The sequence below is a fragment of the Phascolarctos cinereus genome, unplaced genomic scaffold (assembly GCF_003287225.1).
Source record: "Phascolarctos cinereus isolate Bilbo 61053 unplaced genomic scaffold, phaCin_HiC Scaffold_3;HRSCAF=262, whole genome shotgun sequence".
Taxonomy (NCBI): Eukaryota; Metazoa; Chordata; class Mammalia; order Diprotodontia; family Phascolarctidae; genus Phascolarctos; species Phascolarctos cinereus.
In genome coordinates this window covers 248,685,113-248,799,012 of record NW_027555736.1, presented here as the reverse complement: position 1 = coordinate 248,799,012, position 113,900 = coordinate 248,685,113, and the positions used below count along the sequence as shown (strand labels likewise).

The 113,900-nt window shown below is 41.8% G+C and overlaps 2 protein-coding genes across 5 annotated transcripts; one reads left to right on the top strand and one right to left on the bottom strand.

The window, feature by feature from the left end:
- The first annotated feature begins 3,177 nt into the window (after nucleotides 1-3,177).
- On the top strand, nucleotides 3,178-17,220 carry PIGH (phosphatidylinositol glycan anchor biosynthesis class H). Of its 2 annotated transcripts, XM_078151549.1 has the most exons (6): nucleotides 3,344-3,408; nucleotides 7,299-7,584; nucleotides 8,538-8,661; nucleotides 15,145-15,354; nucleotides 16,087-16,170; nucleotides 16,436-17,220. In XM_078151549.1, the coding sequence occupies exons 3-6, from the start codon at nucleotides 8,593-8,595 to the stop codon at nucleotides 16,526-16,528; spliced, it is 456 nt and encodes a 151-aa protein (XP_078007675.1). In that variant the 5' UTR covers nucleotides 3,344-3,408; nucleotides 7,299-7,584; nucleotides 8,538-8,592; the 3' UTR covers nucleotides 16,529-17,220. The 2 variants fall into 2 exon arrangements, with proteins under 2 accessions (XP_020860418.1, XP_078007675.1); XM_021004759.2 differs by lacking the exons at nucleotides 7,299-7,584; nucleotides 8,538-8,661 and having other exon boundaries at nucleotides 3,178-3,408.
- A 3,401-nt stretch (nucleotides 17,221-20,621) lies between these two features.
- PLEKHH1 (pleckstrin homology, MyTH4 and FERM domain containing H1) lies at nucleotides 20,622-89,595 on the bottom strand. Of its 3 annotated transcripts, XM_078151548.1 has the most exons (30): nucleotides 89,335-89,595; nucleotides 80,938-81,114; nucleotides 68,373-68,435; nucleotides 67,613-67,762; nucleotides 63,354-63,437; nucleotides 59,756-59,837; nucleotides 59,583-59,663; nucleotides 58,885-59,474; nucleotides 53,819-53,897; nucleotides 51,372-51,463; nucleotides 49,645-49,795; nucleotides 48,640-48,782; nucleotides 44,757-44,867; nucleotides 44,083-44,169; nucleotides 43,560-43,721; nucleotides 37,611-37,691; nucleotides 37,022-37,207; nucleotides 36,431-36,539; nucleotides 35,286-35,398; nucleotides 32,416-32,592; nucleotides 31,907-32,004; nucleotides 29,911-30,088; nucleotides 28,678-28,833; nucleotides 26,087-26,187; nucleotides 25,097-25,238; nucleotides 24,017-24,159; nucleotides 23,750-23,879; nucleotides 22,604-22,690; nucleotides 22,183-22,329; nucleotides 20,622-21,738 (listed from the first exon to the last, which is right to left on the bottom strand). In XM_078151548.1, the coding sequence occupies exons 2-30, from the start codon at nucleotides 81,061-81,063 to the stop codon at nucleotides 21,577-21,579; spliced, it is 4,011 nt and encodes a 1,336-aa protein (XP_078007674.1). In that variant the 5' UTR covers nucleotides 81,064-81,114; nucleotides 89,335-89,595; the 3' UTR covers nucleotides 20,622-21,576. The 3 variants fall into 3 exon arrangements, 2 of the variants coding, with proteins under 2 accessions (XP_078007674.1, XP_020860461.1); XM_021004802.1 differs by having other exon boundaries at nucleotides 58,885-59,663; XR_013485466.1 differs by lacking the exons at nucleotides 20,622-21,738; nucleotides 22,183-22,329; nucleotides 24,017-24,159 and having other exon boundaries at nucleotides 22,605-22,690; nucleotides 58,885-59,663.
- Nucleotides 89,596-113,900: the final 24,305 nt, after the last annotated feature.

Genomic DNA, 113,900 nt, shown 5'->3' with positions numbered 1-113,900 from the left:
ATAAAAACACGAATCCCCATGCAGTACAGCTTATTTTTGATATTTCATACTTAAAAACATGGCTTCTACATAGTTCCAACACTGCCCTACTTGTCTGTGCCCTCTTCTGAACATCTTTCTTATTTTTTAATGATTCATTGATCTTTTCTTTCTTCATTTTAATTATCACAATTACTATCTCCACATTGCCCCATATCTGCCCCCACCCAAAGTGCTCCTTTATAACAAATATAGTCATATAAAACAAATCCACACTTTGACTATGCCTGAAAATGTCTCATTCTGCATAAAAATGAACTAGAAAGTTCATCACCTCTTTCCTAAAAGGTGGGCAGTATACTTTATTAATCTAATAGAGTCCTAATTGATCACAGTTCTTAAGTGTTGATCAGTCTTAAGTCTTTCAAAATTTTTTTTGTTATAATTATAAAAAGGATTCATCTGGTTCTGTTCAATTCACTCTGCATGTTTATACCTTTTTTTTTTTAAAGAAAGTCTCTTTTGTCGTTTCTTAAGTAGCAACATTATGTTTCATATACCACAATTTGCTTAGCCATTCCCCAACTGATGAGAACTCACTCCACCCTCTCCCCCCACTCCAGTTATTTGCAATAATAATTTTTTTTTAAGGGCAGCTAGGTGGCACAGTGGATAGAGTACCTGGCCTGAAGTCTGGAAGACTCATTTTCCTAAGTTCAAATCTGGCCTTAGACACTTACTGGCTGTGTAACCCTGGGCAAGTCACTTAACCCAGTTTCTCTTAGTTCCTCATCTGTAAAATGAGCTGGAGAAGGAAATGTCAAACTAAGCCAGTATCTTATAACAACAAGCAACAACATATTTTTTGCTTTTTTTTTTTAAGGCAATTGGGGTTAAGTGACTTGCCCAAGGTCACACAGCTAGTAAGTGTCAAGTGTTAGGTCTGAGCCAGATTTGAACCCAGGTCCTCCTGACTTCAGGGCCGGTGCTCTATCCACTGCGCCACCTAGCTGCCGCAACAACATATTTTTGTATATACGGTTTATCTTCTTTGATCTACTCGGGGTTTTTAAGATTAGTAATGATATCATTGGTTCAAAGTGTAAATTTTGGGGTATAGCTCCAATTCCAAACTGCCTTAAAATGGTTTTAACACTTCACAACTTTGCCAATAGTGCATTAGTGTGCCTATTCCTCCAACAACTGTTATTCTCTTTGTCATCTTTGCCAATCTAATGAATGTGAGGTGGAGCCTCTGAGTTGTTTTTTCTGAGGCTCTGCTTGTAGTTATTGTTGGGTTACTCTCTCTTGGGTTTCTCTTAACCCATAGTATTTTGTATATTGTTTTTATTTTTTATCCTCAGTTCTTGGACTGGGATTTTTGTGCTTGGGTCAATCCCTTCTGACACTCTTAGACAGGTTAGGTACACCTTGTTTGGTACCATTCCCTCTATAATTTGAATGCTGCCACTGCTACAGATGGTGTGTCTGGTATAAAGCGCCATCTTTTGCTTTGATTCCTGACTTGGTCCATTGCAGATTCTGGTCTTGGTCAGGTTCTGCTTTGTCCTTTTGTGATCCCCAATCAGTGTTGGTTTTCTCCTGTCATGGCCCTGACAGATTTGAGATCACAGTAGCACACAGTAGGCCCCAATAAATGTTTGTTGTTGATTACTATTAAACCCAGCTGAGTAAGGAGTTGGGAGTATCCTTTGATTATTATTTATGTAGACTTTTGGACTTGAAGAAATGTTTACCACAAAGATCTTCTGACAAAATGACAATCTCTTGCTGCTGTATGTAAGTTGCCCTCTCATACCTTCCAGGAAGCTTTGATGTCTAGTATGAGTTTTTAGGAGATCTCAGATTATTCCCTGTTTAGATCTTGTTACCTCTTACACTCTAGTTGGGGCCCAAGGAAGTGGCAAGTAGATGAATTTTAATGAGGAGCCAGATTCTATAAAACAACTTGAGACGCTGAAATTTACATGAGCAGAAGAGGTTTTAAAGATTTTTTTCTGCATCATTTCTTCTTGAGAAGTAAATATTCACTCTTTCAAATAAGTACTTTCATTTGTAAGACTGTATTTTAAATTCACAACTATGGGCTAAAAAAGTCATTAACAGTTTTCTCAAGAGGTGGGTTTTTTCCTTGTTTTGTTTGTTTTACTCAGGGTACAGAAATAAACATGGCATCTCAAAAGAGATGACTCTTCTAAAACACAAGCAACCAGGAATTAAGATTCTGTAGGAACATCAATTAGAAACCAAACATACGTACAATGTTAGAGCTGGAAGGCATGGGAAACATAATTTGTACCAACACTCTCATTTTAATAGATGAGAAATCTGAGGCCCCCCAAAAAGTAACTTGCTCAAGGTCACATAAGTGACCTTAAGTGGCAGAACCAGGACTAGAATCCTGGCTGTCGTTGCCAGTATTTAGCATATTGTGAAATGCAGCCTCAGTTATCTAACTGGATCCTTGATGCCTATCTGTAAACTGCTAGCTCCACGGAGAGGACCTCATCCCAGATTATTTGTTCAATAGTCACAGTCTTCACTTCTATATTGTCTTTTGTTCAGTTGTGGGTTTGGCTGAAAGATGCTGGGGGCAACGCCGTGGGTCCAGCATTTGCTACAGTTGGCGGGCATGCCAGGTTCAATATTCTTCACGATTTCTTCTCACCCGTGGTGGCTTTGCCAATCTGTACACTGTGGCTCCACTCACCACTTTTATACCTGGGGAGCGGTTCACCTACTGAGGAGCAAGCCTTGAAGCGCACAGAGCAGACAGCAGCATTCACATGCCGCGCTCCTTCCGGGTTCCAGGCTGCCTTTGGCCCTTCAGGGAGGCTCCTTCCGGCCTCTCCACCACAGACGGGGGGGGTGGGGGGGGAGAGGTTTCGCAAAGCTCGAACCCTTCACAGGCCTCGACAGGCGGTTTTGTAGTTCTGAAGTCCAGTGGTTTCCGCAGGTTGAGCCTAAGAAGCTCAAAAACCGCGGCGTCCGACCGGTCACCGCCTTCGCTCGGCCACTAGGTAACCCGAGGAAACGGAAGCGGAACCCTCCGGGCACCGTTTTTCTAAGTCACCCGCAAAACCCGTCTGCCGCTTTCTCGGCACGAGATTCTGCGAAGAATCGCGAGACCAGCGCGGAGGCGGGGCCAAAGTCACCCCCCCTCCGGAAGTGCGTAACGGCGGGTGGGCGTGGCCTTGCCGCGAGGCTTAGGGGAGCTGGGCCGGCGTCATGGAGGAGCGGCGCAGCATCTCGGACATCTACGGCGGGCGCCTGGCCCTCCAGCGCCGCTCCTACTCCCCCTCCTGCCGGGAGTTCTGCCTCGGCTGCCCGAGGCTGTCGCTGCGCTCGCTCACCGCCGCCACCTGTGCGGTGTGGCTCGTGGCCTATGGGCTCTTCGCTCTCTGCCAGGTACTGGCCCAGCCCTCCCCGCTGGCCGGGGCTCCAGATGTGGACGGCCTTCCCCTTCTACCCCCGCTGGATTCCCACTTCCGCGCTCCGGGCCTCGGATGCTGACTAGCTGGGGGACTAACCCAGAGCAAGTCACTTTAACCTCCGTTTGCCTCAGTTTCCTCATCTGTAAAATGGGGATAGTAATAATAGCGCCTACCTCCCAGTGTTGTGAGGATCAGATGACATAATAGTCGTAAAGCGCTTATAATCTTATATAAATGTTAATTATTATAATAATTACTATTATCTATAAATATTAATAATAATAATTATTATTATTGTCTAGTGGTCTTCTGGCTACCTACTTAGTGCCTTAGCACAGACTGTTGTGGTTGGACGGTTATTTGATAGAAAGGTATTCCCTTTGTGGAATTAAAATGGTGGCATAGTCGACAAGTATTTACTCAGGTGCCCAGTGTATGTACCAGGCTCTTACTAAGCGCTGGGGATACAAAGAAGGGCAAAAGCACTCTCTGCCTTCAAGGAGCCTGCATTCTAGTGGAGGAGAAGATACGCCAAAAAAAAAAGTACACGCATGATAAATATATATATGGCATAAATGGGAGTTCATCTCAGAGGGCAGGTAGGGGGATGGTGTTGGATAGGTGGGTGAGTGGGGGTGAGAAAGGCCCCTTGCAGTGGATAAAGCTCTGGAGTTGGGGTTGTCAATCGGGAAGAACTCGACTTTGTGCTTGAAATAAGAGGTGTGTCAACCATCGGTAGAATGATGGATCTGACCTCTGAGGGTCATTTGGAACTTTAAATCTGTTATCCTGTGAACTGCCAAAGTGTATTCCTAAAGCACAGGTCTTTCTATTTAACATCCCCCTCAGAAAGGTTTTCATTGCCTTTATTTGAAATTGTTTTCTTATCTCTTTAATTAACCATGTTACAAAGCTAGCTGACCCTTTCATTCCCAACCAGCTTATAATTATAAAAAGAATTACACCTGCTTCAGCTTGTCCAGGGCAAAATTAGCAGGTAGTTTGAGCCTCATTCTGCCCTGTTTTGACTAACTGCATATAAAAACAATGTGCAACATTCTGGATGAAGACAAATTCAATTCACTGCATGTCAAAGGTGATGATTATGTCTTTGACAGACCTCCATTTTCCCGGTACTTTATCTTGCATATTCTGAGCAGCCAGTGTTCCTGCTTGAGGAGTAGGAACTGTCGTATGTCAGAAGCATATCAGAATATGCTTCTTCTAGGACATCAAGCTTAAAATCTTTGTTACTGATCTCAGCATTTCTGATCCTATCAAAACCTTGGGTTGGCTTGGACGCTTGGCATCAGTGAAGACCTGTCCAAAGCAGTAATAACAAATTTTGTCCATGAGGCAGTTGAGTGGTTCTGGGGAGCTTTCCCAGTGCTCTATTGCCTTTAAAACAAAATATTATAAACTTCCATTTGACATTTAAAGCCCTTCATGGTCTGGTTCTGGCCCATCTTTCCAGATTTATATATTATTCCACTTAACTCCACAGTCCAGCCAAACTGGGCTACTTCACATAAGATACCCCACGTCTTGTCTTCATGAGCTGTCCTCTATGCCTGAAACACATTACCTTCTCAAGGCCTCCTCTTAGAATTCCTACATCCTTTGAAAACTTAGCTCACTTCCTACATCAGACTTTGTCTGATCTCCAAATTAACTCATATTATTTGATACACATTTTGTATTTACTTGTGTGCTCGCATGTTGTTTTCCCTCATAAAATCTAGGCAAGCTCCTTGAGGTCAGGGATTGTTTTGCTTTTTTCATTGTATTCCCAGCGTCTATCATAGTGGTTCTTATTAAATGCTTGTTGGTTGATTTACCACAGCTTTCTTCTAGTTTAGCCCTCTGGTACAACATATACCCTTTTCTACTGGACAGTCCTTTAAGTGTTTGGAGACAACTGTTATAATGCCTCTCCTTTTTTTTCTTCCTCAGGCCAAAGCAACCCATTCTTCTGTGATATGGTTTTCTGACCTGTCTCCACGCTGGTCCCCTCTCCTCTCCCTTACTCTCCATAATCTTCGTTATCTGCTATGTCTCTGGCTTGGGTAACTGCTTAGAACTGATTTATTTGCTGAGGCTCCTGGAGAGGTTCAGTGACTTCTCCGGTGTGACATTGCTAAACAAAATCAGCGGTAGTGTTGGTGCCTAGGTATTCTTAATGTCAAGCCCAGCTCTCCTTTGGCTTCCTCAGATGATATCTAACATTTACTTTAATATTTCCAGCATTTTACATGTATTTTCTTATTTGTACCTCACAGCAGCCCTGTGAGGTAGGTGTGGTTAGCATCCATTTTACAGTTGGGGAAGCTGAAGCTGAGAGAGATTCAGTGACTTTCTGCCCAGTGTCACAGAGCTAGCAATCTAACCAGTCACAGGCAAGATTAGAATCTGGGTCTTCCTAACTCTCAAGTCCAGCATTCTGTCTTCTTTGTCACCTAGTTTCCTTGACTCCGCTTAATAACTCCATTTGGCTCATGAAAATGAAACAATACTCCAGATATGACCTAACACCCTTGCTACTGTTGGGCAATTTCCTAAGCCTCTTGAGGTTTCATCTGGTTTATTCATTTGTAAAATTAGATGTTTAGATGATCTCCAAGGCTCCTTATGTCTTTAAATCCTTTTACTTTCTGTAATATGAATATTATACTTAAATTAATATAAGCCAAAGTTGTATTACCTTTTATAGCCATACCTTATTTCAAAAACTTAAGCATCATAGATGCAGAATTAGGCATTTTCTAACTTAGACCATATTCTAAAGCTTAGTAAAAAGTTATATTTGAAACCCATTGACTTTTTTATTTGCCGTCTGACCAATGAGGTTAAGTGACTTGGCCAAGGTCCCACAGCTGTTTGAGGTCACATTTGAACTCGGGTCCTCCTGACTCCAGTCTTCTATCCACTGTGCCACCTAGCTGCCCCCAACCATTGACTTTTTAAAAGAAATTGACGTAATGTGTTAGATGGTGTTGAGATTCTTAGGCTTACTCACAAAAACTACTTAACCTATATTGTAATTCTACTTTCCTGAATTCTGAGTTCTGGGATAGATAGATAGATAGATAGATAGATAGATAGATAGATAGATAGATAGTTTTTTCTTTTCTTTCCTGGACAGGGCCATCTCTAGACAACATTTTGAAAAAGGCAAACCTGTCTTTGGTTCCCTTCTACTTCCCTTCTGAAACCCAGTGTGCTTTTCTTCCTCAGGTACCAGTACTGCTTTTCATTATAAGCACTACATGATAGGGACAGTTCCTGTTCCTCAAAGAGCCTGGTGCTCCTAAGTGACTTTATTGATGTTTCTGTGTTAGTGGCTGATGGCTAATTGGTTTTTTTTAAATTTTATTTTAAAAATTTATTTATGTTTAGTTTTCAACATTTACTTTTATAAGATTTTGAGTTCTAAATTTTTTCCTCCTCCCTCCCCTCTCCCCTCCTGAAGATGGCATGCAATCTGATATAGGCTACAGACCTATTAAACATATTTCCGCATTAGTCATGTTGTGAAAGAAGAATCAGAACAAAAGGGAAAAACCACGAGAAAGAAAAAATGAACAAAAAAAGAGAAAATTGTATGCTTCTATCTGCATTCAGACTCCATAGTTCTTTCTCAGGATGTGGATAGCATTTTCCATCATGAGTCTTTTGGAATTGTCTTAGATCATTGCATTGCTGAGAAGAGCTTAATCTATCAAAATTGGTTGTCGCACAATGTTGCTGTTACTGTGTATAATGTTCTGGTTCTGCTCACTTTGTTCAGCATCAGTTAATGTAAATCTTTGCAGGTTTTTCTGAAATCTACTTGCTCATCATTTTTTTTTCTAATTTTCACATTAGTCATGATGTATAGAAGAATTAGAACTAATGGGAGGAACCACGAGAAAGAAGAAATAAAACAACAAAAGAAAAGGAGAGCAAATAGTATGCTTCCATCTGCATTCAGACTCCATGGTTCTTTCTCTAGATGTGGATAGCATTTTCCATCATGAGTCTTTTGGAGTTGTCTTAGATCCTTGCACTGCTGAGAAGAGCTAAGTCTATCAGAGTCAGTCATTGCACAACTAGGCTGTTACTGTGTATGATATTCTCCTGGTTCTGCTCAGTTCACTCGGCATCAATTCATGTAAGTCTTTCCAGGTTTTTCTGAGGTCCGCTTGCTTATCATTTCTTATAGCACAATAGTATTCCATTACATTCATATACCACAACTTGTTCAGCCGTTCCCTGGTTGATGGACATCCCCTCACTTTCCAATTCTTTGCCACCATAAAAAGAACGTCTATAAATATTTTTGTACATGTGGGTTCTTTTCCCTTTTTTGATCTCTTTGGCATACAGACCTAGTAATGGTATTGCTGGATCAAAGGGTAAGCACAGTTTTATAGCCCTTTGGGCATAGTTTTAAATTGCACTCCAGAATATCTGGATCAGTTCACAACTCTACCAACAATGTATTAGTGTTCCAATTTTCCCACATCTTTTCCAACATTTATCATTTTCCTATTTTTTCATGTTAGCCAATCTGATAGCTGTGATGTGGTACCTCAGAGTTGTTTTGATTTGCATTTCTCTAATCAGTAATGATTTAGAACATTTTTTCATATTACTATAGATAGCTTTGATTTCTTCGTCTGAAAACTGTTCATACCCCCTGACCATTCATCAGTTGGGGAATGACTTGTTTTCTTGTAAATTTGACTCAGTTCTCTATATATTTCAGAAATGAGGCTTTGATGATAACTGTTTTGTCATAAAATGATTCAAACCTTTGATTGAGGTCATTAGGCCACATTTAAGCAACGTTTAGAATGTCAACTACGACAGGAAATGTATACCTTAGCAAGGTAGCCCATTTAATTTTAGATCTCTTTGTTAGAAAATTCGTATATTGAGTTGAATTTGGAAACTGGAGCATTCGAGTATTGAGTTTAATCTTCCTTCATATAACTGATCCACTGGTCCTAGTTCTGTCCTCTGAAGCTACATAGAAAAGGTTGAGTATTTCTTCCATATAACAGCCCTTTTTGAAGACAACTATCTTGTTCTCTATAAGTCTTTTTCTTTTTCTTTTTTCAGTATGTGGCATTTGGGGTGAAATGACTTGCCCAGAGTCACACAGCTAGTGAGTATTATGTGTCTGAGGTCGGATTTGAACTCAGGTCCTCCTGACTCCAGGGCCAGTGCTCTATCCCCTGCACCTGTAAGTCTTTTTCAAGTAATCATCCCCAGGTCCTTCAGCTTTGTCTTATATGATAGTGATGTGATACCCTAGTGTGGAATTCTCTCCCTCCCCATCTCTGCCTGTTGGCTTCCTTCAGTCCCAGCTAAAATCCCACCTTCTACAGGAAGCCTTTTCTCATTCCCCTTAATCCTAGTGCCTTCCCTCTGTTGATTATTTCCAATTTATTCTGTATATTTCTTGTTTGTACATGTTATTTGCATGTTATCTCCCTCATTTCTTCGAGCTCCTTGAGAACAGAGACTGTCTTTTACCTTTCTTTGTATCCCTAGTGCTTAGCAAAGTACCTGGCACATAGCAGGGGCTTAATAAATGTTTATTGACTGACCAACTGACCTTGCCTTTCTCTGGTCAGACTTCAGTTCTTTTATTGTTCCAGAATTGAATACCATTGTCTAGATGTATTGTAACAAATTTGTCACATATTAAGTAGGACTATTACTTCCTGATTCTGGACAGGTTTCTGTGTTTCTATTAAGCAGCCTAGCACTGTATTAGTATTTATTTATTTTTTTACTGTCATAGCACACTTTAGACTTACATAAAGCTTGTAAGGACTCCCTCAACTGTGCAGTTGATTTGTGTGTGTGTGTGTCTGTCTGTCTGTCTTTGGTGAGGCAGTTGGGGTTAAATGACTTGCCCAGAATCACATAGCTAGTGAGTGTTATGTGTCTGAGGCAGGATTTGAACTCAGGTCCTCCTGACTTCAGGGCCAGTGCTCTATCCACTGCACCACGCAGCTGCCCCTTGCAGTTGATTTTTTTAAAAATCCAAATGCAGGACTTCACATTTATCTGAATTAAATTTCATCTTACTAGATTTATCCCCTTGTTTTCAGAATTGGAAGGGACCTCAGAGGTATCACTTAACCTACAAAATAAATCACACTTTCCTTAGCCTGAAATTTAAGGCCTTTTACAGTCTGATCCTTGTTTAATCCTCCAAATTAACATTCCATGAACCCTCTATTTGAGACATTTTTCTCACTACTCATTCCTTCAGGTGCCCCTCCCCCCATATTCCATTTGCATTCCCACATTATCGCTGCTATTCTGCCTGTTTTTCACATGCTAAAGAGCCTATCTTAACATATATCTTCTCTTTAATTATTTCCTGGGCTCAAAGACCACCAATTTAAGTCTCCAGGAAATCTAGGAATATCCCAGCCCACAAAGATCCTTGTTGCAACTCATAACACTTACTATTTGAACCATTAATTTGGTACATCATCTATTTCCTTTTATTTTTATGAACTTGCAAATATAGGATTTGTGTTGTGAAACTATATCTACCAATGCAGATTCTAACTCTTGTCTTTGATTAGATAAATCCTAAAGACTTGCCTGAGGCACAGAGAGGTTAAGTGATTTGTGCTGGGTGTCAGGGCTATTAGAGGTAGTATTTAAACCCACCATTGTCTTCTTCACTCCAAGCACATCTGTCTTTCTGCTTCATTGTGCTACTGCTTATGACATATTACAAAATGAATACCTTACATGTTATGGAAAGTTAGAGTATTGGACCTAGGCTTAGGAAGACCTAAGCTCGTAGCCAGCTTCAGTCACTTACTATGTGTGTGACCGTAAGCAAGTTATTTAACTTCTCTTTCTTGCCTCATCTGTAAAATGGAGATAATAGCACCTACCTCTCAGGGTTGTTATAAAGATAATATTTGTAAAGTGCTTTGTAAACTTTAAAGTTCTATATAAAAACTAGTTATTATTAAAATATGTGCCTTTATAAAAAGTAGTAACAAAAACGGTCCTTCAGTTGTTCCTTTGGCATTTTATTACTCTCTAGTCTTAACTTCAGCCTGTTAAGATACCCTCCTTCAGGACACGTGTAAAATATTTTTTATCTCCCACTCGTGTCTCCAGTTTTCTTTTTGTTACTTTACTACTATACATTTAATAACTTCTGAAAAAATACTCTCTCACTTCAATTTGTTGTGAATTGCATTGTACCCTACTTTTTAATCTCTTTTGGGCAAAAAGGGATGTCATATATATGTGAACATTTGTTTTACGTATTTAAATGTCTGTAGTGAAAAGGCAGGAAAGACTTTTGTGCTGCTACCATGGGAACTGGGGGACAGGGCAGAGATTTTACAAAGGGAGTTCTTAGAAAAGGGTCAGTCATCCTCTTGATACAATTCATGCCAATCACAGACTACCTGAGTATTGCTTTATGGAGCTAGAGAAAAAAAAAGAATTCATCTGGAGGAACAAAAAGGTAAGAATAGTAAGAGAATTAATGGAAAAAAAAGTAGAAAAGAAGGGGAAGGGGGCCTATGGGCATGAGATCTCACTATACTACAAAGCCATTGCTTTGATACTGAGTTACAAAAAGAGGCAGTTCATTCAGAGTGCACCTAGGAAGGAATATATTAACTGACCAGTGGGAGCAGTGACTACATGGGATTTTCTTTAGGCAGGTAGAAAGGATTTCAAGAAGTGACACTTAATAGTGAGTGTTAGAATAAAGAAGAGTCACCAGCAGTCTGTTGAGGGACAGTGGGTGTGGTGACAGAGTTCTGCACTTGAACTAAAGACCTGGCTTTGAATATAGCAATATATCACTGACTGTGATCATGGGCAAATTAATTGACTTCTGCCAGTCTCAGTTTCCTCATTTGTAAAATGAAGATAATAATATTGATACTACTTGAATCTCAGTGGTTGTGAGGGAAGTGCTTTGGAAAAATTTAAAGGGCTAGAGAAATGAATTATTGCTAACCCTTGGGCCTGCCAGATAGGTTAGACATATCGTAAATATCATAAATAAATCATTCCATTGCTTTGTGCTTATTTTGCATATATTTTTTGTCTGCTTATCTGTATACTTATTTTCCCTGGTAGAATAAGCTTCTTGAGGGCAAGGGTTTTATATTTGTATTTGTAACCCCAGCACTTAGGACAGTGAAAATTGGCATATGATTAATAAACTCTCAGCCTGTCACACTCCCTATTCTAATAATTCTGAACCCCTGGCTGCCATTGTTCAAACTCTGTTGTCTCTCCCCCACTGGTCACTCCCTTATTCCTATCCCTTTCAATGTAACCCTTCCCCAAAGAGTATCTCTCAGCCTCAATGTTCCACTCTGAAGCTACCCATCCCCTTTGTGGTGCCCTCTAGAATACCCACTCCATAATTAAAAACTTCCTTTTTTATCACACTTTTCATTTCTCTTTTTGTCTCTTTGTACTCACTGAGAACTTGGCTGCTCCTGATGACAAAGCCTTCCTGACCATCCTCTTCAGAATTGTTTTTACTTCTTTGCTGTTTGAGGTGGGGGAGTTGGAGTATATTCCACGTTCTCTGTTTCCACTTCTAGACTCTTCCTCTGCCATCACTCTTGAGTAATCTCTCCTCCTTTGAAGTTCGCTTATTGTGTTTTTACCACCCAGTCAAGATTTTGGTAGTTGTTATCTACCAACTTCCAGGACATTCTCCTTTTCTCAAGGAGTCTGGTGCCTGGACTCAGAGTCTCTCCTCCCCAACTCTGTGCTCATACGAGGGGACTTGAACATACGTATTGATCCTCCCTAAAACATTCTAACCTCCCAGTTGCTCAGTTTACTCATTTTCCGTGACCTGTTCTTCCATCCTATTTGGCTATACCCTTGTTGCTTTCACCACTTCCGTGTTTGTGAACTCTGACATTTCCCTTATCTGATCCTAAACTGTTGTCATTGCAGCTCTCTCTTTGCCTTGCAATCCCTACCGTGTTCTTTGTTTCTCACTGTGACCGCCAATCCTTCTGCTCAGTTCTTTCCCCAGGCCAGCACTTTATTTCTTCACTAGCTCCGATCTCTCTTTCCCATCTTGATCCCTTGGTAAATCAGTTCAGTTCTTTACTGTTCTCTTCTCTTGAGTCCCTTGCCCCCTTATCCTGTTAACCTTTCTGTGACATGCCCCAGCCTTAGATAACTCCCACCATCTGCTGCCTTCACTCCTGTTCGTGTGCTGCTGAATGAAGCGAGAGAAGATCACAGACCTATACTGATTGGGTTCACCTGGGCTTTCACTACAGCAGGGTAATCCTTTGACACTACCTAATTGATTCACTATCATACTTGCGAAACCTTTCCATCCCTCAGACTTCCCATAGCTGTCCTTCCCCCTGAGAAGCTGGGAACCTTGCCTTGTCTTTCCCTAGAAAGATTGAAATGTTTTACCAAGAGCTCCCTCTTATCTCCTCTTCTTTGTCTCTGCATGATGAGGCGGCCCTTCTTACCAAGGGCCACTAGACTCTAAATTAGGCATGTGGATCCCATTCCTGTCCCATCTTCTCCAGCAGATTGCCCCCTTTGTCATACTTTCTCTTTCATTAATCTTCAACTGTCCCTGTCTCCTGACTACTTCCCTGCTGCCTACAATATGCCCATGTCTCCCTCCTTCCTCAAAAAACCCTTCTTTTCTTGAGCCATCCATCCCTTCTACCTGTCATCCTATAGCTCTCCTCTCTTTCATACCTAAACTTGTGTGCTTCCAGTTCCTTTTTCCTTATTCTCTCATGACTGCATTCTGGCTTCCAACCTCATCATTCAACTACAACTGCTCTCTACCAGTGATTTTTACACATCCACTAGCCTTTTTTTAATTATCATCCTTTTTTACCCTTCTTCAGACTTTGCTACTCTCAGTCACCTTCTTCTCGTTGATACTTTCTTTTCTGGTAAGCTTTTTGTGACACTGCTTTCTTCTGGTTCTCTTCCCACTTGTCCAAGTGCTCCTTCTTTACCTTTGCTGGATCTTCATTCAGGTGGCAGCCACTAACTGTGGATGTCATCCAAGGCTCTGTCCTGGGCCGCCTTCTCCCTCTGTACTGTTTCACTTGGTGATTTCATCATCTCCCAAGGATTCAATTATCACCTCTGTGTAGATGATTCTCAAATCTAGTTTTTATCTCTCTTGGCCTCCGTTCTCTCCCATTGGACATCTTAAACTAAGCATGTCCAAAACCAGCTTATTATCTTTCCCTCCCATATCCTCTTCTTTTCCTAACTTTCTTATTAATATCAATGGCACCACCATTCTTCCAGTCACCCAGGCTCTCAACCTAGGTGTCATCCTCAACTTCTAACATTCCATTCCTCCCCCACCCCCAATTGCCGTATCTTATTAATCGTCAGGTCCTGTCATTTCTTTCTTTATAACATCTCTCATATGTGTCCCTTTTTCTGACAGTGCTGCCATCCTGGTGCAGGCCTTCATTACTTCACACCTGGATTATTGCAGTAGCCTGACAGTTTGCTTCCTTGCCATGAGTCTCACCTTACTCCAATCCTTCCTCCACTCAGCTGTCAAAGTAAAAAAGTATAGAGACCATATCCCTCCTCAAACTCTATTCCAGGATCAAATATAGCATTCTCTGACTTGTAAAGTCCTCATACCTTTCCAGTTTTCTTACATTTTATCCACTTCCATAGCATTCTGTAATTCAGTGACACTGGTGTCTTTGCTGTTCCTTGTGTTTAACATTTTCATCTCCCAACTCTGGGCATTTTCTGGGCATTTTCACTGGCTTCCCTGTTCTTGGAATTCTCTTCCTCCCCATCTCTGCCTCCTGATTTCCCTGGCTTCTTTCAAGTCTCAGGTAAAGCCTCACTTTCTACAAGAAGCCTCTTCTTATCTCTCTTTATGCTAGTACCTTCCTTCTGTTGACTAGCTATAATTTTTCCTATCTCTTGTTTGTACGTAGTTGTTTGAATATTGTCTCCATAATTAGACTGTGAGCACAGTGCCTCACACATAGTAGGCATTAAGTAATTGCTTGTTAATTTGATGGCTTAATAAATGCTTGATGAATTAAAATTCAGGGTATGGGTGGTTATATAAAGAGTTATTTGGATATAAAACTAAAGAGTATATCTGGGTGCCAGCGACTGAAAGCCTGAGTAAGCCGAGGACTGGGACTGCAGGTGTGAGTAGTTGTCTAGCAGGAAATAGCTTAAAACCCTAATCATCCAATTAATGATAAAACTACAGTTGATTAACTTAAGTAATATGATTGTGGATCTCTGATTTTCCTTTCTGTGTCTTAAGATACTGTAAGGCAGTTTTATATTCTAACTGAATGAATGAACCAGTTGTGCTCAAGCAACACTGGGACACTGGAGAGAAGTAAAGGGAAAAGGCTGAAGTTCCAATATTGAAATCTTTGGAGGAGACTCTTCTGAGACTGATGATGGTGCAAAGGCTACATCATACAGTCTTCATGGTATCTTGGTGCTTAAGCTGAAAATTATTCTTTCTCCCTTTTCTTCTCATTTCCCTTGTCTCCTTTGTATTGCTGGATAGGGATTCTTAACTTATCCTTCCCTTTGCTGGACCTAGGTACCGTCTTGTGGTGTTATGCCTGTTTTGTGATAGCTAGGAGGATGAAGATACATAAAATCTGGTATAGTCTTCTCATTGGCTCCTTTTGGCTTCTTTCCTCAGAACAGTATGGTCCTCTCTACTGCTATCTTCATCACTCTCTTAGGTTTGCTGGGTTACCTGCACTTTGTGAAGATTGATCAAGAAACCCTACTTATCATTGGCTCTCTTGGCATCCAGATGACCTCGTCTTATGCGTCAGGAAAAGAGAGTACAACCTTCATTGAGATGGGCAAGGTGAAGGATGTTGTCATCAATGAGGCCATTTACATGGTAAGTGCTCTTCAGGCATCTCTTGAAGCACATACCCTTTGGAATATTCTTAGACACTGAGTGTTACTTAATATCCAGAGGATTATTGACCACGTAGTTAGAGCTGATGCTCTGCTCACTGAGAAGACCATCTCCAAAAAAAGGCATCAAGTCCTTATTTGCTTATAGAATATCATAACTGGAAGGGACCTTAGGGAAGTCATCAGATCCAACTGTCTTATTTTACAAATGAAGCCAAAAGAGGTGGAATGACTTGCTTACCATCCTCATGAAGTAGACAAGATGCTGATTTTGTAGTATGTAATTTAAAAAGAAAGCTCTTGTTATTATAGAAACATACTTATATATTACTCTATGGTTTTCAGAACTCTATTCTTATGACAATTTTGGTATAGGGGAGTCTGTTATTACCTTTATTGTAGATAAGTAATAGGGAATTAGCACTTCAGACAACTGATAGCCTGCCTTCTGGGCAGCCTTGCTCTATTGTCAGTCTAGAAAATGTTATCACTTCTCCTTCAACTTGTTTCTGTCATGTACATTTGAAACATTTATTATCTATTAGGAATGTAGCCCTCTGAAGTTGACTCTCACTAAAAAGCTGTGTGTTATATTTGTGCTTCAATCATTTATTTATTTATTTAATAGGTTTTTTTTTTTGGAGGAGGCGATTGGGGTTAAGTGACTTCCCAGAGTCACACAGCTAGTGAGCATTTATTTATTTTCTTATAGCAAAAGGTGATCTACTACCTGTGCATTTTATTGAAGGACCCAGTAGAACCACAGAGGGTGTCACAAGTAGTGCCTGTCTTCCAGGTGAGCCCAGATATACCTTATCTTTCTGGATTCAGATCAGGGAATAAACTCTTTGAGGGACTAGATGGTGATTTATATACCTTTGAAGCTCCACAGTACTTGGGTACTTCATCCATATTTGAATTGATGAATAGATGAAGAGTGTTTATGCATGAATGTAGAGCTTTTGTAAAACTGAGGTGCTGAGCTATTTTGTCTTTTAAGGTACCAGTAACCTCCAAAAATCATTAGTTCTGACCCTCTGTTTCTCCTTGCTGGGCTTTAGAGTGCGAAGCCCCGACTGGACTGCTTGATTGAAGTATACAGGAGCTGCCAAGAGATCTTAGCACACCAGGCAGTCACATCAACAAGCCCGTGAGTCCTATCCAGCCGATTCCCAGGGTGCTTCCTGTCAAGATAATCCCAGATCCTGGAGCCACAGCCATTCATTTGTTTTGGCCAGTTCTGAACAGCTTGGCACCATGGTGTCGTGGACAAAATGCTAGCCGTGTAGTCAAGAAGACTTGTGTCTTAGTTCTCCTTTTTGCACGTACCGGCCCCATGAGCCCAGGGAAGTGCTGGACCTCTGAGGCCCTCAGGCAGGGCAGGTTACCTGCCTTGGGAGGGGGGATTCCCTTTATCAGCAGAATCACAGGCACAGTCCCAAATGACAAATGGCAGACCATCAGTGAGACCCAGCTTTGATGACCGACACGGAAGTCAGGCAGTACAGAGGACTAGAACAGATGACAGAATGTCTGGATTGTGTCCTGTCTTCACCACTAATCCGCTGTGTGAGGTTATGCAGGTTACTTCTTTGTGTGTTAGTTTTCCTTCCTGTACAGAATGAACAGTGTCTTATTTTTGTATTGCCTTCAGCACCTTAATAACTGTTTGTTGAAAGGAACGGATGAATGTGAGATGGGGATAACTGCATTCTACCTCATTGTGTGGGAGAGGTAAAATATGAGTGAGATAATGATGAGGTAAAGTCCTTTGGGAAGAAGGAGCCAGGTCAAAACAAGGTGGTGTTATGAAGGTGATTGTTAATAAAATGGAACTGGGAAAATCTGTGTGTGTGTGGCTTTCTCTTTGTAGTAGTTCAGGAATCCCTTGTGGAGGAATTCTGAGAGCAGAATCCTTTATTCTACTAGCAGAAACTAGAAGGACTCCTCAATAGCTCATGATTAGAGGAGTGGGTGATAAGGCAAGAGTTGGTGGCCTGTTTTCAAAAAGATTGAAAGTCTGTGGTCTTCAGATTTTTCCGTTATCACATTTGACTCAGCTCTAGTATGTGAGCTCCATTTTAGATGATCCTAAGTAGGAGAGTTTGACAGATCAGATAAGTTGGTGCAAACCACATCTCTTTAGAACTCTAGAGGTTTGTTCTTCCCTAAGCAGTGTGACCCTAGGAGTCAAATTCTAGGTGGAATTGAGATTCTTTTTTTTTTTTTTTGGCGAGGCAATAGGGTGAAGTGACTTGCCCAGGGTCACACAGCTAGTAGGCGTCAAGTGTCTTGAGGCTAGAGGTTCTTCCGAATCCAGGGCCAGTACTCTATCCACTGCACCATCTAGCTGCCCCTCTGAGGTTCTTCTTAAGAAATATAACTTATGTAGTGTTTAAGAGAGGAGAGAACTCATAGAATCATAGAGTTGGAAGGGACCTCAGAAGCCCAAAAGAAATCTCCCATAAACAAGTAAAGCATTTATTAAGCATTTACTGTATGCCAGGCAATATTCCCTTCATGTTGTCATCCAGCCTCTGCTTGAAGACTTTCAGTGACAAGGAGCACACTACTTCTTGGGACAGCCCATTGCAGTTTTATATAGTTTTAAATGTTAAGAAAGCTTTCCTTCTATTAAGCTAAAAATCTGCTTTTGCAACTTCCTTCCACATTGCCAAGTAGAACATGTCTAATCCCCCTTCTATAGAATAGCCCATCAAATAATACTTACAGTCATGTTCTGCCAAGTCACTTTGGAACCTTGTTTCACCATCTTAAAATTGAGGGTTAGTCATACTGTCTTTTGAGGGATGGCTATGAACAGCAGTGTTGGCAAGGAATACTTGGGGAGCTTTCTTAGTATATGTGCCACTTACCTTAGGATTAGTGATTTATAAGACTTACTAAGAAAACTGATTGCCAGCTAAAGATCTTGTAAAGAATTTGAGGGGGGAAAATGGAGAATCATTTAGGTTTTGGTTAGAGAAGAAAGAATTGTCTTAATTGTAGATGACACAAACCCCTGTAAGTTCTGACAATTTACTTTTTTTTTAAGGCATTTGGGGTTAAGTGACTTGCCCAGGGTCACACAGCTAGTAAGTGTCATGTGTTTGGTCTGAGGCCAGATTTGAACTCGGATCCTCCTGACTTCAGGGCCAGTCCTCTATCCACTGTGCCACCTAGCTGCCCCAACAATTTAATTTCTATGATCTGTGTGGGATTAGTTTTATGATGGTGCCTGTCAGATATTAAATCAATCAGCTCCCTCACAGACAGCTGCCTTTGTGGTATTCCAGTCAGATTGATATGCTCTTCTAAGATTTTGTGTTGTCTGTCAATATTGCCAGAAGGGATGCAGGTAGCCCCAGATAGAAATGGCTTGTTTTCTAGGTGAAGCAGGTTGTTCAGGTATTAGATACAGAAGGCAGAAATATCAGACATTGATGCTAAGGGAGCTTTTCTCTTTTGATTCCTTATGGGCCTGGGGATATAATAGAGTTTAAGGATAGGAAGAAGGCAGGAAATATCCATTGGGATTGAATAAGCTGCTTCAGCTTGAAGCAGTTTGAAGTATTAACCCTCCAATAGTTTGGCCTTCATAACCTTCTATCAAAGGAAGCAGCTATTGTGGAAATGGTCTGCTGTCCCTGTCACTACCAACACAAAATGCCAACTGTCTCTAGTGGGAAAGTAAACTTGAGAGCCCTGGGAATAGTAACACCCTTCCCCCTGGATTCCTGGCCACTTCCAACCACTAACCCTTCTTCCAGCATAGCTCCCATAGCCATTGTCCAAGAAGCAACCCTTGCAGAGATGCAGCTGCTGAATGCTGGCCTGGAAAAGGAAGTTCTTCCCAATAAAGTCCTTGGGTGTTGTCAAGTGGTTCGACATCAGAGACAAGGTTTTACTGGTGGAAATGATATTTTAAAAGATGCATTACTGTATGCTTAGCTACTGCACCTTAAGTACCTCTGGGCCTTTCCATTTGACTTGCAGCAAAACCCTCCCAGATGTGGTTTCCCCCATTAGAATATGAGTACCCTGAGATTGGGGACTCCCTTGCTTTTCCATTTGTGTCCCTGGTGCTTTGTATTGTAAGATTAATAATAAATGCTCATTCATCCTACATAAACGGTGGAGAAGGAAATGGCAAACCACTCCTATATCTTTGCCAAGGAAAACTCTAAAAGGGGTCACAGAGTGGGACACAACTGAAAAATGACTAAATACCACCACATAGTATGGATAAACTCCAAGGGAGGGAAGAAGAGAAGCGGGGAAAAACCCCTCAAAACCTAGTGTAAATAATTCCTTTTTTGGTTATTGGTAGATACCAATGTTTTACTTGTTGTTGCAGACAAGATTATTCCTGTTTGCCCTATAGGCAGGGGCTCAGGATATTATGAAGTAAAATTGGAGATATGCTCTGCCTTCCACACCACCCCTGGATGAGTGGTTATAATAAGGTATGTCAGGTGAATCTTCATTTCCTAAGGGAAGGAAGAGGTGAGAACAAGGAGAGCAGTGAAGTTATATGCATTTGAATATGCTATTAGAAGTGCTTTATTATCCTTTCCAGCTTAGAATGCATAGGGGGGATTTTATAGAGCCAGGGCCTCTCAGAGAAACCAGGTTCAACTCTGTCCAGTTTTAGCATCGTGAGGGGGCTAGTGGTAACAACGAGAGGGTTCAAATCTGGCCTTTGAATGGAATTGCTCTTTCCATGCAGCTGCCTCTGCTCTCTTCCTTGTAAATGTTAAGTCTACCTTGGGTGTTACAGAGCTGGGAAATGAAATTGTAGTCTTATTAAACATTGGGAAAACAGTATGGGTTCTGTTTGGTAGGCTTTGGAGGAGGTATGGAGACCAGTAAGAATCGTCTGCCTCGGTCCTAGTGGAGAGGTAAGAATTTGGTGGTAGGAAACAGTTTCTTTCACAGTCTTGTTTTTGTTTTTTAGGCAACTGGAGTTAAGTGACTTGCCCAGGGTCACACAGCTAGTAAGTGTCAAGTGTTTTGGTCTGAGGCCGGATTTGAACTCAGGTCCTCCTGACTTCAGTGCCGGTGCTCTATCCACTGCGCCACCTAGCTGCCCCTCACAGTCTTTTTTTTTTAAGATGAAAGATACTTCCAGTAAGCTTGACTAATTCTGCATTCCTACTGTTTCCCTTAAACTGTTCTCCCCTACAGAAAGCAGAGCATGTCTTAAGGGATAAGGTCGGGATCATAAGCTCTAGGAGTCCAACAAAGCTGCAGGTAGTATATTTATTTGGATCTTAAAAGACCAGGAAGAAATCAGTGCATAGTCCCCTGTCCACAGTAATGAATGCTTATTTTTAAAGCATTTGGTCCAGTGATTAAACCTAGACTAGAGGAGATAGTTTGGTAAGGGTCCTGGGACAACGTAGGGCAGTGAAGTTCGCCCAGTCGAGAGTACAGCTGAGCAGCCTCAGTCCCTAGCCAGGTTAGGACGTCATCATACAACATCATACTCCAGCTGCCACACAGCTCACTGCAAGGACCCACTCACTCCTGTGTAAGGACTTGAGTTTCTCTTCCCTATCGTTGGAGCCTGAGTGCACCCACTGTCCTCCTCTGCAGTTCCTACACGCCTGCCTCCAGTTGGATTGAGTGTTGGGAGATAAGGGGTAGTGTTCCCTCCCAGAAACAGGGAAGAAGTCCATTCTTTCTCCATCTCCTGCTACCTCATCAGCATGGGAATAAAGTCTGTTGGGGGAAGGCTTTAGGCCTTTGCCACAAATTCTGAAAAGGTCAGTTCTGAAGTGAATGTGTGAGAAAATCAGCTGCAATTTAAAACCCCTAGATGCAGAGAATATGTAGGATTTAGGAGGTATTTTTCTTGTCAAGGGCAGTGTCCTGGATTCTGGATGGTGTCTGCACAGAATCAAGACCTCTCTTGGGAATCTGGTAGAACTGCATTCAGAGTCTGGCCACTCGTGTGAGAAGAAGGTGAGTACTTGGCTTCTGTCATTTGGGTTTAGATTTCGGAAAGTCAGGGCATGAAACTCAGCACGCTGAAGACAGTAGATCGCATAGGCATTGTCATCTGCCTGCAGAACTGGTGAGAATTTGAAACAGGCACAAGGGATGGGTGGGAGTTAGCTCATAGTAGAAGCAGGGACTCGGCAAGATGTCACCAAGCCCACAGGCACAAAGTGAGGGGAGATAGGCGGGGGAAAGATGCTCACAGAAGCGTTGGCCCTTTGGTGCTATGTGAGGCAGAATCAAGGAACTGTTTTCCATCCATTTCTTGGAGGTGTCGAATAGGAGGTATATTAGGAGATGAGGTTGAGACTGTGGAACAATGGTTCATGTAGCTGGCCATCATGAATGTCAACTCTGTAATCTAGGAAAAGGGAAGAAAAGAAAATAACTGTAAAATCTGGGCATTTTGGATTACTGCCTGCATGGAAGCCATAAAATTCAGATGGAGGTAGAGATATCTTCTGGCCCGTTGCAACTTGGTCTCTCTTCTAAGCCTTAGAGCTTGGAGAGATCATAGCACAATCTATTAGGATCTGGGTTTTTAAGTCCCAGCTATGCCACTTTTTAACTGGGTGACCTTGGTTGGGCCCTGATGTGTGACCTCATCTGTTCTGCAAAATGGGGACACATTTCATGCCCTCATTGGGTTGTTGATATGATGTGTGTTCAGTATTTTATAAACCCTAAAGTGCCGTGTAATGCCAGCCGTTGTTATCTGCCAGAAAATATGAATCTTTTACCTTCATTCCTTCATGGAGCTTATAAAGGACCAGAGGAAATTGTCCTGGCAGCTGCTCAAACCCACCTTAGGAAGTTCCATCCGGAAGATCAGCTTCTCAGTGTTGCCTTTACCAGAACTTTTATCTGGAACAGGTCTGATCACAATCATAAAATCGTCGTGGTAGCCACCGAAGGTCATCACTAAAGAGTAGGGATGAGTGGCTTGAACTTGCTGTAGAAAGAAGGTGGTTGTAGGTGGGAATGAGAGCTCCTGAAGGAACCTAGGAATCTTGGCATGCTAGATATTTTCTAGACACTGGTGGTCTCAGGTAACTGGATCATTTCACCACAGTTTGGAAATTAACACTTTGAAAACCTGTATTTCACATATAAGGGACCCCTTTAGGTATAGCATTTGTGGTGACTAAACTCAGGCCTGAGGTGAAGAGAAATGGTAGTACCTAAGAGGAGAGGGAATTGGGAAGCAACTCTACTTTTCTCAGTACCATAGTGTTGTGTTCCAAGATACTGACACCATCTTCGTTCACAGCAATCCACACCAGAGTGTTCCCCATGGTAGAAAGTTGGGTGGTCTAGGGAAATAAGGAGCAATTTGGTCAACAGCCTGTGAGTCCTGATCAATATCTGGGGTCTTTTGAAGAGCTAGGTAACTCCTATATAGGTGCACCCATGGTGCTGTTATTTGACCAGGTTCTCTTCTTGTGGTTATGGGATTCATGTTAGCCCCAGAGTGTCCCATCAAGAAGATACATATATTTGGCTTCATTCAGTTTCTTAGGGGTATTAATGGAAATGGAGGAGGAGCGGTAGGGAGTGAGATGGAAAAAAACCCCTGAAATTCTGTGAGCTGCATCCTCTCACATCCCTAGGGAGGAGGGATGGGGAAGGTTTCCAGTATTCAAGATGACCTTGTTTGACTCACAGGAGCAGGATGCTAATGAGTCTGTGATGATAGATTAAAGCTTATGACAGACAATGAAATCTTGTCTTTCTTGCATGAAACTGAAGTAGGTAGTTGTTATGGTATTCCAAGAAAGCAAATAAACAATCTCCCTTATCTGCAGTGCTTATTAGAGATTCATGGTCTCTCTAGATTTCACTTTAAAAGTACTCCTTGGGGATGTAATAGTCACTAGCACTTTATTGTGAATGAGTTTACTATTTAGCTTTAACCTTGTCAAGAATGATAAAAGCACTGGGGAAGGGGAAAGGAAGGCCACAGGAAAAAAGGTCTTCCTGAGATGTGGACATTAGAAATGAGTTGGTGCACTGGTGACCTCTAGTGGTGACGCACCACTGTGGGCTACATACCCAAATATCGAATTATGATCTTAAGCAATCTTCAGTCTAGTCTGACACACTCATTTTATAAATGAGGAAACTGAAACCTAGGAAGGAGAAGTGATTTGTCCAGGGGCACCCAGAGAGTAGGTATTAAGTCCAGAATTCCAATTCAAGTCCCTCTGATACGAGTTCCAGGAGTCACCCACCATGTTGTGTGGGGTCATGGATGAAGCTAAACCAGGCCAAACCTAGGCAGCTGGAAGAGGACTCAGAAGCTCTAGAACGGTCTTAGAGGTTTCCCCATATATTGTGGTGGTGTATTTTTCCTAGGGGATACTGACACACACCTGAGCAGCAAAGAGTTTAGCACCAAACAGGGACCACTTTCGAGCAACGGTCAGGTAGATTCGGATGCATTCAGTTGAGGAACAGCCTTGCAGTGTTGTCCATTTTGAGGCCAGTGTGTCTGCCAAGTGTCTATGAGAAGGGAGGGGGAAGAAAACCTCATTAGGAAAGGACCCAGATGCAATATTTATGTGGCAACCCTTACTTATATCAGACCCTCTCCTCCCTATGCCACCTCCTATATCATGTTGAGTTACTGTCCCTCCTACCTCAGCTGTTCAGAAGGGGCACCATATCTATATCTCCTGGGGTAGAACCTATCTAGGACCAATTGGAGGAGATGCTGAGCCTTAACAGGAGCTGTGCCCACAGGACCAGGAAGATTAGGCTTCTCCAGATCCCCATATTCCACCTATGTAGAAAGTATACAAACATTAGGCCTCAATTAGGGCTATAAGAGTGTTTATAAGGAGAAGGAAGGGTGCGTTGAGAAGTGGAATTTACAGTTCTAATTTTGAGAATGGAGATGTGACAATAGACTACAGGAGTGTATTGTTGGGATGGATCAGCCCTTTACTTCAAGCTATAAAAACATGAAGTCCTAATAAAATTATACTTGCTTACATTTATACAACACTTTACTATTACAAAGTATGTTTCATCATCATATTTAGTCTTGTAGGTAGTACAAATGTCCTCATTTTACAGATCAAAAAACTGAGGCTCAGAGAGGTTAAGTCCCATGCCCAAGATCATAGAGTTAGTAAGGGGAAGAGCTAGGTTCCAAACTCAGGTCTTCTTTCCCTAATAATGAGTTAATAAATGTTTTGGTTTTTTTTTAAATTTTCATTCAGACAAGAATGTTAGTGCTAGATGGTACCTTATAGATTGGTCATTTATTCCAGCCACTTCTTTGGTTTTTGCAAATCTAGCTCTCTCCCATTCCCTGGGCCCCTACTTCTTACAGAGACAATTGTCTCCTAGCAGGTCAGCTTTCTGTCATCAAGGTAGTGAAAAAGTGCCACAGACTGGGTTAAAGGTATATTCCTTTTTCCTTTACACTTCTAGCAGATAAAATGAGTGAAGTAGTCTGATTATATCCCATCCTTTGAGACACTTAGCATACAGAAAGCCCTGCAAAGGAGATATTCCCTGCACAGACCTCCTGGAACCGTTTCTCTCAATTCCTTAATTTTTTTTGTCACCTCCTTTTCTTGGGTCTTCTAAGCCCTGTTGCATTTTCTGTGTTACGGGCTGCATCCTCACAGCAGCAATATTAAGATGTCATCCAATCTTTTCTAGCCATTGTATCAGAGGTGTTTCACTCAGCTGATAAGCTGATCACTTACCTGGGCCATCAGTGCAGCCATTTCAAGAGCTAGTTCCTTGTTGACTGGGAATCTCCCTGCAGTGATCTCATTGCTGACCTGGAAGGCAAGCAGAAGCCGTTCCTGCTCAGTTTCTCCTTTGACCTGATGTCGGAAATAAAGCCTGCAAGAAGGGAGCACATGGAAGACTTCTCAATACAAAGAGAAATCAACATGGACACTGAATTTTCTTAGGGTTGTTTTTAATCTTGATTTTAAAAGAGGAAGGCTTTTATTTTCCCCATCTTCATGACCCTTCCCGCAGGAAAATTATCATGAAGTGTGACAAGGAAGAAGGGTACATGACATAAGTTCCTACCAACGGTAACACATGGAAAGAAGGTCCTTTGTGGTCCTCAAAACTTCTTGGATTTAACTCTGAATAGGCTGGGCTTTCCCACTAGACTACTGGGGTAACTAGGTACCATGATACTACTAGGTATCATGATATATTATGGGTGAGTTAGATGAGTTAAGCATGATGGAGATATTAGGTCAATGGGAATTTACTCTTTTATTGGGAGATGATCCCTGGAAAGGAATTGTCTAGCCAGGCTGAACAGTTTAGTTACCTACTTCTAAGAATGCCTATATTTGTCACTTGAATTGAATGGTGGAGCTACTTATCCAGTTCAGTCTTAAACTATTAGTGCCAATGGAAAGCTTCCCCTTTGCAAGGTAATATACAAAGTCCTTCCATGAGATTGGTTTTTGCTGTTTTCCTGAAGGAGGAAGAAAGAAACGAGACTAAAGAGGGAAGGTTATTTATCCCAGTGTCACATAGAGAGTCTGGGACAAAGCTGGAGGTCAGAATGACCCCTCAAGGAGTGTTTAGACCTTTGGACCCTTTGTAGAATAGAGGACATTTTGATCAATTAGGAAAGGGAATAAACTCATGGTGGTAATGGAAGGCCATAAAGTTCAGTTCCTTGTGCCATATTTGCGTTCCATCCCATCCTCAGTGTTTAGGACCTGTTCTTGTAAATCAGCTTCACAATCCGGTTGCTGCCCTCAGACTTCCTAGGATGAAGCTCTCTCAGAGATTGTTCCCACTTGGAAATGGCATCACAGATCTTTAGGAAGAATAATAGAGAGAGATGCTTTTATGAAGGAAAACTTAGAAAGACCCCTGAAAACACCCATTTTAACTGACCATTTCCATCCAATTAAGTACCATTCTTTTCATGACCAAAGGCTTCCTGGGAACCTGTATGTGCCTACCATTGTGCTGAGCAAGGAACTAGAGCACAGAAGAATGGGAGAGCTGCAAAATAAATATTGCATGCTAAACCTAGAAGGGCAGCTTCTATTCCTCACTAAGCACTGAAGGGTTTGATTGGGTTTTATCTGCCTAGAACTCCTTAGAAGGTGGCCATGGATGGTTTCACAATTGATATGGAAAGCAAAAGGGATAGGAACATCTGATGGTGCAGGTTTCAGTCAGAAAATATGTCCTCATAATACCTGCCCTAGAACTACAACATTGAGTTCCTCAGACACACTGCAGATTCCAAAGTCACATTTGATTACCATCCTCCTCATCAGTAAATTACTTATTAGCTGCCTTCTGTCTCTACCAAATTTCCTTATTTCTGTGAAGGGCACCACCAATTCTTCAAATCTCCTTGGTTTGCAACCTCAGCATTAGCCTTGATTCCTCACTCTCCCTTACCACATGGATCCAGTTAGTTGCCAAATCTTGAGGTTTCTGCCTCCATGCCTTTCACAATCAACCCTTTTTATTAATACATCTACTGCCTTATTTTAGGCCCCCATCACTTCTTGTTTGGACTACTGGAATGTTCTATTTGCCTTCCTTGCCTTAAGTTTCTCATCATTCCACTCTGTTGCCCAAGTGATTTTCCTAAAGCACATGTCTGATTATGTCCCTCCCCTACTCAACAAACTCTGACACCTAATTTTCTCTAGGATGACATATAAACTTCTTTGTTTGGCTTTTAAAATCCTTCATAACTTAGCCCTTATCTCCTTCCAGCTTTCTTACATATTACTTCCTTTTCTACACATCACTGTCCAAATGAATTGGCCTTTTCTTCGTCCCTCATACGCAACAATCCATCTCCACCTTTGCCCTGGACATTTCTGCATCTGGAATGGACTCCATCTTTTGTCTCATAGAATGCTTCATTTTCTTCAGGACTTGGCTCAAGTACAAATTCTATACAAAGTCTAACTGCTAGTGATTGTTTTCCCTAATTACCTTGAATTGAATTTCCCTGTGTATATATAATGTTTATGCTTACATACAGATATGTCTTGTCTGATAGAATGTAAGCTTATTGAGAGCAGGAACTTTTTCATTTCTTTCATTTTTTGTCTTTGCACAGTGCCTGGCACACAGTAGATGCTTAACAAAGGATGGTTGAGTTGATTGTATTCCTAGGACTGTACTGACTATGTGGATAGGAAGAGGTTACAAAGAAGCAGGGATATCATTTTCATGGTTTTCATGGTGGGGAACAAAAACGAAATTCCTTATCTTAAAGAAGATAGAAAACCAATACCCGATACATCCTATATCTTACGTGACTCATCACAGAAACAAGCTCATGAGAACTGTCTCATCCTACTAATGTCATATAATCCAAAGCAGGTGCTTCTTGGATCCCTTCCATAGATGCTCAGTTTCAAAAAGAATCTCGGTCTTTAATAAGGTGATTTTAGGGATCCAGTGTGCTGCATACACAATGAGGCAATGAGGTGGTGTGGAAAGAGGAGAGGACTGGGTCAGGAATCAGACACAGATCTGAGGCCTAGCTCTGACACTGGCACCAAGACCCTGGGCAAATAAGAACTTCCCAAACCTTAGTTTACTTCTCTGTAAAATGGAGATGACAGTATTTGTGCCAGGCATTACACAGGGCAACTGTGAGGATCAAGTGTCACACTCCTCCTTAGGGTACTCTGTAAATTGTAAAGCACTACTATAAATGCAGGCAGCTAGGTGGCGAAGTGGATAGAGGGCTGGTCCTGGAGTCAGGAAGACTTATCTTCCCGAGTTCTGATTCGGCCCCAGACACTTACTAGTTGTGTGACCCTGGGTAAGTCACTTAACCCTGTTTGCCCCAGTTTCCTCCGGTGTAAAATGAGCTGGAGAAGGAAATGGCAAACCACTCCAGTATCTTTGCAAAGAAACCCCAAATGGGGTCAGAAAGAGACAGACACAAGTGAAACAACTGACCAACAACAAAAACCAGACCATGTCTTCATTCTTCTTTAGGCTGTTCTCTTCTGGACTTTTCCTACACTCTCCCCGCTGCCCCAATACGTTTACTTCTCCACCCCTCCATTTTAGGTTCTTTTTATCTGTTGTCTTCCCTATTAGAATGTAAGCTCCTTGAGGGCAAGGAGACTTGTATTTGTAATTCTCAGGGCTTAGTGCAGTGGCTGGAATGTAGAAAATGCATCTTGACTTGATTTGATTTCACAGCCCATGAAATAGTTCTCCTTGCACAATCAGCATCCCTAATGAGGTGACTGTATCTCCCCACACTCTTGGAGGGAGTCCGGCTAGGACTGAAAATGTGGAGGCATGAAATCACCTTAACACTTCCTTGTAGGTAGTGCTCCACGTCCTTGCCAGAAGGATCATCTGTGAAGAGTGAAAAGCCAGAGTGGGATGTCTTTCTCATTCCTGTTTCCTGGTTCAGCTGATGGAGGAACTCATCCACAGTGGAGGAACCATCAAAACCTACCACCTGGGAGGGCAGACAAGTCTCAGTATAATGAAAAGCAATGAAAGAGGTCTAAGGTGAGATGAGATTTGTTGTAAGGAACGTGATTTGACACCACATGGCAGAGAAAACTTGGTTTGCATGTTTTTGTACAGAGAGGAAAATGCCTAGGTATGTCAGCCTTCCCAATAGGAAGTTAGGATAAAACACAAATTCTAGTACGTATCTACTTTGTGACTTTTTTCCTAGGGGTGGGGTAGGGGGGCCGACCTGTGATATCATTAATATAGGGATCTCTCAATGAGGAACTCCCCCTGGCAGTGCAAACTAGCACCTTCTTGGTGACTTGTAGTCTTTAAGAGAGTTTACTTGGGGGTGGAAGAGATAGGGTCTGAGAGGACCAGACAGCCAGTGAGGGTCCGAAGTAGAACTTGAATCTACCTTCTTCCTGACTCTGAGGCTAGTTCTCTATGCACTATTCTATGCTGCTGCTTTGCTGTATGACTTTGAAGAGTGTGCTTTCTCAGATCTCTTCCTCAGTTTCTCCCTTTGTACAAAAGTGTCAAGAAGACCATTCCAATACCTCCACCTTCTCATACACGCAAGGGCTTAGAAGGAAATGTTTTCCATGATGTGGTTCCTTCTCTCCTCCCCCCACCCCCACTTCTACCCCCATACCAGGCTAATTTTAATTGTTAATTTACCTTTCCCAAACCAGTCAACTACATGGGTATGATTTCCCAGGAGGCTAAACATACACCAGCTTAGGCCAGAAACAGTTTTCTATGGAGTAGTTAGGATGGGGCAGGGGGCCAAAATATTAAGTAGGAGGCAAGAGCATTGGGTTTGGAGTCAGAAAGACCTGAGTTCAAATCTTGCCTCATATGTGTACTAGCTGTGTGTGTGACCCTGGGCAAATCACTTAACCTTTGTCAATCCATCGGAGAAGGAAATGGCAAACCACTTAATATGTTTGCAGTATGGTCCACAGGGTCACAAAGAGTTGGACACAACTGCACAACAATGACAAAACAGTACCAAGGGGAAAGGTTGGGAGCCTTAGAGAAATGAGGACCAGGAGGAGAGTACCGCGTGTCTCACCTGGTAGGTCCCGTTGACAAAATGCACAGGGATGCTGAAGGGCAGGGAGTGGTGGTAGGGGTTGCGTAGTAAGATGGACACTACTTCCACGCGAGATGGCTTGGCTTCCCGTTCCCCAGCCTCCAGGGTCCGTTCCACAGCTCGCTGGCAATAGGTAGCGTATTGTCCAGTTTCACTTCTAAACAGAAACGAAAGAGGGGACCCCTGATCACACTCATCCCTGTCACGTTGGAGTTTAAATGGTATCAAATCATGACTATGTTGCCTGCAGGTATTGGCCTCAAGATACGCAACTCCTCATGGTCTTTCACCCTTCCCCCTCTGCCCCCCCCATATTCAGTCTGTTGCCATCTGCTGTCTATTTACTTTCATGACATCTCTTGCCTACAACTCCTCTCCTCTTTGTATGGGCCCTCATCACCTCACACCTGGCTTATTTCAGTGGCCTGCTGGTTGGTCTCCTTGCTGCAAGTGTCTTCTTACTCCAGTCTAGCTTCCACTTAGCTGTGAAAGTGATCTTCCTAAAGCACAGGTCTGAACTTGTCACTCCCCTATTCGGTAACCTCGAGGGGTTCCCTGTCACCTTTAGGATCAAATATAAAATCCTCTGTTTGGTGTTCAAAGCCCTTTAAAACCTTTGCCCCAAATTTCTAGTCTCCTTAACACCTCCCCTCCTACTCGACATACTATGAGATCCGGTGACGCCGGCCTCCTTGCTGTTTCTCAAACAAGACATCACATCTCCCAACTCTGAACAGTTTTACAGTTTACCCCATGCCTATGACATTCTCTTCTCCTCATCTCTGTCTCCTGTCTTCCTTCAAGTGCCAGATGAAATCCCCCCTTCTATATAGGAAGCCTTTCCTGATCTCCCTTAATGCTAGTACCTTCCCCCTGTTGATTATTTCCAATTTATCCTGTATATATCTCGTTTGTACATAATTGTTTGCATGTTTCCCTCATTAGACTGTGAGCTCCTTGAGAACGGGGACTGTTTTTTGCCTTTCTTTGTATCGCTAGTGCTTAGGACATTGCCTGGCACATAGTAGGAAGTTAATAAATGTTTATTGATTCATTTTAAGGAGGTTCAATTTGGGAAGTTGCTATGGATTCTTCAATATTTGGATGCTCATGGGAACCTCAAGGTTTAATTCACTCTTGGATGGGACTGCTATGAGGGACTCACCGTACTTAGGCCCTAACAACTTTCAGCACTGCCTCATGAGCTGGAATCCCCAGGGAAATCTAAGCCCTCTCTGTCTTCCAGCTGTCACTCAGGACACATATGCTGTAAGTTTATAAATATCTCCTGATTCACACTGGCAGCCACCCAGCCAGAAGAATGTTAAGAAGAAAGAGGAAAAATAGGGGCAACCCGATTTAAATTCAGGAAGCTCAGAAAAATCGATTGGGATTCATTTAGTGTGGTAGATTAAAGAAGGGTAAGATCTGACTTATGGCTAAGTGTTCCCCAAATGGAGCTAATTTTTAAAAAACCAAAGCCTTTGGTGTCATTAGAAAGACTTTGTAATTATGGGTGAATACCTCAGATGAATGTCTGTGGATATGCGTATGCTTGTAACAGTGTATAAGGAAACTTAGGTGCACATGGATGTTTATGTGGGGTCTACATCAAAAGTGTCAAATTTACAGCCCACAGAACTCCTGAATATGCTGGGACTAGATTAAAATGTAATTAGGAAATGTTTAACAAAATAAGGAAAAATACAATACAACACAGATAATTTGTGTTAATTTGTGGTTTTCTAAGTTAATATGCTGCCCTGCAGGGACCCCTTCTTATTTGAGTTTGGCACCGCTGATCTACATGTACAAATCCCTCAATAAATCTGAGGGCAGGGATGATTTAGGGCCTTCATTTTCCCATGTGTTCCATAGTATTCCTTCTTTTACTCTTAAATCCACCACGTTCAGCGTTAGAGCTAGAGGGGACGAGGGACAGAGACCAAGGATAAAGGAAATGCCATCTATTCACCTGGGATCCGCGTGGCGCTGCAGCTGCTGTTGGATGTACCAGAGGAAGTGCTGCTGAGGCAGAAAAAGGGGAGCGCACAGAGCCAGGAGCTGCCAGCACTGCCAAGGGAAACCAGGCACCGACAAGTGAGTGCAGGGTCTCATTCTCCTCTGCCTTGCCACGGACCTTAGAGAGCGGCAGTGTCCTCTTTTCTCAACCCAGAGGTCTAAGCCTATCAAATCTGTGGCTATCAGCGGTCACAAGATCTGTCAGTGTGGAGAGAATTAAGCTCGGGGCAAAGATGTGACCCCCATCCCCACCCCCTGGAGAGAGATGACCGAGAGATGAGATCATCGGTCTGGGCAAACCAATCTGCTGGTAGAGCTGAAGGGATCACCTGCTCCTGCCCTCCCTTCTGCATCCTTCCCACCTCCCCACGGGCGGCTCCTCACTGGGAAAAGTTGGCTTGGGGAAGGGGGCTGTCCCACGTTCTGCCGAGGCTGTGCCTTCCCCATGCACCATACACTCACCTGCAAGAGGGAATGTCGCTGCGGGGGGTGGCAGCTGGTCTGCTTGACGAGCTGGCAGTAGAGCTCGCCCTGCAGTTCTGGGTGAACGAGGCACACCTGCAGAGCCGCCTGGGCCAGTGACACGTGGTAGTCCACAGAGGCGGCCTCTACGGGCACGTGGATGAACAGTTGGCAGGACTGAGAAAGAGAAGTTGGAAGCAAATCAGCATCTCCTCTCTCCTTCTGTTATATAGACTCAAGTATTTATGTGTTCTCCGCCACTAGAATGAAATGCCCTTGAGGGCAGGGCCTGGTTGGTTTGTTTTTTGGCCTTTCTTTGTGTCCTCGGCATTTAGCAGAAAGCCTGGTACATAATGGCCTCAATAAATGCTCGTTGACTGACTGAGAGTGAGCAGCAAGCCCCCCTGCCTCCTGATCCTTCTTGGCACCCAAAGCCCTCATGGCCAAGACGCTAAGTGACTTTGAGTCCCAGGGGGCGAGGTTCAGGCTCTGAAATCCAGGCCGCAGAAGTGATCTCTCTCACTCCAGTGGGAGGGTGAGTAAGGTGGGCTGCATTCTCCTGGTGGTCTTGAGACTGACTAGCAGAATCAAGATTCAAGTCCACTCCTAGTTCTTTCCCACATGAGAAATGGTTGTTTATTGTCAAGGGCTGAGGTGGGGGTAGAGGGCATCAGGGAGAGGCTTTAGAGATGGAATGTTTTTGCTCCACGGGCAGCACGAGAAGCAGCCTTAATGGGAAGTCGGGACTCCTGGGTTCCCTTTTAGCTTCCTCTGTGCTACTGCTGTACAAAGAGTATTCTTTATGTGCCTCAGGTCCTCTGCCTTTCAAACAGAAAAACAACAACACTTTCCACCAAAGAACTAAACAGTGGCTAATTAGAGAAAGTGTTTTAGAGTCCTTTAGCAGAAATGGTCTAGGATGTACCCATTTTTACTAAGGAAGTGTGCTGGGTAATACCCCCAAGGGAAGGGCTGGGATTTTAGGGATTGGTTTCCTCAATCAGCAAACATTTATTAAGCATCTGCTATGTGTCAGGCCCAGTGTTGGGAATACGAGTACAATAAATTGAACAATCTCTACTGGAAAGCAGCTTACATTATAACGGGGGAGGCAACACAGTCATATACAAATATATAAAGAATAAATATAAACGGAGTATGTACAGACAGACCCAAGGTAGTATTCAGGGGAGGGCACTAGCCATTGAGGGGATCAGGAAGGGCTGAGGTAATGCCTGAGCTATGTCTTGAAGGAAAAGAGGAATTTTATGAGGTAAGAAGGAAGGAAGGAGAAAGGAAAGGAAGGACGATACAAAAGGAAGAAAATAAACTTTTTAAATGCCTGCTATGTGCTAGGCCCTTTACAAATAACATTTCATTTGATGCTCATGACAACTGTGGGAGGTGGATGCTATCATCCCCAAATGGGGAAAGTGAAGTAGAGATGGCGATTTACTAATCATCACACAGCTATTAAGTGTCTGAGATTTGAACTCAGATCTTATTGACTCCAAGCTCAGCACTCATCTGGCCTCTCAATGGAGGTAAAGGAGAAAGTCCATTCCGGTGCAAAGTCAGGAGACAGAAGGCCGGTTTGGCTGAAGTGCGAGTAGGAAGGGATGGAGCAGTTTATAGTAAGACTGGAAAGATAGGTTGGCACAAGGTTAGGAAAGGGCTTTAGGAGTCTGCTGCACGTGAAAAGGCAAGGAAGCCGGTGGAGCTTGCTGAGTAGAACAAGGTGAGACCTTATCCTTCAGGAAGATCACTTTGGCAGCCGTGTGGAGGACAGATTAGAGTGAGGAGAGATGTGAGGCGGGGAAGCCTTGGCCGTAAAGTTAGGCAAGAGGTCGTGACAACCTGAACTAAAGTGGTAATCGTGTGAGCTGAGAGAAGCGGCTGGTTGCCAGTGGTGTTGTGGAAGGGGAAACATCAACATTTGGCAGCTGGTTTAGGTACGAGGGTGAGGGGGAGTGGGTAACGTCATGTGAGAATGGAGGAGGGGTGGTGCCTCTGATGGAAATGGGAAATTTTTGAGAGATGATTGAGTTTTTAAGGGGAAGATAAATATTATTATTATTCTTGTTGTTGTTGTTTATTAAGTACTATGTACCACCACCCCTAGGTGGCACAGTGTATAGAGTGCCAGGCCTGGAGTCAGGAAGACCCGAGTTCAAATCCAGCCTCAGATGTTTAATAGCTGTGTGACCCTGGGCAAATCACTTAGCCCTGTGTGCCTCATTTTCCTGATCTGTAAAATGAGCCAGAGAAGGAAATGGCAAACCACTCCAGTATCTCTGCCAAGAAAATACTAAATGGGGTCACAGAGAGTTGGACGTGACTGAAAAAAAAAAAACTGAACAACAATGACCCACTGCATTGGAATTCAGTCGCTTCCATTGGAAGCTTTGTAAAAAGGAGAGATGCTTCCCTTCACCCTCTACAGTTTTAATTTGCCTAGTTAGATAGAATGGGACTCGTTTGTCACAATAGAAGGGAGAAGGCAAAGCTGCATTTTAGCAGGGAACCATTCATACGTTTCACTTTCAGAAAAGGCCTTGCCTCTTCCCAGCGCCTCATCAGTGCTGTTTCCACTGCTTCTTCCTTCAGTGAAGATCCTTTCCCAGTAGTGGTGTTTGGGCGTCTGTTCTCAAAGAGGAGGATGAGACCATAAAACCCAGGCTGTTGCAGGTGATGCAGCCTGGAGCATTCATTTCTCCCTGCTCTTCCCACCTGACTGCTAGTTTCACAAGGACGAGAGTATACTGGCTACACGTGGTTATTGCTTGAGAGGGCTGCGTGTACATACTGGTCAGTACACCTTGTAGAAGATAGACAACAGGGAGGATGGCATAGGCTGCTTGATCAATTACCTTAAAGAGCTTGAGGGCCTCAGTCTGCAGGGCTTCTGAGGGCAATGTAGTGAGGGAGGCACAAAGCCCAGCTTTACTATAGCACAGCACAGGGTGTCTCCACAAAGGGGAACCTGATAGGAGCACAGCACCAGAAGGCAGTGTCATTTACCGCCAGGGTCAGGGGGATGCCCCACCCGACATCCTGAAGGCTTCACCCCTAGAGTTTGGCCTTGAAGGGAGGACAAGGGTAAGGAGTGTCCTAGGGCACACAACTGGAATTGAGTTCATTATTATGGCTTATGAAGGAAGTGTATGTAACATATAACTGTGGTCACAAGTATTTATACATGTATGAAGACTTATTTGGGCATTGTATCAATCAACAAATATTTATTAAGTGCCTGCACTGTACTAGGCACTGGGGATAAAAATCCAAAGAATAAAACAATCTCAATTCACAGTTAGCTGCACACAGATATAGGATAATATGGCCTTGACTAATGCGGTGGAGAAAGGGAGAGAAAGAAAAGGAGAGACGGGGAGAGGGAGGGAGGGGGAGAAGCAGACAAGAGAGAGAGAGAGAAAGGGAAAGAACTAGAGAAGAGAAGAAAGAGTAGGAAAGAGAGGGAGGAAGAGTGAGAGAGAGAAAGAGGAGGGAGAGAGAGAAGGGGAGAGGAGAGGAGATAGAGAGAGGGAGAGAGACAGGGAGACAGGAGAAGAGAGGGGGAGGGGGAGAGGGAGAGAGACTGAGAGATAGAGAGAACATCATTAGTCAAACGAATGAACCTCAGATACCTTGCACTCAGGTAAGCCCTGTTTCCATTCCTGTTTTATTTATTAACATGCCCGAGCTACAGACTAACTAGTCCCCTTCATTCACCAACCCTTTGTCCTGCCTGCAAATCTGAGGGCTAAACAGAGTGAAACTTCTACTAGGTAACTGGAAAATGTTACCTGAGAAACTCTCCAGGAGACAAAGAGTAGGTCATCCTAGCCCTGACCCAGGGCAGGCTTGTGGAGGTGCTGGAGTTAAGTGTTTTCCTTAATGGCTAGGCAATTCTTAAAGCAGTCAAAGGAATTACTCTCATTTATTGCTCCCTAAACAATCTCACCAAGCATCCATCCACTCCACCTAAACATTAAGCCTGTTGGATGCTGCTTACCTGGGTCTCCCTCTTCATCCATCAGTTTTCCAATGAGCTGCTCATAGGCAGTGCCTACCTTGGCACTGTTGCTACCTGCAGCCACTGTGAGGTGGTAGAGCCATGTGTCCTAGAGGTGAAAGAGTTAGCTGATGCTTCCAAGAGGTACTTATTTAGCACCTGTAGTATGCCAGTCACTGTACTAATTGCTATAGATTCAAAGAAAGGCTGAAACAAAGCAAAACAAAAAACCCAACCAGTCACAGTGTTTTAGGTGAAGTCGTCTCTGACAGGGCAAGGACACCTGGCCATACCCAATAACCAGAAGCAGAGATTCAGAGCCATATGAGGAAGAAGAGCTTAGATTTTCAAGCATGTGGCTCCTTTTCAAATGAATGAATCCTCCTCCTCTGAGGGTACTGTGTCAAGGGATTCTCAGGTTTGGAGGAATTCTATACCTACTAGTCACCAAAGGTTAGCTGCAGAGGCAGTGGGGAAAGAAGCAAAGCCAAACTTCCTTAAGTTGAAGGTTGAGGGAAAAGGGAAGAGAGTGAAATGACCAGCCCCCAGTTCTTTTTTGGTGGCCCCACTTTGTCCCACTCCATGCCTTACCTTCTCATGCTTGGAACCAATGAGGAGATAGGTGGGACTATGTTCTGGTGGCTGGATCACCAGGGTGCAGTGGGAAGAGAGAAGCCTTCTCATTCCTCCAGTGGCCTCGTAGTCTTCATCTGAATCACAGGAACGATCCACCTCCTCTATAAATGCCCCCTGAACAGGCAAGCAGCCCAGAGGATACTAGAGACAGACACCAGTAGTGAGAGGGAGCGGGAGCCACTCTCTTCCCTATGTCCTGGGATTACCAGAGGTGGGGAGATGAGGGCAAGGAAAATGAGGATGGGAATATCTCCTACTAGCTCAACAATGCAGAAGGCAGAATGAAGTTCAGTTGGAAAAATACAGCCAAGCAGACAAGCAACATAGGCAGACGTCATTGGCTAGGCATCCTAGATGGAGGCAGGTAACTGAAATTTTTAGATATTGAAAGGACAGGTCAGATTCAGCAGGGACTACCAGAAATCTATGGGTCCAAGGAAATTCAGGGGTCTGGGTGACTGGTTTTTGATTTTGAAGAAACAAAGGAATGGATGCTGATGGCCCCCAAGGTGAGGGCAAGCTGTCATTAAATTGAGTAAAGTACCTTGTCTTCATGGCTTCGATAGTAGTAGAAGGTTTTTCCAATCAGAGAACACCAGACCAGCTTGGAATGACCATGTTTTACCTAGTGAGGCACAAAGGAAGCAGCGTGACTAGTACAGCTGTTGTCTACATGTGGCCCAGGCATCTTGCTTTCTGTTGTCATCTAGAAAGTTGCACGAGGAGAGCGCAATCCTTAGTGACCCAGGGAAAAAGCAGACGTTCATTTCTGTCCCTCTGCTTGGAAAGCAGCTACTGCCTAGAAAAGGCATTCCAACAATCCTAATTCTTGATGTCTAGAGCCACCGTGGCTACAGCTGCTTGGATGCTGGCTGGCCTCCCTGCCTTGTATCTTCCCCAGTCCAAGAGACTCAAGTCTTTCTCCAGTCAGCTGTCAAATTGATCTTCCTGAGGTACAGATCTGACTGTATCATCCCCTTAGCTCAGTAACCTCAATATCGCTTCCAGGATCAAACACAAATTCCTTTGCTTCGTTTTTAAAGTCCTTCACAACCTTGCTCCCTCCAGTCTTTCCAGTCTTTTAACATCTCACTCCTCTCCATGTACACTGTCATCCAGTGACACTGACCTCTTCGCTGTTCCTCTCACAAGACATTCCATCTCCCAATTCTGCATTTTCATAGGTTGTCCCCTATGTCTAGAACTCTCTCCTTCCTCAGCTCCATCCAAGCCTCCTTGGCTTCCTTCAAGTCTCAGCTAAAGTTCCACCTTCTGTCCTCCTTCCTTAATCTTAGGACCCAAGAGGGGGGGCGGAGCCAAGATGGCAGCATGAAAGCAGTGACTTGCTTGAGCTCTCCTGCAAACCCCTCCAAATACCCATAAAAAATGGCTCTAAACAAATTCTGAAGCAGCAGAACCCACAAAAAGACAGAGTAAAACAAATTTCTAGCCCAAGACAGCCTGGATGGTTGATCAGAAAGGCATATCGCACCAGGTGGGGAGAGGAGAGCAGTTCGGCATGGGTGAGCAGGCCTCAGAGGACTGAATCACGGGCAGCTGTGGTGGCTTCCAGACTCCTCAATCCAAGAAAGCCAAAGACAACTTAGAAGGTCAGTGGGAAAAGTCTGTTTTTGCAGTGAGAGAAGAGCTAGGTCAGAGCCAGCTCCAGAGCGCAGAGCACGGGTGCCGGGGTGGTGGCCCACAGACTGAGGGGGAATCAAATGGCTGATCAGAGGGGGACTGCAGAGATCTCTCTGCTGGTGCTGAGGCAGGAATCTCTTGCTTTGCCCCTGCTTGGATCTGGGTCACAGTTCTGGGTGGCGCTCCTGGGGTGAGGAGGAGCGCTGGCATGGTGGAGCTGGTAGTGGCCAGTGAACAGGAAACCCTCCTCACAGTTCCAAGAGAGAAAAGACTGCTTGTGGCTGGTCACTCAAAGACCAGAGTTCAGTCCAGGAAAAGAGTAAACACCTCAACCCTTATCGTACCACCTTGGAAGAACTGAAAATTTACAGGTCCCTAGAGGTATCTCTGAAAACAGCTATACAAACCCCCGAAGCTTGGGACAGTACATTCTCCACATTGGAAGCAGACTTTTACCTTAACAAAGAGTTTAAAACTCAAGTAGTTGGCTGGGATCATGAGCAAACCTCGCAAAAAGAGTCAGACTATATTATCTTACTTTGGTGACAAAGAAGATCAAAACATACAACCAGAAGAAGACAACAAAGTCAAAGCTCCCACATCCAAAGCCTCCAAGAAAAATATGAATCACTTCCAGGCCTTGGAAGAGCTCAAAAGGGATTTTGAGAAGTAAGAGAAGTAGAGGAAAAACTGGGAAGAGAAATGAAAGTGATGCAAGAAAATCATGAAAAACAAGTCAACAGCTTGCTAAAGGAGACCCAAAAAATACTGAAGAAAATAGCACCTTAAAAATAGCCTAACCCAAATGGCAAAAGAGGTCCAAAAAGCCAATGAGGAGAAGAATGCCCTAAAAAGCAAAATTGGCCAAATGGAAAAGGAAGTCCAAAAGCTTACTGAAGAAAATACTTCCTTAAAAATTAGAATAGAGCAATTGGAAGATAGTGACTTTATGAGAAATCACAACACAGTAGAACAAATCCAAAAGAATGAAAAATTAGAAAACAATGTGAAATATCTCATTGGAAAAACAACTGACCTGGAAAATAGATCCAGGAGAGAGAATTTAAAAATTATTGGACTATCTGAAAGCCATGATCAAAAAAAGAGCCTAGACATCATCTTTCAAGAAATTATCAAGGAAAACTGCCCTGATATTTAGAACCAGAGGGCAAAATAGAAATTGAAAGAATCCACAGATCTCCCCCTGAAAGAGATCCCCAAAGGAAAACTCCTAGGAATATTGTAGCCAAATTCCAGAGTTCCCAGGTCAAGGAGAAAATATTGCAAGCAGCCAGAAAGAAACAATTCAAGTATGTGGAAACACAATCAGGATAACACAAGATTTAGCAGCTTCTACATTAAGGGACCACAGGGCATGGAATATAATATTGGAGGGCAAAGGAGATAGGATTACAACCAAGAATCACCTACCCAGCAAAACTGAGTATAATCCTTCAGGGGAAAAAATGGTCATTCAGTGAAATAGAGGACTTTCAAGCATTCTTGATGAAAAGACCAGAGCTGAATAGAAAATTTGACTTTCAAATACAAGACTCAAGTGGAACATGAAGAGGTAAACAGGAAAGAGAAATCATAAGAGACTTATTAAGGCTTGAACTGTTTACATTCCTGCATGGAAAGATGATATTTATAACTCATGAGACCTTTGTCAGTATTAGGGTAGTGGGAGGGAAAAATATATGTATGTATGTATGATAGATAGATAGATAGATAGATAGATAGATAGATAGATAGATAGATGGCACAGGGTGAGTTGAAGATGAAGGGGTGATATCTGGAGAATAAAATTAAGGGGTGAGAGAGGATTATACTAGGAGAAGGAGAAAGGGAGAGGTAGAATGGGGTACATTATCTTCACAAAAACAGACAAGAAAAGGTTCTTACAGTGGAGGGGAAGAGGGGAATCTTATTCTCATAGGATTTGGCTTAAGGAGGAATAACATACACACTCAATTGGGTATGGAAATCTGTCTTACCCTACAGGAAAATAGGAAGGGGACAAGAGAGCAGGGGGATGATAGAGAAGGGCAGATTGGGAAAGGGGTAATCAGAAGGAAGTACTTCTGAGGAGGGACAGGGTCAAAAGAAAGAATAGAATAAATGGGGGGCAGGATAGGATTAAGGGAAATAGAGTTAGTTTTTCACAACATGTCTACTATGGAAGTGTTTTGCATAACTGCACATGTACCTATATTGACTTGCTTGCCTTTTCAATGAGGTGGGTGGGAGGAAGGGAGAAAATTTGGAACCCAAAGTTTTAAAAACAGATGTTTTAAAAAATGTTTCCACATGCAACTGAGAAATAAGAAATACAGGAAATGAGGTACAGAAATCTATCCTGCCCTACAGGAAAATAGAAGGGGAAGGGATAAGAGAAGGGGGGGAGAGATAGAAGAAGCAGACTAGGGAAGGTATTCAGAATGCATGCCATCTTGGGGTGGGAGGGCAAGAGGTGAAAATATGGAATTCAAAATCTTGTGGAAGTAACTGTTGAAAACTAAAAATAAATAAATTTATATATGAAAAACAATCTTAGTACCCAAGACTACCCTCAATTTATCCTGTATATATTTTGTTTGTACATAGTTGCTTGTGTGTTGTCTTCTTTATCAAACTGAGTTCCTTGGGAGAAGGGACTATTTTTTGTCTTTCTCTGCATCTACAGCAGAGCTTAACATGGTGCCTGGCAAACAGTAGGTACTTAATAAATGCTAGCTGACAGACAAGACCACTTTGTCTTTTTTTTTGCCCTTTAAAGTCACTTACCCAGGCCCATCTTTATCCTTGTCACTGTTGCTTACCCACTACAGCTAGCAAAGTCCCTTTGCTTTGTCAAATGAGGCAGGAGAGGCTGTGACTTAGGGGCTAAAGGGAATGGAAGCGGAACCAGATGGGTACTCTTGGTTACCATAAACAAGACCCATTTCAGGCAACTGTTTCCACATTTGTAAAAAGAATGAAACTAATAATCCTCTGTTTCTCGAATATGATGTGAGGATGAACTAGCTAATTTCTAGAGCTTTGGTCTCCAGACCTAGTTGCTAGTATGCCACTATCAGTAAAGATTTTTTGAATATACACCCTCCATGTATGTCCATTACTAATATATAAATTATATACATGTACTGTTACGCTAATAGTAACAAAAGATAGGGACTGTACCTGTGATCTCACTGCTGTCGGGTAATCACATGTGAGGAAATTCTTTCTATCAATGAAGATCAGTGCCTTTTCTGCAATTTATAGTCTTAGACAGTTGCCTACCTCATTGAGAGATTAAAGTGACTTTATGAGGGTCACACAGTCAGTACGTATTAAGAGATAGGACTTGAACCCAGGTCTTCCTGACTTTGAGACTAACCTTCTATCCACTATGTAACACTGTCTTCTTTTTTTTTTTCCTTTTAAAAAATTTCAATTTTATTTTATCTTCAAATTCTTTCCCTTCCCTTTCCCCCTCCCCCACCCATTGAGAAGGCAAGAAAAAGGAAACTCATGACCACTATATATAGCTATGCAAAACAAATTTCCACATCAGCCATAACACTGCCTTTTTAACAATTATGTGCATTAGAAAACTTACACAAAAGTTGAAATTTTAAGAGTATGAGAGATAAAGAGGAAATAATATTTGATCCTGGAACTAATAGGGAACCACTAGAGTCTGAGTCAGGCAACGTACGTTTCTGAACCTATACTTTAGGAAAAGTCATTTTGACAGCTGTGTGGAGGATGGATTGGAGTGGAATGAGACCTGAGTCAGGGAGATGGATCAGAAGGCTGTTTCAGTAGCCTAGGCAAGAGGTGGGGAGGATCTGAATTAGTTGTGGTGCCTGTTTTTGAAGAGAAGGGGTTGAATTTGAGACATGTATATTGGAGGTAGAAACAGCAAGGTTTGGCACCTCGTTGGATACACAGGGTGATTGGATACATGAGAGTGAGGAGTGGATGATACCACCAAAGTTTCAAACCTGGGTGACTAGAAGGATGGTGGCACCTTCAATAGAAATAGAGGAGTTCAGACAGTGTGTAGATTTGATGTAGAAAGGTAACGAAGTGAAATCCATCCATGCTTGCTCATCTCGTGTGAGTTACTCTGTCCCACCAAAAATGAACTGGAACACAAGTCCTCTCTCTTTCACCCTGCAGGGGTGCTTGCCACAGACAGTTATGAGGTGATCTGGGGGGTACGGTGTAGGTATGTTGGGGGCAAGAATTTTGCCCATATGTGCTAGTGCAGATGCCAGGGCCTCAGGTTGTAAACCCCGAGAGGGGCCAAAACTAGGTGGAAAGTGGCGAGGTTAGGAGCTTCCATGCAGCAGGACACCAGTGGTTGGAGGGCACAGTGTTGGAAATGATGGATGAAGGGGGGGGTGTAGTTCTCCTAGAGACAGACCCTTTGAGTAGAGAGGCTGATCTACAACCCATCTTTTAGCCCTTCAGGAGGTTGATCACGCACTGTTTGGGGTCATGCCAAGGCCCTATACTTTCAAGATTATTGGTCTAGAACGTGCATGGAGATTCTGAGTAAAAGGTGCTATATGGAATAATGATAGTATTATAAAACATTTTACAAACGTCTCATTTTATCCTCACAATAATCCAGGGAGGTAGGTGCTATTATTATTATTCCCATTTTAGTTAGTAGAATTTGAGGCTGGTTTTGAACTCAGGCCATCTTGACTTCCAGTCGCGTGCTCTATTCACTGTGCTATTTACCTGGCTGTATGATGTGTTATGAGGCAGTATTCCATAACCCCTTCTGGCCTCTTTGCATCCTGTCTCCTCCACTGTCTTTTCAGGAGGCTCACAATATGGGGACTGCTCGTACCTTGGTCAGCCAGCCTCTCACCGTGGGCTTAGCCCCACTCTGTGGCAGGGCTGGAGATCCAGTGGCCTGCACCTTCAGCAAGCTTTGGAGTACCCGGATCCACTCCTCCAGCAAGTTGGGAGAATCTGCGGTCAGGTAATAGGTTTTCTTCTCAGAGATGAGCTGTAGGGGATAAAGGGAATGAGGGGGAAATGGAGGAAAGGCTTTGGGTCTTCACAGATCCCAGGGTTTATTGGCCCATTTTCTCAGCCTCTTTTCTCTACACTTCCCTCCTCCCCCCACTTCCATCTTCCCTTTTCCATCTTTCACCATCACCTTCTCCTTTTCTATGTTTTTTTCTCTCTTTCCTCCCTTCTCATATCCAGATGGGAGTCCTGGCCAAATCTGAACTTAGCATCTTCTCTACACACTTTGATTACCTAACATGGACTCAGTTACTTCTAGGCTCACTTTTTAATATTGTCCTCAGCATCTGGGCCCTATTTCAGAAGATGATGAGTGTATGTACGCAAGTAAGACTCACCTGAAATGTCTGTGCGCCTTCCCCCCGGACAATGTGGCAGTGGGAGTTCAGTTCCACTTGACCTTGTGGTTTCTGGATCACATCACTCTATAGGAAGAGATGGCAGAGAAGCAGGGTTGGAGGTATGGGGGCATTACTACCTGAATCGCCCAGTTTTCATTTTTCACCCTCTTGTAACCTTCTGACATGTCTTGGGGAAGAGGACACACAGACTTTCCTGGTGGTACTGTCTCAGTTCAGGAAGACTTAGCAGAGGACAGGTACAGTGCTTGGGATATGGTACTTAGGCTGTGTTTTATAGGGTAAGAAGTAAGAACTCAGTCAGGTCCCATTGACTGAGGTTGCAAAAGGACAGACTGAACTACTAAAATGGGTCCAGATGCCACCTGGGGAGCTGCCAAGCTTTATGGCCCTCAGGCTTTTCATACCACATCCTATTCTGAGCCTCACGGTTGTAATGTGAATATGCCAGTTTCCTCCAGGGTTATATTCCGTCTCAGTGGTGTTCTCCATGTTTCTGGTTCAGTGCTTGCTGAAGTTCAGATGAGGGGTTGGTCTTTGACTCCTTCTCCCCCTCGCCCCTGTCTCTTGCACTGTCCTAGCCTATGCTGCTCCTCCCTTGGGCACCGTCCTGTGATTGTGCTATGGTGATAGGCCTGTGGGAAGGACCTTACCGGGGACTTGTAGTACATGATTTGTCTGTGTCTTAGAACAAACCAACGTCTTTTCCATGTCTTCACCCGACTGTCCATTTTCAGTAGATAGCCTGACTTCTCCAGTGATTCCTACGGACGCGGAAGGAAGTGGAAATTGGGGTGGAAAGAACAAACAAGAGAATCTGGTCAGAGCTATTAGATATACTGTAGGCCACAGTTATTCATATGAAACCAATGACTATATTATTGTTGTTGATAAGAGTAACTAGCATATATATTTATCACATTAAAGTTTGCAAAGGACTTAATAAATATTATCTTATTGATCCTCAAAACTCTGGGAAGTAGGTGATATTATTACTCTCATTTTACAGATGAGGAAACTGAGGCAAACAAGAGGTTAAATGACTTGCCCAGGATCACACAGATAGATAGACTTTAACTCAGATCTTCCTGATTCCCAGTCCAGTTCTTTACCCACTGTACTACCTAGCTGCCTCAATTATTGTATCATCATTAACCTACATTTATTGGGAGTTTACAGATTCTCAATGATGCCTCATATAGGGTAGCATACTCCTCCTAGTGGTATAGGATACAAAGAGGTGTAAGACATGGTGTCTGCCTTTGAAAGGCTTAGGTGAGAAAATAGATACAAAAATCAATAGCAATGTAAGATAAAATATGACAACTGCTAAATGAGTGGTAGTTCAGAGAAATTATCTCTGGGATTGGTCTTGAGATAGTCCAAGAAGTTTTCACGAAGAAGATAGAGCTTCGGTTGATTAGCGAAAGGACTTAAATTGTCTAAGAAACAGAAGGGAGGGCATTCCAAGGAAGGAGCAAGGACTGGTAAGCAAGGACTGAACAAGGTGTCTTTGTCTGGGAGTAGAGGGTTTATGTAAGGGAAAAGAGGGAGGTGAGGCTAGAAAGGCTGTTCATAGCCAGGTCTGGAGCAGTCTGTCCTTCCTTACTATCTGGACTCTTCAAGACAAGTTGCTCTCCAATTCAATTTAATAAATACTTACTGAGCACCTATCACGTATACTGTCTCCACTGCCTACTTGTAATGCAGTCAGTACCCTTCCTCTTGCTGTCCCCTTAGGGACCTCATTTCTCACACAAAGAATATAGGGTTAGAGAATTCTGGCAAGATGACTGAGGGACCAGTCCAGTCTGAGTTCAGCTCCTCTGTATCACCTTGTAGAAGGGGTTGAATTGGGGTATACCTCCAGACAGCATGTGCACAGGTGTCCTGCCTGCTTCAAGTTTGCCATATATGGTTAAGTCCTGAAGGTGCTTTGAGATGATAAAGTAGGCTCATTACAAGTCACTTGGCAGGGAAAATCAGTAACTCAGTGGACCCATAAAAAGCAGTGATCTGTCCGTAGTTACTTTCTTCTTTTCTAGCTACAGATCATGCCAGGACTATTTAACAAACTGATTCGTGCCTGTCTTGACTCCTAAGGACACACATGGAGTCCAGCTTGGGGTGCAGACAACAAATTATGTCAGCTCAAGGGGGCGCTTTGTCTTTGACATGTTCAGAGCCTCCTGTATACTCTGGGTTCAGTGTTTTTGGAAAATATGGCAACTCAAAAAAATAAGTTCAGGGGACCCCTTAATAAGTCTCCTTTTCCCCACCCCCATTATGGCAACCAAAGCACATGTCCTCCTGCTTGGGTGAGCCTGAGGCTGAATCTAAGAGTCTTAGTTGCCTCTTCTGCTTTGTGTTTATTTTCCTGCTCCCAGGTTATTGAACAATGATCCTGAGACGGACTTGTTCAGTCTTGGAGGCCATCTTGTAAGTTGGAGAGCTGGGTCTGTTGGTTGGAGTGGATGGTGGCAAGGGAGTTTCTGCATGAGAGAATACTACCAAATAAGGGGACAAAGTCAACCTCTAGCCTGGTTTGCCAGAAAACACAGACCTAGAGAGTATTGTAATTGGGGGTGGGGAGCAAAGTGATGCAGAGCTAATTAAGAAGAACTAGGAGAATATGCACAATGAGTATAACAATGTACATGAATCCAGCACCAAAAAGCAGCTGAGTTCAATTGCAATGACCAAACTTGGTCATAGAGAATGGATAATAAAATACTCTTTTCTTTTAGAGAGGTGGAGAACTATGAACATAGAATGTCTCAAATTTAGATTTTTTTTTTGGTCTGTTTAACTTAACTGGTTTTTTGCTGTTGTTGTTACAAAGGAGGGTCCAATGATAGGTTGTAATATAGGAAAATGACTGGTGTAAAAACAAAAATGTATCAAGAAAACGCTAAATAAATTCTAAGAAGGCAAGACACTGCAAAAGAAAACTACAGAAGAATATTACTACTCAATATTGATGCAAGAGTATTAAGTAAATAACAGCAAAGAAGCTACTAGAGTACATCCAAAAATTATTCATTACAACCAGATTGGATTTGTATCAGGCATGTAAGGATGGTTCAATATTGGGAAAAACAACTAGTGTTTTTTTTAAACCAGACTTGTGATTTCATTGATGTAAGAAGCTCCTGATGACTAATCAGGTCAGTACCTTCTCTGCAACGTATGGATGGTTCTCGAGAATTACTTGGAGTACCAAGAGGTTGAATGCTTGGCCCAGGGTCAGTGGTATGTGTCAGAATCAGTATTTGAACTAAGATCTTCCTGACTCTGAGCATGTCTCCTTTTCCATGAAATACTCACTACAACATGCTGTTTTCTTAGCATCATTAATCATATTTATACCAGAAATCCCTAAAATCACGTGATTAGACAAATGCAAGCAGAAAAATTCTTTGACAAAACGTAGGCTTATTTATGTTAAAAATGCTGAAAAGAATTTTTGATATGATCCAAAGTGTTGATTAAAAAGCAAGAGCAGCTAACAGTGTTTGTGATAGAGAAACACTGGAAACTTTATCCAGTAAGATAAAGATTGACTCAAGGTTACTCAGTGTCTCCACTGTTAATGCTAAAAATTCTAGCTGTGGCAATAAAGACAAGGAAGAGAAATCAAGAGAATAAGCATAGACACAGAAGAGGTCAAAATTATTTCTTTCTGCAACTGGAAACAAACATACTCAACAATTGACCTATGACTGAACGACCTGTGATATAGAAATATAATGGAATATTACTGTTCTGTAAGGAAAGACAAATAAAAAAAAATCAAAGAAATACAGAAAACCCTGTATGACTGCCACATTGTCAAGAAGAACAAACGATATTGGTAGCTTTGTCAAATTAAAAGTCATGTTCCTTTCTCTCTCTCTCTCTCTCTCTCTCTCTCTCTCTCTCTCTCTCTCTCTCTCTCTCTCTCGTTTTTTGGTTTTTTTTTTTACTTTTAGGCAATTGGGGTTAAGTGACTTGCCCAGGGTCACACAGCTAGTATCAAGTGTTTGGTCTGAGGCTGGATTTGAACTCAGGTCCTCCTGACTTCAGGGCTGGTGTTCTATCTACTGCGCCACCTAACTGCCCCTCCTTTTCTCTGAATGATGTATAAACTTAAAAAATGGAATGTGACATGAATTATCAGTTGCAACCATGCTATTTGGGCAGGTTTGCTTCACTGTTTTCAGAAAATGCACTTTTAGGGGGGTTTATTGGGAAGTATCAGTTGCATCAAAACAAAATATTGCCAAATACCAAAGATACATTTTATATATATATATACATTTATATATATATATATATATTTAAATATATATGAAATATATAAATATATGTTATATATAATAAATATTATATATATATATATATTTTTTTTTTTAAAAACAAGGATAATCCTAATGCACTTGACCTAAGATGTGTCAACCTTTCTTTGTAGTTTCTAATGAAAGGAGTATGGTAAATCCCCAGCTAAGTCTTCTCCTTTTCAGCCACTGGGGGCCATGCTTCCAAGGTCTCACTCACCCCATAGGATGCAAATCCATCAATAGAATAGATTGAGGTCCGTTGAACTTTATATTCAGGCTCTGAGTAGTCACTGTCCAGGGAACAGGCATCTGGGGGAACAGCATAGTCACTCTCTGAACTCAGGGAGGATATGGAGACACCTGGCCATGGAAAAATGGGTCTGGTGAGAGGAGATAGTCAACATTCCCATGCCTTTTTCAAGCATCTACCCTGCCCATGTCAAGCAAAGCTGCCCAACCTCCTGAGTAAGTAGTGAGTTCTAATGGGCACAATCATATCTTCCTCTTCCTAAAGCAGGCCAAAGAGATATGGGAAGGGGTAAGTTGCTTGGGTGATGGGGTGATCACACTCCTTAGTTATCTCAAACAGTGGAAGAGCTTTAGTGGTAAGCAGTGTTTCTCTTCATGAATCAGTCCAGGCTGTTCCCACCTAGTAATTCCTATTGCCCCTTACAAAGAAGGGGGTAAGAGACCAAGTGGTATTTTGCAAGGAATTTTTTTTAAATGAACCCACTTTACTAAAGGGAGCCTGGGTGTATCTTTTCAATTCTGTACCTCAGTTTCTCCATTTCTAAAATGGGACTACCATCCTAGCATCCTTTCTCTTTCTTTCCCAGGAATTTAATGAAGTTTAAATAACTCATTCAAAAGATTCAATGTGAAGTCTTTGGAGCAAGGTGTTTTAAACTTTTATATATATATATCTTAATAACTACATTTCAATAAAATAATTTTCCTTTGTAATCCTATGTGTATTTTTAATACATTTAAAACATTACTCCAAGAAGGGGCATATAGACTTCCCCATACTACAGAAGTGGTTCATGACACCAAAAAGGTTAAGAACTCCTGCTTTAGAGACTGACTCTTCCAGTAGCTAATGCTTATTGGATAGGAGTGGTGGTGTCCCACAGCCCAGAGGGGTCACCTCCACGGCAGAGTTGGGGTACTGCCTGCTGGCTAAGATTACTGAGGCTTTATTCATGCCCCAGGCTCCCTGTACCTCTCTTGATAGCCCGTGGGCTTCCTGGCACACTGGCCTTCCTGGACTCGATGCAGGTGATGGAAGTTTGGAAACTGGCCTGAGAGCTGCAGTCATCATCAGAACCAGAGGACTCATCCAAGAAGGGCATGGTGCTGATCTGGGTCGCTCTCTGGAAAGCAATTCCCCCCACCCCCCAGGAGAGTCATGAGCATGTGACTATGCAGAAGACAACAAGGGCTTCCTCTCTAGTTTATCTTACCTCCTACCACCTGGAGTAAAGTCTGATCAACAGCTCCTAAGGAATAATGAGAGCTGGGCAAAGTTCTGGGGGAGGGTACCGTACTTTTTATAACAGCAAACATTTTTTAGGGACCTACTATGTATGAGATTTTGGAGAAGGCGCCTTCTTTCATGGAGTTTATGGTTTAACAGAGGCATAAGATACGGAGAACTATAATGTACAGACTTATGTCAATGAGTTACAAAAATGCTATTTAAGTTTTGAGGGGAGGGCCATCACTGATGATACACATGGGTGTATATGCTCAGTCGGTCCTCAGATTTCATGGAGGTAATGCTCCTAGAAATTGGCATGAAAGTAAAAAAAATGGAAACACTGATACATTGAATCTATGGGAAATAGGGGGTTCCCACAACCACCCCAAAACTGCAATCGTTCACTAGAGAGTGCTGAAAATACACTTTTCTGCATACAATTTTTTATAACAAAACATCCATTCTAATACATACTTTTCCTAACATAGTAACCATGAAATAACCCATAAAATGCAATACACAAAATAAAATTGGTAACATGCAAAACATTTTTTCTTGCTAGTAATTCCCTAGAATTCTGTGACCTTTTGTGCTAATATCCCAATTTAAAAAAATTGATTCCACACAATAGGATATTGCTGTAAACCTCTCTACCTCAGCCACCCCCTGAAAACCAAGGGAGAGGTTGCTCGGATGTTAGTCACTGCAGTTGGAAGACTCTGAAACTGGCGAGTTCTCAACATCACCTCTGACACTTGGAATGCATGGGAGCTCTTTACAACAGTAGGTGAACAAGACCAGTGAAATGTCTAGTAGGATACCAGCTGTTCTACAAACTTGCACACATCATACCTCTCATTTTTTTCTCTACTACACATAGCTACAGATGTGTGCTGTTGCCAACATGAAAGTAAAAATGAGGTTACTAATAAAATGATGCAAATGCTTTAAGTCATGAAAGTTAAATGTGTGAATGTTGATGATTTTATGTGTTTGGGGATGTGTATCAGGGAACATTTCATGGAAGAGGGACAACTGAGTTGGGATTTAATGGATGGGTAGGGATTCAACAGATGAAGACAGAGACTAAGAGGGACTACTAATTATTTCACTAGTGTCACCATCCTGATTTCCTGGACATTCTCTTCACCCCATCTTCCCTGGTTCTCTTCTCAAAGAAATTTTCCAGACTTAATTCTGACGAGAACACAACTGGCCTAGCTCCATAAGGCTAGGGACATATTGAAGGTATGATTAAGTTTGGTCCCTCCCAAGGACTAATTCTCTATGGGAACATGTGAAGAGAGTCCTGGGAAACTGTGCTCAATACTGAGGGGCATAATACAGGTCCTGCTCAGAGACGCATAGGCATGAAACCCTGACCTTAGATACTCATGCCAGTCTTACCAATCCAAGCTCCAGGGGTCTTCTCTAAAAGGTGTAATCATCCCCAATTCTTGGTTCCTTACCCCCTTCAATGTGGTGTAGACAGGCACATGGAAGTTCTTGTAGACGAGCTTGGAGAAGGACCCAGGGGAAGTGAGGGATGTAGAACTTGAAACTGGAGGTGGGAAGAGAGAGAAGAGATGCTATATACTGGGGCACCATAACTCAGGGAGGGGACTGGTAGAGGGAGGAAATGACTAAAGGGGCAGCTAGGTGGCGGAGAGAACTGTGCTTGGAATCAAGAAGACTCATCTTAAAGAATTCAAATCTGGCCTCAGACACTTACTAGCTGTGTGACCCTGGGCAAGTCACTTAGCCCTATTTGTCTCAGTTTCAGTCTTCATCTGTAAAATGAGCTGGAGAAGGAAATGGCAAACCACTTCAGTATCTTTGCCAAGAAAACCCCAAAGGGGGTCATGAAGAGTCGGACACGATTGAAATGACTGAACAAAAACACAAAGGGAAAGGTGGAACATGACCTTGAAAGGCCAGTCTAGGGAGACACTAGACTTATCTTCAGGCCTAGAGTAGGAAGACTTGGGGGAAACAATACCCTTGCCTTTTTTTCTGGGCCATGAACTGCACTGCAATATGAGGAGGAAATGGGAGAGTTCAACATCGGCATATAATCAGTGTTCTTCCCTGTCTTATATCCAGGGAAGGGGCATAATGCCAGCTCTGAATAGGAAATTATTGACTTTCTGAGAAGCTTTCACTTTATCCTACTCCCTGTCCCAACTCTCCTCAAATCACAGAATGTCAGAATTAGAAGGAACCTCAGATATCACCCAGCCCAATCCATACATGAGCTTGACTCTTTCTACAACATCCCTAATAAGTGGTTACCCCGTTTCTGTTTATAGTTCTTCAGCAATAGGAAACTCACTGCCTCTTGAGGTATCCCTGTTTTGTTTCTCCTATTAATAACTCTCATTGTTAGAAAGCCAAACTCTTAAGAGGCAGCTAGGTGACACAGTGGAAAAATCACCGGCCCTGAAGTCAAGAGGACCTGAGTTCAAATCCGGCCTCAGACCAAACACTTGACACTTACTAGCTGTGTGACACTGGGCAAGTCACTTAACCCCAATTGCCGGGGGGGGGGGGTAAAAAAAAAGAAAGCCGAACTCTTAAATATTCCTTTGACCTCCACCAGAATCATCTCCAGGGAATAGAAAATCTGAGTGATAGCCCTTTGGGGGTTTCTTAAATTGCTTCAGAAACCAGATTTGGAGTTAGAGGGGCTACTATCAAGTGGTGTTAAAAAAAACCTCTAAACTTAATATTTAACACATATGTAATTAACTGTTGTGTTGTTCTGGAAAGAATACTGTCTTAGAGGCTATTAGATCTAAACTCTAATCTTGCCTTGACTTTAAGCAAATCCCTCAACCTTCTCATCTGTAAAATGAGGAGAATAATACTCCTACCTCACAGGCTCAAATGCACATGAAAGTGTCATGTAAATGATAGGTAAAATATTAAATGATGGCCAGCATGGTAGGTACAATGAAGAGAGAACTAGCTCTGGAGCTAGGAATTCAGGTCCTGCCTCTAACATATACTGGCTATTTAAACCTGGGCAAGAAGTCAGTGCTGTAGGCAATTCTCCAAAACTCTAAAAAATTGTAGAGAATAATACTAGGAAACAATAGCTAACATATATGTGTGTGTGCGCGCATATGTATATGTCTATATCTATATTATATATATATCACTTAAAGATTTGCAACATGCTTTACACATTTGATCATCACAACAGCCCTGTGCAATAGGTGCTGTTATTATCCCTATTTTACAGATGAGGAAACCGAGACAGGCAGAGGTTAAGTGACTTGCCCAGGGTCACACATAGCTAATATTTGAACTCAGGTCTTCTTGATTCCAAGTCCAGGTTGTTCCTTATACAGGTGAAATCACAAGTCCAGTCCATAGCCATTCCCTATCCTTTGTAAATCATTGGTACCCTCCCTCCCCACCCCAAATATTAAAGCAAAGAGGCTGTACTGACCACTGCCTCTTTCCCTTTCCCATATCTTCAGGCCGCCTTTTTGTGGCTCTTTTTCATTTTCAAAGTTGCCTTCAATGTTCATTTTCTTTTTTTTTTTTTTTAGTGAGGCTGTTGAGGTTAAATGACTTGCCCAGAGTCACACAGCTAGGAAGTATTATGTGTCTGACACCAGATTTGAACTCAGGTCCTCCTGACTCCAGAGCTGGTGCTCTATGCACTGCACGACCTAGCTGCCCCTTCAATGTTCATTTTCACGGCTTGCTTTCATTGGCATAAAAATATCGGGAGTGGAGAGGAGAGGGTTGCTGCTTTGCTTTAATATTTCCTGGTCCTAAACCACCCTAGAAAGGGTACCCTTTCCCAAAGTCTCCTTTCCTCTTTCTCCCAGAGACAGCAGTGTCTCCTCCACCCCACTCCAATCTCCCCCTTGCCCTCTAATTTCAGATCTGGTTTGGGATTTACCACAGGAAGAAGCATCATTTCCAGGAGACACCTCAGACAGCTGCATGCCAGATGAGGCCACGGCATAAATCCGACTCTCCTGAAATGACAGCCCTTAATTAGGATTGGCCCTTAGGGCCCCTAAGGGGAAAAAAAACACACCACAACTTCCTAACAATTAGACCTGCCTCGAAATGGAATGAGTTTACTTTGGAGGTAGTGGGTTTTGCTTTCCTGGAGGACTTTAGGCCAAAGCTGGATGACCACTTGGATGCTGTAGTAAGAATTCTTTGTTTAGGTTCAAGTTGGACTAGATGAACCGCATGGTCTCTTCCAATTTTTTTATGCAGCTCTTTAATGGGAAAGGGTTTTGTTTTTGTTTAGTTTTGCTGTTGTTTTTTGTCAAGTATAAGATGAGCTAGAAGCATTTCTTTCTAAATCCTAGATGCGTGCTGAGTCATAATTAGGACTTTTGGCAACTAAGGGTTAAATTAGGTTGAGCAGTGGAAAAGTGTGGGAGGATAGAGGCTAGGGTACCTGAAGGGGCAGGGGTGAGGGTGGAGAAGACAGAGCCAGATACTGAACTTATTGGGAGAGAGGGAGAGTGACCTGAAGAGCCAGAGATAGAATGAGCTTTAAAGTTGAGAAAGAAGGTTGCTGAGTGATGGGGACAGAGGGAAGGTCTGTAGATGGCAGTAGAGAGCAAGGAGTCTGCCTGCTTCTCTTTCGCCTGGGTGTCAGGTTGGGGTTGGGGGCAGGGATGGGTATGAGACGAGAAGCCAGCCTTGGAGACAGTCCAAGAGAAATAGTATTTTCAGGAGAAAGCTAGGTTTCAGTGAATACCACGTGGAAGGAATGTGAGAGGAATCAATCTAGATAAAGGGTAGTTTGTTAATAACAGAGGATGGTTCCTGAGGGCAGAGGAGGATAGAGACAGAGGAGGGTTAGCATGGAGCTGGATAGGACTGACTAGGTAAGGAGAGAAAGCAGGGTTTAGAAAAAGGGTGGGAAGGTAAGTGAACTCAGGAAAGACAGACCTGCCCAGGTGCAGCAATGGGGATTAAGGGGTGGTTTGATCCCTCTCAAGCCTCCTTGACATTCACTCCCAGTGACCATGCCCCTCCTGCCACCTTACCAAAGTATATGGGGTGAATGTCAATATCCTAGTGGAGGGAGAAGGATTGCCCATTTCCTCTTTCCTCCTTCCCCAACCTCCACTGCTATTAAAACCACCCCCAACCCTTGTGGATAAATGGGGTCAGCAGAGATGTTACTGGACCATAGTGGGGATAAAGTAGCACCATCCCCGCTCCCAGGAGAAAGCAGTTTCTCTGAATATGGTACCTGGGGAAAAGCGGAAAAGCTTGGGCTGCCCTTATCCTAGTTATGGCTGCACAGGGGTGGGTCGGGGAGTAGGGCTGAGCAAAACTTTCCCTGGCAGGGATGAAAAACTGAACAAAGGGAGAGTGAAAGTTGAGACTGGTGATAATGGGGAACTAAGATCTCAGTCACAATACTGTAATGTGATTAGGGAAAAGGGAAAACAAAGTGACTATTCTCTCTGAGCCATTTAACTATTTGGAAGAGGACTCTGAGGAGCCACTTAAAAGGCATCAGTGAGTGTAAAAAAAGATTATTTCTTATACCTGGGATGATGCCTAGTCTTCTTTAACTCTACTAAGGACTGAGCAAGGTGAATGGCTTAAGTTGTAGCTAGAGAAACTTAAGTTAGATATAATGAACTTCCTGATAGCTAATTGTTAAAATATAAGTACGCCCTCCTCTTGATTCTCAGCTGTCTACAACAGTTTAAGTGTAGTCTTTTCTGAAAGTCAAGTGAGGTGCGGGTAGGGAATAGGTTCTGCTGACCTCTGAATACCCCCTCTCAAAATCTGAAAGTCTGATTCTCTAATAATTAACAGTTGACAGAGGTAATACTGTTCTCAGCAATTCTTAGGCTTTACACTGGTCTCTCCTGGGGAGAGAGAATTATGAAGGTAGCTGGGAGTTGTGCATACACTGAGAAGATGCCACATAATCAACCTTAACCCAGTCCTAGCTTTTTCTATGGGACACAAAATACCAGGTGAAAGTATGGAGGGTGTGATGGAAGCCATTATCTCATATTACCAACGCCTTTTCCCTATATTCACTTGGTGCCCAGCAGGGGAAAGATGCTAGCATGCCCTGTAGTCATTCATGTGCAAACATCTCAATCGAACCAGTGAAGATAGAACACAGATGCTGCTGCCATTTATTCCCATGCAACATGCAGAGGCTGAATTTGGGCAAATGGTGAGGTTCTACTTCTCTTTACTGGCCATCTCTGTTTATGCCTCTGGTTACTTCTCTTGCCCTGGTCCTCCCTCCCTCTCTAAGCCTATGCTTTGTGGGAAAATCCTATTTAAAAAGCCATTATCTGATCTTAATGTTCCCATTTTGATTTATTATAGACATGTGTATTAATGTATTACCAACCCAGTTCAGTACTCTCCCCTCCATTATACTCTGCTGTGGTCCTTTTGCCCTCTTCTGATCCCCTGCTTCTTCTTCTCCCTTTCCCCTCTTCCTTCCCTGGGAAAACGCCGCAAGAACTGCCATATTTCTGTAACCTTTAAGGCAGAGGCAAGCTACCATGAGGCAATTCTCGATAGGGAAGGATTCACATTCTCAGGTGTCTCTGGCTCTTCAGTTCCTGTTTTCAAATATCTGCAAAACCAGCTCTTCCCAGGATCCATCCATCCAGAGCTGGGATGACAGCTACTAACACTGGTGAAGAAAAACTGCTGTACAGAAGGAATCAGGATCTTTAGCTGACCCTGAATACCTCCAGGCTCTTTTCCTTCTCCATCTTTGACCAGGAGAGAAGAGAGTTAGGAATTGTAAATGCTGAAGATTGTCCTTGTGCATGTCCTTTCACCCAAAAGGACCAGATGATTTTGCCTGATATGACCAGGACCAATCTTGGGCAAAACTGCAAAGGAGATGAAGTCTATCTTTATCACCATGCAGGGGATGTGCTAGCGTTAGCTCTGACTGGCTACTGAGAGCTGATTTTTAAATTTGCAATGGGAGCCTTTACTCTTCCAAAATCAACTACAAATCATTAATTGTCTAGACTCAAAGTGATGGAAGAAGTATTAAAAACGCAGGTTAAATTTAAAAGTATGTTGTTCATGCTTTCCCCGGCCCCTCTCCAATCCACTTCACCACTTGCCCCAGAGAGCTGGTTGTTAAATATCCACTAGTACACTTTTGGTACCATCCCACCTCTCTGTTTTTCAAGCTGGAAGGGATCTCAGAGGACATGTAGTTTTACAGATGAGGAAACTAAGGCCTGAGAAAGTTAAGTAACTGGCCCAAGAACACCAGGTAGTAAATGTCAGAGGTGGGATTTGATTTCATTGATTTTATAGTCAGTGCTCATTCATCTGTGTCATTAGCTTGACTTGGGAGTTGTCTTTCCCTTCCCCAGATATTTATATTGTGCCTCATTCTTGCTCTTAGCTAGCAGTCAATCTCTGTAAAGGTAATTACTAAGAATAGCTTAAGGTAGGAGTTCTTAACCTAGGGTCCATGGATCCCCAAAGAGTTCATGGATAGATTTCAGGGTGTCCGTGAACCCCCTAAAATTTTATTTTTGACTTCACTAACATTTGGTTTTCTTTGTAATTCTATGAATTTTATTTTATTCATATAAAAACATTATTCTGAGAAGGAGTCCTTAGGCTTCATCGGACTGCCAAAAGGGTCTAGCACATAGATAAGAATCCCTAGCTTAAGGTATGACCCTCCCCAGTGGGTATTTACATTCTTAAAGAGTATTCTTGTTATTCTTATTATTATTGTTGGGGTTTTTTGTTTGGCTAGACAATGGGGTTAAGTGACTTGCGCAGGGTCACACAGCTAGTAAGTGTTATGTATCTGAGGCCAGATTTGAACTTAGGTCCTCTTGATTCTAGGGACGGTGCTCTATCCACTGTGCCACCTAGCTACCCCTTTAAAGAGTATTCTTTAAGAAAAGGTCATCCAACTTCTCCCCCCTCCCCCAATACTGGATTACACCAGCAAAAATTTCTATGTATGTGGACCGCATGAAATTTTTACAATTGATCCCAGGCTCCAACAGGACACCTGACAATAGTCAGTCATATAAAAATAGCAGATTATTAGATTATTAGGCTATAATGGCCTAGTAAGTACTAACTAATTAAAGAAAGCCTTTTTTGGGGGGATGCTAAAAATTTCAGGCAGGCCATACCCTTGCCATGTGTGGATAGACTACATCCGGCTAAGAGGTCACATGTTGAATAACTGGACTTTAAGATAATTAGAAAAAAATCTTTTTGTGGGGCTGATATTTTGTCAGGAGGCTATCTATACATTGCCTCCTCACTGGGGAATAGATCCTGGGCATTGGGCTGGGCTTACAAAGAGAAGGGTGTACCCATGATACTTTGATCCTTCACTCTTTCTCCTGTTTCCAATAGTCCATTTGCTCTCCCAGGAGGGCAAGATCTGATGAAGATTCATTCAGAGGGTGAAAAAAGGAGGCAATGGGGCAGAAGGGGGGTCATGCTATTTTATATCATAGTCGTAAGCTTTAGAGTCCAGATTGCCTGGGTTCAAAGCCCAGTTATGCACCTTAATGCTGAATCAGTTTTCTGACTTTTGTAAGATGAAAGGTTTCAGCTAGATGATCTCTAAGAGTCTTCTGGCTCTAAATCTTACAAGTCTATCTATGGGTGCTGATTCCTGATTGAAGTTGTACCCCTCCTGCACCTGACTGCTTAGCTCATACATGCAATGTTCATTATAGGCAGTCAGGTGGCATAGTGGATTGAGGGGTGGTCTACAAAGGAAGACAACCCACCTGAGTTCAAATCTATGTGTCCCTGGGCAAGTCACTTAACTGATGTCAGCCTCAATTTCTTCACATATAAGATGGGGTAAAAATAACACCTGACTCACAGGGTTGTTGATAGAGAAAACATTAAGACACTTTGAAAACCTTTAAACGCTACAGAAGTGTTAGCTACTATCAGAGTTATTCACTCTCCACAGAAAAGTGAACTGAAAATTCTTACCCAGGATGGGAATTGGTGGAGAGGGGGTGTAGGAGGTTTGCTCCCCATCTCTACCTCCCTGGCACTAGGCTTCTCCAGCTTTTCTTCATCTAATCTAGACGTCAGCTCACTGCCTTTGACTTCTTTCTTATCTGAGGAGGGCTCTTCTTCATCTACCTTCTCAGATTCTCTCCTTTTCTTCTGGTCGATGTTTGTCTCTTTCATGGGAAGGGTATGGGTCTGGGAGGTCTGGAGAGTGCTAATTTCAATGCTCATCATGCGTTTGAAGCGTCCAGTTCTCAGCTGGGGCTGGCTGTAGCGCCGCTTGGCAAGTTGGATGCTGTCCCGAGGGTTACGGAACGCCCAGACCTTTGGCAGGGTTATGCTGTTGCCAAGGACTCTTTTCTTGGCTGGGAGCCTCAGCTTAATGGGCACCCCTCTCTGGAAACTACCTAGGATTTCACCTAAGTGAGCTGATTTCTGTAGCCCCACAGTACCTCCAGGAGAAAGTTGGGGAGCCTTGGCCTCTGGAATTTCTCTGCAAATGACTCTCCCAGAACCTTTCAAAGTGTTGCCTGCTTCAGGAATGAGGTCATTGTCCTGCTGGGTACCTGGAGAGGATAAGGAGATGATTGCTGTCAAGGTACTCAGAGCCTGGGAGGCATTGTCTCCAGACTGTTTGCCTGCCACAGCTCTTCTCTGGCCTTCACAATGGGTACCTGTCTCTGAAACTACAGAATTCTTCTTTGACGTCCCCTGGAAGGACCACAGTAACTCCCCGGGTAGCACCATGGACAGATCTGGAGATAGGGAGGAAACAGACAGGTATCAATGACAGTGGTATCTTGGAGTCTCCCAGAAAGCTGCCCCGAGAGGAGAGACTGCTGCCTACCTCCCAGGGCCTCTTGAAGTGCCCTCACTTGCCCTATTAGGTGCTGATTGTAGCTTTTCAGGTGCTGATTCTCCATCTCGAGCTGTTCAAAAAGAAAAACATTCATTTATAAGCCTTGGTTTCAGCCGTCAGCTCCAACTAAAAATCAAAATTAAAATCCCATGGAACCTTCCTCTCTCCTTAGTCGCTATTTGGCCTTTGCTAGAACAGAAAAGCTTGTTCTTTCTCTCCTCAGGACTGTCTTTTTCTTTTCCAATCTTGTTTAGAACCATCTCAATTTATAAGGTTCCTTTGCAACTCTGGTCTGCGAAGTTTTAGAATTCAAGTTTTCTACTTTAGTGAAGTTTTATGAAGTGATCAACCTATGACTATTAGCACTGGAAAGGATCTAAGAGATCAACTCAAACTTCATTTACAAATCACTCTCTTGGTCTCAGATTCCTTTTCTGTAAACAAATAATAGTTATTTGTTTGCAGGCACTCTTCTCTGGGGGAAGCTTCCTGAGAAACTCTAAGACATCATCAGTTTCCTCCCCATCTCTAGATCTCTCCACGGTGCCCCCAGGGGAGCTACTTGGACCCTCCAGGGAAAGCCAAAGAATTCGCTACTTTCAGCATCAGTACCCATCCTGAAGGCAAGAGAAGAGTTATGGATCCTCACAGTTGTTGTGAGGAACAAATGAGGTAATGTATTTCTATACACAGTGCTTTGTAGAACTTAAAACATTATGTCAGCGGCTTTGTTATTATTATTATTATTGTTATTTTCATTATTGGATAAGGAATCTGAAACCCACGCAGGTGAAGTGAGTTGCTGAAAGCCCCACAACTAGTTAGGGGTCCATCTGGGAACAGAACTCAGGTTTCCTGACTCCCAGTCTAGTGTTCTTCCCACCACACCACAATAATTATTGAAAAGATTCTGATAAGGACATAATAGCTACTAGGGAACTGACTGATCTGTGCTGAAGCCTTTTCTAGGTCTTAAGCATAATCAACACACTGAAAATATTGATGATAGTAATAATAATAGCATTTATATAGAACTTTAACAGTTTATAAAGTACTTTATAAGTGTCATCTTATTTTATCCTTACAACAACCTTAGAAAGTAGGTGCTGTTATCCTTACTGCACAGGTGAGGAAACTGAGGCAGAGGTTGACTTTTTTTTTCCAGGCCACACAGTTAAGTATCTGAAGCTGAATTTGAACTCAAGTCTTCCTGATTCCATGTCCAGTGTCCTATCCATTGTGCCACCTACTTGCCTACTAATAACTGAATATCTACAGTAGAGGGGAAGATGGCGTGGTGGGGTGGGCAATGCTTGAATCTTACCCTCATTGGAATTGGCTCCAAGAGAGAATAACATAGATAGGAATCATAACTAGGAATGTGAATGGGATGAACTCACTCATAAAATGGAAATGAACAGCAGCGTGGATTAAAAACCAGAATCCTACCATATGTTATTTACAAGAAACACACCTAAAGCAGAGAGACACACACAGACTAAAGATAAGGGGTTTTTATTATGTTTCAGCTGAAATGATAAACTGAATATCTAGGAAGATATGACCTGGTGACTTGACTACCACATCACTTGACTTGATAGAAATCTTAGAATATCCTGGAGGACTCAGTTAAACCAAATAAACTGTACTGAAATCATATCATTGTCACAGACTAAGCTGTTGCCCATAATCCAACTATACATAACACTGATCTATCAAAACTTAAGAAGGGGGCAGCTAGGTGGCACAGTGGATAGAGCACCGGCCCTGGAGTTGGGAGGACCTGAGTTCAAATCCTGAGTTCAGATCTGGCCTCAGACACATAACACTCATGAGCTGTGTGACCCAGGGTAAGTCACTTACCCCCAATTGCCTCACAAAAAAGCAAAAACCAAAAAACCAAAAAACCCCCCAAAACTTAAAAAGACTTTTAATAGATGTCATACTACCAAATATGCATACTTTCCATATTTCCATATGCATCATGGAATGACAAACTTTGAAAAAAATAGACCTAATAGAGGAGATCAAGATCCTCAGGGGACAGGATGGGGTGCACGATATCATCCCCGCTGTCCTATCTACTACTGGAATTATAACAATGATATTTTTAGTGAGCCTACAGAGAATGAGCTTACATCCTAATATTTTTATTCAACTACAAAAGCCAGTTAATTTATCCACATTTTCAGAAGTCCATATAGGCAGCCAGGTGGCACAGCAGATAGAGCATTGGGCCTGGAGTCAGGAAGACCTGATTTCAAATCCTATCTCAGATACTTACTAGCTGTGTTACTTTGTATAAATCACTTCTTCTCTGCCTCAGTTTCCTCATTTGTAAAATGGGGATAACAATAGACTCTGCCTCTCAGGGTTGCTGTGAGAATCAAATGAGATATCTGTGAAGCACTTAGCACAGTGCCTGGCACATAGTAAACACTTAATAAATGCTTGTTTCCCACTTTTCTTCCACAGAACATTAAATATACATATATTTTTAATTGCAGGATAGCAATTTTTCTCAAGAATTTCCATGTGAACCTCATCGAAAAAGATGTGAAGAAAGAAATGATACTAATAATAATAAAAATGAGAGAGACAGTATTATCCTCAGAATCCTCTTGGGTTCAAGTCTAGTCTCTGACACAAACTGGGTATGTGATTTTGGGTAAATCACTTTATCTTTCCTTCCCCCACCCCTCAAAAAGTAAGCTTCAGAATAGCTGCCCACCAACATTGCTAGACAGTATCTCCCTATGGAAGAGTTCTTTAAGCCAATGAAATCATAGATACTAAACAGTCAGTTAATAAACATATATTAAGCACCTACTATGTGCCAGGCACTATGCTAAGCAATAGGGACTTAAAGAAGGCCAAGAGGCAGTCTCTGCTCTCAAGGACCTCACAGCTCAGCTCTAAGAATAATAATAATTATTATTTCTACAGGGCTTATAGTAGGACATGGATGAAAGTAGCAAGTACGTGATGGGTGGGTTTGGTGGGGCTGTGACCTGCATTATTATAGGGATTACTCACATTAATCAGATCACCGATTTATTGGTGTATAACACTTTAAAATTTACAAAGCACTCTCTTCAAGACAACCCTATGAGGTAGATATTATCTATTATTCATTTAATATTATGTATTAATATTAATATTACCTAGGTATTATTATTCCCATTTTTCATATGAAGAGACTGTGGCTCAGAGAATTTAGGTGACTCATCCTAGTTAGAAAGTTATAGGAGCAGGAACCTGAAGCCAGGTCTCAAATGCCAATCTCCTGACCTAAAATTCAGTGTATTTTCCATTAAAAAAAAGTAGTTAAGCTTTACCAGTAGTGGGAAACTTGTCCCTGGACACTACTCTTTTCTTGCCTCCCTTTCCCTTCAAATAACAATGTTATTTAAAAAAAACAACAACGACAAGAGGCTATGGTCTGGGGATTTGGGAAATTTTAATTAGAAAGTGGAAAGGAAAGTATACTGAAGCATTCCACAGTCTGAACTGAGTGAATGGTTAACTACCCAGAGCCTTTCTCTACTTCCTCCGGGAATCCCCCAGGACCAAGTGATGGCTGTACCTCTCCTAACTTCATGGTCACCCACTCCTTGATCTTTGCGGCTTTCTCTTGAACAGTCTTTGCATCTTGAACTCTTAGCTGCTTCTGAAACAGAAAATCGCCACTGATTAGAATCAGTTTCCAGTCTAGTGGAACCATTAGGGTAAGGAATGGGACACGTTGAACACTTCTGAAAGCAGAAGCCAAGGAAGATGTTGGCAGGTAACCTATTGGAAAATCAGACCTACTAAGAGATTATAACTGCTCTAAGTACTTGGCTGTCTTACTTACATAAATACCAGGCAGCTGGGTGGCACTGCATAACACAGCATAGAGGGCTGGACCTTGAGTCAGGAAGATTTGCATTCTAATCTGGTCTCAGACACTTACTAGTTGTATGATCCCAGGCAAGTCTAAACCTCTGTCTGCCTCAATTTCCTCAGCTGTAAAATGGATATAATAATAATAATAATAATAATAATAATAATAATAATAGCATCTACCTACCTGGGTTGTTGTGAAGATCAAATAATATTTACAAAGTGGTCAGTACGATGCCTGGCATATAGCAGGCACTTAATAAATCCTTTTTCCCTTTCCCCTTTGTCCCATACACATGGACTTAAATAGCAGCAAAAAAGATTTTAATCGGATTTAAGACACTATAAAGGGATTTTTATGGAACTAAAATGGGTGTCATTAAGTCATGGACTTTAAAAATTGGACTTGACCTTGGAAATCATCTAGTCAAACCCTCTCATTTTAAAAATGAAGAGGCAGAGGCCCAGAGAAATGATGTGAGTTGCCCAATGTCATCCAATCAGTTCCTGGCAGAGGCCCAATTAGACCTTAGGGTTTTTTGCATTGAATTCAGCACTCCTCCTCTTAAATCATGATGATTTGCATTGGAGAACACTAAAATTTTAGAGTAGGATTCACAGCAGGATTCCACCTAGATTGCAATTCCCTTGGTATTTAAGTGTTATGGTATAGTTCTGGTCAAGTTACTTGACCAGAAAGATAGGGGGAAAATCTTAAATTAACATTTTAGGCGTCACAGACTAGGGAAGATCAACCAGAAATTAAGTTTAAACATCTTTGAAATAAAAGGAAACTGGGATTCCAGATGAAAAAGGTCAGTTTACTCACATTTTTTTTCCCTAGGAACACGTCACTTTTCTATTCAATCTCTTAACATTGTAGGAGGTACTAAGGAGACCCCATTCCTTACCCTCAAGAAACATGGGATGAAAACATGGTATTGGTGGAAAGAGTTGAGTTGGGACAACCTGAATTTGAATTCTGGCTCTGGCACTAAGTTTGTGACCTTGAGCAAGTCACTTAACTTCTCTGGGGTCTCTGTTTCCTTTCCTGTAAAATGAGGTGTGATGATACTTCTGCTAACCACCTCAAAGGCTTTCTGTGAAGGAAACGCTACCAAGCTATGGAAGTATGAGCTAGAATTATTTAGGAGAGATGATATATACATGACTAGCTATAATATAATAAGTATCCCAAGAACATTATGATCAAAGTACTGTAGGATTTCAGAGAAGGGGGATATCACTTCCCACTGGGGAGATCAGGGTATGCTTCATGGAAGAAGTGATGAGTTGGGCCTTAGAAGATGAGTAGCATTTTGGCATGTGGCTATGGAGGAGGTCATTCTAGGCAGACAGCATGAGCACAGGCAAAGAGAAGCACTGGGTCACTAGAATACAGAATGGATTGTAGGTAAAAAAGTAGAAATTAATCATGAGGTTATTGCAATAAGCCAGGCATCAGATGACAATGACCTGAAATGTGGTAAAGGTAGAGGGAATGGGAAGGAGGATATGGATTCTAGAGGCAATGAGGAGGTATAATCAATAGGATTTGGCAACTTATTGGATGTGAAGAACCCTTCATGATTAAAGGGTGAGGGAGGGAATCAGCATTGTTTAAACACCTACTATGTGCCAGGCACAGTGCTAAATGCTTTACAAATTATCTCATTTGATACAAAAACCTTGGGAGGTAGTAGGTGCATTTTACAAGGAAACTGAGTCAGAGGTTAAGTGGCTTGTTCAGGGTCACACAACTAGTAAGTATCTGAGATTTGAACTCAGGTCTTCCTGACTCCAGGCCCAGTGCTTTGCCCGCTTTACCACTTAACTGCTTCTAAGGAAACTAGAAATCCAGGTGAAAAGAATTCATCTCAGATGATGTAAGATTTTCAGCTTGGATGACTAGAAGTATGGTGGTATCATTAATAAAAGTAGAGAATTCAGGAGGAAAAGCAGGTTTTTGTTTTTTGGCTGGGGGCAGGGAGTAGAAATGAGGGATATATATGGCTTTGGGCACACTGGGCTCGAGATGGGGTGGGATATCCAGGTGGAGGTGGTCAACTAGAAATAGGAAATGAAGATCTGGAGAGAGGCTAGCACTAGAAATATAGATTTGACAACCTTTAATATTAAAAGTGACCACTGAAGCTATGGAAGTAAATGAAATTGTTTTATATAGAAAGAAGAGAAAAGGACAAAGACAGTTCTTTGTGGAATGCTTACATTTAAAAAGTGGAAGGAAGAAGATAAAAATATGGGTCAAAGAGAGATGAGAAAAACCAGTGTGGCATCATGAAAGCCAAGGAACAGAACAGAAACAGAGGTGTTCGGAAGAGGGGTAAAGTTTGGAAAGAGAGAATGGGTTCCATTATGAACATGTTGAGTTTGAGATGCATATAGGACATCCAGTTTAAGATATGAAGTAGGCAATTGGTGATTCAAGACTGGAGCTCAGGGAGAGAGACTACAGAAGGATATATAGATCTGAGAGTAATCTTCATAACAACGATTAAGAGTGCTTCTCTGTAGATGCTGGTCTAATCTGGTGCTCAGGTCTATGGTGGTCTGTTTTAGTGCTCAGGTCCATGGAAGCTGAGGAGGTTATCTAGACATGGAGTACAGAATGAGAAGAGATGAAGATCTAGGATAGAGCCTTAGGGTACACTCACAATTAGGGGTCACTATATGGGGGTGAACCAGCAAAGGAGTCACCACAGTTAGGAGAATCAAAGGAAAATGATGTCACCAAACTCAGAGAGGAGATGATATCCAGGAGGAATAACAGGACAAAATTCTACAGAGAAGACAAGAAGCATGAGACAGAGATGACAGATCTGGCAATTAAAGAGATTAACTTTTGAAAGTGCAGTGTCAATTGAGTGATGAGGTTGGAACCTAGCCATCAAAGAGTTGAGAAATGAGAGGAAAAGGAGTTTGGCTAAGAAAGAGAGAGATAAAGGGCAAAAGCTTGAGGGAATGGTAGGGATGTATTTCTTTGTTATCACTGGAGGAGATGGCAAACCAGTACAGTATCTTTGCCAAGAAAATCCCATGGACAGCATCGAGGTCGTATGGTCCAAGGGGTCACAGAGTCAAACACGACTGAGCAACAGATTTCTTCATTATAAAAGAAAGGATCACCAGGATGTATTTCAACAGACATTTACTCAGCTTTGTGGATAGGACAGAATGGTAGCTCTAGTGAGGTTTTTTTTTGTTTTTATTTTTAAAATCTTTGTTAGGATAGCGTTGACTTGAACATAGGCAGGAGGGAAGGAACTAGTAGGGAGAGACTGAAGATTAGAGAGAGAGGAGATGGTTGTGGCGGTGATCTGCTGAAGAAGACAGAATAGGATGAGATCATGGGGTCGCATTTAAAGAGGTTAGACCTGTTGAGGAGAAGGGTCAACCTTTTCAGAGATTAGAATAAAGGAGATGCGAATGGAAGGTGACATTAAGGGGTTTTGATATGTAGAAAAGGGAGCTCATAGAGAATGACGTTTTTCTTTCAGTGAAGTATAACAAATAATTGCTTCACTTTTACCTTCAAAGACTTACTTAGAAGTCATGTATCTAGAATTCATCATCCCTGTGCTTAGTGCTGGGACATACAAAGAAAGGCAAAAACAGTCCCTGCCCTCAAGGGGCCTACAATTTACGAGGAAACAACATGCAAACAATTTTGTATAAATGATGCATAGGATTACAAAGAAAATCAATTATACTGAAATACAATTATCAATGAAAAATTATAATATAGCATTCAGTTTTGTATTACTTTCGTTGTATTACTTGTTGTTTTACTTTTATAGTGATTCAGATCTTGTTCTCTGTTCACCCAGGCTCCCTGACAATCTATGTCACACCCACTTGCCCAGGAAGTGTTTCTTCCTCTCATGCCAACAGTTTGTGCACAGCTCTAGGCTTGGGTTCCTCTGCAAGTCATCCTTTTACCTGCTTTTCCACCTGTGCCTGCAGCTGGCTGATCAGCTCCTCTTTGCCTCGAATGGTCTCCAGCAGCACCTGGTACTTTTGGTGAAGGTTGTCTTCAGGCTCAGTGCTCTTCACATTGACCAGTTTGATCTTCTTCTCCATCACAGCCACCTAAGAAAAGATGTCCCTCTCGTGGAATAAAGAATGGTTAAAGGAGGAAGATGAGGGAGGGAGAGGCAGAGTGGGAGGGGATCTCGGCTTATGTCTCAGGCACAGAACCCCCATTTGGGGAATCTACCAGTAGCTCTTGCCTAAGGCAATCAATTGATTAATCAGTCATTTATTAAGTACCTACCACTGAAGAGATCTAGTTAAACAGATCTGCCCTTGAAGGAGGTTACAATGGAAGAAATTGACATTAATTATTTTAATTAACCATTTGGTTGGGGGGGGATATTGATAATGATGTGGCAGTGACCATAGTGGGATTGTAGGGAGGCATCCTCTCTGCTCTCCCTCTCTCTTACACTGACCCTACAAAACCCTTCCCACAGAAGGTATGCTCCAGGTATATGGTTCTTTTCTCGAGGGCCAATCACCCTTAGCCATGAGCCTTTGAGAGTCTGATAACATTAGACTACTCAGTTGTCCTATGCCTCTAAGGAGACTTCTTACTATCTCACACCTATCTAAGCAGTGCCAGGGAAGGCCAGAGATCAAAACCCTCTGCTGCCACTCCTGCCCACCTTCTTCCTCCCCTCATACCTCCAGCAGCCCTTACCTGTGTTTCTGCATTTTCTGCTCTGTGCTCAGCTTCCAAGAGCTTCTGCTCCAGCTCCTGCATCTGTATAGCCAAAAGAAAAAGGGAGGGAGAGAATGGGTGGTGGCACAGAACCTCTCAAATGTAGAAAATGGCCCTACGGCATGAGGTGACGTGGTGTAATGAAAGAACACTGCATTTGGCATTTTAAAAAATCCTAGGTTTGAACCCTGGTTCCACGATTTATTAACTCTGTAACTTTGGGCAAGCTGTCCGACTTCTTTCTTTCTTTTTTTTGGGGGGTGGGTTAAGTGACTTGCCCAGAGTCACAGAGCTAGTGAGTTGTTTTGACTTCTTTGATGTTGGTATTGGCTATTTCACAAGTCTGTCTCAAGGAAGGTTATTTAATAAACCTAAATCTTTATTTTATTCCCACCCCTGCTGCTGGGAAAGATTGAAGGCAAAAGGAAAAGAGGAAAACAGAGGATAAGATGGATAGACAGCATCCTGGAAACAACAAACAGGAACTTGGACAGACTTTGGGAGATAGTGGGAGAGAGAGAAAGGCCTGGTGTGCTGACTGAACAACAACAAAAATCTTTATATAACTGAGCTATTTTTATTTTTCCACTAAGGTGAATAATAATAATAATGATAATTCAGCTGTCTCTGATTCTTCATGACCCCGTGAACCATACTGTCCATAGGGTTTTCTTGTCAAAGATAATGGAGTGATTTGCCATTTCCTTCTCCAGTGGATTAAGGCAAACAGAGGTTAAATGTGCCCAGAGTTACACCGCTAGTAAGTGTCTGAGGCTGGATTTGAACACAAGTCTTCTTGACTCCAGGCCCAGTGATCTATCCATTGAAACATCTAGCTGACCCGCTCAGAATAATAACACTAGCTAAACTTATTATGTACCAGGCCCTATGCCAAGTACTTTACAATTATCCCCTTTTATCCTCATAACAACGGTGGGATGAAGGTGCTGTTATTATTTCCATTTTACAGATGAGGAAACTGAGGCAAACTGAGGTTACGTAACTGGCCCAGGGTGACATAGCTAGTCTGAGGCAGGATTTAAACTCAGTTCTCCCTGACTTCAGGTTTGGCATTCTCTCCACTGTGCCATCTAGCTGGAGATGACCTCAAGTTCTCAAAAGGCAAGTGCAAATTCTAACATCTACTGAGCTGAAAAAGGCTTCAGATGCAAATTTAGCAATAGACAATTTGGCCTTAATCTGAGGTCTAGTTGAATTAAATACAGAAAGGCTCATCACCTAAAGGTTGGCCATTAGGAGATGAATATTCTTTGCTCATGGTAAGGACAAAGCCTATTATAATAGGGGTGTGGAAGGAAGGCTTGCACTTTGCATTAGTGGAGGGGGTACCATCCTGATGAAAGCAAAGATCCTTTAAGTTCTTTGTTTTCAAAGGGCATCGATGATATCATGGTGATATCTTAACTTTCACATGAATTGAATTGAAGTGAGGCAGAGTCACACAAAGCTGTCAGCCTTGCTCTCTCTTCCAGTGGCAGAACAAAAGTCAAGCTGACTGGTGATGGCCCAGGATGCAGTGGATGGCCTTGGCATCCTGGATGTCTGACCAAGCTCTAAGCACTCCATGGTACCTGCTTCAGCTGCCTTCCTGGTCTTTGGAACAAATTGTTCTCCTCTGCCCATTCATGTGCTTGGGGTAGATATCCCCTAACTCCCCAACGGGGCGGGAGGCCTGTCAGTTACCCTTAACCTAGTTTAGCCTGTCTGTCAACGTAGTTTTACAGAGTATGGCTGTTGTGCATGCTACAGCTTCTTGGAGCCAATGATGAAAGTATTAGATTTGTAAATACATTTTAAAGACTGGAGCGTTTGGCCACTGGGCAGTGTTGTCCTGGTCTGTTTCAGTCCTCAATTTCAGCGCCATCATCTCTAAAGAGTTAGCCTTTTCTGTGTGTTTCTTCCCCCTGGCCTTTGGCCCCTGGCTTTGGAATCTCCTAGGAATCAGTGCAGCCGTTCTGCAGTTTCCAGTTCTTCCATCTCCCAACACCTCTCAGTATAAATCTCATTTTCTCAGGGAGAACAGTGGTAAGGGAGGAGAGTCTGTGCCCATAGACTGAAATTGGAAGGGTATGAAGGTCCCTCTCTACCTGAGGCAGCCCTTCTTTTACTGTGGTCTACTGAGGGATTAAATACTTCCCTTTCGGAGAAAAGCTGTAGATAGGCTAAGGACCCTAAACAGCCGGTGGGAAGGAAATATCCCTGAGCTTCTGCTTGGAAATACTGCTCTTGCTTATAACAATTATTTTTTAAAAATATATTTTTATTTATTCCATTAAATATTTCCCCAATTACAAGTAAAAAATGTTTTAACATTCATTTATTAAAAATCTGAGTTCCAAATTCTCTCCCTCCTGTCAGCTCCTCCCCCTCCCATTGAAAAGGTAAGCAATAAAAAAAAAAGCACACACAACACTTACATATTAGCCTTGAACAACTATATTTCTCAAACACTTGTTTTGTTCTCCCCTTTACCTACTTCCCCAAAATGCCCTCCCCCTCTCTGTGACACAGAGGGTTATTGTGCCTGTCATTTGAAATAGTTCCTTCCTTCCTTCTAGTTTTGGTTCTTTTCACAGTGTTTCCCCAGCTTCAGTAGCTCTTCAGACAGAGGCTATTTATCCTTAAGAGGATACAGAATCTTGACACCTAGAGAACGTCCATCTAACTGTCATCTGCAAAGAGTTAAATGCCATGGCTGGACAGAGACTCGGTGAGGCAAAGATAAGAAGGACTAAGAGAACTTTTTTCTTAACTAAGACTGCGTTAGCTTGTCAGCAGAAAGAATGCAAAGAGACATTTTGAGAGAACTTAGTTTTTAACTCATTCTGCAGAGAAGATATTTTTCAATGTCCTTCGAGAGTCAAATACTAGAACTGTGGGTTCTGTGTTGGTGAAGGAGTCAGTTTGTATAGCCTGCAGTTAGAAATGGGTGACATTGGCCGCGATTTTTCTCACAACTGAAATGTTGTTGAAATATTTAAATACGTCTGCATTATTTGTTACACTGTTCACTGTAACACTGATGTTTGTTTAATCCTACCAGATCAGAATTTGATGCTGAAAGAAGAATGAAAGTTTGTGGGAAAAGGGGTTTCTCTGGTTTTTTATTAACTATGGTCAGCATTCAGAGCTAATTAATTTGTGAGAAAGGCTGCACATTTCTATTACTTTATGAAGAAATATTTTTTTAAAAAGCCCTTTGATTGCCTTAGAACCCAGTTTGAAAATTAATAAGGAAATGAGCAAATAGCAGATTGGGAGAGGTGAGGGTTGGTATGGCTATTAACAAGTGCACAGCATAGTCATCGCACATAGGTTATAAAAGAATCACAGGACTGTAGAGCCGGAAGACATCTTTGAGGTCATTTAGTCCAAGGCCTTTATCTTAGAGATGACAAAATGACTTGTGCAACCAAAGACCAGAACCAGGATCAGAACTGAGATCTTTTGGTTCCAAATCCACCTTTATTTTTACTACATCCTATTGTTATGTTTCTCCTTTTTTTTTTTTAGCCTGAGAAACTGAGTTTGTTTTGGGACTAAGTCAGGGATCAGGATGGGCTCAAAATGTCTTTTGAGACTGAAGGATATCCCTGAATCTATCATGGAATGGACCCTAAAACCTCTTTGGCCATAGAGTACCATCAGGATTAAGAATGACCAAAAACAGGGCTATACTCCTCAATCCATTCCTGGTTCAGGTCCAGACTGAAAGGACTGGGCCACATTTTAGGCTGGCCTTTGGAGGGATCCAGGGAGATCTTTTCTGGTTTCTGATTTCTGACTCAGTTTTCATTCTATCATATCACATGGCTTCCTATGTCTCACAGACTGTAGGATGACTCAGTCACAGCATCAACAAAATTCCTCTTCATGCTTGCTTCACTGGCTTCACATGAATGCTCTTAGGAGTTATATGCAGAATGCTGGCCATCTCTGATTTATACAATGGAAAAAGCCAGGGGCAGTGTTCTTTTATATTAGCCTTATGTTATCAGTGGAGGGGAGGGGAGAGAATAACGCTACCTGTGGTGTCGGGTTAAAAAAAAAAAGCTGGCAGGTATCTGCTATTTGAACTAGCACTAGAAACATAGTAACTTACTATTGCCAACTGATGTCCCATATGTGGCAACGGACAAACACAAGATAGAGACAGGAGCAGATAGATGGCACAATGGATAGAAGCCGGACCTAGAGTCAGGATGACTCATCTTCCCGAGTTCAAATCCAGCCGCACACACTTATTAGCTGTGTGACCCTGAGCATGTCACCTAACCTTGTTTGCCTCAGTTTTCTCATTGGTAATATGAACTGAAGAAGAAAACTGAACTGAGGAAGGAAAATGGCAAACCACTTCAATATCTTTGCCAAGAAAACCCCAAATGGGGTCACTAAGAGTCAAACATGATTGAAAAACAAGTGAGCTTGTAAACCATGCTCTTTCTAACCAGGCACGGTAAACTATGTATCCTTCCCCATCCCCCTTCACAGCTCAGCCAGTAGCTATTTTTCTCAGAGTTTTGAGGCTCTGGACAAGAGTTTTCTTGTCCTCCTGACAAGAGAATTTAGCCGTTTGTGTGGCTGAGGATGGAACACACAGTTCTGACTCCCACCACCTCTTGTCTGCTGCTTCTCTTTTTCTCTTTGGCATCTGGTAAAGTTGTTATCCTATTCTGTAGAGATCTTGACCTTCAGGCAGTTGCTATGTAGCTATCAGGAGATAACATTACAAACTGATAATATGACTGTGAGCATTTTTAAAATGAATAACATGAAGAAAAATAATCAAGAGACCTTGAAGTTCCTGGCAAATTTCCCGCAAGCTCCTGAGTTGAAGTAGCTTTGTGATATTTACCTTGAGGGGAATCTGCCAATCCTTATACTCTACTGTAGCTCCAAGAACAACAGAGAGCATGAGCTATCTATGAGCAAGAATACTTTTGGTACCTAATCAAATGTGGTGGGATGAATGATTTTTTTCTATTGTATAGGTAGAGAAACCAAGACAACAGAGCAGGTCAGAAGGCCAGTGATAGAACCAGTGGGCACAACTTGGTATTTTCTCTCCATCTAGATCAGCGGACAATTAGACATCATGAAGGAGCCAACAGGTAGAATATGTTGTTAGTGAGGCAACTGCCATTTTGATTTGTGTACTGAATGTCAGTCAAGACTTAAAGTTAACACACATTTAGTATCATAGGATCTTAGAGTTGTAGGGACTTTAGAGATAAAAATGAGTTTAACCTCCTCGTTTTACAAATATGGGAACAGACCTAGAAAGACTAAAGAACTTGACCAAGGTCACTATGCAAATTAGTGGTAGAACAGATTAAAATACAGGATTTCTGATTTCCAGCTCAAGGCTTTTTCTACCATATCAGTTTTTTTTCTATGTCATTTTAAGGCTTTCAAAAGAAATGTATTATTTTTTGCTCAGAGGATTGACACAATTCTCTTAATGCTTACATGAAGGAGTACATATTCCCTTCAGGGAAGAGTGCTGGGCATCTCTGATCTAGTTTGTCTTACCCCTACATAAAAGTTCCCATGGAAAGTGTCCTTAGCTGTCCTTTTAGCCCAGACCACTGTAGGTTAGAGGGATACTAGCCAAAGTGCTATTAGAATAAGGACAGCAGAGAGGGATCTGCTTTCATCTTCTGGGAACCTCACTTATGAATCAATAAGCCCAACAGCTGGTTACACTGGCATTGTACCTTTGGCACCGACCTGGCACTTAACTCATGATTCCTCAGCACTATATCAGATGACATTGTAAAATAATAGCCAGTCATAGGAGGGCAGTGAAAGCTCTTTTAAGGTTAGAATGGCAAACTGGAGCCAAGTGAGGGAATTGAGGGGATCAAAACAGCAAATGGTGGTGGGAGTTGAGTGAACTCCACTGACTTCATCTCGTGACTCAGTTCTGAATCTAGCTCAGTTCCCTTTCTATTCAGTTATGGGTCTAGTCCAATTTCTGTCCTGTGAGAAGACTTTATTCAACTGTGGCCATCGTGAGAGGGCTTTGCTGCATTGTTTGAACCTAGTCCTGTATGGCTGGGAAGCTGCACCCACCTCTACCTGTTGTTTAGAGACCCTCAACTAAGGACCCTAGGTTATGCTGACCAGAAACCCAGTCAGATCAAAGACTGATGCAAAGAGTTTTTACATCTCAAGCAACCTATATGACTTATCTGAAAAATGGTCCCATATTGGTTAATCAGTTATTGTTTCCATGTCCTTTGACTGAATACAGACATTTGGGGGGAGCGGGACACCTCTTTTTCTGATTTGGGGAATTGTACCTGTTTGCTTCCTTCCCAAGTTTGAAAGTCCCTAATCTTTCCTCCAATTAGAAATCAGGTTACCTAATTTTGTATCCTGGTGAATTGTATTAATTAATTGGTCTTATATGATTGTTTTTAATACATTAAAATCTATCTTTCCCTTTATTCAGGGTCCATTGCCAAACTGAAGAGGCCCAGTCTTGATTTGTTATACAATATACTTGAATTGTTTAATAAATTGATATGCTCAGAAGCTTGAACCTTTGTTCTCTTTACTATATGAACCTTTGTTTTCTCTTCTAGCAACATGCTACTAGGCTCCAGAATCATAGTAAAGTATTTCACAGAATCACAGAATTCCAGGGCTAGAAATTCTCCATGTCCATCCAGTCTAACCAATGTCCCCAAAAGAATCCCATCTACAACATGGTAACCAACAAGTGGTCATTAATTTTCAATGAGGGAAGAACTCAATACTTGCCGAGGGAGTTTATCACTGGATTTGGAGCAAGGAGGTCTTGGTTCAAAACCTAGCGCTGCCCCTTGGCCATCTATAAGGCTTTGGGAAAATTACTTACCATGTTTTAAACCTCAAGTTCCTCATTTGTGAAATGGAAGTCATAATATTTGTATGACCTGTCTCATTGAGTTGCTGACTCAATGACTCAAGATGATACAGGTAAGGCACTTTGTAAACTGCAAATTGCCATATAAATGTAAGCTTTATTTATACCATATGTAAATAATATTCCATATACACATGTATATGATCACATATAGGATATAGAAGGTAAATAATTCAAGCCCTGCTTTCCATTTGAAAACAGAAAAATTGAGGCACAGAGAGGGTATGTAAATAGTGAGAATTTATCACAGTGAGTGAAAATTGAGACAGAACAGAATTCAGGACTTTCTATAATAGGCAATTGCTCTGCCCCTCAGATACACACCCTTACAGCAGACAAAATGGTACTAGTGGTGAAGTTTACACTAGGTCTTTCAGAAAGAGGTAGAGAAATTGTAGCTGTTGCTGAACAAAGCCATGAATCCATACCAATGATACTGATTACCATTTTGCCTCAGTTTCTTCATCTGTAAAATAAGCTGGGGAAATGGCAAACTACTCCAGTATCTTTGCCAAGGAAACCCCAAATGGGGTCACCAAGAGTCGGACATAACAGAGCAACAACAAAGACAACTGGGGACATATTCCTCGAGGTAGAGGGAGAAGGGGCAGTCCTATGTGCCATGATATATATGGAAGGAAAAGACTAAAGGTAGAGGAAGCAATGGGGTATAAACGAGAGACTGGATTTGGAGTGGGAAGACTTGGCTTCAAGCCTGGCTTTGCTATCTATATGACCTTGAATAAGATAACATAATGTCTCTGAGGTCTCAATTTCTAATCGGTAAAGTGGGGTGGAGGTGGACTAAATCCTCTCTCTCTAAGATCCCTTCTGACTGTGTGGATCTATGATTCCCTCATCTGGGTGGCAGCAATAGGGGAACCTACAGCTGTAGGGACTGGAAATCTTGGAAAGTTGAATAGTTTTCCTCACATAGACCTACTTACAAAAAAATACAAAAAAAATAATGCAGGTCTTTCACCGCAGGAGCCTCTTCATTATTCTGCATACTAATGATATTAATCCTTCACTGTCCCAACATTACTAAAACATAGAAGTTACGCCTGGGGGAGGATATATGGTAGCCGTGTTCTTTTTACAATATTTACATATCATTTCATCTACCTGCCTTTACTGTTCAGAAATCATATGATTATAGAACTTGAAAGGTTGTGCAGTCCAACCACCACATTTTACAAATGAGGAAACTGAGGCTCAGAGAGGGGAAGTCAGGATTGGAACCCATGTCCCTGCCTCCAAATTCATCCTTGTGCCTCTGTAAACAGGGCTTTAGGAATTGGGGCAGTTTTCTGTTTCTAACCTTGGCTGGTTCCTTCAAAGTTTTCAGAGGTTCCTGGGAGGTATCAGATCACAGCTTCAGATGGTTTCCATGGGAACCAATAAGCTATATATATATTTTTAGCTCCAGCAGGTTTGTCAGCCAGAAAAGCCACCAGGTAAATGATAGGGCCTTCTGTTACTATAATAACACAGTCCTTACTCTTATTTCCCCATTCCCCCTTAGCAGCAAGAGAGTAAGAAGGCTCTATGTGGGGGGGGGGGGCGGGAGGGAGAACTCAAAGGTAGCTGGGGCCTCTTCTAGAAATGGTCTAAAAGAAGGATTTGTTGAGAGGACAGTAAAACTTTCAAAACAGATTTATATTGATAATGGTTGACTAGTCCAAAGAGGAAAAGCAGAGGTTAATCCCTAAAGCTTGGAGGGAGGTCTGAGTCTGTTCCCAAAGATCAATAGGGAAACTCACACTAACTCTTGAACAATCTCTCCTTAATTAGGTATTAGGATGGTTTGGGGTGGGGTGGGTCTGAGGAGCTGGTCTAATGACACAGTAGGAAACAGGAGTTTAAACAAAGGACTCCTGAATAGGGCTCAGGAGCTCCTAGGTCAGTCACCTTGATGCTCACAGTATTTTCCATCACTTCTTACTCCAAACTGCACCCATGGAATTCTACTTTTACTCTCAGCATAACTTGAAAAGATGTCTACAATACCAGATAGGGGCCCACCTGATAGCTTCTCAGCTACCATATGGGATTATCAATGTAGATGTGGTAGGGGCCTTAAAGATCATCTAGTCTAACTCCCTTCATTTTACAGATGAGGAAACTAAAGCTCAGAAAGGTCGGGAGACTTGCCCTTTGTGACCACACAGGAAGTTAAGTAAAAGAGCCAGGATTCAAACCTAGGCTGATTCTAAACCCAGCACTTTTCTCCTCTCTTCTACCACACAGACTTGCTGCCTCCTTCTTGGGACTGGGCAGTACTCTGTTGCCTGCTAGAGAGAGGAGAAGAGAGGAGGATTCCACCTCAATCTGTCTCCTCCTTAGCCCTCTCCACCAATGGTTACCTCTAGATTCCAGGAAAATGCCCTACGGCCAGATGTTCTTAGCTCCCTCTTTGAGTTTTTCTGGGAGATCCAGAAGAGCCTTTGGTGGACTCTGGGTGACTATAACTTAGGTCCTAGTCTAAGCTTGGACACTGTTTCTCTGTCATGTTCTGCCTTCCTCCCTCATCCTTATTTTTTTTTCTTTTAGAACAGATTACGGGGTATCTCACCTACGGCAGCCATTTGTGTAACACATAAAATGTTAGACTAGGATTTTTATTTTTGGAGATATCTGTAGTTCTCTCTTCTGGCTTCATTTAGAGCAGGGATTCATTTTTGGGTCACTACAAATGAAACCAATTATAACGAAGATAAAGATGTAAGATTGTGAGGTGTTTTTTTTTTTTAATCTCCATTCATAGACCTCTGGAAATTTACCCACAGACTAGGTCTTTCAATCCCAGGTTAAGAACCTTTAATTTAGATCATAACAGCCAATGTCTGATGTAGTAAATACAAAGATACTTGCTGTTTCATAGAGAAAATTAGAAATTAGTTAACTTCCCCCTTTGCCACAAAGATTTTGTTTTTTCTTTTATTCCTACTGTGATTTGTTAGTGAGAAGTAATTTTAATTCTGAAGACTCATATGACAATAGCCAATAAAAGCCAAGGGAGAAGTTTGGAGCAAGTCTGTATCCTCAAGAGACTAAATCAACAAATGGTATTTATTTAGCCCTTACTACATGCCTAACATTGTAATAAGCAGCCTGGGGGATATATGCAGTAGGCACATCCCCTGCTCTTCATGTACTTATATTCTAATTGGCTCCTCATTGCTTATAAACTCCTGATTGGCACTCAAGGCCTTCCACAATTTCTCTACCTACCTTTCCAGCCTTATCATATTAATCTCCTTCACATACTCTATTCCAGTTGTAACCCCCAATTTCAAAAGCTTTTCTCATAGAGGTTATAGTTAACAGTTCTTGCAGCTTTAATAGCCAATCAGAATGTTTGGATTTCTCAGTTGGGCTAGCTGGCAGTTTTTGGGAAAGAGAATTATTAGAGATTTAAAAAGGGAAACTATAGTGAAGACAGAGTAAATAAAAATTTAATTCTTGAGAGAATGATTTTAACTTATTTTATGAAGAAATATAAAGATAATTTTATAATGAATGAATGTGGAAAGAAGTTGATTAGAGAAGCGAGGCTTTAATTAGAGACTTAAGAGAAGTGAAGGGGCTGTTTTCCTGTCAAGGCTGCAGAAAACCTAGAGGAGGTAATGAAACAGAAGATGGAGAGGTCTACTCTATGGATGGAACTGGTTTAACCTTTATGTTGTGAGATGCATGAAGAGAATCCTTGAGAAGATACTTTGAGGGGAGGGATATGTTGAATGAACTGAATAGTAGAACTAGGTTTCCAGAAGAAGAAGTTATCTAGAGTTATAGTTATGGCTATTGGTGACCATGGCTAAAATATTATTGGGATGATAGGACTAAATCTGTGCTTTCACTGGCGTAGAGAACTCTCAGGTGCGAAAATGCTCTCAACCAATATAGGTCAGCTGCTTCTCTAAAGTTTATTGTCTTCAAAATATTTTTAGCAATTATTTTTGTCTTTGTTTTGTTACTGATTACACTGTTAATAAGTTGTGTAGCCATTAATATTAAATTAATCTTAAGAGATTAGGAGTTTTGACATACATGAAGATATGAGCAATTGTTTACAGGAAAAGCAGTTTCTTCAGTTTTTTAAATAAAAGTATTATTACATAAACTATTTATTCATAATCACTTATAACTAAATACCAAACTGGGGTGAGGACTCCAAACTAATTAACGATGGAATTTCAAACATGGACCCCCTGGATTACCTTAAACCTTAGGATGTTGAGCTTAAATATGGGAATGAGGTATGGTGATGATGTAGAAATGTTGTAGACCCCCAGATCACTTTGCCATATGGCTACACTGGAAGAACTCCATTTCATGACTTTCCTCACGTGATCACCCCTTCCTGGAATGGTCTCTAGATGTTCCCAATCCCAACCTGTTAGAAACCCTCCTCCCTTTATTCAAAGCCCAAGTCAGACGTCAATTTCCCCTTGACTCTATCAGGTGAGAGTGATTTCTCCCTCCTCCAATTTGTCACAGGATTTTGCCTGAATCCTTTATTTATCTTTATCTCACTCTTTTTTGTTCCCAAGCCCTGGAGTTTTGGAAGGGTTTTTTCACTGTGTATGTGGGGGCAGAGGGTCCAGACCTGGAAAATATATGTCTACTTATCACTTTTTAAATAATAACTAGCATTTATACAGTGCTTTAAGTTTGCAAAACACTTTTACATATAAGAAGGGAAGGAAATAGCACCTGTTATGTGCCGAGTTCTTCCCCTCCCGCCCCCAAACAAATGTTATCTCATTTGATCCTCACAATAACCCTTTGAGGTAGATACTATTATTATTCCCATTTTACAGTTGAGGAAACTGAGGCAGTCAGAGGTTAAGTAACTTGCCCAAGGTCATATAGCTTGTAAGTATTCAAGAACAGATTTGAACTCAGGTCTTCCTAACTCCAGGCCCAAGGCTCTATCCACTGTGCCACCAACTGCCTCTACCATGTATTATCTTTTGGGAGTACAGAGCAGGCAGTTGGAGGCAGGTGCCTAGAATGGTAGAAGATGGGCCTGGGGTCTGCCTCCCTACTCCTTTCCATCCCACATTGGATAGAAAGCCACTCCTCCCCACGCAGAGATAGTGGGTTCCCCTTCACTGGGGACCTTCAAGCAGAATCTGAATAACCATACCAGGCATGTTGTAGTGGGAATTCCTTTTCTGGTATGAGTTGGGATAAAGAACTACTTCGATAGATCCTTTCTGACTGTAAAATTCTGTTATTTGGGGAAGTCTGTGCCCACAACAAGGGGACAGTTATTGCTACCTGGCATGAGGAAAGGCCAAGGAAGAGAAGTGGGATGGGGGATGAAATGCCCAGATACATCCATGCCAGATGAGGAAGTGGAATGGATAACACAGGAAATCGCTTTGAGGTTTTGCACTTTTTATTCATAATCCTTGTTTGGCTCTGCACAGTCAGAAAAAAACTCTTACTAAATTTCTCTCTTTCTCAGCTCTCCCTCTCTGGTCCCCTCCCAGCCTGTCCCCTCTATTGCAGGGAATTGGATTTATTTTTCTCTTGGCTAAAGGACAGATGCTCCCTAGCAAACAACCTGTTGGTCTGATTGGTTAGTTCATGGCTCACCTTGTCAGCCAGTAGCTTCCGAATCTTGCTAGCCTGAAGACGGAACCGAAAGAGCTGGGTCTCCAGGGCAAGGCAACGTTTCTGCCAGTTTACACAAGTTGCATTCTCTACCTCAGTCTCCAACATGGTGAATGATACACTCCTTTCTTCTACAATGGGAGGAGGTACCAAAGAACACTGGAAATGGGGACACAGAGAAGAAAGTGAAGGTATAGCCAGCTTAGGAAACCTGGAAGAGACCTAGACAAAGAAAAGCTGGGGAAAGAAGAGAAGATGGGACTGGAGAAAAGGCTTATAAGGCTTATAAAATCATTCTCAGCCCCAGCTCCCATTATAATAGCTAACTATGGCCTGAGAAATCAAAACTCAGTCAACAAACATTTATTAAGCACTTACTATGTGCTAAGTACTGGGGATACAAAGAAAGACAAAAAAACAAAAACCAGTCCCTACCCTCAAGGAGGTAATATTCTAACAGGGCAGACAACATGTAAATAACCATATGACTGTGCATATGGAAAATAATCTCAGAGGGAAGGCACTGGAGTTAAGCAGGGAGAGATGGGGCACAAGGAAAGGCCTCCTTCAGAAAAATTAAAACAGTGAAAGACTTGAGTGACTCCAGAACTCTGATCAATGCAGTGATTAACGGTGACTTCAGAGGACTGACAGTGAAGGATGCCTGTCAACAGAAAGGAGGTAGGCTATAGCTAATGGGTGAGGCAAACATTTTCAGACATGGCCAATATATTGATTTGTTTTACTTTAATTGTATTAATTTGGTATAAGGGAGAGTTCAATTGTGGGAGGTGGGGTAGAAAGTCACTGGGAAGGGACTATGGTGTAAAAAAAAAATCCATAAAAAAGAATTAAAAGTTAAATGTGACAGAATTTTAGCAAAATGATAGGTTTCAGATGGAGAGTCAGATGAAAGGAAGATGTGGCCTCTTTGCTCCATGAAGACTTTCCCATGGGCTGCCAGCTCTCATCATCTTATTTCCAAAAACAGATTCTGCTCTTCTCCCCCAGGCAAGGAAACAGGTCGAAGAGTGGCTAGATACTCTGATGCAGAGTCTGGCAGAGTCTGGAGAGAGTAGCGTCGCTAACAAATCCATTAGCAGCTCTTAGTCTGGTAAGGGCTCACATTTCTATAATGTTTTAAGATTTACAAAGCACTTTTCCTTATTTCTGGGATTTATCCAAATTTTTCTGGGTCATAGGAATATGGAGGCAAGGTATTATAACAATAACAACAATAATGATAGCATTTATATAGTGGTTTGAGGTTTGTAAAGTCCTTATGATACAATCAACCTTGGGAGATAAGTGCTTTTATTATCCCCATTTTACTGTTGAGGAAACGGAAATTAAATGATTTGCTTATGGTCATATCAGTATCTGAGACAGGATTTGAACTCAGGTCTTTCTGACTCCAAGTCTCAGGCTCTATCCATCTCAGAAAAGCCTGGGTTCAAGTGAGAGAATGAGGAGGAAGAGGAATGCAAGGGGGTTGGAGGATGGATGAGCACTGGAGGTTCTATCCATCACCTGGACTTTTGCAGATCTCTCTTCATGTTGCCAATAGCCACTTGGCTTTGGGAAAACTAGCACCCCTGTGCCCTGTTGCTTAAGTGGTGCCATGACAGGTCAGTGAGTTTCTAAGGGTTCGGTTATGGATCCATGGCCAATTTTTCAGCAGACTTTAGAAATGCCCTTTTCCTACTTTGGCCTCTGCTTACTCACTTTGGGAATAATTTTGATTTTGTAATCAAAGGCAAGTGAGGTCTTCTACATGGTGCTTTCGAATGGCATTTTATAAAAGTCTTGGTATTATACACAGAATCATAGATTTAATACTAGAAGGGACTCAGAAGTCACCTAGTCCAACCTGGAGAGCATGAGATGGAGCCTATGACTTGAAATTTAGAGATCGTTCCATTGCATAAAACTGCCTCAATAACATAAAGCATAAAGGCTGGGTTTTGTTTTGGGCTTTTTTTTTCCTTTTGGATTGGCCCTATGATATACTCCTTGTGTTGAAACTCTTTTTACTAATGCACATCATCAGTATCTGCTTTGTGACTTTGCTTTTTGGAGTTGTCTGGGGCACTAAAAGGTTAATCTAGTGGCCTAGCATCTCACAAAATAAAATCTTTATGACTTTCCTTCCTTGACAGTTGCCTGGGGCATCAAAGCTCAACATCTCACAGGTTCCAGTGTGTCAGAGGAGATCTGAACCCAGTCTTTCTGATTGGGGGGGGGGAGCGGGCAGCTCTCTATCAGCCATGGCAGGCATCCTCTCACAATTGTTATTATAATTATTAAACTGCTGGCATCTGGCGCCTGATCCTTTAGGGTCTGGACTCCCAGAGAATGCTAGAGGAACGAACATGGCCCAGCCAAGCCACTTGCATCACCCCCAAACAATCTCAACATTGTGACTTCATAGCAATCTCTACCTTGAAGGGCTGGGACTGACTAGGACCAACTGGAATGGGCAAGATGACAAAGGACACAAACAAAACATCACTTTCTCTGAACTGGAATCAGAGCTGAGGAGCCAAACAGAATCTCTCAGGGAATCCAGCCTGACTACAAAACTTCATTGACTTTTTTTCTTCCTCTTTCATTTGCTTAGTTCTCCTTGCATACAAACAAAGAGATAGAATCTTACGGGTCATTTGTTTCAAAACCCCGAACATTTTATTGAAGCCCAAAGAGCTGCAGTGACTGCAGTGAAAGTTGAAGTTACACAGCCAGTGAATGTCAGAAACAGGACCTACAACCCTGAATTCCTGACTCCCAACCCAGTGCTGTTTTCCCAACTACAGCCTACACAGCTAAAGAATGACCTGTAAAAGTAGCCAGTCCCAAACAAGAAGCGTCTTTTTTTGAGTCATCTATGGGGGGGGGGAAGGTGGGAAGGGGAGAGAGAGAGAGGAGAGAGAGAGAGAGAGAGAGAGAGAGAGAGAGAGAGAGAAGAGAGAGAGAGAGAGAGAGAGAGATTAGCTAGCTTTCGCTTTCTAAACTTCAAGAGAATGGTGAAGTGGACACAAAACCATCAAAATACTTGGTAACTCTTGGAAACAAATTCCTCAGCGCGCTCTCTTTCTGTCTAGGCTAGATGTCTGGAGATACACCAGACATCATGGGGTGCTTTTCTCCATGTCTTCATAACATCTTTGTTCTGCCCCAGATCCCATAGCCCAGTTAATCCTTCTTCTGCTTAGGGGAACAGTAGAGACGGTTCCTGAAGGGGCCAAGGCTTGCCGAGGCATGTGGTCTGAATTAAAGGTTTTTGAAACAGATTAGGAGTGAGTTGAGCTGCCTGCCACTGAATCCCTGAGGCTCTTCCAACAGAAGCAGGTGGGATGGATGAATAACAATTATGAAGCAGGGGGTTTAGGAAGTCACCATAAAGTTCAGCTTCACCAGTAGAGTCACCTTGCACTAACACCTTTCCACTGACACCACAGCAGAGGTTTATTTGAACCAGTCGACAAGCAATGCTTTTCATTTTTATGATGTTTCTAGCTCTGCTGATATTTTTATGTCTATAAAATGAAGAAGTTATGTTAAGAGATCCTTAATGTCCTTTCCTTCTCCAAATCCAGTCATCTTGTTTAAAACACATGCCACTCCTATGATGCAGGCAAAGCACGCATTATCTTTCCCAGGTGAGCTGACCAAGGCACAGAGAGAAAAGTAGTTTGCCTAAAGTCACACTGCTAGGCAATGGCAGAGCTGGGGCTTTGAATCAAGGTCTTCAGATGACCCCACGTTCTGTTCTTTCCAATAAAGCAATTTGCTGCTCCAACGGTGGGGAGCCATTCTACAATATTTGAAGGCTACCGGCTAGCATGACTCCCCCACGGTTCACAGTACTAAAACTAAAAATACCTGCCATTTCTTTTTTTTTAAATTTAATATTTTATTTTCCCCCCAATTACATGTAAAAACAATTTCATCATTCCTCTTTTCAAATTCTGAATCACTTGCTATTTCTAAAGAGAATTTTCTATCAAGGGACTCAAAGTACCTTTTAGGCTCTCTCATTCTGGTATAAATCATCCCTATGATGTGGGTAAAGGACAAAGAAAATTCTTCCAGCTTTATAGATGAGGAAAATGGAGTTTTGCATAGAAAGCTGAGCTGGTGGGTGCAGGAGAGAGGGGGAATCCAGTTCTTCTGATTCTCAGTTCAATCCTCTCATACACAGATAAAAGCCAGAGAAGGACCTGCTTTGGAGTACTTTAAGGCCTCAAATCCCAGATGGGCATAACTAGGCCCCTTGTGACAATTCCAGGGGCTATTCCCAAATAGGGAGTGAGGGAAAAGGAGATTATCTCAAAAAACCCGAGGTCCTTGGACCTATTCCAGGTAGGCTATAGAATTAACTTCAGATCCATTGTACAAACTTTTGGATCTATAAATTACAGATCTCCACCCCCCCCCCTTTTTTTTCCTTCAGAGAGAGAACAATGAATACTCCCTGAGAAAACCAGATGTGTCATTTGAATCTAGGTCCTTTGACTCCAGAAGCAACTATATATAACCTCTGAAAACTAAATCTTCTTAAACTAGCTTCCAAAACCATAAATTTGGATACCATCTAGTCCAACCGCCTTATTTTACAAGGGAAACTGAGTCCCAGGGAGGTTAGGTGACTTAGGTCACAGAGGTTTACGTCAGAGTCAGAATTTGAATCTAGTTCTTTCTCCACGTGTCGTGTTCCTTCCATCATGCTGCCTATCACCAATTTATGGACTCAGGACTTCAGAGAATCATACTAAAGGACCCCATTATGGACAATTTTTAGGTGGCCTTTTCCTCAGAAAACTTATCACTATCACTATCTGCTTTCTCCTGAATCCAAGGGCCACTTACGTCTCTGTTTCTTAAATTATGGCACCATTCTTAAATGTAGTTGTCCTCAATATCATTATCCAGAACATGAACTAGACTTGATTCATCCCTTCCAGTTTGGGGGAAACAAAGTGAATAGAACTCTGTCCTTCTATGGTTGTTGTTCAGTCATGTCTGACGACCCCATTTGGGGTTTTCTTGGCAACGATACTGGATTGGTTTGCCATTTCTTTCTCCAGCTCATTTTACAGATGAGGAAACTGAGGCAAACAGGGTCAAGTGACATGCTCAGGGTCACACAGCTAGCAAAGTGTCTGAGGTCAAATTTGAACTCAGGTCTTCCTGACTCCAGGCCCAGCATTCCATCCAGTGGGCTGCCTAGCTGCCCTTTACAATCCAATGGCGATAATTACAATAGTAATAATAAGGATTTATACTTCTATAGCATTATAAGGTTTGCAAAATACCATCCCCACAATAAGTCTGTCAATTAGGCTGTCTCATACTTCCAACAGATTACAGAGATGGAAACTTAAATCTCAGACTGTCAATTGTGACCTGTCTAAAATCACAAAGCAAGTAAGAGGCAGACTTTAGAGATCATTTCCAGTCACTCCATTTTGAAGATGAGGAAAATGAGGCTCAGAGAGATTTACTGGTTCCTGGAAGTCACATTTGATGCTTCCAAGTTGCATGACTTTGGGTGGATCATTTATCTCCCTGGGGGTCAGTTTTCTTATCTATAAAATGAAGGGGTTGGAGTAGATGACCTAGTCCCTTCTGACTGTATATCTATGATGGTAGGAACTGAATCATTCACTTTATGAATTGAATAGGAAGTGGCTGAACTAGGATTTGAACCCAGGCACCCTGCCTCCAAGTCATGGAATAAGGACCGGAGGCAAACAAGAAAATTATTTAAGCACAGTGCAAATTAAATGCTGAGAGGACACAGAGACACCATAGTGCCGACACTGGATAGAATGCTGGATTGACAGCCTCAGTTTCTTCATCTGTAAAAAAGAAGAGTATTGCACTAGATGGCTTCTAAGGTCTTTTCCAGCTAGGCAGCTTGGTGGTTCAGTGGATAAAGCATGGGACCTGGAGTCAGGAAGATAACGGTTCAGATCCTGTCTCAGACACTTACTAGCTGTGTGATCCTGGTCAAGGACTTAAACTCTCTCCCCTGTTTCCTCATTCTAGATGGCCTATAAATTCCCTTCCAGCTCTAAATCTATGATTCTATGGTTAATTAGATTAATTCTATAATTAATTAGATGATGGTCCACCTGGTGCAACCTCTAACTGCCCTCCCAGCTGGGCAGCAAACAAGAAAAAGGACTAGCGATCTTGTGAACAGTTTAAAATTTGATTCTGGCCTCAGACACTTTCTAGCTGTGTGACCTTGGGCAAATCACTTCACCTGTTTGTCTCAGTTTCTTCATCTGTAAAATGGGGATAATAATAGCACTCACCTCCCAGGGTGGTTGTGAGGATCAAATGAGATAATAATTGTTAACTGCTTGGCACAATGCCTGACACATAGTAAATGTTATATGAATATTAGCTATTTATTAGTATTATTTCCTCCAGGTCTGAAGAAGCTGACAGTCTAGCTGCAAAACAAATACACAGTAGCAGAATCCAGAAGATAAACACACAGAGGTGAGGGAAATAAGTTCCTGGGGAAAATACTATGGGGTCTGAAGGTGGAAGGCAGCTGTCCTGTTTCCACCAAGGAATTAAGGTTATGTCTCAGAGATCGGTGATTCGTGGAGAAGGGACAAGAAAAATTCTCTGCCATAATCATGGGATAATAGATTTAGAGCTGGAATGATAATAATAGCTAACATTTCCATAGCACTTTAAGGTTCGCAAAGCACTTTATAGATGTTAACTCATTTGCTCCTTACAAAAACCAGGTGAAGCAGGTGCTACTATCTCCATTTAACAGAAGAGGAAACAGAGGCAGAGAAAGGTTGAGGGACTTGCCTAGGGTCACACAGCTATGTGTTCCAGGCAGAATGTGAAGGCAGGTTCTTCCTGACTTCCAGGTCCCCTGCTGCATCTATTGTACCACCTAGTTGCTAAGGGAAAAAGACCTTAGATCCCACCTAGTCGAATGCTTTTTTTTGGGGGGGGGTGAGGAAATGAGGCTTACAGAGTTTAAACGACTTGTCCCAAATCACACCCAGAATCCTTATGCAGGCTGAGGCTAAATTTGAACCCAAGGCTGCCATTCTAACCCAGCAGCATGCTTTCACCCGACCATTCTTCCTCATCCAGAAGAAAATTAGACAGCAGGTGCCCCTCTCAATTCTAGGGCCTTCCCTCTGTTAATTCTTTCCTATTTATCCTGTTCATAGTTTGCTTTGTATATATTTGTTTGCATGTTGTCTCCTCCATTAGAATGTAAGCTTCTTGACAGCAGGGACTGTCTTTCCCTCCTTTTTGTACTCCCAGTGCTGGGCACAGAGTAGGTGCTTAATCAATATTTACTAAGTGATTGTGGAAGAGTCTTACCCCCCCCCCCAATTCAACCGGGTCAGAATTCTCACTGAGAAAATACAGCCAAATTCTCCACCAAAGCAGACACCCTTCTAACTCTCCCATTGGAGAGAAGTCACCAGAAGTCACACCAAAACAAGGATAGAAGAGCAGGCTGGAAATACGAACCTATCCCGCATACGGTTTACTCTCAGATTTTGCAGGACAGAGAGACGTTTGGTCAGAGGAAAACTGTGCCAGAAGCTGCCTTTGATTCTCTCATGAAACCCATCTGCAGAGGGTGTGAGAATTTTGTGAGCACCTAAAAAGCGAAGTAACTGAAGAGGCGAGACTGGGGGGGGGGTCCTACTCCGCGGAAGCGTCGGTCCCCCAAATAATCCCTTACTATTCTTTACTGAGCCTAACAATCAAAGCTGAATCTCCCCACCTATCAGGTTCCCGAATCATTCTATTGTCCAACCCGTTTTCCCATGTGCTTTGCTGACAAGTTACACCTTGACTGGTTCCTTGTTTTCTTGGAAGAAACACAGAAGTAACAGGTTTACAACCTAGGACTGTGTGAGGGTGGAGGATGGTAACTGGGAGAGAGGGCAGGGGTGGGGGTGGGGGAAGGGGCCACAGGCTGAAAAGGAACAAGGGCTACGTTGTAGAAGTCTGCACCACCGAGGAGGCACTCTTTCCTCCGAGAAGCTGGATAGAGCGAATGCCAAAGCCGTTTCTTCCTAGAAAGACTAGTCCATCTTCTCCCCCCCCATCCATTAAAAAAGTGCAAAACACAATCTATTCACGCTCCTTCAGATACTCCCCAAGAGGGGAGGGGCCGGATTCCAGGTGGAAGACACCTGCTCAGCTATCTTATCACCTGCGTTGCTAAAGGGGTGCCCATCCCTTCCGCTGATCTGTCGGCCAGCTCACGACCCTCACCCTCGGATCTCTCCCCGGCAGTGATTCTCCCCTGCCCTCTGAGGTTAAGGAGAGGCTGGATGGGCGAGCTTACCCGCTCTCTCCCTTCAGGAAGCTTACCGGCTTAAAAGAGGCACACAGAGCAGAGTATGAACCTTGGAGCCAGGCTGCCGCTGACCTTGTGCCAGGCTTGTAGCGCTTCTAAACTGCATGCACCCTCCCCTACTTCTGCTCTTTTCTTCAGCCAGCGGTGGGGTGAGGACCCCCAAGTGGAAGAGAGGTAGCACAGCGTTACCTGGGACTAAATTCACAGTGGCAAAAAGTGTCTTTTTTTCTCCATTCAACACTTTCCCATTCTCCGTCTCCTCCCCCTCAGCCTCTCTCGCCTCCCTCTCTCCTCTTAACCCCCCTCCCATTCCTTAAAGGGAGAGCTCTTGGCCAGCCCTCCGAAAGAAGCACAGGAAGTGATCTCAGCAAACACCAGCTTTTTAACTCTTTGCACCACTGGGCACGTGGGGGGACAGGGGTGGGGGGACAAGGTAGGCAGCAAGACAAGGGTAACAAGAGAGTGGGGGGATGACTCCCTAGAACTCATGTACTCATGATAACATAGGGAGGCACGACCTCAAGCTACATGAGCAACCTGAGGAGCCCTAGGGACTTTATTTACTCTCAATGATTCATTACCCGTGGAAGATGAGAGGCAAGGCTAGCCCACCTTGGAAAGCAACTTAACATTTATATGGTGTTCTATCTTCATTTTTTGCACTTTGGATCAGGGAGAGGGAGAGTAGCAACTATCTCGGTGCATCTGGAAACTCAACCTTCTAGACTGGCTTCTAGAGGAATATGAAATTTAAATCCAGAAGGGACCTTAAAGATGATCTAATCCATCAGTATATTTTTATAATTAATCGTGCATTAATAATTAAATAATTCATAATTTGACAAAATTATTATCTAAGCTTTAAGTATTTTCCATGGGGCTCCAGGGTATGGCCAAAGAGTGTGGGAAAAATAACCTAACCCCTCTCATTAAAGGCTAGCTTTACCTATGATTAAAACAAGTACTTAGATTCAGAGATGAGAAAGGCCCATTAATAATAATAACTAGGGCAGCTGGGTGGCACAGTAGACAGAGCACTGGCCCTGAAGTCAGGAGAACCTGAGTTCAAATCCCACCTCAGACCAAACACTTGACACTTACTAGCTGTGTGACCCTAGGCAAGTCACTTAACCCCAACTGCCTAAAACAAAAATAGTGATAATAATAACTAGTATTTACATAGCGCTATTATATACCAGGTTTCACATAGTGAGGTGCTTTACAAATATTATCTCATTTGATCCTCACAACAACTCTGGAAGGTAGGTGCTATTATTATCCCCATTTTACAGATTTTACCTGAGGCAAACAGAGGCTAAGTGATTTGCCCAGGGTCACACAGCTAGTAAGGGGCTGAAACTGGCTTTGAACTTAGATCTTCCTGACCCCAGACCCAGTGCTCTATCCATTGCACAACCTAGCTGTTTCCCTAGTGAAAGGGAAGAAGGTATAGCCCCCCAGCTCCTGGGGCCAGCAGCAAGTTGCTTTTTTTTTTTTGACATACAAATGGGGGAAAGTGGGATGCAGAGAAGTGAAATAATTTGCCCAAGGTCACACAGAACCAGGATTGAAACTCACATCTTCTGACTCTACCTCCAGTATGCTTTGGTTTTCTAGCCAGCTTTGTAGAGGTCATAGGATGATAGCTTTGGGGCTGGAAGAGAAGTCAGAAGGCATATCATTCAGTTCCTTCATTTTCCAGAAGGAATGCTTAAGTGTCTTGCTCTCCATCGGGGTCCTCTGACTCTAAATCCGACGTTCATTCTTCAACACTCCCCAGCACAACCTCACATGAGAACATGAGGCAGGCACTGGGAGTCATTTGTTCAGGTAACAAGGGAAGGTTCCCTGGTTGTTAGGCTCCTCTGCTCCTCAAATTCTAGATTTACTTCTTTATATCTCTGGGAAAAATATAAGTTCCTTGAGGGCAAGCACCTTGCGGATGAGAGTTTTTCACTATTGTCTCTGTAGACCCTATATATGCCTTCTGTATAACAGGTGCTTAATAAGTGCTTGTTTAATTTAATTGACTTTATTAAGCACCTACAGTTTGAGAAACACTAGACCATACATGTGGCTCAGGTAGTCTGTGGGTCCCTTTGTTCACCCAGCACGGTTTAACATAATACTATCCTCAACATAATGATATCCTCATAGGCAGCATAGTATAGTGGATAATGTTCTAGACATGGAGTCAAAAAGACCAGGGTTCAAATCCTGCTTCAGATACTATCCATGTGATCCTGGCAAGGCATTTCATCTCTCTGGGCCTCAATTTCCTTATACATAAAGTAAGGCATTTGGACTTAATTATCTCTCTGATCTCTTCCAGCCCTATAACTATCATCAGTAATTGTTCTTGTTCAGTCATTTCAGTGCTGTCTGACTCCTTGCGATCCCATTTGGGTTTTCTTGGCGCTTATACTAGAGTAGTTTACCATTTCCTTCTCCGGTTCGTTTTTACAGAAAAGGAGACTGAGGCAAACAGGGTTAAGTGACTTGCTCAGGATCACACAGCTAGTTAATGTTTGAGGCCAGATTTGAACTCCCAGTACTTTACCCATTGGGCCACCTAGCTTCCCTCACTGTACTCACTGGTAAAGAGCTTGCTCTGAACTTATCTAGCTGGTCCAAAGTCAACTAAGTCCATCGTCAGTCCCATACTTTAAAACTTTTCACCTTGATAGAATCTTCCAGAACTTGTGTTCCACTAGACTGTTCTTCAAGAACTCAAGGTCCCAATGAGTTCACTATTGAACATATATCCCAAGGAAGCAAAAGAGAGAACCAGAGTTCTAATATGTATCAAAACATGCATAGAGGTAAGAGTTACAAGGAGGCAGATTTTGGCTCAGTAGAAGGAAAAACCCAACAGCTGAAGCTTTCCAAAAAGTGGAGTCAAAATGTCAGCTCTAGAGGAGACCTTAAGAGATCCAGTCCTATCCACTCTTTTTACAGATGAGGAAATGGAGGCCCAGAGAAGCTGTGATGGTGGCAGAGATTCCTGAGGAGTTCTTACCCTAAGTAGAGTGTTCTTACCCTATAGCATGCTGTCTTCCAATACAAATATTATCTCCATTTTACAGTTGAAGAAACTGAAATTAGAGAAATAAAGTGATTTGACCAGCAGTGGGCAGGGAAAGGTCAGATCTGAGATTTGAACCCAGGTTTTCTGACTCCAAGAAAGTGGTGCTCTTTCCTCTATAACATATTGTCTTCCTATGAACTATTTTGGAGAGTAGTGAATTCCTTGTCATCAGAGGTCTTCAAGCAAATGCTTTTCAGGGATGTTATGGGCAAAATACAGCCTGCTATAATATTTAGTCATATGACTTCTGAAGCTTTTTTTCAACTTGAAGATTTTCTATATTATGCAAAAGAGAGGGAGCCCCAAAATAAATGAGAAGCAGAAGGGCACTAAGGTGTTGGGAGAAAAGCAGGGATAGATGAGCATCCCTTTTGCCAGCTGCCTCCCATGCCCAGTACACTCTTACCTCACTGTAAAAACTCATGCTTTTTGTCAGAATACAGATTTCTTGGGCAGCTCCCAGAAGCATTGTTCACCTTACTGAAAAAACCCTGTCTGCCCCCATACTCCCACACACACCCTTCCCTTCTTCCTAGGGCAAAGGAGTGTGCTCTACAGAAAAGTCTCAATTAGAGAAACTAAGAGAAAAATAAGTTCTTTTCCCTCCTCAGTGACTCAGAGACTCGAACCCTGGCAGTTTAGTGACACATTAGTGTTAATCATTCTTTCCAGTGGCTGGGGTAGTTAATAACCTAGCCATAGGAAACTTGCAGAGTGGGTCAGGAATGGGAATGTAGACAGCAGAGCAATCCCATTTTTGTGCTAGGGGTTATTCCAGCAAATCTTCTAAGCCAAAGCCTAACCCCTCCACTCCACCCCAGCTGCTCAACCCTGGCAGCCTTTCAAGGGTTCTGATCCCTTATCTAGTTCTCTGTTTCCCACCTTTCTGATCCCATTTTCCCTCCCCTCTTCTTACAGAGCTGCTCTGCTCCCATGAAGCATGACGGTAGGAACATTCCTCAGTCACTGAACTAAAGCCCCAGAAAGAAGGAAACCCTGTGCACTCCTGGGCTCTAGTCACCAATGATTTAGCCCTTTTGATGCTGGGATTTCCATTTTCCTGTTTTCTTGACCTCTCCCTCTCTTTAAAGCACCTTCAGGCTGCATAATTTCTCAGGGCCCCCAAAAGACTCTATGTTGCAAAGCAGATACTTTTCTGTGTGGGCAGAGGGAGTTTCCACATCAGAAGTTTCTTACCCCAGTGAAACCACAGATCTAGAAAAAAATAACCATTAGTTTTTGGAATTGTGGGGAGTCGTTCCATGCTGTGACTTAGGGTCAGAGTGAAAGGTGATGGGGATAGATATAGAAGTTCATGGTGAAATCCAATCTGTGAGGAAGCCCTTAAAATGGCCCAGCCCTTGATTCCCTGGGTAATCTTGGATACGCTAATTCTCTGCTGTATGCCTCAATTTGTCCTGTCAAACTAGCATGTTGATTTCTGCTCTGGAGCCACATTGGCAGTCTGTGGTTCGTGGGGGGTGAGAGTAGAGAGGTGATATGGATTATGGGGGAGCAAGCAAAGAGAAACTTTAGGACCCAGATGTTGGATTGGGGTTGGGGCAGAGAAGACCACTGAAGACTGCTACTTCAGAAAAAGCCCCAGACAGGTTTCATTTCAGTCCCAAATTTCTCATCATTTCCTCCAGGGCCATGCCAAGTTATGCCAAGCCTTGCCTCCATACCCTTTCCTTCACCTACCTAAGCCTTGGAACCATGTTCTGAGAGGAACCATGTTGTCCCAGTTCTGGAACAAGGATCGAATCAACTCTGTCATTGTTACTAGATGGAGTGTATTGATCTAATCCCCTAAAACTCCATTCACCATCTCTGCAACTTTCTGGACCAAAGTGCCTCTCTGGTCACCACTCCAGTGCCATGTACTTGAAGGCAGATACTAATTTTAATTTTGTACTTGTATCACAGACACTTAGCATAGGAAGCAAATAAATTCTTTTTCATTCATTCATTTGCTATTCATTCATTTATTCAAGACAACCAGAGAAAAGCTTTGCATTTTACTGAAATTGTGCTCACAATTCCAAAACCTGGTGATTAATTTTTTTTCTATACTTGTGGTTTCTTTGGTATAAGAAACTTCTGGAGAGTACCCATACAGATCAGCCTCTGCCCAGCAACTTAAAAGTGTTTGGGGAGGGGGTGCTCTGAGAGGTTGTGTGCAACCATCAGGTGACAGAGGCAAGTCTTGAACCCAGGTCTTCCTGACTCTGAGGTTGGTTCTCTATTTCTGTAAGCCTCCATAATGCTACATTCCCTTAATACATTTTGTAATTCAGTGGGTCTGTGATCTCACCAAGAAATAGACTTCCACTGGTGCAAATTGGAGCCCGTCTATGCCATCTCATCACATGGGGTTTCTGTCTGTGTCTTCCCGTAAGTCCTTCATGGAGGATCTACTGAACGAGTGAGAGGTCTTCTTCTAGATACACTAGCATTTCTCGGGGAGGAGTGCTGTGATTCAGCATCCACCTATTATCCTTCACCTTTGCTACATAACCAGCCTGGGCAATATAATGCTGCCTCCCTGTATTCACACAAGCCATCCTTGATGCCTAGAATGCACACCCTTCTCTTTTCCACTTCCTCAAATCCTTATCTTCTTTCTAGGCTCCAAGGAGGTCCTCGTTGTTTAGTTGTGTCTGACACTTGGGGACCCCATTTGGAGTTTTCTTGGCAAATACCAGACTGACTTGCCATTTCTTTCTCCAGTTCATTTTACAGATGAGAAAATGGAGGCAAACAGGGTTAATTGACTTGTCCAGGGTCACACATCTAGTAAGTGTCTGAGGCTGGATTTAAATTCTTGACTCCAGGATGGGGCTCTAATCACTGCTCCACCTAGCTGCCCATCTCAGTCATTAGCACTTTCTAAATTACTCTGGATAATTATTGAGTTGAATTAAACTTAATTGAACCAAACTTATTCCTTATGAGCTGCTTCCTGATGTTTGAAAGGTTTTAGGTGGAAAAGGTGCAAGAAAGGTGTATGACCCTAGGCAAGTCACTTAGCCTCTCTCACCTCAGTTTCCTCATCTGTAAAACAGGGATTCTACTAGCACTTGCCTTAAATGAGATAATAGAAGGAAAGCATTTGCAAATCTTATAGAGATTTGCAAATGTTAGCTGTTGTTGTTACTCGGTGAAACAGTCTGCAGAAGCTTCCAGAGACAGGCTGTGGCACTATTCCTGACTGTGCATCCTACCCTGTGACTTGACTGAGCAAAGGCCGAGTCAGACCCAGTGAGGTCCCAGACCTCCTCATGTTCGGCGCATTCACTTGTGCAAGCATGCGTATTTACTGAATAACCACACACAGATGAATGAGACTCTAGTTCCCATTGCTTAGTGAGTTAAGGTTTGTAAAATAAGAGCAAATAAGATAGCGGAAGTAAAGTGCTTTGTAAACTGTAAAGTGCTCTATGTGTTGGGCCGTTTTTCAGTCGTATCTGATTCTCCATGACTCCATTTGGGGTTTTCTTGGCAAAAATACTGCCGCGGTTTGCCGGTTTCTTCTCCAGCCCATTTTACAGATGAGGAAACTGAGGCAAACAGGGTTTTAGCAGCTGTAGATCCTACTCATATTATTTTCAAATTGTGATTATTATCATAGTAGCTAGGTGGTACAGTGGAGAGGAGAATATGGGACTTGGAGTCAGGAAGACCTGAGTTGGAATCCTGCCTTGGATACTTTTTACTAGCTGTGGAACCCTGTTAAAATCATTTAACCTCTATATGCTTAGGTTTCTGTATCTGTAAAGTGGGGATGATAATAGCACCTACCTGACAGTGGGGTTTCAAGGATCAGATGAGTTAACATGTGTAAAGTGCTTAGCAAACCTTAAGGCGCTTACAAATGCTAGCTATTATGATAACTATTGTTATATTTTTATAATTGTTGTTAACACTTATTGCGATTGTCATTGCTGTTGACGACCCTGTAAGAGAACTAGACTCCCATTTCACACAAACTAGTTTAGTGTTCAGCGCTGGGATTCCAAACAGGTGGTTGGCACCAGAGTCTCAGGATAGACCTGAAGTGGGGAGAGTGAATGGAAATGCAGATTCTGGCATGGTATAGAAATGTTCTTTGTATGGGATTGGGAGCTAAAAGTGTATTCGAATGAGAGAAGGAGGGAGGGGAACAGACACACTAGGAGCTTAGTAGCAGAACTTTTCTGGAGGAAGGGAAAAGCACAATGGGAAAGGAGGAGGGCCTAGGACAGCAGGGATATAGGGAGAAGGGAGTATCAGCTGGTATGCCATATATCATCTTCTCACATACCGCAGTGCTCTTTCAGATAGCAGCAACTCCAGAGAAGAACACAGGGTAGAATTGATGTAATTGTAACATATATCACAACAAACTCATCTGTCCAGCACAGCTGGTGTTGGGTCAGGGGCAAGGGAGGTCAAGCAGAGGAGGAGCTTAGTGGGGCGAGGAGAAGGGTGCATTTGTGTGTGGGGGTGGTGGGAGGGCATGGTTGAAAATGGACTAATAAGTCATTGAATTGGAGCTCCCTAGTCCATTGCAAGACATAAGGAGGTACCAACCAGAGGGTGAAGTGAAGTAGAGGCCCACAGTTAATGGGTAGGTTACCACTGATAGCACTTTTAGGAGAAAATCCCAAGGCAGGGCTAGAGGACATGTGAATCTGCACTTGGCCCCAGGGGGATGCTGAAGCTCACATTGGTCTCAGGCCTCCTGGCCTTGGTGCCCAGTCATCATGTGACTTCCGGTGCTCCAAGGCACGCATGACTGTACCCAGTCTTCCTGGGTAGTGACCTAAGGCTCCGCATCCTGTCTCTGTTCTGACAAGCTAGGGGCTTGCTTCTAGGTTCAAGTCCCCAATGTCGGCTTGTGACTTCACCCTATTCTTAGTGCTGGCTGTTCTAGGTACATTTACAAAGGCTCTGCAGCTGCCCATGCGGTCATTGTATATAAAGAGTCTGGGGTTCAAAATACTAAATGTTGGAGGGGCTGTCGGAAAGATACAACAGTGCAGTGTTGGTATGAGTGTAAATTGTTCCAACCATTCTCAAAAACAACTTGGAACTGTAGTATCCTGGAAAAGTCATTAACTGTGCCTGCTATGAGCCAGCAATAGCCTGCTAGGCCAAATGTCAACGACAGAGGAAAAGGTCTCATGTACACCAAAGTATTTATACCTACATTTATTTTGTGGTAGCAAAAAAAATGGAAACAAAGTTGGTGCCCATCAGTTAACGAATGGCTGAACGAATTATGGCATATGGGTGTTGTGGAACGTGATTTGGCCGTAAGGAACTGAATAGAACTTATGTGAATGATGCAAAGCAAATGAAACCAAGAAAACAGTTTACACAATGACCATGATAATGTAAAGGTAAAGAACATCGAAAGACTGTGATCTATGCAGTGAAAAATCTTGACTTGGGGGGATTTTTTTGTGAGATTCAACTCCCTTCTCTTGGCAGGAAGATGGTGGACTTTAAGCACAGAGTGAAGCATAAGTTATCAAGGCATTAAATCAATCAATATTCAAATATTAAATAAAATATTTTCAGAGGCTACAATAATATATTTAAAGGTTCTGTGCTATGACCAAGTTGAATTAATACTAGCTAATACTAGGTTCAATATTAGGAAAATTATAAACTTAATAGACCATATTGGATAATGAAAATGATAAAAAAAAATAACTATTATATCAATAAGTAATGAATAATTTTTGGATAAAATATAACACCCCTTTATATTAAAAACATTAAAACATATTGGAATAAATTACCTTTTTTTTAACTCAGGAGGACCTGAGTTCAAATCCAGCCTCAGACCAAACATTTGATACTGACTTAGCTGTGTGACCCTGGGCAAGTCACTTAACCTCAATTGCCTTAAAAAAAAAAAGAAAAAGAAAAAAAGAGAGAACACTAGAACGTTTTCCAAAAAAGATCAGGGATAAAGCAAGAATGCTCATTGTCACCATTGTTATTTGACATTAGACAAGAAAAAAAAAAGTAAGGGAATAAGCACAGGTAAAGAGGAAACAAAATTAGTTTTTGCAGATGGCATAAAGGACTTAAATAGTAATTGCTTGTAGTTAAGTCCTGCCAATATAGTAAAAATTACAATATTACCTAATATATGTGTATATATATAATATATGCATATATATGTATAATATATGCATATATATATATATCCCCATAGCAATTATACTTCCAAAGAAAATTCAAAGGCTCTAACTACTGCTGTAAGGCCTCTCTTTCTGATAAAAATTGCTGGGGAATAGGGAAGGCAGTGTGGCAGAAATTCGTTTTAGACCACCATCTCACACTGTATGCCAAAGTAAGCTCCAAATGGACACACAACATGGATGTAAAACATCACATTATAGACAAATCAGAAGAGTAGGAAAGAAAATGCTATTTAGAACTATGTTTAGGGGAAGGGTTAATAACCAAACAAGAGAAGGAGAGGATTGTCATAGGTGATAAAATGGACATTTTTGATTACGTAAAATTGAAAGGTTTTTGCAGAAAAAAATCATTGCTGTTAATATTACAAGAGAAACAGGCAACTGGAGGAAAAACACCTTTGCAGCAAATTTCACTGATAGTGGTCTGACATCCAGGATATTTAGGTAATTGATACAACTATGTAAGAATAAGAGACTCTTCTGAAAAGAAGAAAGTCAGGCCATCAACAATCACATAAGACAGTGTTCCAAATCACTTATAATAAGAGAAAAGAAAATTAAAACAACTCTGAAGTTCTACCTCTTACCTATCAGATTGTCAGGCAAAAAAAAAAAGGAAAATGACAGTTGTTGGGGCTGAAAGTTGGGGAAAGGGTTTTTTTGTTTTTGTTAAAGAATTTCAGTCCTTAAAGAGGTGAGTACAGTCAATAGCATAAGCCCAAGTCTTCTATTCTGAGATGCCCATAGAGATCTGATAGCCACCTCTGTCCTTCCCTTCTGTTCTGTAAATTGGCCCTCTTTGAAGTTCTGCTTTCATATCTTTTCACATTGGAAAGAATTCCACTGATTCTTTCTAGTTCAACTAATTTAAGTCCTGGCTGGAGCTGGGCACACTCTTTCCCTGTTGCTGCTGCTCAGCTCTGGAAGTCCTCACTCCCCACTTTCTCATGAAGAAGGGAAGAGAATGGAATAAGCATTTACATAGCACCTACTTTTGCCAGGCACTGTGCAAATAGTTTTTCATTTGGTCCTCACAACAACTCTGCAAGGTAGATGCTTTTATTATTCTCATTTTATAGTTGAGGAAACTGAGGCAAACAGATTAAGTTACTTGCCCAGGGTCACACAGCTAGTATCTGAGGTTGGATTTGAATTCAGGTCTTCCTGACTCCAGGCTGAGTGCTCTATCCATTGCACTACCTAGCTCCCCAGAAGATTGTATATGGCTTCATATATGTATATATAACATTTATATATAATCGATTATATATTAATCATATTTAATATATTTATATTAAAATTTTATTTATAAAATATTAGGTCATATATAGTTTAAGGTATGGCTTATTCATACTGATCATAGATTCAAAGAAATTTTTTTAATTGACTGATTATTCCTTGACAAAGAAGAAAGAGTTCCTTCGAACACTGCCTTTTTGTCAGCCACAACCCTGAGAAGAGTTCGTGTGTCACCTCCCAGTGGTCCAATAAGGGAACTACATAGATCAGACCCTGAATGAAGTTTGTTTAATCCACAAAGGTTCCTGTAAATACCCTTGGCTTTTAGTCCAGGTGGCCTAAAAGACAGTAGCTCCTATGATTTTTCTACCTAGACGAGTTGCTGTCTTTTTCTGCTAATTGCAATCTACTGGACACTGTTGCAAACATCTCTTTTCTAATGACCAGTTTCAAGATGATTTAATGGCAAAATACTGTAGTAAGATAGTCTTTTTCTCATGGTATCCAACAACAGCCTACCTATAATCAGGTACCATAGTTGAAATCTATAACACCACTGAACATTATCCAGAATGGCCTCTACTTTTCTATAGCTGGTTCTGATTTGAACTCCTTTAGGTCCAAAACATCTATATTGAGCTTCCCAGAGTCTCCTGGAATGCTGAATAAATCTGGTCTTCTACACTTCAGTGAGTCTTGGGAATTTGGCATCAACGAAGAAAACTGAATTGTAATAAAACTTAGCATGCTGCAAAGTCTTCACTGTCCAAACCATCTCAATATTAGGGTCATTGCCATAGCCTTCTGCTGGGAAAGAGAGCACGTCAGCTTCAGACATCAGGCCTCTTGGGATGACTGCTGCCCCAGCTCTCCATTGCCATCACCACCACATCTCGGCACGTCCTTTTAAGAGTTCCCAGGCACGACTCAAGTTTTACTTCTAGTTAAAAAAACTATTAGTCTCAAATTGCTCTCAGAGCTGAAAAAGATTCTTTGTTCCTCTGATAAATCCCGGGATGCCAGGCAATTCTCAAATCCCTATTACACTTTACTCTTAATTTTTATCTTGTACATTATTATTACTATCTTCCTTCATCACACCAGAATATTTACAACATGCCCCCCCCCATAAGCATAATGAAGCAAAACAGTTTACAAATTGACACAGTGGGTAGAGTGCCAAGCTGGAAGTCAGGAAAACTCATCTGTGTTGTTATTGTTCAGTATCTGACTCTTCATGACCCCATTTGCCCATTTTCTGGGCAAAGATACTGGAGTGGTTTGCCATTTCCTTCTCCAGTGCATTTTATAGATGAGGAGGTGAACAGGTTTAAGTGACTTGTCCAGACTAATACAGCTAGTAAGTATCTGAGGCCAGATTTGAACTTAGAAAGGTAAGTCTTCCTGACTTCCCGTGCTCCGCCTAACAGCCTGTGTAGAAGGTTGGTGGTAGCCAAAGTCTTTCCTCTATGGGAGCAGAAACAAATGAAGATAGACGGGCGGCCCTTGAGGCAGCTTACTACAGGGCAATCCCACTAACTCTGTATTTTGCCTTAGCTTTGCATCAGGCAAGGAGAAGAATGCTCTCTGCCTCTCCAGTCTCCCCTTACTGTAAGGACGCTTCTTCGCCCTGTAGTAGGAATGACTTGAAGTCAGATGGGTCTAGGGTTCTCAGTCACAGGGTTGAATATGAGTCTGGGAGCTGGCACTGAATTTTTATGTGACCTCAAGAAACTCCTACTCTCACTCTTCCTGATGACTTTGTATATCTGCAAAATGGAAGTAGAACCTTCATGGTTGTCATCAATCTGGAATAGGGATTTTTAGTCTTATGATCAGAAGGCTACTGTAATTAAAATATGAGAGTGGGGTTGAAATCCACCCCTGTTTTAGCCTGATATATTACTTGAGTGAGAACACAATCAATAAATAAAAAGAAATTAGACTAAATGTGAAAAGTCTTTGAGAGTCACTTGATGAAGTGAGATGATGTCAGACAAGTGGTCTGTTCCAATTGGCTGTGGGATCTTTTTCTATTCTCTGGATCCTCTATGAAAGTGTTATGTTAGCTGGAATGGAAGCTCTCTCAGAAATCAGAGCTTGTGGTTTTCCAGAGAACATCTCTGAGAAGGAACCACCTGGGAAAAGAAGGGCAGTTTGTGCCCTTGTCTCCTCCCCTCTGCCTTTTGACCACAGAAGGATCTTGCTAGCTTTGAAAGGTCTGGAGTATGTTAGACCCCGTCTTCTTCCTATTGGTATGCTAACACTGTATCCCAGGAAGCAACAGCTTTCAGTTATGTCCTAAATGGCATCCAGCTGGTGGAAATATCCAAATCATTGGGAACCAAAGACAGATAGAATTCATACTTCCACGTGGAGCCCAAGAAAGAGGCTATATCATGCCTGAATGGAATTCATGAGTACCCTAAAAATGGGAGAAAAGGATTTCTAGTAACCAAAGGCTATAAGTTACCCACTCAGTCACACTTGCTTTTTAAGTTTAGACCCACGTTCTCTTGGACTAGTATGGTACGCAGATTTTAGATGGTGGGGTTATTTTTGTATTATTGTGCCACCTTAGGATATATTCTCTTGAAACACTTCTTCAAAGCAGGCTATCTGAAACGGTAATCTTGGGGTCATCAGTGATGAGGACATGAGTCAATGGTATTAAAAGAAGCAAACCCTGACCCCTAGAGCCCTGAAGGAAAGATGTAGATAGTTTAGTTCTGGCAACTGGTCAGTTAGAATGGGAGCTGGGATGAAGATACCTTGGATTTATACAGGCCACTCAAATCACAGCTTTGCTGGTGTTAGAACCACTGAGCCAAAGGATTTTATTAACAACACATATACAGAAACCAACCAGTCAGTCTGAGCCATCCATGAGAACAAGATTCCTTAGTCAATAGTCAATAGTGAAGGAGGATAAAAATGGTCTCTTCCTTCTTTCTGTCATTACCACAAAAGAAAACAAATAGGGAAGGAAAAATTTACATTATACAAGGTGAAAAAGAGGAGAGAGAATGAAAGTGAGAGAGCAAAAGAGATAGAGAACACGTGAAAGACAGAGGGCTGAGGGCAGGGAATGTGAACGATCAAACGGTCAACAAACATTTATTAAGTGCCTACTGTATGCCAGTGATAGGTGCTGAGGGGAAAAAAACCAAAGATGAAACATACCTTTATCTTAAGAAATTTATATTCTATCATGAGATACAACCTGTATACGTATTGTTGTTGTTCAGTCAGGTCTGACTCTTTATGACTCCGTTTGGGGTTTCTTGGCAAAGATACTGGAGTGGTTTTGTCATTTCTTTCTCCAGCTCATTTTACAGATGAGGAAACTGAGGCAAATGGGCTTAAATGAGTTGCCCAGGGTCATATAGCTAGTAAATGTCTGAGATCAGATTTGAACTCAGGAAGATGAGTCTTCCTGACTCCAGGCCTGGCACTCTATCTGCTGTACCATCATGTATACATATAAGTACATACAAAATAAATACAAGCTTATTTTGTAGAAGGGGCACTAGCAGCTGGGGGTGGGAGAAATCAATAAAGGCCTCATGAATAAGGTAGTACTTGAGCTTAACCTTGAAGTAAATTAAGATTCCTAGAGTCAAAGGTGAAAAGGAAATGTATCCCGGGTATGCGGGCCAGCCTGTGCAGAGGCATGGTGACAGGAGAGGGAATGGAAAGGACAACCAATTTGATTGGATTGTAGAGTGCATCAAGGGAAGTCACATATAATAAGCCTGGAGAGGTAGGTTGGAGCCGGGCTGCGAAGGGTTTTAAGTGACCAACAGCCAGGTTTCCTTGTGATCGCAGAGGTAATGAGGAGCCATTGGAGTTCACCAAGCAGGGGAGATAGGAATATTATTTTGATGCCTATGCAGATGGATGGGAGAGGGGAGAGAGGCTTAGGGAAGAAGTGGAAGCCAGTAATCTCTGAAAACACAAACCCATGTTAGAAGACAGGAGGAAGAACTTCCTGACCAAAAGAGAAATGATATACTTGAACAAGGTGGTAGGGAAGCCTTGGCATCTCTTTCCTTAGTCTATTGTAGAAATGCCCATTTCTACAATCATTTTACAGATTAGGAAACTAAGGCAAATGGGGTTAAGTGAGTTGCCCAGGATCACAAAACTAGTAAATGCCTGAGGCCAGATTTGAACTCAGGAAAAGGAGTCTTCCTGAGTACAAGCCTGGCACTCTATCCATGGCACCGCCATGTATATATATAAGTACACACAAAATAAATACAAGCTTATTTTGTAGAAGAGATGCTAGTAGCTGGGCGGACGATAATTTTTTTCCCTTAGAAGTAAGGTAATGGACAAGAAGACTTTTAGATGGTCCTAGCAATCCTGTGATTTCATAGCTTTTATATTTTGGATTTATAGACTTTCAGAGAAATAATTTAATTAAAAAAACATGACAAACAAAAGTTTTGTTTAGAGAAAGAGCACTGAATTAAGAATCAGACTCTTAGATATTCTCACTTGTGCCACTAAGCTATATGACCTTGGTCAAATCATTTCATTTCTCTGGGCCTCAGCGCCCTCAGCTCCAAAAAGGGGAATGTACCAAACAGCCTCTGAGGTCCCTTCTAGGACTAATTCTATAATCCCATAATCCTATGATTAGCTAAACTCTCTACATTCCCTTCCAGCTCAAAGATTCTGTGTTTATTGTGAGGGTCAAATATATCCATTCATCAGCCTGACCTAAGTTGACTTATCCATAGGGATGCTAAAGATAGGATTGAGAGAGAGAGACAGAGACAGAGATAGACAGAGACAGAGACACAGAGAAAGAGAAAGACAGAAACAGAGACATAGAGACAGGGAGCGCCAGAGAGATAGGGAGAGACAGCGACAGACATACAGAAACAGACTTATGAAAGGAAATAACTGTTCTACAGTTGTGCTCAGGTTTCCGGGTTTTTGTGAACGTGTGTGTGTGTGTGTGTGTGTGTGTGTGTGTGTGTGTGTGTGTGTGTGTGTGTATGTGTGTGTGTTTCTCCATTTTGGACAAGGCTCACAAGCAGGTATTTTGATTCTACCTGGTTGTCCTGTTATGTTCAGGCACTGACCCAGAGATCCTGGAAAGGCCAGAGATTGTCTCTTGGCACCATCTAGTGGCCAAAATAACATGCGTTTTCACTCCGCAGCCCAAATAAGAGCTGTGGCCCAGTGGAAGGCTGGGACAAGGAGCACAGTATTCTTTCAGCTCTGCCCTTAACTCTCCTTGTCTGTGCTTTTCCTTCTCACTCCTTCCCATGTAATTTTTTAAAATTATTTTAAAATTTTAATAAATATATTTTATTATGAACTTAACTGTCATCAACAAACATGGCTAGTTCTACATATAAGACAGAAAAAGAAGGTTGCATGCGAAACCATGAGTGCACCATATACGCCTTTAAGTATATGCTAATTTTAGCTTAATAGTCCCAACACTACTCTTTTTGTTTGTGACGTCTTCGGGACTTCTGCTTCCTTATGGACATGTTTCATTGGCATTCTTTTCTTTTTCTTCTTTCTCTCTCTTTTTTTTTTTGTATCATTATCACTCTCCCCAGACTCCCCATAATATTCCCCCTCACCTCCCCAATAAAAGCCCTCACTTGTAACAAATAAATGTAATCAAGCAAACAGATTTATATTGTGCTAATTGTGTTAGGAAATGTGTGTCCTTCTATACCAACAGTCCGTCATTTCTCTGCCAAGAGATAATAAGAAGCTTGTCTCATCATCAGTCTTCTGGAATTGTGATTGATCATTGCATTGATCAGGGTACTTAAGCCTTTCCATCTTGTTTTTCTTTGCATTATTATAGTTGTTACGCCCACTTCATTCTGCATCAGTTCATAATAGTCTTCCCAAGTTTCTCCAAATCTGTCTCCTTCTTTGTCATTTCTTATGGTACAGTAATGTTCTTTTACATTCATATACCACAACTTATTCACCTACTTCTCATTTTATGGGCACCCACTTTGTTTCTGGTTTTTTGGCTTAACAAAAAGTGCCACTACATATATTTTTGTATGCATGGGTCCTTTCCCACTGTCTTTGATCTCTTTAGGGTTATAGGCCTAGTAACAGTTATTGCCAGAGGAAAGGATTTAGTTAGTGATTTGGGGAGGTACAATTCAAAATTGCTTTCTTAGAATGGTTGGACCACTTACCAGTGCATTGTTATGTCCTTTATAATCTTCCAAATGTACCACTCTGATCATGTTCTTTCTCTACTGAAAAGCTTTTAGCAACTTTCCATTCATTGGCTAATAAAGTATAAATTCATTATTTAAGGCTTTCCCTAATAGAATTCAAACTCTCTGAGGACAGGGTTTATTCCCTTTTTTTTTTTTGGTCTTTGTATCCCCATTGTGCCTGACACATAAGAGGCTCTTAGTAAAAGCTTGTTGAATGAATGAACGAATGAATGAATGGTTGAACAGAACAATGGTAACCCAGCCGAGGCCAACTAGAATAGTGAAGATCTTGTCTGAGATCTTGTCATATGAGGATTGGTTGGAGGAATTGGGAAGAGAACTCAGGGGAGACTCACTTGCTAGTTTCAAGTGCTTGAAGGGCTGTCACCCAATTCAGGGATTAGACTTGCACTACTTGGCATCAGAGGTCAGAATTATGAGAAAAGGTTGAAAGCTGAAAGGGGAGAATTTAATAATAACATTAACTACTGACAATAATAATCATAACAGGAGGGACAATAATAACTAGCATTTTTATAGCACTTCAAGGTTTGCAAAGTGCTTTATAAATATTTTTTTTATTGTGAGCATCATTTGATACTCACAACAACCCTGACCGATAGGAGCTATTATCATTCCCATTTTTCAGAGGAGGAAACTGAGGCAAACAGATATTAAGTGACTTCAGGGTCACACAGCCAGTAAGTATCCAAAGCAGGATTTAACATGGGTCTTCCTGACTTTAAGTTCAATGTTCTTTCCATGGTTCCGATGCAGTTTGGGGTTGCTGGGAACTCTGAAAAGGATGAATCTGCCTGGAAAGAATTCAAGTACTCAAGCCTTCTTTCAGTCAAAGTAGCAAGGTTTATTATGACACTAACAGAGTGGGCTAGACTCCTAATGAATTTGTGCCTTGATGGGGGTGAGATTGATACTTATATTAAAAAAAAAAAAGACAGTGAGAAGATATGGATGGGATTAAGGAGTGGTAAATAGCTTGGGGTGGCCAGTGGGCAGTGAAAGGAGTTAAGTGGTCTGGGGTGGGCCTGAGAGCCACAGGGAAAGAACTGTTGGGTATCTAGATGGGCTGGGATGGGCCAGATGTCTCCAGGTGAGATGCCAGTGATCTAGGCTGCTGAAATGTATGGGAAAATTCAGGGTTCAGGTCTCATCACCCTGTCAGTTCCAAGTAAAAATAAAACAAAACAGAAAACAAACTTCTTAACAAATAAAGCTGTCCAAAAATGGAGATAATTTGACTCAAGGTGTAGTGGATTCTTCTTCTTTTGAAGTTTTCAAGGGAAAGCTCTCCCACTGACTGCATACTAGATCGCCTATCTGGGGTAGCCTGATTCTGGCAACACAAACATGCCAGCTGAGGAAAGGAGATCATCCTTATGTGGAGTCAGTGACCCACAGGACAAAGGCATTACTGGAAATCGACCTTATTGTAGGAAACAAAATCCAGTTAATAAGCAAACCTACATACATTGTTTTGGATCAGAAGTATGCCTAAATCTTTTCACTAATTCTAATTCATTAGTTCTGAGGGCAGGACAACTGGGAGATCCTCTCAGACCCTCTGTTTGAGGAGGGCATTCAGGGGATTCATCTCATCATTTCCCACCCAGAAGATCTCCTGGATTTCATGTTTTCCAGAAATTCAACATTCTGCAAGACGAAATCAACTCTGTAGCTCCCACCTCCTCAGATCATTAAACACCAGGCTACAGGATTTCATCATGCCCCAGAGGGAAGTACTCTTCCCCTACTTCTTTTTAAGTGTCATCTTTTCCCTATTGGGTTGTGAGATCCTTGAGGGCAGGGACTGTCTTAAGCCTTTCTTTGTATTACCAGGGCTTAGCATAGCCTAGTAGGTGTTTAATAAATGTTTGTGGATTGAGTCTGACACTAGGAAGGCTGACATAATCACATGCAGAGAGGGAGAGCCAGGAAAGGGAAAAGTTTAAAATGATAAGCTTAATCTTCTGGAAAAGCTTTGTGCCTTCACCATAACTCATGTGTGATTTGACTTTTAATTATCTACGAGCCATGGTAAAAAGGACTTTTTTTGTGGCATTTAGACACAGTGCATAGAGAGCTGGTTCTAGAGTCAGAAAGACCCGAGTTCAAATCCAGCCTTTGATATTTACTAGCTGTGTGACCCTGAGTAAATCACGTTAACTCTATCTGTTTCAATTTCCTCAACTGTAAAATAGGGATCATAATGGCACCTATTTCACAGGTTTGTTGTGAGAATCAAATGAAATAATATTTGTAAAGCTCTAAAATGGAACTTGGCATATAGTGGGTACTTAGTAAATATTTATTCCCTTTTTCTCATGAAAAGTATCTGCATTACATTTTTTTGAAGGAACCCATGGAAAGAAGTGGAGTGATGATGTCAGAGTGGGAGTCAGCATTTTTCACCAAGCTCACCCAACACAGCTCTTCCACAACCATCTAGAAAACGCTAGACTGAATTCTGATCAAGAAAGACAAGAAAAAATCACAATGAGTCATTTTTTGGTATATAGATAGAGAGGGCTGCAGGTGGGGGCTGGCCAGGAGGAGCTCAGGGCAGGAAGAGCAGCAGCAATAGCAGAAGAGGCAGCAGTGGGGAGCATTCATTCTAGTGCTGAGGGACAGCAAAGAGCCCTCCAGGGCAGAAAATACCAGAGCATAAAGAGATCCCAGGGGACCCTTCAACCAGGGCTGGGAGCAGAAATGGGTGGCATCTGGCAGCTCTGTCACCCATTACCTAGTTCCAGGTCACAGTTTCAGAGCAGAGAGGAGTGCTTGTGAACAAGAGAGGTGCTAGTCATGTATGGAACAAGGAATGAGTTTCAAAAACTTAGCTCTGTCTGCCTGACTCAGTCCAAGAGTGGGCATGGGTGGGGTGGGGGACTCAGTTCTAACCTTTAACCTCTTACATAAGCTGCATTAGAAGAATCAAGCAGCAGTTCAGTCACTTTGAACCTGCAGAACTTCCAAGTGGATTAACAGTGACTGACTCTAGCAACAGTCTAACTATATCTCAACCACACACAATCCAACAGACACAAACCTGGGTGAGGAACTTGCAGAGCTCTGACTAGGAGGGCAGTGAATAGACTTCTCCCTGTATCACACCACTTCAGAAGCACCCCAAACTCGCAGGCCCTCAGATTGAGGTGTGAAAACAGCAGAGGGACATAAAAAGGGTAAAGTCAGGTCAGATAACACCCCTCCCTCAGAAGTGAACAAAGCTCAACACAGACATAAAGTCCAATCAAGAAGCAGGCTGAGAGAATGAACAAACAAAAGGACCCAACCATAAAAAACTACTGGTGGCAGGGAAGCTTAAGATATAAATACAGAAGAGAATGACTGGAAAACATCTACAACCAAAGCCTCAAAGAAAAATCCAGATTGGACACAAGCCCAACAAGAATTCTTAGAAAAGCTTTTTTTGAAAAAGATATAAAAAGAGCAAAAACATGTTTTTTTAAAATCAAATAAGAGCTATAGAGAAAAAGGAGAAATGAAATGAATGCTATATAAAAAAGTTATAAAAGAGAATTAATAATTTTGTGGAAAAATACTGAAGAAAATAACTCCTTAAAAATTAGAATTGGCCAAATGGAAACTAATGACTCCATGAAATATCAAGAAATAAGAAAACAAAGTCAAAAGAATGAAAAATTAGAAAAAAATGTAAACTATCTCATAGGGAAAAAAAAAAACAAAAACAAGTGACTTGGAAAATAGATCAAGCAGAAATCATTTAAGAATCATTGGACTACCTGACAGTCATGAACAAAAAGAAGCCTAGACATAATATTTCAAGAAATTATAAAGAAAAACTATATAGAGAACCAAGTCAAATTTATAAGAATACAAATAATTCCCCAATTGATAAATGGTCAAAGGATATGAACAGGCAGTTTTCAGATTAAGAAACTAAAGTTATCTATAGTCATACGAAAAAATGCTCTAAATCATTATTGATTAGAGAAATGCAAATCAAAATAACTTTGAGGTATCACATCACACCTATCAGATTGGCCAACATGACAAAACAGGAAAATGGTAAATGTTGGAGAAGATGTGGGAAAATCGGAACATTGTTGGTGGAGTTGTAAATTGCTCCAACCATTTTAGAGAGCAATTTGGAACTATGCCCAAAGGGCTATAAAAATGTGCATACCCTTTGACCCAGCAATAGCACTTCTAGGGCTATATCTCAAAGAGATTATTACAATGGGAAAAAGGACCCACATATACAGAAATATTTGTAGCAGCTCTATATGTGGTGGCAAAGAATAGGAAATTGAGAGATGCCCATCAATTGGGGAATGGCTGAACAAGTTGTGGTATATGAATGTAATGGAATACTATTGTGCTATAAGAAATAATGAGCAGTCAGACTTTGGAAAAACCTGGAAAGACTTGTATGGACTAATGCTGAATGAAGTGAACAGAACCAGGAGAACATTGTACACAGTAACAGACTAACTTTGACAGGTTTAGCTCTTCTCAGCAATGCAAGATCTAAGATGCCTCCAAAAGTCTCATGATGGAAAATGCTATCTACATCTAGAGGAAAACTATGGAGTTTTAATGCAGATTGAAGAATACTATTTATTCTTTTCTTTTTCTTCTGTTTTGTTTTGTTTCTCCTTTCTTGTGGTTCCTCCTATTGGTTCAAATTCTTCTTTGCCACATGACTAATGTGAAAATATGTTTAAAAGGAATGTATATGTAGAGCCTATATCAGATTGCACACCATCTTGGGGAGGGAGGGGGAGAAAATTTAAAATTCAAAAGCTTATGGAAGTGATTTTTGAAAACTAAAAATAATAAATTAATTCAAATTTTAAAAAAGCTTATGGAAGTGAATGTTGAAAATTAAAAATAAATTAATTAAAAAAAAAGAAAAAGAAAGAAAAACTGTCTAGTTATCTTAGACCCAAAGAACAAAGTAGACATCTAAAGAATTTACCAGTTACCTCCTGAGAGAAACCCCAAAATGAAAACTCTCAGGAATATTATAGCCATTAAATCCAACAAAGAGATACACTAACAATTAATTGGAAATGAAATAATCTAATCCTAAAGAATGGGTGAGTCAAAGAATAAATTGTAGAAACAATAATTTTGTTAATTACAACAATGAGACAACACACCAAAATTTGTGACATTCAGCCAAAGCAGTACTTAGGGGAAAATTTGTATCTCTAAACATTTTCATCAATAAAAGAGAGACTAGATCAACGAATTTCTATGCAACTAAAAGAATGACAAATTAAAACAGAAAAACAACAAGTTAAAAACCCTCAATTAAACACCAAAATAGAAATCATAAAAATCAAAAGAAAGATTAACGAAATTGAAAGCAAAAACAAAACAAAAACAGCAACCGATTGAACTTGTAAATAAAACCAATAGCTGGTTTTTTAAAACAAAAAACCCCAATAAAATAGATTAACTATTGGTTAATTTGATTCAAAAAAATAACTAAATTACCAGCATTAAAAATGAAAAAAGGTGAACTCATAACAAATGAAAAGGAAATAAAAGAAATTATTAGGAGCAATTTTGCCCAACTACATGCCAGCAAAACTGACGATCTAAATCAACTGGATGAAAACTCCTACAAGTACAAATCTCCTAGATTAACAGAACAGAAAATAAATTACTAGAAAAAGAAACTGAACAAGCCATAAGTGAGTTCCCTAAGAAAAGAACCCTAGGACCAGATGGATTTATAGGCAAAAATCTTTAAAGAGCACCTAATTCTAATATTATATAAACAGTTTGATAAAATAAAGGAGGGGCAGCTAGGTGGCACAGTGGATAGAGCACTGGCCCTGGATTCAGAAGGACCTGAGTTCAAATTCGGCCTCAGACATATAACAGTAGCTGTGTGAGCCTGGGCAAGTCACTTAACCCCACTGCCTAGTCAAAAAGAAAAAAAGGAGTCCTACGCCAAATTCCTTTTATGACACAAATATGGCCTTGATATTTAAATCAGAGAGAGTCAAAACAGAAAGAAAACTAATAAGCCAATTTCCCTAATGAATATTGATTCAGAAATTTAAAATAAAACACTAGACGGGAGATTACAGCAATATGTCACAAAAAACATATACCATGACCAGCCTGAGTTTATACCAGGAATGCAGGATTGGTTCAATAATAGGAAAACCATAAGCATAATTGACCATATAAATAATAAAACAACACAAACCCTGTGGTTATTTGATTAGATGGAAAAAAGAGCTTTTGACAAAATACAATACCCATTTCTGTTTAAACACACACACACACACACACACACACACACACACACGAAAGCATATGAATAAATGGAGCTTTCCTAAACTAAGAGCCAATATTATCTATAATGGGGATAATCTGGAAGCCTTTCTAATAAAATAAGAGGTGAAGCAATGATGTGCATTATCACCATGACTATTCAATATTGTATGTATATATTTTTTGTGAGTCAATCAAGGTTAAGTGACTTGCCCAGGGTCACACAGCTAGTAAGTATCATGTATCTGAAGCCAGATTTGTGTCTCAGGTCCTCCTGACTTCAGGGCCAATGCTCTATCCACTGTGCCACCTAGCTATTCCATGTTCAATATTGTATTAAACATTCTAGCTATCACAATAAGACAAGAAAAAGAAATTGAAGGAATGAGCATAGGTAATGGGGAAAGAACTATCACTTTTTGCAGATGATATGACAGTTTACTTAGAGCACCCTAGAGACTCAACTAAAAAACTAATCGAAACAATGAACAACTTCAGTAAAGTTGCAGTATATAGAATGAACCCACACAAATCATTGGCATTTATATGTTACCAATAAAATCCAGCACGAAGAGATTGAAAAAGAAATTCTATTTAAAATAACCACAAACAGTTTAAAATACTTGAAAGCCTACCTGCCAAGATATGAACAGGAACATAATTACAAAACATTCTTCATAGAGGTATAAATCTAAATAATTGGAGAAATATTAACTGTTCTTGGGGAAGCCAAGGCAATATAATAAAAGATAACAATATTACCCAAATTAATTTGCTTAGTGCCACACCAACCAATCTACTAAAGAATTACTTTATAGAGCTAGAAAAAAATAATAACAAAATTCATCTGGAGGAACAAAAGGTCAAGAATATCAAGAGAATCAAGGGGGAGAGATGAGAAGGAAGGAGGCCGAGCAGTATCAAATCTCAAACTATACTACAAAGCCGTAATCACGAAAATAGTTTATTACTGGGTAAGAAATAGAATGGCTGATCAGTGGAACAAATTAGGTACACTCTATACAGAAGCAAATGAGCACAGTAACCTATAGTAGAATAAATCCAAAGATCCCAGCTATTAGGGTAAGAACTCACTCTTTGACAAAAACTGGGCAAAACTGGAAAATAATTTGGCAGAAATGAGGCATAGACCAACATCTAACACAGTATACCAAATTAAGCTTAAAATGGGTGAATAATTTAAATATACAGGGTGACATCATAAGTAAATCCCTGGAGCAGGGAAGACCTTACCTATCAAATCTATGAACAGAGGATATTCACGACCAAAAAGAGATAGAGAGGTTTGCAGTAGTAGAAAAAATGGCTAATTTCGATCACATAAAATTAAAATGTTTTTGCACAAACAAAATCGATACAGCCAAAATTAGAAGAAAAGCAGAAAAGTGTGTTGGGGGGAGGGAATCTTTGTAGCAAGTTTCTCTGATAAAGGTCTCATTTCTAAAATCTATAAGTAACTGAGTCAAATTTACAAGAATAAGAGCCATTCCCCAATTGTTAGGTGGTCAAATGAT

Coding starts and splice junctions, on each gene's coding strand:
- PIGH (XM_021004759.2), top strand. CDS start 3,229: ATGGAGGAGCGGCGCAGCATCTCGGACATCTACGGCGGGCGCCTGGCC. Junction 3,409..15,144: donor GGCTCTTCGCTCTCTGCCAG/GTACTGGCCCAG, acceptor TTCTTTCCTCAG/AACAGTATGGTCCTCTCTAC. Junction 15,355..16,086: donor TCAATGAGGCCATTTACATG/GTAAGTGCTCTT, acceptor ATTTTCTTATAG/CAAAAGGTGATCTACTACCT.
- PLEKHH1 (XM_021004802.1), bottom strand. CDS start 81,063: ATGTTGGAGACTGAGGTAGAGAATGCAACTTGTGTAAACTGGCAGAAA. Junction 59,838..63,353: donor TGACCATGAAGTTAGGAGAG/GTACAGCCATCA, acceptor CTTTTTGAACAG/CTCGAGATGGAGAATCAGCA. Junction 22,330..22,603: donor TCTTGGAACACAACACTATG/GTACTGAGAAAA, acceptor TTCTTTCTACAG/CAAGTTCAAGCCACTCATCC.